The 118824-nt window shown below is 41.8% G+C and overlaps 5 protein-coding genes across 7 annotated transcripts; 2 read left to right on the top strand and 3 right to left on the bottom strand.

The window, feature by feature from the left end:
• Nucleotides 1–20806: 20806 nt before the first annotated feature.
• LOC128739446 (sesquipedalian-1) lies at nt 20807–23082 on the bottom strand. 2 transcript variants are annotated; one of them, XM_053835266.1, is made up of 4 exons: nt 22997–23082; nt 22621–22900; nt 22254–22559; nt 20807–21827 (listed from the first exon to the last, which is right to left on the bottom strand). In XM_053835266.1, exons 2-4 carry the CDS (start codon nt 22820–22822, stop codon nt 21460–21462), a joined length of 876 nt encoding a protein of 291 aa, XP_053691241.1. In that variant the 5' UTR covers nt 22823–22900; nt 22997–23082; the 3' UTR covers nt 20807–21459. The 2 variants fall into 2 exon arrangements, with proteins under 2 accessions (XP_053691241.1, XP_053691815.1); XM_053835840.1 differs by having other exon boundaries at nt 23040–23057.
• Nucleotides 23083–23287: 205 nt separating this feature from the next.
• LOC128741607 (uncharacterized) lies at nt 23288–26569 on the top strand. Of its 2 annotated transcripts, none has more exons than XM_053837560.1 (7): nt 23288–24118; nt 24180–24263; nt 24319–24663; nt 24727–25098; nt 25159–25512; nt 25578–26237; nt 26302–26569. In XM_053837560.1, the coding sequence occupies exons 1-7, from the start codon at nt 23451–23453 to the stop codon at nt 26552–26554; spliced, it is 2736 nt and encodes a 911-aa protein (XP_053693535.1). In that variant the 5' UTR covers nt 23288–23450; the 3' UTR covers nt 26555–26569. The 2 variants fall into 2 exon arrangements, with proteins under 2 accessions (XP_053693535.1, XP_053693526.1); XM_053837551.1 differs by having other exon boundaries at nt 24177–24263.
• Nucleotides 26570–28442: 1873 nt separating this feature from the next.
• On the bottom strand, nt 28443–34228 carry LOC128746327 (uncharacterized). The gene is made up of 4 exons (XM_053843379.1): nt 32966–34228; nt 32639–32726; nt 30315–32430; nt 28443–30165 (listed from the first exon to the last, which is right to left on the bottom strand). The coding sequence occupies exons 1-4, from the start codon at nt 34226–34228 to the stop codon at nt 28443–28445; spliced, it is 5190 nt and encodes a 1729-aa protein (XP_053699354.1).
• A 3507-nt stretch (nt 34229–37735) lies between these two features.
• On the bottom strand, nt 37736–40931 carry LOC128746326 (uncharacterized). Its single transcript, XM_053843378.1, has 7 exons — nt 40186–40931; nt 40039–40122; nt 39639–39983; nt 39212–39577; nt 38804–39154; nt 38059–38736; nt 37736–37988 (listed from the first exon to the last, which is right to left on the bottom strand). The coding sequence occupies exons 1-7, from the start codon at nt 40893–40895 to the stop codon at nt 37736–37738; spliced, it is 2787 nt and encodes a 928-aa protein (XP_053699353.1). The 5' UTR covers nt 40896–40931.
• Nucleotides 40932–47797: 6866 nt separating this feature from the next.
• On the top strand, nt 47798–115490 carry LOC128746280 (armadillo segment polarity protein). Its single transcript, XM_053843332.1, has 7 exons — nt 47798–47922; nt 49297–49348; nt 102889–104519; nt 111175–111378; nt 111569–111841; nt 112333–112426; nt 114052–115490. The coding sequence occupies exons 2-7, from the start codon at nt 49327–49329 to the stop codon at nt 114306–114308; spliced, it is 2481 nt and encodes an 826-aa protein (XP_053699307.1). The 5' UTR covers nt 47798–47922; nt 49297–49326; the 3' UTR covers nt 114309–115490.
• Nucleotides 115491–118824: the final 3334 nt, after the last annotated feature.

Raw genomic sequence — 118824 nt, 5'->3', positions numbered from 1 at the left:
AAAACTTTACCGGGCGCTTATCAGATACGTGAACTTTGAGAACGAAAAATTGAGAGTGTATTTAACCCCATCAAACTGGGCAGAATTATTGTAGTAGTTAGTATTTCAACTGTCATGTGTGTGACGATATTTTCCTTCGTAAACGAGACGTTACAGGACGATCAATTCTCATTGTCAAATCAATGCACTTCAATTATTTTACCTCTAATTGGTTGGGTTTACCTAAAATTTGCTTGAAACTGCTCAAAACCTCCTTAAAAGTACCACTGCCGATCATGCCACTTGTGTTACTGATAAGTTTAATCGATAAGTGTAGTATAGTACCATAAAAAGGCAACTCTCAAAGCATGGTTTATTAAGTGAACAGTGTAATATCATGTTTTTAAAGGTTCCGGGCAAAGCAACCTTCTACCTCACTGAGCACCTGCTCCTGGTTCTCACGCTTACGACGCCGATGAGTTCTTTTCTCTGCTACTCGTGGCTCTTTATATCGTTCCCTGTTTTGACGCGTGTAGCCGCAGTGAGCACGCGATTCCTAGCCACGTTTTTCTCATCTGTCACACTTTGGCACTCTTCATCAAACCAGCCATTTCTTGGTCGGCTCACTTTTCCAATGTTTGAGCGGAAAAACTCTTCCCTTCCGGCCTGTGCATTCGTATCCCCGATGATGATTTTGACGTCATGTTTTGGGCACTCTCCATATGTTTTATCAAGGGAATCATAAAACGATTCCTTTACATCATCGGGTTTGTTGTTCGTTAGAGCGTATGTGCTGATCAAGCTATAGTAGAAGAACTTACCCTTGATCCTCAACAGGCAGACACGTTCGCTCACTGGCTTCCATCGAATGACTTGTTTCTTCTGCTTGCCCAGTACCATAAACCCAACACTTGTCTCTGCTCTTTCGCCGCCACTGTAGCAGATATGGTACTTGACCGAGGCTTCAGCTGTTGGACCAGCTGGCCAGAATTCCCGTTCTCCTGAGCCTCGCTATCTTACTTCTTGGAAGGTTGCCACCTCAACGTTGACTTTTTGCAGCTCTCGAGCAAGTAGACCCACTCGTGCGGGTTCAGACGTTTGCTGTTTTCCTAATTTAATTTTTCTGGGTTGTTTGTGTGTTGTTCTGTAGGCCGCCTTACCAGGGCTGCCCTACCTAGCATCGCAGACGGGGCTGCCGTCTTAGGACACAGCATTTCGAAACTCAGCCGCTCCACTGGAGTACAGACGCTGTTCGGGCCGCTCCTCCTGGAGAACAATCGCACCGGTGGGCTAAGGCGCTCATGGCGGCGCCTACTCGCCTTCCAGAGGCCAGGGCCAGAGACTTGTAGAACCCACTGGGCGCGATCCCGCGATCAGTGCTTGGCACTAAACTGGCGAGTAGCGCAGGCATATGAACTTTGAGGCAGGCCTTGCACCCCATTTGAAGAACTCCTAGGTTCGGTTGATCTTACCAACACATCTGTAACTCACTTTGAGTTTTTTTAAAGATTTTTTTGTAATCAGTTTTTTTAAATTGACGTAGTAAATTGGGAAGAAATTTACACTGACCAAAATACCTGTCCTCTGTGATATCTTGTCTATCAGATTAGTTCTCAAATTCTCTAACCATATTATCTTTTCAATTTATGTTTATACAAATAATTTATTACATATTAATGGTACAAATAACGCAGCGCTAGAAGCTAGTACCTATTAAAAAAAAGTATACTCAATTGAAACACTGATCGGTTTTTTGATTTGTTCGTTTTGCAACTTACAGACTACCGTCTATCTAATTTTGGCACTCGCAATTGTATGCTTCATAAACCTAACGTAAAACGTATCATATTTCGTAAGCTTCTTGAGAAAGCACACGCTGAACCGTGTTTTTTTTTGAGGGGGGGGTTCTGAACTCACTCACTTAAAAGTGCGACTCTAGGGGTTTTCTTTTGCGGTGCCGTTTCGCTGCTGCTGGAACGGAAAATAGACGATGGAGAAAAAACAGTGCGACCACGTGTGGAGATGGGAGGATGGATGGAGAACTTGCTGTAGCACTACACAGTGGGGCGGGTTGATGTTCTAGCGTTTATTTTTGCTGTTGTTTTAGGTATTTGTGCGTTTAGCCGATTAACGATGTAGCGTTTTCTTGCGCTTTGGCGTGGTTAATAACATATACAAAAACATTCACAGCGGGGGGATGCATCGCGTTGAGAGTTTGAGAGCGAGAGAGAGAGGCAGCAGCGAGCGAGGATGATTTTTGATTCATTCGATTAAAGCTATCAACCAATCGACCAACAATGATAACGAGCACAACGACACGGATGTTTTAGTATGTTATGACAAATGAGGCTTCTCTCACATCTGTGCATGAGTGTAGATATGTTAAGCTGTCTGATGCTTAAATTACTCACCAAACGATCTACAACTAATTACAATCATTAAAAACTTTCCTTTTGTTGCTTATTTCCTGGATTTGCTGCTTCTATTGTTCAAAGTGAGATTATTTTATTATTTAAGATACGTTTATTGTTTCTAGATTGTTTAAATTCGCTTGTTATTATAACTATTTTAGTGTTAACTAAACATCAATCGAAACCAATGACCGGTAACGTGAAAGCATTATATGGCGACCGTGACAGCCTATGTTCCTGATAGGTAAACGTGAGTAACCGAAAAAAATTACCCGAACCGATCATGCCGTCTGCTCTACCGATAGAATTTTACCTCCAATACTCACGACGATACGCTACCTAAACGCGTAGCAAAAATAAAAGGCAGTCCAGAGTGAGAAAGAATCGCATTATTCATTCAGTTGGAAAAGCGAACGAATAGCTCAACGTTGTTTTTTAAACTTCTATTCTGATCGCGCCTTAAAACCATCATGGATACAACTCACCGGAAATCCACCATCAGCACCACTGCAGATGGGAAAGGCGCCCAAAATGTTGAAATCAACAACACCAACATCTCGCGACTTTCTGTGTCGGAGCATATTCAAGACGACATCGGCGAGGCCCGCTATTGGAAATTATCAACCAGAATTGGGAAGTTGGAGCATACGTTAAACAATTTGTGTGCATCATTTGAACGTTGCTTTGGCGAGTTAGGACGGACAATGGCAGCAGATCAAGCTGCGTTAAAAGCAGAAATATCAGAAATAAGACGCGAGATGGTTCTTGACAGAGGATCCATAGAGCGTCGGTTAGACAATCTGAGTGCATCATGTGGTAACTCTGATATCATGGTGCTACAGGACTACTATACTACTAAATACTAAATACTGAGCAAACTTGGCTTGAATGAGCACCAGGTAAGTAATCAGCAGGCTACAATCTACGATGTTTGCTAGGCTCGGGAATGGCATAATTCTAATGGTAATGGAATGAAATTTTACAACGATTGTACCGTTTTGTATGTCAACAATTGTTTGAAATAACGATTTTAACACGAAAGCTGCTCTCTAGTAAAAATATAATTTACAACAAATAAATTGGTTTAATCTGAAATTTAAATGTATTTTATTTAATTTTGTTTTAACACGTTGATAAAAAAAAATACTTGTCTCTCATTAAAGAGCAGGAAAATTAAATTCTAAAATTTAATCAAAAACTGCACTGTACCAGTGGACAGACTAACAAGCAATTCACTGATCCGATTCATTGACAAGGGCAAACAATGCACAACAATGTGATCCAGGGATCGGGCATCGAAACGTAAGGCATTATTTTCACCAAAGGTAGCCGACTTTTAAGATTTTAATATCATCGCCAAGAACTTTGCGACGGCGGAGACATTATTCGCCAGACTGTTAGCGGTGTCTGGGAGGATTTGGTTGAACTAAAGAGGAGACAAACGTGCGCATCCCTTGAAGGCAAGGAACTAGCAGTGGTAGATGAATTCGCAGCCGCCAATGGTGATATCCGTTCGTTGTACGATATTGCTTGTCGCCTTAGTGGTGGCCGGATGAATACAAAATGCCGCTAAAGGACAAATCCCGTCAGCTACTGACTGACCGTACAGAACAGCTTAAGCGATGGACTGAACATTTTGAACAACTCTTCCGAGTTTCAGATGTCAGAGACCAACAAAACCAGCAGCGTATGACACCTACTGTTCGCCGAATTAATCGCGTCAACTCAGAGGCGCCATCGCTGGATGAAACTGAAGCAGCCATCAAGAGCATGAAATCCAATAGAGCGCCAGGGATAGACTGTATTTCAGCGTTCAGCCGAGTTGCTCAAAGCTAACCCATCTTTGTCAGCTCAGATGATGCAGTGGAGATCTCTGACCGGTGGATATGGACACAAAAGTATTTGTCGAAGAATACGTAACTAAAGAGGGTTGGATGAATCTGTGCTGCCTTGGCCTTGAGTATGACGGAGTAACTGAGGAAAGCTTGAAGGACATGGATTGATATGGATTGGTAACCTCAACCTCAACAACAGCAGGATCATTGTTTTCCGGAACATCCGATGCCCAAGGGGACGAAGAGATATAGGCGTTGGTTTGTGTGGTTATTTTGGTACAGCCCGGCTTGTGATGACAGATTGGAGTGGAGCTAGGTATAAAATATCGATTTGTGTCTCTGTTGTCCAGTTAATGTGAAATATTAGGATCGAGGTTAGGATCATTGTTGTTCGGCGGGGGCTTGAGTTTGGATTTTTTTAAGTTGGGTATTTTTATCACTGCGACCATTTGTTTGATCTATTGTGATATATTCCCCGTTTTATTATAGCTATGTTGTCAAGATGACGCACCACTATCAGAAGTGATTGTCATTGTTTGACTAATAGCATTTGTCCAGTCCGGTGATGCACTTCGGATGAAGTGCATTACTGCACTGGGAGTTGTTCTCCAAATATCAGAGGGTTCTAACAGCCCTCTTTCGAAGAACCCTAATCTTATTAAGAATTGCCGGACATCGGCATAACAGGTGTTCCGAGTTTTCTTTTTCTATGCCACAGAAGCGACATATATCATCATGAAGTTTTCCCATTAGCTTCAGATGATAGCGGGTCGGACAATGTCCTGCTATATGACCAGTATAAATGCTATATAAATATAAATGCAGTAAAATTTCTTCTAAAGCTCCAGGATTTTGCGAGTCATTGAAACGTTTGGAGAGATAAAACCTTTCGACTGCCTAGCATTGAAAGTGTTATTCCAATTTGATTCCACTTTCGTACATTCCCATGCTTTTAGCTCCATTTTTAAAGCGGAAGCACCCAGGCAACCAATAAGCATTAAAATAAGCAGTAAATCAGCCGTTTATTAGCATCCCTGGCGTTTTATACTGCAGGTTGTTGTTTGTCAGCTTTTTGACTGCAAAACTGTTGTCAATTGGCGTTTACAATTGTATTTAAATTCTTCTTGTTGGTAACTAGCTGCAAATAAGCATTGCCAGCACTATAAGAGGGCTAGAAGTAAAGTAGCCGAATATTTTACCAAAATAGCATTTAAGTAGCATTTAAGGCAACTTAAATACTTATTGGCTTGATTTTAAATTGCATTGGAAGTGCTTATTGGTTACCTGGGCAGATAAGCCACAGAAGGGCTCAGGTCCTACAAATTGATGAGATGATCCGAGTCTTGCTAGCGCTTCAGCTCTTTCATTTCCATCGATTCCACAGTGACCTAGGGCCCAGTAAAAGTTGACTTGGTAACGACAAGACAATTTTTGGAGTGATTGAATACATTCCCAGACAAGTTGCTGGGCTGTCGGACATGATGCATATATCTGAATGTCTATAGTTCCTGCGCAAGCACACAGTCGTACATTCTAGAATTGTTTGTATTTCAGCTTGGAATACAGTTGGCCATCTACCCATAGAAATTGACATGTCTATTCCTGGGCCAGTTACTCCTGCTCCCACTTGATTGTCTATTTTTGAACCATCTGTATAGAAAACTGTCGAGTCTGGACGAATATCGGGACCACCATCTTCCCAGGAATCACGTCTATGCTCAAATACATTCGGTTGAAGTTGTATTTTGTTGTATTTTAGTTGTATGTTAATCTTCATTACTGGTTACAAGAGGATCAATACTAATAGTTTTTAGAATACTGAGATGACCTCTTAAGTCCCCTTCAAAAAGGTTCATTGATCTTTTGATCCTCAGAGCACTTTTTTCAGCTTCTAATTGTATAAACTGATGCAATGGAAGTGTATAGAGTAAAGCATCCAATGCCTTCGAAGGTGTACTTCTCATTGCACCTGTTATTGAGAGAGTGGCTAGCCTTTGAAGTTTTTCCAGCTTTGTTTGGGTAGTTTTCTCTTTCGTTTTTGGCCACCAGACCAACGAAGCATAGGTAATCCTGGGTCTGACAATGGCCGAATAGATCCAATGGATCTTCTTCGGTTTCAGTCCCCATTGCTTACCAAACGTTCTTTTACATGTCCATAGAGCATTTGTTGCTTTGTTTACTGTTTGCTCTAGATGTGTGTTCCAATTGAGTTTTCTGTCAAGAAATACTCCAACATATTTGACAGTGTCTGAAAGTTTTAAAAGGGTTCCTTTCAATCTGATGTTATTTAACCCTTTTGGAGCTCCAGAGCCGCATACCAAATTTGTTTTTAATTGGCAATATGCAAAATGTGTTCAGAACAGATTTCTTGACATTTTGATACTCATATCATAACATTCTGACCATGCATTCAAAAGTTATTATTTTGTCAAAAACAAAAATTCCGAAAAATTACGAAAATAATTAATGCGCGAATATTCCCTTTTTTACTTTTGAAGGAAAAGGACATCTAGAACAAAATGATTGACCTAAACAATTTTTCTATGAGTAAATCTCATGCATTATTTTAATTTTGTAATATATCTGAATTGAAAAAATATCTGGACAGAGTGTTAGACATGAAAAAAGAAGAGGAGAAATTGGACTTTTTCTTACCTGGCGCTCCTCCAGATAATTTTGCAGGAAAATCAGAACGTAAGGTTTTTTTGTGTGTACTTTCATGATAAAATAGTCATTAGCTTGATCGCATCGTTTTTACGGTTTTGTCCGTTAGAGGGTTAATGCAAATTTTTTCCTTCTAGTAAATGGTATGATAGTAGTTTTATTGGCATTTATGCTAAGGCACTGCCTATCACACCATGATGAAATCATATTTAAGCCATTTGCATTCGGTCAGCGCTAATAGAATCAAATTTTCCTCGAACAATTACTACTATATCATCTGCGAAGCCAATTATTTCAAAGCCTAGCGCCGTAAACTTTTGAAGAAGATCATCAACTAATCAAGACCACAATAGAGATGATATTACGCCTCCTTGTGGGCAACCTTTTACTGCTCTAATGCTTATAGATGAGCTTCCAAGGTTTGCTGATATCCCCCTATTTGATAACATTTCGCTAATCCAGTCGAAAATGGATATATCGAAACCACGTTTCGTCATAGCCGTAATCACTGAATTATGAGATGAATTATCAAATGCGCCTTCTATGTCAAGGAAGGCACCTAGTGAAATTTCTTTCGCTTCAAAAGACTTTTCTAGTTTTTTTACAACAGTTTGTACTGCTGTTATTGAAGATTTGCCTTCTTGATATGCGAATTGATATTCGCTCAAAGGATCTTTGGCTAAATATGATGACTTTATATGCTCATCAATTATTCTTTCCATTGTTTATAACACAACGGACGATAAGCTTATCGGCCTGAAGGATTTTGGTGAAGTCTTATCCTTCTTATTAGCCTTCGGAATGAACGTGACCCGTACTTGTCGCCATACTGCTGGTATATGACCTAGTATCAGGCTTGATTGAAAAAGGTTTGTTAGAATAGGTGTTAAAAACGCCTTGCCCTTCTGTAGTAGTCAGGAAAAATTCCATCCCTACCCGGTGATTTGAAGGGTTCAAAAGTGTCAATCGCCCATTCAACCTTGCTTCTTGTAAAATTTTTTTTGGCCAAAGTACAAGCATCATTCCTGTTTCTATCTAACCCAGTCATTTCACTCGCTATTTCGAGAATGTCTGTCCTGGTTTCAAGATTTACAGTTCTCAATGCCGGTGCACTTTGGTCTCCGCATGTATTAATGATTGAACAGGGAAAATGTGTTCTCATCATTAACTCTAATGTTTCCTTAGTTGAGTTAGTAAAAGAGCCATCCTCTTTTTTCAAAGTACCTAACCCATTAGAATGATCTTTAGCGAGGATTTTCTGCAATCTAGCAGTTGCTGGAGTATTTTCAATGTTTTCACATGTGTGCCTCCAGTGAATCCTCTTTGATCTTCGTATTTCCCTATTATAGGCAGTGAGAGTTTGTTTATACTCCTCCCACTGTTGTGTTCTTTTTGCCCGGTTAAATAATTTCCGAGTTTTCTTTCTAAATTTCTCCAAAGTTTTGTTCCACCAAGGTACATCTCTATTCGTAGAGCGTTCCTTTGCAGGACAGCTTTCGTGATAAGCTTGTTGGATCAGGTTTGAAAGTTGTTTTGAGTTGTCCTCAAGTTCTTTACATGTCCTTGAGCAGCCTTTCAAGTTCTTGACTCCAACCTTCAGTTTCAAATTATACTGATCCCAGTTTGTTTTCCTGGGATCTCTTATAATTTCCTTAAGTTGCTGATTAGCTTCGTAATCAAACATGATTTGCTTGTGATCGGACAAAGATTCTTCATCCGATACGTGCCAATTTTTTATTTTATCAGTCATCGTTGGGCTGCATAGTGTTAAGTCAAGTACTTCTTGCCTTATTGCGTTTACAAAAGTTGGCTCTTCCCCTTTATTGCATATATCTATATCATTTGATGATATATAGTCTAAAAGGAGTTCACCTCTGTTATTGGTATCTGTGCTGGCCCAAACAGTGTGATGGGCGTTTGCATCACATCCAATTACAAGTGCTTTGTTTTGTTTCTTGCAGTAAGAAACCAAATTTACCACTTCTGGTGGAGGTACTTCACCCAAATCTCCTGGAAAATATGCAGATGCTACGCAAATTTCAGTCGTGCCATGGGTCGTTGGAACCTCCATCATTATTGCTGTGAGATCTTTTGTAATCAATTCTGTAATTGGAAACTATTTATGTTTTCACTTACTAAAATGGCAGCTCTTGGCGTGAGCTCACCTTCGGCGTAAATCAATTTACACGACTTTGTAGGAATTCCTTGTATCCTACCTTTATAGGTCCAGGGCTCCTGGATCAGTGCTACATCCAGGTTGCTTTCTGTGAATCTACTACAAAGTACAGCAGTTGCTCCCTTTGCATGGTGAAGATTCACCTGGACAAATTTAACATTTTTTCTTTGTAATTTTATATGATTTGTGGTACGACCGGGCTGTTTTGGGTTTAGTCCTGCACCGTTGACACAACTGGGTCCTGGGATTTGACTGATTATATCAGCATCGCCAGTTTCCTCTTGGGTCTTATCGATGTCAGGGTCCCTCCTGAGTGCTGATCCCCCACTTGATTTGTTATTTATATTTATATTAAAAGTTTTATTAATTGTTTCGATCTCAATGGTCTTAATTTGCTGGGAGAAAGAATCAGCTGTCCGTTACCAGCTTAGAACAGAGGGAGCAAATTACTGCACGGGGTGCCCTGGTACCATGCAGGCTCCGTTCGACCTTGGGAGACTTAATTAGACCCCCCCAAGCATTCATCCTTAGGCACGGGTCGCGTTACACCGAGGATTGGGGTCCTCCTCCGCAATTTACTCAGAATGCAGCATGCTCCAATGTTGCTTGCTACATTGGGAGCAAACGTTTTTTTACAAGATTTGCCGCGGAAGAGACTCGGTGCAGATCTAGATGGATCCATCACGTGTTTGTCATGGAGCCATCCAGCGCTGCACACCAAAAGACAAATCTCAACACTCCTCCTTTATCCTGGCTTGTGACAGACAGTTTGGGTCCCGATCCAATTTCCCCATCACTTGTTCATTCTTTTTATGGAGTCACACGTGCTAGTTCATCAGCGTGGTCCCTCACTGGCGGAGTTCCATACTGTATACTTTATAGCTAAGTTCTTCGGGCTTTGAAACATATTCAGCACGTCCTTCGAATGAACAAAATTTTGCCGGGCGCTTATCAGATACGTGAACTTTGAGAACGAAAAGTTGAGAGTGTATTTAACCCCATCAAACTGAGCAGAATTATTGTAGTAGGTAGTATTTCAACTGTCATGTGTGTGACGATATTTTCCTTTCAAATTAACCTCTAATTGGTTGGGTTTACCTAAAATTTGCTTGAAACTGCTCAAAACCTCCTTAAAAGTACCACTGCCGATCATGCCACTTGTGTTACTGATAAGTTTAATCGATAAGTGTAGTATAGTACCATAAAAAGGCAACTCTCAAAGCATGGTTTATTCAGTGAACAGTGTAATATCAGGTTTTTAAAGGTTCCGGGCAAAGCAACCTTCTACCTCACTGAGCACCTGCTCCTCATGCTTACGACGCCGATGAGTTCTTTTCTCTGCTACTCGTAGCCCTTTATATCGTTCCCTGTTTTGACGCGTGTAGCCGCAGTAAGCATGCGATTCCTAGCCACGTTTTTCTCATCTGTCACACTTTGGCACTCTTCATCAAACCAGCCATTTCTTGATCGGCTCACTTTTCCAATGATTGGGCGGAAAAACTCTTCCCTTCCGACCTGTGCATTCGTATCCCCAATGATGATTTTGGCGTCATGTTTTGGGCACTCTTCATATGTTTGGGGCTGATGATTTGGGGCTAACCAGTCACTGGTTGAAAGCCCCATTAAAAAAAGTTAATAAATAAATAAAACGATTCCTTCACATCATCGGGTTTGTCGTTCGTTAGAGCGTATGTACTGATCAAGCTAGAGTAGAAGAACCCTTGATCCTCAACAGGCAGACACGGTCGCTCACCGGCCTGCCCAGTACCATAAACCCAACACTCTCTGCTCTTTCGCCGCCACTGTAGCAGATATGGTATTTGAACGAGTCTTCAGCTGTTGGACCAGCTGGCCGGAATTCCTGTTCTCCAGAGCCTCGCCAGATTACTTCTTGGAGGGTTGGCACCTCAACGTTGACTTTGTGCAGCTCTCGAGCAAGTAGACCAATTCGTGCAGATTCCAACAGGGTTCAGAGGAAACTTACACTAATCAAAATACCTGTCCTCTGTGATATCTTGTCTATCAGATTAGTTCTCAAATTCTCTAACCATATTATCTTTTCAATTTATGTTTATACAAATAATTTATTACATATTAATGGTACAAATAACGCAGCGCTAGAAGCTAGTACCTATTAAAAAAATGTATACTCAATTGAAACATTGATCGGTTTTTTGATTTGTTCGTTTTGCAACTTACAGACTACCGTCTATCTAATTTTGGCACTAGCAATTGTATGCTTCATAAACCTAACGTAAAACGTATCATATTTCGTAAGCTTCTAGAGAAAGCACACGCTGAACCGTGTTTTTTTTTTGAGGGGGGGTTCTGAACTCACTCACTTAAAAGTGCGACTCTAGGGGTTTTCTTTTGCGGTGCCGTTTCGCTGCTGCTGGAACGGAAAATAGACGATGGAGAAAAAACAGTGCGACCATGTGGAGATGGGAGGATGGATGGAGAACTTGCTGTAGCACTACACAGTGGCGCGGGCTGATGTTCTAGCGATTATTTTTGCTGCTGTATTAGGTATTTGTGCGTTTAGCCGATTAACGATGTAGCTTTTTCTTTCGCTTTGGCGTGGTTAATAACATATACAAAAACATTCACAGCGGGGGGATGCATCGCGTTGAGAGTTTGAGAGCGAGAGAGAGAGGCAGCAGCGAGCGAGGATGATTTTTGATTCATTCGATTAAAGCTATCAACCAATCGACCAACAATGATAACGAGCACAACGACACGGATGCTTTAGTATGTTATGACAAATGAGGCTTCTCTCACATCTGTGCATGAGTGTAGATATGTTAAGCTGTCTGATGCTTAAATTACTCACCAAACGATCTACAACTAATTACAATCATTAAAAACTTTCCTTTTGTTGCTTATTTCCTGGATATGCTGCTGCTATTGTTCAAAGTGAGATTATTTTATTATTTATGTTACGTTTATTGTTTCTAGATTGTTTAAATTCGCTTGTTATTATAACTATTTTAGTGTTAACTAAACATCAATCGAAACCAATGACCGGTAACGTGAAAGCATTATATGGCGACCGTGACAGCCTAAGTTCCTGATAGGTAAACGTGAGTAACCGAAAAAAATTACCCGAACCGATCATGCCGTCCGATAGAATTTTACCTCCAATACTCACGACGACACGCTACCTAAACGCGTAGCAAAAATAAAAGGCAGTCCAGAGTGAGAAAGAATCGCATTATTCATTCAGTTGGAAAAGCGAACGAATAGCTCAACGTTGTTTTTTAAACTTCTATTCTGATCGCGCCTTAAAACCATCATGGATACAACTCACCGGAAATCCACCATCAGCACCACTGCAGATGGGAAAGGCGCCCAAAATGTTGAAATCAAGAACACCAATATCTCGCGACTTTCTGTGTCGGAGCATATTCAAGACGACATCGGCGAGGCCCGCTATTGGAAATTATCAGCCAGAATTGGGAAGTTGGAGCATACGTTAAACAATTTGTGTGCATCATTTGAACGTTGCTTTGGCGAGTTAGGACGGACAATGGCAGCAGATCAAGCTGCGTTAAAAGCAGAAATATCAGAAATAAGACGCGAGATGGTTCTTGACAGAGGATCCATAGAGCGTCGGTTAGACAATCTGAGTGCATCATGTGGTAACTCTGATATCATGGTGCTACAGGACTACTATACTACTAAATACTAAATACTGAGCAAACTTGGCTTGAATGAGCACCAGGTAAGTAATCAGCAGGCTACAATCTACGATGTTTGCTAGGCTCGGGAATGGCATAATTCTAATGGTAATGGAATGAAATTTTACAACGATTGTACCGTTTTGTATGTCAACAATTGTTTGAAATAGCGATTTTAACACGAAAGAGAGCACTCTAGTAAAAATATAATTTACAACAAATAAATTGGTTTTATCTGAAATTTAAATGTATTTTATTTAATTTTGTTTTAACACGTTGATCAAAAAATACTTCTTGTCTCTCATTAAAGAGCAGGAAAATTAAATTCTAAAATTTAATCAAAAACTGCACTGTAGCAGTGGACAGACTAACAAGCAATTCACTGATCCGATTCATTGACTTCAAAGCAGCATGCGATACAGTCGAACGAGACCAGCTAGGGCAAACAATGCACAACAATGTGATCCGGGGATCGGTCATCGAAACGTAAGGCATTATTTTCACCAAAGGTAGCGGAGTCTGGGAGGATTTGGTTGAACTAAAGAGGAGACAAACGTGCGCATCCCTTGAAGGCAAGGAACTAGCAGTGGTAGATGAATTCACCGCCGCCAATGGTGATATCCGTTTGTTGTACGACTAAGGCTCGCCGCCTTAGTGGTGCCCGGATGAATACAAAATGCCGCTAAAGAACAGATCCCGTCAGCTACTGACTGACCGTAAAGAACAGCTTAAGCGATGGACTGAACATTTTGAACAACTCTTCCGAGTTTCAAATGTCAAAGACCAACGCGTATGACACCTACAGTTCGTCGAACTAATCGCGTCAACTCAGAGGCGCCATCGATGGATGAAATTGAAGCAGCCATCAAGAGCATGAAATCCAATAGAGCGCCAGGGATAGACTGCATTTCAGCCGAAATGGTCAATGCTGACAAATCTTTGTCAGTCCAGATGATGCATCGGCTTTTCAGCAATATATGGGAAACCCCAACTTTTCCGGAGGACTGGATCAGGGCATATTGGTCAAAGTCCCTGTGGTAGTTGAAACATGTTTCTCTTGTTGCTATGCAGCTAGAAACATTTTTTTTATTACTGCAACGATATGGTTTAAAGTGGGAATAAATTTATCGTTTTGCCTGACCCGATCGGAATTTCCCGTCGCTTAGGCCTCTCATTTAACGCTTTATTTTCCATTCCTGACCCGACAGAACCTTTATTTGTTTATTTGTATAAACATATCAACAGGCCTACTGGCCCTACTGACACACTTAAACTAAAATCTACGTGCTAGTGCCAGGAAACGAGTTTTCAGAATCTCGCGGCTGACGTTTAAGTCGAAGCTATGTATAAATCGATTGAAATGGCGTTGCAGACCGATGATTGTGCTAAATGTGCTATAGTTGGTTCGCCGATGCGGTACACGCAGAAAAGGGCCGTTGCGTAGAACACGACTTTGGGCGTATATGTTGAGGTTCGCGAGTAGACATGGACAATCCACGCTCGAGGTCAGCATGTCGGCGACAGCCATTGCTCTGATCACGTCGCGACGAGTGTTCAACGGGTCAAGATCGATGAGTCTGCAGCGTTGTTCATAGCAGGGCAGCTGAAAGGGGTCGTTCCAGGGCAATCTTCGAAGTGCAAAACGTGTGAATCGGCGCTGCACGGACTCGATTCGGTCAACTCCATTTTGGTAGTAAGGACTCCACACAGGAGCGCAGTACTCAAAGTTGGACCGGACAAGAGCACAGTAGAGAGCTTTGAGGCAGAAGATGTCGTTGAAGTTCTTGCCGATCCGCATGATAAATCCCAGATTCCTGCAGGCCTTATCGACAATATATGCGATGTGCTGTTTGAAGTCAAGCTTGGAGTCAAGGAGTATTCCCAAGTCCTTGACACAGTTTTCGCGGCGTAGGGGCACGTCTGATAGCAAGCAGTCGAAAACGAAAAGGTTCAATTTCCTTGCAAAAATCAGTAGCTGCTCTTGCAGGCGTCGGGCAGACTATCGACTTTAGCATACAGCTTCAGATCGTCGGCAAAAGAGAGTCGCGGGCATTTAAGCAGGAAGTTGACATCGTTGAAGTAGACGAGGAAAACCAAAGGTCCGAGATGGCTACCTTGGGGAATTCCAGAGTTGGCAGTGAAAGGTCTAGAGGTGAACCCGTCGATGCTAACTTCTAGGTGGCGATCGGAGAGGTTTCGTAGCAACGAGCCTCCGATTCCGAGTTTGTCCAGTTTGGCGATGGCGATTCGATGGTGCAATTTGTCGAAAGCAACGAAAAGGTCCGTGTAAATAACGTCCGTCTGCGACCGGTCGTCAAAACTTTTTATCACGTCGGACGTAAGAGTTAGAAGATTGGTTGTCGTGGACCGCTGGGGCATAAAGCCGTGTTGATCGTCTACGACATACTGCTTTTTTTTTTTTTTTTTTTAATTGGCCTAACGTCTTATGACAAGGCCTGCGCAGTATAATTTCTCCATCTGTTTCGGTCCATGGCAACTGATCTCCAGTTCCACGGGCACCCAGTGCTCGCCAGATCTCGCTCCACCTGGTCTTGCCACCTCGCTCGCTGTGCCCCTCTTCGTCTTGTTACTACCGGATTTGATGCGAAAACCATTTTTGCAGGATAGTTGTCCGGCATTCTAGCAACGTGTCCTGCCCAACGTATCCGTCCAGCTTTAACCACTTTCTGAATACTTGGTTCGCCGTAGAGACGCGCGAGCTCGTGGTTCATTCTTCGCCTCCATACACCGTTCTCTTGCACTCCGCCAAAGATGGTTCTTAGCACCCGCCGTTCGAAAACTCCGAGTGCTCGTAGGTCCTCTTCTAGCAATGTCCACGTTTCGTGCCCGTAGAGGACAACCGGTCTAATTAGCGTTTTGTACAGTGTGCACTTTGTACGGGGGCTCAGATTGTTCGACCGCAAGTGTTTGTGGAGTCCGTAGTAGGCCCGACTTCCGCTGATAATACGTCTTTTAATCTCACGGCTGGTATTGTTGTCCTCTGTTGCCAGCGAGCCAAGGTATACAAACTCGTTGACTACCTCGAACTCATCCCCGACGATTACCACGGTGCTGCCCAAGCGAGCCCTGTCGCGCTCGGTCCCGCCCGCCAGCATATACTTCGTTTTAGACGTATTTATCTGCAATCCAATCTTCTCTGCTTCGCGTTTCAGTCTGGTGTACTGATCTTCCACCGCCTCAAATGTTCTGCCGACAGCGTCCACGTCGTCAGCAAAGCAGATAAATTGACTGGATTTATTGAAAATCGTGCCCCGCATTTCGATCGCCGCTCGCCTTATAACACCTTCAAGCGCAATGTTGAATAGCAGGCAGGAAAGACCATCTCCTTGTCGAAGTCCCCTGCGAGATTCGAATGGGTCCGACAATCCACCCGAGATTCTCACACAGCACTGGATCCCATCCATCGTAGCCATGATAAGTCTAGTAAGCTTACCCGGAAAGCCGTTTTCGTCCAAAATTTTCCATAGCTCTTGTCGGTTTACGCTATCATATGCGGCTTTGAAATCGATGAACAGGTGGTGCGTGGGGACTCGGAATTCGCGGCACTTCTGGAGGATCTGCCGCAGGGTGAAGATTTGGTCTGTTGTAGACCGACCCTCCATGAAGCCGGCCTGGTAACTTCCCACAAATCTATTGGCTATTGGCGATAGTCGATGAAAGAGGACTTGGGACAGCACTTTGTAGGCGGCATTCAGGATAGTGATGGCTCGGTAGTTCTCACAATCCAGCTTATCACCTTTCTTGTAGATAGGGCAGATAACCCCGTCTTTCCACTCCTCCGGTAGTCGTTCCGTATCCCAAATCTTGACAATCAATTGATGCAGACAGCCGGCCAACTTGTCCGGGCCCATTTTAATAAGTTCCGCTCCAATGCCATCCTTTCCCGCTGCTTTGTTGTTCTTCAGCCGCTGGATGGCTTCTTTAACTTCCCTTATCGATGGGGGTGGCACATCTTCGTCGCTTGCTGCACCAATGTGGTCACTTCCTCCGCTATCATGGTCTTCCGCCTGCACGCCATTCAGGTGTTCATCGTAGTGCTGCTTCCACCTTTCGATCACCGCACGGTCATCAGTCAAGATACCTCCATCTTTATCTCTGCACATTTCGGCCCGCGGCACGAAGCCTTTGCGAGATCCGTTGAGTTTCTGATAGAACTTCCGTGTGTCGTGAAAGCGGTACAGCTGTTCGAGTTCTTCGCACTCCTTCTCCTCTTGGTGGCGCTTCTTTTCCTTGAAGAGTCGGGTTTGCTGCCTCCGCTTCTGTTTGTATCGCTCCACATTCTGACGGGTGGCTCTACGCAGCATTTGTACCCGCGCTGCGTTCTTCTCATCCAATATCTGCTGGCATTCCTCGTCAAACCATTCGTTACGTCGATTCGGTGCCATACGACATACTGCTTAAAGAATGCAAAAACAGTTTTGATATTGAGTTTAGTGCAGAGATGCCGCGATAGTTATTCACATTTCTCCTATTCCCCTTTTTATGAACAGGAAACATGTATGCCGATTTCCATATTGTTGGGAAGACACCTGTACTGATTGATAAACTGAACAGGTGGCAAGGCGTTGATACACTATTTCAGCAGAAGAGACGGAATACCATCCGGTCCAGAAGAACGAGAACCTTTTCAGTCTACGTTCGATGTTGCTCAGGTAGTTCCGGAAACAGGAGCGACTCAATCGTTTGTAACGCGTGTTGATCGACAAGTAGCGGTTACGGAGTGGCAACATTCGATATTTTGAAAATTTCTTGAGAGCGGTCTTTCTCTCGGATTTCAGACGTCGTAACATAGCGTTTACCCAGGGTATCTGCTTCAGAGCGGGCATGGTTCTTTTTGGGACATGTCGATCGATAGCGTAGTTCAGGATATTGGAGAATGTCATTGCGGTAGAATTAACATCATCCTTGTCCAAAACTGCATCCCAATTGATGCTAGTCAGGGTTCTTTGGATTTCCCTGAAGTCCGCACGGGTGAAATCATAGTAGACGATCGGTGTTGCACTAGTCGCGTCAAGACGTATTTGTTGACGGATAGTAACCAGCAAGGGTGGATTATGTGGAACGTCCTTAATAAGCGCGGACGGAGCCATCGCTATTTCGGGAGCCTGAACTTGCACACTTGCAAAGCATAAATCGAGAAAGCGACCGTTTTCGTTAGCAATGTTGTTGACTTGTTGCATGGTGGCAGTGCTGTAGCAGTCGAGTAACTCGTTAGTGAGTGGAAATAGAGACGACGAGCTAGAGTCAACGTACATGAAACCATTGCCTCGTACGCGCCACTTTAACCCAGGCAGGTTGAAATCGCTTATAATTATTATCTCGTCTACTGGAGACGCCATTGAAGCTATTGCAGTAACTGAATTCATATGAGCATTCAAGATAACGGGGTCGCGGGTGCGATCTGGAGGGAGATACAGTGCACACAAGAACAGCCTCCGGTCTGCAAGCTTTACCGTATCCAACACTTGCTCGACGGGTAGCCAATTGTCATTTTCGACGATAGACGCTTTGAACTGATGATGGACTGCTATCGAGACACCACCTCCTGTACTTTTGCGACTATTGTGTATGCTGCGGTCGCAGCGAAACACGTCATAATTAGGCCCAAATATCTGCCGAGAGCACGTACGATTGTCAAGCCAGGTTTCGGTCAATACGATTATCTCGTACGGACGGTCGGCGCAGGCGAGCAGATAGTCGACAGCACTCGTGTTCATGCCACCCACATTTTGGTAGTAGCAGTGAATATGTTGGACTTCTGAGCGGTTGTACGGTTCCTGGTTGCGAAGCGAAGGACTGGAAGCAGAGTACGGATCACCAGGTGGGGCGGGAATCAATAATTACGAACTTGCCTGGCAGGGGGTTTTGAACGCCCCGTCCGCTGCTCCCGCACACAGGACTGGGACGGCTGCTGGTCGCTGACTGGAATGACTCGACTGCGGCAGGGAGGTCGGGGGCGTCCATGGTACCAACAACATCAATGCATCCCGGCTTCCCGGTGTGAGTTGAATTGAGTGGTTGACTGAAACTGGCAGAAGCGTCGAGCCGGCAGAAATCAGTCGGTTGAACTTCGAGGATCGGTGAGCCGGTTGTTGAAGAACTGGAAACGTAAACTGCATCAGCAGAGAAATAGCGGTTCAGCGTGATATATTTGCCGAGGGCTCCCGCACCCATACACAGGACCGGAACGACTGATGTACGTTGGCGGGAATGTCTCGACTGCGGCGGGGAGGTTAGGGGCTTCCATGATGCTGCACTCGATGCATTCCGGTATCGCCTGAATTTCAGCAACTAGGCGTCTGAAGTGCCATCGGGGTCACGGACAGCACGAAGGTGTCGACAGCAGCGTTACCGGGTGGTCTAACGGCTGGAGTTGCAGGCGGAGCGGTAGCGATAGGGGGAAGCCATACGGCTGGATTCGAACGAGCGTCGTCGAATTCCCTAAAAGCAATTTCTTGTGGCCAACAGTCGGGGGTCAAGGCCGCAGTTTTGTATTGTAACCTTGTTCGTTGCTTAGGAAAATCTCTAGTTCGTAACGAAGTACTATTTCTTTTACCTGACCCGACTGGAATTTTTCCATCGCTTATCAGTACACCTTTCAGGGAACTCCCGTTCGTAACGAGGTATTTTTGTTATTGCCTGACCCGATCAAAATCGCTTAGGCATTTTCTACTCTTCACTCACCACCGAATCTTACATACGGGTTCTTCTCGTCGCCAAAGTTGAATAGACTTATTCTTATCAAAATTAGTCTTGTATTGAGAAACATGCAGGTCCAACTTAAAACTAAACGAAATCGTTACTGACAGAAGATTGATTCGTTTTCTACTACAGCATATACAAGGCCTACTAAAATCGATTCTTCAGCATTCACCACAGTCCCTACAAAAGGAGACCTAACTGAACGCGATAACTGGCGTGACATCACGTTGCTCTGTTTTACTCTCAAAGTAGGATAGTTCTCAGCCGGATCCAGGAGAAGATTGACGCTACTGTCCGGTGGCAGCAAGCAGGATTCCGATTCACAACGCTTCGCAATATATTGGAGCAGATCAACGAATTCCAGGACACCCTTCTGCTGGTGTTCGTTGACTTCTAAAAGGCGTTCGACCGTCTCAACCACGGAAACATCCGGGACGCAGTTAGGCGTTGAGGAGTTCCATATAAGCTGGTCCATCTCATCGAGGCTCAGTACGAGGCGTTCTCGTGCAAGGTTTTGCACGACGTCTTGTCCGACCCTATATGGATTACTGCTGGTGTGAGACAGTGTAGCATTTTATCACCGCTTCTGTTTCTCATCCATTTCGATGAGATATTAGTTGGAATAAATGACAGTAAACCAAATCGGGGATTACCTTGGAATCCTATAACGATGCAGCAGCTCAGCGGTTGGAAAACGTGTGAGGTTCTCTTCACTAACCGAATTTTATTTTCCTTCGATTGGCAACAATGTGAAATTAATAAGTACACTGTAATAATTTTTGCAAAAGAAATAAAAAGAGGGTTGTACAGCGGTCAGCTCTAGAATACTGTTAGCGTTTGGAATCTACAACTAACTACAACAATAGCGCTGGGAGAATTGAATCAGTTCAACGTAGAGTCCATTATATTCGCTTTGCGAAAGCTGTCATAGAAAAACCCGCGTTTCGTCTTCCCAGCTATGAAAGCCACTGTCAACTGATCGACCTAGAACCTCTCCGTGTTGGTAAAGCTTCCTCAAGATTGCATTCTGTTTATTGTAGATTGCATTCAGGATGGAATCTACGGCAATAGTGCCGTTTGAGCCAAAATATTCTGATTCCTGATTCCAGGATGGAATAGACCCAACAGATTAGCATAAATGTTCGACCACGAGCACTACAGAACAATGCAATGTTGCCATTGCCAACTCGTCGCAATATTTACAGCATGAACGACGCTATCGGCGGTCGGTGGTGAACAAATCAACTAGCCGCTTTATTCCGAGAAAAACCCTATCAAAGCGGGTTTCATTCCACATTCCATGACGCAAGTGGAACATGGGAAGCCAGCATAAAGCCGGCGTAGTCTAACTAAACTAAAAGACAGTCAACTAAAACAGTTTGTAACCAAACCGTACAAATATCATAACTGCTGCTCAATTAGAACGTTTCACAAAACAAACACCATCGAACCTCAAATAAGTCATCCGCAAGTCTTGAAAACGGTTGTAACGACAGAATAAAGCAAGCTTATCGAAGGCCTTTCTCTCTCCCTCTACTTCTGAATGATATGTTGCACTGCAAGATGGAAGTTATTTTCGTGCATTTGAGCATTATGATACGAATGAGCGAAATTGCATTGACATAGTCATGGTAGTTTTTTTGTGTCGAGATAATGTACAGTTTTATCACAAAACAGAACAAGCAAATTTGGCATTTGGATTCTACTTTCTACAGCGGCTGATTCCAAACCTTATACCTAATCTCCTAATCATTTGACTGATTAATATCTCCTACGTTAATAAATATAATACCTAATAAAAGTCATTAAATTCTTTGAACGATCAACTAAAACAATTGGCTTGCAGCGTATCAAGTTATTCAAACAAACTAGCAATTAACAGTTACTGTAGTACTACGAACGCTGCATTTCGCGGACCGTTCGGCGTTAGTTCTGCCCATTATTCCGAATCGGCGTGGTCACATGAATAAGATTGTACACAGATTCTAAACCATTCAGAACATAATCAGCGACGGTTCGCTCTTTTCCATTGCTATTTTCCGTTCGCGTAAATCTGCCTGAACGGGTGCGCCCAGTGTTGTGTGCATCCGCGCGAAGGTCAACTCGAGCGGCTCGCCGGCAATGGCCAGCAGATCAACGTTCAGTACGTTGTTGCTTGGTTTTGCTTCCGACCCCTGAGGGCTTGGTTCGGGCTGATGAACGGCTCCTCGGTCCGTGCTGGTCAGCTGCGGTTGAACCAACGCAGAAGAGGAAAACGAATTATTTTGCACCGGAGGTGCTGGCGCTCGTCTAATCACCTGGGGCGAGACGAGCGGGAATGCCGGAGCACCTGGTGCCACGTTACCTCTCGTCGAATCGGCCGCTAGAAATGAGGTGTTTGGATTGGATTGTCGATTTTAGGAAAGTGCGTCGTTTCTTGAAAGGTGGTCCGCATCTGTTTTAGCTGTCCACCCTTCTGCATCGACTGAACAAAAATGTTACGCCCTAAACTAACTGGGTCTAAAGTAATTTTCTGAGGCTAAAAACCAAAAATATCCTAACAATCTTATGTTTACCACCGCATCCGTTACACAAACACCCGCACATTACGCAAGAATCCCATACTCCGTATGAATAAAACAGTTTATATGAGTAATTTAGAAGCATGCGATCTTACATAGTCACTCTAGAAACTAAAACACAAGCGAAAAAGCGGAACCACTACCGTTTCAAAACAGGGCTAACTTCTGCAATATTTAGAGAGGTACTCTGCGATCAGACAGACAGACAGACAAAGAAGAAAACTCACCACTGTTGGAGGCATACTCGAGCGGGACCGCCGTGGATTTGTTGAAGGGATTTTGCCGCCTGGGTGGTGCCTTCGGCGCCGGGAGGGGCGTCGCCTCCGGTGTTTTCTCCTTGCAACCTTCGATTTCGTCCAGCTGGCGCTGCAGCTCGGCCACCATCAGCTTCATGTAGTCGTACCCGGCGCAGGTCAGTGCCTTCATCCATTGTTCCATATTCACCTGCGACTCGGTGCTCAGGTAGTACGTCCGGTTGTTCGGACCGTGAAAGATAACTTGAAAGCAGTACTGTTCGCCTTCTTCCGCCAGTTCTGAAATCGAACGGACATTTTAATGTGGTTCAAAGAAAGTCACAGATTTTGGGTGACTCACCTACGGTGCATCCCTCCAGGATAATCATCCCAAGGGGCTCCCGGTCGCCCTTCCGTTCGAAATAAAACAACAAATTGCCCTTCAGTACAAACCAGCGCCGCTGCCAGCTCTTGTTGATTTCGCCTCGCTTATTAAGCCAGCCCTCTAAATCCACCGGTGGTGAAGTGGCAAACAGGCACAGATTCTTTTCGTTGATCTTCATTGCTTACTCAGCTCAGCACTAGACTAGTTCAGAAGCTCCACCCAAGATTTTTTTGTTGTTTTTAGTGTTATTACCAGACTACAGGCGCAGACGGATAGATGAAATATGAAAACCGTGAAAACAAAATAATGCTGTTATTCAACAATATCGGCACATCTCAGTTCATTCAACTACTTTTTAATCAATCGTCATATTTTGTAATTTAAGTTTCGTCCACCTTGGCTTTGGTTTAAATTTTAGTCCTTAAATTTCACAATTTTTGGATAACCGATGCACACAACACAACTACACAAGAGCAAAACAGCTGCCGAGCGAGGCGAGCGTCCCGAGGACAGATTGGTTAGGGTACACCTGAAAAATGGAACAAATGCCATCAACGCCTGTCAACGCTGTCAAGTCAAGTGTCAACTCAAATAAAGAAGAAAAACAAGAAAATCGATTTGCTTCGGTGCTGGTCGTGCTGGTGGATAGCTGATGGATCGAAATCTCAAAAACAAATGAATTTTGCTGTGTAAATAAAATAAATATACGTTTCCCTTGTAATTTTAACAATTCAAACAACTCGTCGGGTTAGTTTTCGGTGGCGCAGGGATTCGACAATGCCATTACTTGATCCAGTTGAGCAACAATGTCGTTTGTAGCAAAAATCGCTAAAAATCAAAAACAGCAACAACCATGTCGTTTGTGTCTACACTACACCGTGGAGGATGTGGACAGTCCGGAACCGATGATAGATATTTTCGCCACGGACGATCCGATCGGAGGCACGCTAAACGATAAGATTCGCGATTGTCTGGGTATATTCATTGCTCCGTCCGACGACGACGACAGGACGGTGCGGTTCGTCTGTTCTAGCTGTGCGCGAACCGTGGAACTGATCGACGAATTCCGCATTCTTTGCCACCAGACGGCTGAGATGTACGACTCGATACGGATACGGTCTTCGAAAGCGAGCGAACAGCGGAAACAGTACTGCGCTGCGGTTAGCACGCTTCGTGCTTGTATCTGGGAAGTACAGTGTGCGGTCGATGAAGCTTTGTGCAAAACGAAATCTGAGGACAACAGCGTTGACCCCGGTGATGTTAAGCTTGAAAGCGATCTGGAAAGTCCGCCGCCCTCCATCAAGTCCGATACAGAAAGCAATTGTGAGCAGCCGGTGGAATTCAATGATCTGTCGGGCGCTGGCGCCGATCCGGGTATTGATTTTGTGGCGGTTAAAATTGAAGCACTGGATCCAGTAGAACTGGAAACTCCCACTATTGAGCCCATTGCAGCAACCGAAGAAAGCAGTGATTGGTAATTTCTGACTTAAAATTTTGCTGAATCCTAACTCTAAGCCACACCATTTCATTAGTAGTGAACGTTTGACCGGCACCTTGAAAATGGCCATTGTGAAGGAAGTAAAACAACGTCCGGAACTATGGGACATAACATTGGCTAGGTTCGCTTGAAGGTAATTACCAAAATTAAAAGTTAATTTTTACTTTCTTCTACAGCTCAGCTGAAACAATCAGCAAAATGTGGGCTGAGTTGGCACGTAAATATGGGCTGGAGGTTGGAACACTTCGGCGCCATTGGCGCCGTATTCGAGAGGGCTACCGGGACCTACAAAGGCGTGAGTCAATCGGAGATAATTTGTTCCTGGAAGACGCGACTACTGCGGAATTGTTTCAACTGTGTAAACACATGTTTGATAGTGCTTTGAAACAACCACTGCCAAGCGAGCAGCTTAAAATAGCAGAAAACGTTAATTCCGTTGCGTCAAATGAGAACCAGCAGAGGGTGGATTACCTGCGAGTTATGTACAAGCATCCAGTTATTTGGAACGTTAAGCATATCGAGTACGTGTGATCTTGTGCGTTACCTTTCCGGCAAGGACCTAAAATTCGATTCTTTATTCACAGCTATCCACGCCGAGACTCACGTGAGCATGCTTGGGATCAAATTAGCAAAGAATTGAACGTGCCTTGCGAGGATGCTAAACGCACTTGGAGAAATTTACGCGACATGTACAGGGTTCGTGCTAGGCGTTTGGCAAGAGGTAAACTGCCCAAGGATGAGTCCTTCGCAAATGGTCCGTTTTTCAAACTGCTAGACGAAATGGTGAAGTGTTATCCGGCTCGAGGTATTTCTAAAAATTCCACTGCCGTTGTCAGTTCTGATAAACAGGATGCTGCTTCTGGTGTTTCCTATAAAGTTTTTGAGAACGACAGAAAGTTGAAGTTTGCTCAGATCTGTTACGGTTATGAAATAGTGTGGAACAATCGGCATCCAGAGTATGCTTTTGTAAACTACTAATTCACAGTGGATAGTTAAAAATTACCTTTAACTTTCAGCTACAATATAAACGCGAAAAAAGACCCTGCCTGGGATGAAATTGCACAACAAATGGAGATAACCCGTGCCGAAGCGAGATATCAGTGGAGCCGGTTGCGGGGCGTCTATCGTGGTCGTCGTTTGCGCTTGCTGGATGGTTCGATTGCCCTCGACGATCCCATTTTAAATGATCCTCTTTACAAACTGTTGGAAGATATGTTAGGCGAGAATATGCAGATTGGTCAGAAAAGTGGAACCATTATGTCGGCTCAACAACATGCCCAACATGGACCGTTTGAAAGCATTGAACGTCAGATCGAACTGCTTGAAGAGATATCGCAGCGTGAGATCATTTGGAATGGAGACCACCCTGAGTAAGTATACGGCTATTAAGGAGAAGGTCTCCATCTTACGCTAGGTATTTGTTATCATATTGTAGTAATCGTAAAGTGGGAATGCGCACTGGCGCATGGAACGAAGTAGCAGCAAAGTTTGACGTAAATCCGTTGGTCGTGAAATCCGAATGGAAACGTCTTAAGGACGTCCACTCTTGCCGGGAAGATCAGACATCACCGCAGAATGCACATGATGCAAACGACCAACGATTGCTGGCACTCATAAAACGCTTAGTACCGGTATCGGAGACGGCACCAGTAAAACCACCAGAAAAGCCACTCATCGAAGGCAAACGGAGAAGGTCGAAACTGGTAACGGAACCGAAACGGAGATTTCGCGGCAAAAAGACTTACGACAGTGTAGGGTGTGTTAAGATGGATCGCAATGGAACGATGAGACATCACAAAATTTGCGAATTGTGCGGCAAACTGGTCGAGCGATCCCTGTTCGAGTATCACATGAATCAGCACAACGGCATTCGACCGTACGCGTGTTCCTTCGAAGGCTGCGATAAGCAGTACAGCAACAAGATCACCCGCGATCGGCATGAAGTGATGGTGCACGTTGAAGATGGCTTCAAGTTCGAGTGCGATCAGTGCGGGGCTAAGTTTAAACAGAGAGCCAGATTCGAATTTCACTACGCTATCAAACACAAAAGTGATGAAGTTCCGTGTGATATTTGTGGGAAAATATTGAAACATCGGTAGGAAGCAACAGCCAAGTGGGTTTGACTAACGCTTTTGATACTAAAATTTCCTATTTTGTAGGCACCTACTGCGGAAGCACAAAGAGTTACACACAAGTAGTTTTACGTGCAAAGTTTGCGGCAAGGTGTTGCAGAAGAAATGGTCCCTACACGTGCATATGCGGGTTCACACCCAGGAAAAACCGTTCCCATGCGAACTGTGCGAACTGCGCTTTATGCTTAAGGTGCAAATGAAAACACATTTGCTGAAGGTACATGGCGTTCTGCTCGAAGATATAGAGGCGGCTAAGGCCAACATCAAAAATGCGGTTTAATCGAAGAAAGTATTATAAGGAAAAAGTCTAGTATCTTTCAGTCTGTGATTTTACGACCGATTTGTGAAGAAACAATTTGCTACCAGGTACCAGGAAGTTATCACCAGAAACCCTTGTATTATAGTTTAGACTACAGGCTATGTGCCTTTCGCTCCGTACTTCGGTATTCTTGTAAAGACTCTATATAAGAGCCATGCTGCATAATTCGTCTTTCGAAACGGTACTTGGAGGAACATTCTGCTATGAAGAGGTGGTTGTGGTCGTAAACTAATATGGTTGAGAAGCCATGGACAATCAACCCTCGTCATCTGGATATCAGCTACAAGATTGCTCGGCACAGATTTCTCTTCATTGCTAGGATATCCAGCCCGATTAGCATCAGACGTGTTTCGTATCTTGGTAACTGGAGTGGGTTGTTCCATGGCAGGCGACGGAGGGCGAATCAAATGAATTTACATTGTATTTTCTCTAACCGATCAACGCCGTAGAGATAATAGCAATTGCAGACCGCAGAGCAATATTCCAGCATCCGGACAAGCGCGCAGTACAAATTCTTCGAGCTATGTATATCAGTGAGGCTCTAGACTGGATTATTTCAAGGATTGGGGAAGAGAAAAAGCTACCGGAGGAATGGATGGAAGGAGTGGTTTGTCCCATCTACAAAAAGGGTGATCGGTTAGACTGCTGCAACTATCGCGGTATTACGCTGGTAAACGCCGCCTACAAGGTACTCTCCCAGATCCTGTTACACCGGTTGTCACCGATAGCAAGGTTTCGTAGGGAATTATCAGGCGGGTTTCATGGGGGCTCGCGCAGCTACGGACCAAATTTTTACTATCTGACAGAGCTTGCAGGAATGTCGGGAGTACTACGTGCCCACGCATCACATCTTTATTGATTTCAAAGCAGCATACGAAACAGTTGATCGAGACAAGCTATGGCAGATAATGCACGAGCTCGGTTTTCTGGACAAACTGACGCGTCTAATCAGAGCTACATTGGATCGAGTGATGTGTTTCGTACGCATCTCTGTAACACTCTCGAGTCCCTTCGAGACGCGGCGAGGGTTGAGACAAGGTGACGGTTTATCCTGCATGCTGTTCAACATCGCTCTTGAGGGGGTGATCCGACGAGTGAGCATCGAAACGAGAGGCACGATTTTTACCAAGGGTAGCCAACTTCTAGGCTTTGCAAATGACTTCGATATTATAGCCAGAAACTTTGCGACGGCGGAGGCAATCTACCTGAAAGCGGAATCCAGGAGAATTGGGCTAAAAATAAATGCGTCGAAGACCAAATACGTGAAAGGAAGAGGCTCAAAGGAAACAAACGCGCGTCTCCCACGGACGGTAACCGTTGACGGCGACGAACTAGAAGTGGTAGAGGAGTTCTTGTATTTGGGATTGTTGAACCACCAAAATTGAAAGGCACCGCACTGGTTAATTGAACAGCTTTATTGTGTGTGAGACAGCTTCAAATCTATTTAATTAGACATATTTCAATTAACATTTAACATAATTAGCTATATTAATATATTAATTAAAATCAGTGGACCTTTTACACTTTTCCAATTTCGCGGTCAACAGTATAGGTTAAGTTCTTCTCCTACATAATTAAGTATAATTTAGTGTCTAGGTTCAATATTTATGTTTAAGTATCTAGTTTCATAAGTTTTAATAATTATTTACCGTAGTTAGCCGTACTATTTATAGTTTTAAGTTATATTGTAGCACGAAAAGTATTTAACTTTAACACTTTTAGTATAAGACGATTAAACCCGCATGTGCTTTCACCGATTTACATTTGTTCTTTGTTCATACTGACAGACCGTATCTAGCGTAGAGCCCCTAATGTGTAGACTGGATTCATGTCACTCGTTGCGTTACGGTTACAACCGTGTTGCCGGTTCACTCGATGTCCCTGTAGCAACATCCTCCCCCGGGTGTGGTCCTCGGGCTCCGATGACCTCACTGTTACCGTTAACATCGAGTACTGCGAGTTTAGATACCGGTCGATGAAAGACTCCTCCAGCGGTCTGGACTATAGCCTGTCGCACATGGCCATCCGACGCTTTTATCGCCTCGATCACCGTCCCTCGCATCCATCCATTTCGTTTACCTTCGTCCACTATCAATACCAGGTCTCCGTCTTTTAGTGGTCGAAACTCACCAAACCATTTAGATTGTTTTCGGATTACTGGGAGGAACTCCTTCAGCCAGCGTTGCCAGAACCGGTTGAGTTGGCGATGGATATGATGCCAAGATTCCAGAGATGCTGCTTGCTGAGGCTCAGTGTCCACGGTTGGTTGCTTGACTCCATTGGAGCTCCCCATCAAAAAATGGTTAGGAGTAAGTGATGCAGATTCCGCAGAATCAAGTGGTAGGTACGTAAGTGGTCTAGTATTTACAATGCCCTCTGCCTCTACGATCAAAGTTTGCAAATCCTCGTCATTGAGCTTTTCCTCGGCATATGCATCCCCAATCGCAGTCTTTACTGAGCGGACCAGCCGCTCCCAGGCACCGCCCATGTTTGGAGCACTAGGTGGAATGAAGGTCCACTTTGTATTAGCGTTAGTGAATGTTGCTGATATCCCCTCGTTGATCTGTTTCCGGAGCAGCCGTTCGGCCCCGTGGAAGTTTGTAGCATTGTCGCTGAAAAACTCTCTGGGAGCTCCACGACGGCAGACGAAACGCCGAATGCAGGAGATACACGACGATGTGGACAAGCTGTATGCGACTTCAAGGTGTACGGCGCGTACTGTTAGACAGGTGAATAGCGCTATCCACCTTTTTACGTTCGAGCGGCCCTGTTTAACTAGCAGCGGCCCGAAGTAGTCCACTCCGACGTAACTGAATGCACGATCATGTACAGCTAATCGTGCGAATGGCAACGGTGCCATCGGGGGAACTGTCGGAAGTGCTTTCCGAACTTTACAAAGTTGACAATTTCGTTCAACAGCTTTCACTACGGATCGAAGTCTTGGTACAACGAACAGTTGACGAATTTCGTTCACTACAGTTTCGAAGTTCGCATGACGATAAAGGCGATGATAACGCGCAGCAAGTAGCTCGGTATATCGATGCTTTCTGGGCAAGATGACTGGAAAACGGACGCTGTGGGGTAGATGTTTCGCTGCTGCAAGTCGACTATTCTGCCGCACCAATCCCTGTTCATCCATCATCGGCATCAGTTGATAAATGGTGCTTGTTCTCTCGACTGATTCCTGCTGGTCTTCCGGTAATGTTTTATTATTCCTTAGTGTCGCCACCTCATCCACGAAGGCTTCCATCTGTACTTGCATGAGGACCACGATGTCGGCGGCATACAGCTCTTGTTGTGTCAGTTGCCCAGAGCTTTTTTCTCCTTTCTTTCTCGTGTTAGAAATAAATCGCAGCACAAATGCCATACTACGTTGCAGCCTTTCCCATTTAGAGAACCGGTAGTAATCGATCACTGGAATCCAATTGGCATGGAAGAGAACTAACGGCCGGCCTTCTTCAACTGTGTCTACGACAATATCCGCAGGACTCGGCCACTCACGTTCCGGAAGACTCAAGAACTTTGGACCAACTTTGGGTTTAACTCCGATGGCACCCACCTCCATTCGTCGACTACCGTGTTTTCGAGGATTTCACCGACTCGGTTCGCCACGAACGGTCGATAGTTTCTCGGATCCGCACGAATCCACGAAAGCACAACCGAACTGTCTGTCCATATAACTCGCCTCCTGACGGTAATAGAGTGATTTGCTTGTACGAACTTCATCATTCGTACTCCCAGTACGCATCCTTGTAATTCCAACTTAGGAATGGTCATTGGCTTCAGCGGCGCCACCTTGGCCTTCGCGGCAATCAGCACACATTGGGGCGAGCTACTTTCGTCGATTGTTCGCAGGTACAGTGCACAGGAATAGGCAAGCAAGCTAGCATCTACGAAGACGCGGAGTTCAGTATCCTCATACGTACGCGTTGATGCTTCCGAGAAATAGCAGCGAGGAATACGGACATTTGCGATATATGATAGCATTTTGGTCCATCTTCTCCAATCTGCATACTGACTGTTGCTGACTTCTGCATTCCATTCGAGTCCAGCACGCCACAGGTCTTGTATTAAGATCTTCCCGTGAATTAGAAACGTTGCTAATAAGCCCAACGGGTCAAACAGGGTCATGACGCAGTGTAGCACTTGCCTCTTCGTTGGAACTTTGTCGTTTTCCAGGAGATAATGAACTTCATCGCTCATTCGAGTACTGAACGATAGTTCGTCCGTCAATGGATCCCATAACATCCCAACCACGCGCTCAGCATCATTGCTGGTTGTCGTTAAGCTTTTACTGACAGCAGCTTGTGTCTCACCAAGGTGCTGCAGTACGCTTTCACTATTTGAAATCCAGTTCCTCAATTGAAACCCACCGTTACGGAAAATCTGACGAACTTCTTCAGAAATACGACAAGCTTCTTCCTCCGACCCAAAGCTGTCTAGATAATCGTCTACATACGTACTCTGGAGTATACCATCTGCTGCTCTGGGAAACCGGTCGCTATGCTCTCGCGCATTCTGGTTCTTCACAAATTGAGCCGATGCTGGCGAACACGTTGACCCAAACGTAGCAACATCGACCAGGAAGATTTCCGGATCATGCACTGTATCCGTACGCCAAAGAATTCGCTGCGCATGCTTGTCGGTAGCACGCATACGTATCTGCAAAAACATTTCCTTCACATCGGAGCACACTGCGACCTTGAACTGCCGAAAGCGGAATAGCACTCCCAACAGCGGCACCAGCTGATCCGGCCCCTTCATTAACACACTGTTCAGCGAAACTCCACTCACCTTGGCTGCAGCATCCCAAACAATGCGTATTTTCCCTGGCTTCTTCGGATTAGTAACGACACCTATGGGGAGATACCAAATTCGTCGAGGATCAGCTTCCTTTAGTTCGTCGGTTGTAGCTTTATGGATATAAACCTTCTTCACGAAGTCTTGCATCTGTTGGAGAACGTTCGCTTTCAAACTCGGATCACGTAACATTTTTCTCTCCAGGCATTCCAGCCTGCGAAGCGCCATTGTATAGCTATCCGGCAACTCCACGTCGGGATCCTTCCATAACAAGCCGGTTTCAAATTTTTGACCGACACGAACCGTCGTCTGCGCCAACAAATCCAGTGCGCATTGCTCTTCCTTTGATCGCAGAGTGACATTCCCCGATCCTATTTCTTCGATTTCGTAAAACTGCTTGACAGCATCATGTAGTTCTTTATTTGTAGTACACTCGCAAATGTGGAAACTATGCTCATCGTTTACTCCGGGTTGTTGCTTTCCATACGCGCACCACCCGAGTCTTGTTTTCACTGCTATTGGTCCGTTTCCAGTACCTTCTCTCGACTTCAATGGAACGGCCAGATGTAAATTATCAAGTCCTATCAGCAACTTCGGCACGGCGTTTCGGTAGCTCTGTATCGGTAGCTGCTTCAAGTGGTCGAATTGCTTGGCAGCTTCCTCCATTTGGAAGCTCTGGCTGGGCAGGTTTAGATTCGACACGGTGCGAACGTTCGACATCTTAAACCGCTTCTGCGAACCCGCTCCACTGACAGTTAAGGAGACAATCTTCGACTTTTCCTCGATTCTCGACGTATTACCCGTCCACCGTAAACAAAGTGGCTGGGTGGCTCCATTGACTCCGAGTTGTTCTGCAATTCCGTTCTCTATCAGAGTCAGCGATGACCCTTCATCCAGGAAGGCATAGGTATTTACTTCACCAGTCTGCCCATGCAACGTAACGGGCACGATCCTAAACAGGACGCTCGATCCGATATACTGATGAGTGTGACTTTCTGCCTGTTGAGCTGGGGTAGCTGCTTCCACAGCTCGCCTCACTGAATGTAATAATGGATGATGGCGATACTGACAGCCATCAATGTTGCAACGGTTGTTGCTTCTACACGATCGCCTACCGTGACTGAAGAGACAGATCTGACATAGTGACAATGCTCGAACCTTCCGCCACCGGTCGTCAACATTTAAATCCTTGAATCCCGGACATTCTCGTAACCGATGACCTATCTTCCGGCAGAAAATAATTACTAAATGTTTTCAAGTCCGCTACGCCGAACTTTCGTTTATACCCGGCCCACATCAGCTTCTGATCGGCCGGCAACTTTTCGACGAGCTCCTGAAGAAGCATTGGATTCGAAAGGTGTGCATGTTCATTGGCTGCTTCAATATGGTTGCAAAGAGCTTGCACTGCCATACCATATTCTATTAATTGTTCCAGCCTTTCAGACTTCACAGCCGGAAGCTTGCGCACCTTTTCCAGCAACGCGTAATCAGCAGTTCCGGGCGCCCATACCGCATACGGAGTGCTTCAATTACTTGCGGTACCGCAGCAGGCAACACCAATCGGCTACGTACTGTTTCGAGTGCAGGTCCTTTGAGGCACCGTTGTAGCCGGAGCATGTTCTCCCCATTCGTGTACCCGCATGATGTCGTCGTATACTCGTAGTTCGAGATAAAAATAGGCCAGTCGGCAGGGTCACCTGAAAACTGGGGAAGGTCACATGCCAACGACTGACGTGCCGCGAGCTGCTGCGGGGACGGGCCGTTCTGGTCTGCATTCCATCGTCGTCGTTGCTGTGGCTGGTACCACTCTTCACACGGTGCAGACTGTACATTGGGATTTGCACAGCGTGCTGAAGGATCACGCTGCTGATCATAGTAGGTTGAGGGAATGCATTGCTGGCGATGAGTATCGAGAGGAATTTGCTCAAAATCGCGAGAGACGGACTGTTGTCTGATATTATGAATGGGAATCGTATCGTAGGATATCATAGAGGGCTTATGAGGGACATTACCACCGTACATTTTATTGGACAAACCACTTTCATGCACATTACTCTTACCTGCGCCACTAGTATCATTTGCATACCTTTTTTTGTATGCACCCAGATTTGAGTTCTGCTGGCTACCTGTACACTGAACATCATCAGGTGGGTTCGGAAGGGTGTACCGACGCTGAACCGCCAACGGACTGATACTCCAATCGGACTGGTCCCTTCCGCGCTCGCGCTGGTCTATGCACTGCTGCAACTGACGTGTTGGATATTCTATGCGTTGACTAGCAGAAACCGATTGCAACTGGCAGCTTTGAAGTTGCTTTCTCTGGTTGCGTACCGTTTCCACTGGATCGGCGTTATTTACTTCCGCGGGCTGAGCGGCTGCTGGCGGGCTCGAGGGACCACCCACCGCGCCGTCTTCTTGCTCCGGATTACCGTTAACCCAATCGGCTACTAGCCTTCCACTTTCACGGTTGCTTACTCGGCTCCTAGTCGAGTCCAACAACGCCAATTGCTCGTTCAGGAACTTAACTTGCAGCTCATGTTCCATCCGTTGTCGTTCGAGATCCTGGCGTTTTTTCAGTTGAGCGAGACTGCGCTGCATACTCGCATCAGAACTGCTCGAAGAACTGCATCTCGGTTCGGGTGGATTCTGCGGTGCTGTTTCCATACAGTTCGAGCACATCCACGCTCGGTCTCTGACGGAGTCAGACACATTAACGCACGAGAAGTGCCACCAAGAATTACACGCGTCGCACTGAACATAGTTGTTATCGGTATCCGGATTATTGCAGGCAGCGCAATTGTCCTGTTTATCCGAATTTCTGGCGGCGGTCGACATCTGCACGATGATTTATTTGAAGAAATGTTGAACCACCAAAATTTAAAGGCACCGCACTGGTTAATTGAACAGCTTTATTGTGTGTGAGACAGCTTCAAATCTATTTAATAAGACATATTTTAATTAACATTTAACATAATTAGCTATATTAATACGTACAAATCAGTGGACCTTTTACACTTTTCCAATTTCGCGGTCAACAGTATAGGTTAAGTTCTTCTCCTACATAATTAAGTATAATTTAGTGTCTTGGTTCAATATTTATGTTTAAGTATCTAGTTTCATAAGTTTTAATAATTATTTACCGTAGTTAGCCGTACTATTCATAGTTTTAAGTTATATTGTAGCACGAAAAGTATTTAACTTTAACAGGGATCGCTGGTGACCGCGGACAACAACACTAGTAAGGAGATCCAGCGGCGCATCCAAGCGGGAAATCGGGCCTACTTTTCCCTTCGTAAAACGCTACGACCAGGAAGCATACGCCGCCGCACGAAGCTAACAATGTACAAAACCCTTATTAGACCGGTAGTTATTTATGGACTTGAAAGCCGTGACGCTGCTCACCTTGCCGTGTTCGAGCGGAAAGTGCTGCGGACGAGATTTGGCGGAGCACAAACTGAAAGCGGAGAGTGGGGGAGGCGCATGAATCACGAGCTACAGGCACTGCTTGGGGAGACTCCCATCGTACATCTAGCGAAAGTTAACAGGCTACGGTGGGCCAGACACGTCGTAAGGATGCCGGACGACAGTGCGATAAAAATAGTCCTTCTCAATAACCCCACCGGCACCAGGAACAGGGGGGCACGATGGCTCGACCAGGTCGAAAGCGATTTGCGACTGCTGAGACGACTAAGATTTACGACGAGTGGCCCAAGACCGAGTTGAATGGAGACGAGTGCTTGAAACAGCACGAGCCATCCCGGCTCTATGCTGAAGAAGTAGAATATCAGTGAAGAATATCGCGATTCTCATAATTAGGCTAAAACTGCGGCATGTTTTAGCAACAATGATAGTTCATATGCTGCTTGTAGCGGGAGGTGAGCTGTGTGTCAAAGAGGACTCCCAAGTCCTTGATGCAGGAGTCTCTTTTAATCAGGTTGATCGCCGAGATGATAGCCAAAAGAGATTTGCCGTTTTTTTTCCTGGAGAACGACACAACTTAACGCTTACTAATGTTGAGAACCATTCTATTTTCGCTACACCATCTTGAAAAGCTCGGCAGTTACTGTTGCAGAAACACGGCATCTTCTACTATTTTGACTTCGAGGTAGATCTTAAGATCATCAGCACAGGAAAGCCTGAGTCCGCATTGCTAAAAGTTTACATCGTTGAAGTATAGCACGAAGATAAGCGGACCCAAATGACTGCCTTGTGAACTACCGGACTTAGCAATAATGAGACACAGTTATTGAAGAACAAAAACCACGTTATAAGAATATACGGTGGTGTTTATTTTTGTTCCGATAATTCCGGTAATTTGTCCTGGTCTGGTTCCTCTAGTTCCTGTCCGCCCACAGGTTATGGGCCCAGACTAGTCTAGGAAAGTGAAATTTCGCGTAAAAGTCACGGAACGGTTCGTTTTTTTCGGATTATTTGCATCGTAGTTCTTTGGTTCAACGGTTTCCTGCAAGTGGCGAAATGGCGGATCTACAGCGTTTTGCAATGCAGAAGTTAAATAACCACAACTATCAGTCGTGGAAATTTAAGATGGAGATGCTGCTGATTCGGGAAAAGATCTGGCACGTCATCTCGGATGAGGCACCGAATCCAGTGACAACTGCGTGGAATAAGGCGGATTTAAAAGCCCGTGCGACAATCGGGCTATGTATTGAGGATGATCAGACCAGCTTGGTGAGAAGCTGTGCATCAGCAAAGGCAGTCTGGGACAGTCTAAAGACATATCACGACAAAGGATCCGAAGTGTATCCGCTGAAAAAGTTGACGCGCCTGGAATTGAAGGAAGGTGACGATATGGAACAACACCTGCAAACTTTTTCCGATTTGCTGCAACGAATCGCGGATATTGGTGATGCTATCCCAGAAAAGCTACAAGTTGCCATGTTGCTTTGCTCTTTGCCGGAATCGTACGATTATTTAACAACGGCAGCGGTCGCGGGAAGAGTTAACACTGCAGCTGGTGAAATCGAAATTGTTGGCGGAATCGGAAAAGTGTAGGGAGCGCAGCGAAACGGCTGGTGCGAGTAGTGGACGAGCGCTATGAGTGGAACATCGTCGAAAGCGTGGAACTGGCGGTGGCAACAAATCAGCCAGTAGTGTTAGTAAGCAAAACACGGAAACGCGTACCTGTTTTCTGTGTAAGCAAGCCAGTCACCTAAAGAAAGATTGTCCACACCTCGCAGCTGATTTGGGAGCATGCGAAAATGCGAATACGAGGAACACGTGCTTGCAGGGACAGAGGTGCCATACTCCAGGAACACAGTGTTACTACAAAACGGTGATAAACAGAGATCATGCCATGCTATACTTGTGATGTGCAATCTGCTTACTGACCAAACGCCGGCAGCGGCCAAGAGAAAAAGGCACTTCCAGGGACTGCTCAGAGGCAGAGCACTTCCAGAGCCACACAGTAGGTTAACTATAGGCAATTAATGACTTGAAAAAGGGTCAGGCTGCTGGGAAGGACCGGTGAAGTGGTTGGATGGCCTCATTTACCCTAATTTCAAAAAAGGACGTCGACTCAAGTGTAAAAATTATCGAAATTACTCAATTCTGGCTATAAGATGCCCTTTGCAGATTCATCATCACTTTGTTAATTTCAAGGCGGGGTACGATTCAGTCAAACGAAATGAGCGTTTCGGCAGATAATGCTAAACAATGGTTTTCCTACGAAACTAGTCAAGCTAATTAGTATGACGCTCGAAGGGTCAACGTCATGCCTCAGAATAGCGGCTGAAACCTCAGTCGCTTTCGTGACGATGGATGGACTGAAGCAAGGGAATACACTCTCTCCCCTTCTATTGCACATTGGCTTGGAATTGGCAGCACGAACAGCAAATGTGGATGGGATCTGGACTATCATTACGAAATCTCGCATACGTCTTACTTTTGTGGATGACGTCGATATCGTCGTTATCAACCGTAACCGCAGTCTTCCAACCTCTATTAGTAAAGAATACCTTTACTAATGCGTGTCGGTAAGACCATTAGCGATTCCCGAAAGCAAACGCGTTTTACTATGTTTTACGAAAGCTTCAAGCTACAAATTTATTGATTTAATACATAGTTTGCACGGATTTTTTTGTTTACGTTCTAATTCGATATTTGTATAATTTATGTGTAGCCACAATTTTAATTAGAATAAATTTTAGTTGAGGTTTTACTTAGTAAAGTTATCGATCTAATTCTAATGAGTGGTTCATATACTGTTCATAAAATCTGTCCTTTTCACTGCATTGCTATTTGGTGCAATTTCTGATCCATCTGCTGGATTGCAAGGGTAGCCGTTTTTGTGACGATGACTTACGACGGTTGCACTTTCTTCGTTTAAACCGTGTTATTAAGGTTAGCTTTAACTGCCTCTATTTCTTCGAGCTGAACTCCGTGCACCTTCAGCAAATGTGATTTCATTTGCACCTTAAGCATAAAGCGCAGCTCGCACAGCTCGCATGGAAACGGTTTCTCCTGGGTGTGAACCCGCATATGCACATTAAGCGAGTATCTCTTCCGCAACACCTTGCCGCACACGTTGCATGGAAAATTACCAGTGTGCAGCTCTTTGTGCTGCCGCAGTAGGTGCCTGCAAAATAGGGAATTTTTAGTACCAAAGACAAAATAAACTCAATCAAGATTCCCCTTTCGATTCCTACCGGTGTTTAAATATTTTCCCGCAAATATTGCACGGCACTTCCTCACTTTTGTGTTTCTTTGCATAGTGAAGCTTAAATGGAGCTCTCTGTTTAAACTTTGCATCGCACTGATCGCACTCGAACTTGAAGCCACCCTCTCCGTGCGTCATCACCTCGTGCCGATCGCGGGTGATCTTGTTGCTGTACTGCTTGTCACAGCCCTCGAAGGAACACGCGTACGGCCGCAGGCCGTTGTGCTGATTCATGTGATATTCGAACATGGATCGCTCGACCAGCTTGCCGCACAATTCGCAGACTTTGTGATGCCTCACGATGCCATTACGATCCATCTTAACACACCCCACACTGTCGAAAGTCTTTTTGCCGCGATATCTTCTCTTTGGTTTAGTTACAACTCTCGACCTTTTGACCACTCGACAGCTTGAGCGCCGGACGTCGTCGCCAAGTCGCTTTTCTGGTTTTACCGGTGCTGTCTCCGATGCTGGTACCAATCTTTGAATTAGCTCCAGCAATCGTTGCTCATTTGCATCATTCGCATTCTGCAGTGAGGTCTGATCTTTGCGGCCAGAGTGGACGTCTCTAAGCCGTTTCCATTCGGATTTCACGATTAGTGGATTCACATCAAACTTTGCTGCTATTTCGTTCCAGGCAACAGTACGCGTTTCCACTTTAAGGTTGCTACAAAATAATAATTACAACCCAGCGCAAAGATGGAGACCTCTTCTTCAATAGCTGTCATACTTACTCGGGATGGTTTTCATTCCAAATGATCTCGCGCTGCGTAATCTCCTCAAGCAATTGAATCTGACGTTCAATTCTTTGAAACGGTCCTCTGGCATATTGTTGAGCCGACATAATGGTTGCACTTCTCTGGCCAAGTTGCATATTCTCGCCCAGCATATCTTCCAATAGTTTATAGAAAGGATCATTCAACTTTGGGTCATCGAGAGCAATCGAACCTTCCAGGAAGCCTAAACGACGACCTCGATAGATTGCCCGCAAGCGACTCCATTGGTATCGTACTTCGTCACGGGTTATCTCCATTTGTTGGGCTATTTCATCCCAGATAGGCTCCTTTTTCGCGTTTACATTGTAGCTGAAAGTTAAGAATAATTTTAATTATCTGTGAACCAGTCGTGTAGAAAAATCGTACTCCGGATGCCGATTGTTCCACAGTATTTCATAACCGTAACAGATCTGAGCAAACTTCAACCTTCTATCGTACTTAAACACTTTATAAGAAGCAACACTCTTTTTATTAGAGCTACTAGCAACGGCACTAGACTCTTTCGAACCGCTTCGAACCGGATAACACTTCATCATTTCGTCTAACAATTTCAAAAGGGGGTCGTAGGCAAGGGACTCACTCTTATACAGTTTACCTCTTGCCAAACGCCTAGCACGAAGCCGGTACATTTCCCGCGTATTTCTCCAACGACGTTTAGCATCCTCGCAAGACACATTCAATTCTTTGCCAATTTGTTCCCAACCTTCCTCTCGTGATCCTCGAAATGGATAGCTGTGAATAAACATTTCTTGTAGTTCCTTGCAGAACCGAGCACACATAAGCTCACACATACTCGATATGCTTTACGTTCCAAACCACCGGATGCCTGTAGATAACTCGCGCATAAGCCATCCTCTGTTGGTCCTCAGCTGACGCTTGGGCATCTGCATTTTCCTCTATTTTAAGCTGCTCGCCTGGCAATGGTTGTTTCGAAGCAGTATCAAACATCTGTTTGCACAGTAGAAACAACTCGGCGGTAGTGGCATCTTCAAGAAACAAACTATCCCCGAGCGACTCACGTCTTTGTAGTTCGCGATAGCCATCCCGAATACGGCGCCAATGGCGTCGAAATATTGCTACATCTAATCCAAATTTATGTGCCAATCTAGCCCACAGTTCGTTAACTGTTTCAACAGAGCTGTAACAGCCAGTAAACATTAAAGTTTCGATTTATAAATCACCTTCAATCGTACCTAGCAAATGTAATATCCCATAGCTCCGGATGCAGTTTCACTTCCTTCGCAATGGCCATCTTTAACGCTATCGTTAAACGTTCGCTGTAACCGCAAGCTTTTGTTTAGCGTTAAGAATAACTTTTAAAATTGTAAGTCAAATATTACCACTCATTACTTTCGGTAATAATTTCGTTTAGCTCGGCTGTTCCAATGGAATCAGATGCAGCAGAAGTTTCCAGCTCTTCCGGATCCGTTACTTCAACTTTGACGACTACAAAATCCGTCGACGGGGTACCACCACTCAACAGATCATTGATTTCCTCCACCTCCAACTGCTCAGTGGTTTCCGTATTTTCGCGCTCGATGGACGACGGACATGCCGAATCATTTTCAACTTTAACACTACTTGCGTCAACGGCGTTGTCCTCGGGTGTCGTTATGCGTAGCGCTTCATTGACCGCACATTGTACTTCCCGTATACAAGCACGAAGCGTGCCAACCGCAGCACAGTACGGTTTCCGTTTTCCGCTAACTTTCGATGATCGTATCCGTATCGAGTCGTATACCTCAGCCGTCTGGTGGCACAGAATGCGGAACTCATCGATCAGTTCCACAGTTTGCGCACAACTAGAACAGACGAACCGCACCGTCGTTCCGGAGCAATCGTCGGACGGAGCAATGAATATACCCAAGCAATCGCGAATCTTATCGATCAGTTTGGTGGAATTGTTCGGGGCAAAAATATCGACCATTGGTTCCGCATCCTCGACGTAGTGAAGACACAAGCGACATGGCCTTTGCTCTTGTTGTGGTTGGCGAATGGCAAGTTTTGCTCGAAGACGAGCCTTCATATCCGCCACCGCTACAAGTGACATTGTTGCGCGGCCTAAAACTAAGCCAGCTAATCCTTAAATTATTTACTGAAACCACAAGAGAAAATTTAATGCAAATTTGCTAATTCCGATCTTCTGACTGACGAAGAAAACGAAAATACACAAACAGAAACAATAACAAACAACTCGAAGTCTACACAGAAAACGGATGAAAATCAATCTAGGGTATTTTTCACTCACATCAGCAGTAAATTTTACTGGAAATTTTATTTTAAACTAGCTGACCCGACAAACTTCGTATTGCCACAAATTAACCTGTGTTGTACATAAAATCATGAATCTCGGATGATCTTTGTCACAATCTCGAGTTTTGCAAGTTTCTGAGGAGTTCAACCTTATATTATTCATTTTGGCAGTTATGTAACTATGAAAGCAGCCCAGGTAACCAATAAGCGTCACCAATGCTATTCAAATGCAAGCCAATAAGCATTTAAGTCGCCTTAAATGCTACTTAAATGCTATTTTGGCAAAATATACAGCTCACTCAAAATAAATTTCACGTCGAAATCATACACTGAGAAAACTTTTCGTATAGTTTCTATGTGTCCCACACATAGATTTTTGCAATGTGCCTAGTCAATGAACTTTATATGCAACACAGTTATAATTTATGGGTACGCGAAACTTTTGCACATTCTATTCATATGCGTATATTTTTTATGTGTATAATTGCACATACTATTCATATCATTCATATTAGTTATGTGCAGAATATTTTGAGTGTAGGAAAAGCAGCGGGGTGCTATCCTTATCTTAACGAACGGTGTTTGACAGTCGACTTAACGAAGGGCGCTATTTGCAAGAAATGCAGGAAATAGCGCCCGTCTGACAGGTAAATTTGCTGCCAACCTTGTCGAGATGTGCTGAGGATGTTGGCAACAAAAACATGGCACCAATCGCAAGCCCCTGAGGAAAAGTTATGTGAATATTTTCCATCCAGCTTTTCCTGTAATATTTAGGTGATTTTCAGGTAGTTCGCACGCATACTAATTAACTTGAACGTTAACTTGAAAATCAGATAGATGTTATTATTTTTTCCAATAACAATCAGCTGAAAGTCACGTAACTCCCTGTAGAGAAATTTACGTGATTTTTCACGTGGAAAGGACGTGTGGATTATTTTGAGTGCTACTTTACTGATAACCTTCTTATAGTGCTGACAATGCTAATTTACAGCTAATTACCGACACGAAGAATTTGAATACAATTTGGATGCCAATTTACAACGCCTATGCAGTCAAAAAGCTAATATACAGTTTTGGGCACAATTTCGCTAACTCGCTAAATCGCTTGTTAGCGGCGCTAAATTGTGGTTAGCGAGTTAGCGTTTTCGCTAAATTTGGAATACGTTAGCGAAACCGTTAGCTTCGCTAAAAATAAATTGCATTGGTCAGAAATACTGTCAAAAATCAACAAGTTTGTTTGCGGTTGAATCACCAAAATAATAGTATTACTGTCTGGTGAATGACAGAGGGAGTATCATGTATACCGAGAGGTCTACTCATCTTTTCTAGGCAAGTCGAATTCATACGAGTTCTAATTGAATCGAAATTTGATTTCCGGCAATAATAACATAAGAAACAGACACTGATATATGGAACTGAAACACGAATATTTCTGGATAATAGATACTAAATTTCTAAGATTCTTTCTTTAAGGACAAACAAATTATGGTTATAACCATTATAACGGTTATAACAAAAATAAACAGAATACAGACCGCGATTAAAAGAACTTCTTTGGGAAATGGCGTATGTAGTCAAACTAAAATCGTAACAAATTTTTAGTTACCCTTCGACGATTCGCTTTTTATTTTTAAAGCTTTTTCAAGGAAGATGAAAAGAACTAGAAACGGTTTCCTTAAATGCTACTTTTATTAAGCCTTCTATGTACAATAAATGCTTCGACGCCCTGTCGGTCGGCCTGACGGCAGTTAGCTGGAACCTTAGTCATGGTCGATAAAACATTGAAAATGTTCTATTGTTTGCAGCTGGAGGACACCGGAAGGGTTGACGGTATTCAGTACAATGATTAACCGGTACATCTCCTCCATTGATCTTTTGGCACATTGGGTCGAGGCCGGGGCGGCCAAAGAACAACGTCCTCCAGGCGGTAACTTCCAGCATGCACTTCATACTGCATATATCCCCGTTTACCATAAGCCCCGAAAGGAAGAACAGCAGCTTAAACATTCGCTTCTCGCTGATCGTCAGTTACAGAAGGACATGCTTTGAGAACTTTCTGTGGGAAATATATTTGACGCCATCGCTTACCTTCTTGGGAAGGCATAATATTTGAAGTTTTTGGAGCGTCTTAGTAGAATACGATACCTGAAATTCTACTATCTATATTTATTCGCGACAGATATGTATTTCGCCTACGGCTTGCAGGCTTCATCAGTGTCTGTTTTCGAACTAAATGCACTCAGTGCTTTGACAGTCATTGCCGTCTAACATCAAGTAGGTCTCGTTATCCTTCGCCGTAAAGATGTTTTTCACCAGCACCTTCAGCCGTCAACCAGCCTTAACTGATGCATTCACTTAAAAATGTCCATTTTGGCGAGGTACTTTTTCACTGATTAGTTCCAACCTCCCCAAGGCGCGGAAGCCTGAAGGCACCTTGCTCTTGGTGTCCCTTTTCAGCTTCTACTGCACCTAACCATTCTCTAGAAGGGAGAGAATGTTGTATGTGCCGGATCGGCTATATCCGGCGGACACGAAGTGCCTCACGATGTCCAACTTCTTCACTCCGGGCTGCATCTGGCAATACGAACAAAGCATCGAATGTAGTTGCTTGTCTGTTTTCGTCGCAACTGCTAAAAATCAATTGATAATACTGTCAAATTATTTATGTACAGAATCAATTCCAATTGGCGGTACATAGGTGGGTTCATCACCAGTTGGCTGGGTAATCGCATGAAAAATTACTAAAATCAGTTCATTTTTTATGCATATATATTATGTCCAAAAATTATGAATTGTCGACAGTTATTTGCGCTATATATAGTAGGGGATTGTCCCCTGTTGTGAAACGGCCCCGGTTGTGAAACACCCATCGTTTTTGACGTGTTTATTAAACTAGCACTACCAAATTACTACCAACGGCTCGTCTCATTGTACTCTACCTTTTCAGCACACAACAATCAAAATACAGCTTTTAGAACGTTTTGTAGCAAATGCGTTCGAAAAACCTGCCGAAAAAGTTTTTTGGAATATTTTGGGATTGATTTTTTTGTCTATCAAATAAAATAGAAAAAGGCAGTAAAATGCATATAACCTTAGTTTTGGACCTCTATTTCATTACACAGACAAATTTTAAGTGAAATAACTTACTCAAAAAATTTTACATAAGTTTTTACAAACTCGTCGTTCGCCCCGGTTGTGAAACAATGAAGTTCTCCGGTTATGAAAAATTCAGGAAAACGATTATTCAATACTTTAATGATCACAAACATTTCCTACATACTTTTCAGGCACATGAGAGTCAAATCCGCATATTTGAAATCTCGAACTTCCTGTTTTTACATACATTGATTATAATTTAGATTTAGATGATTAAATTAAGAAGCTGATAAATTAAGTTGCATTTAAGGTGTTTTCCGTTAATAAATTAATGTAATATTTTATTTTCATTTCATATTTCTTTATTTTCTTCTTTATTTTTATTTTCTTTTATGGATTTTTCGAAGTGTTTCACAACCGGGGACACTTTGTTTTTGGTCAAAAAATTCTATGTCTCCTAATTTCGCTATAACTTTTTTGTTTCAAGCAAAAAATATATACTGTCTTTAGCAAAAACATACGTAAGTCTTCAATCTTTCAAATGCTTTAAATAGATATGAAATTAAATAATCCGTTCAAAAGCTATGACCAAACAACAAAACCTGTTTCATAACCGGGGACATTCCCCTATACTCAAAACAAATTTGTGTAATTCAAATTTAGCGATTGGCGATTAGCGAAATTTTCGCTAATCTGAGTTTATCGATTAGCGTTTAGCGATTAGCGAGCTAACTTTTTCGGTTAGCGAATTAGCGGTTAGCGACGCTAAATTTTCGGTTGGCGGTGCCCACCACTGCTAATATACAACAACGTGCAGCATAAAATGCCAGATATGCTGATTTGCTGCTTATGTTAATGCTTATTAGTTACCAGGAATGGGTAGTTAATATACAAATTTGCAATTTTTCCTCACAGTAAAGTAGAAAACAACTCCCCTGTCCCCGCATTCATAGCCAGAAAGCGGATAGTAATATTCGCCATGATTGTACAACATTTCGCCGAATATTATTTTGTGAAAAACCTTAAGTGGAATGTACCATTTCACGGAAAACTTTTTCGTGGAAAGTACCATTTCGCGATCCTCTCCTTACCCGCTGTCGCTCGTTCCAGGAAACCCAAGTAGACCAAGGAAAACAAATAAACCTAGACAGTAGTGATTTCTGCGAGGAGTTGCCTCCCCCCAGTGGGTGGCGCTTACGACGACGGGTAGCCGGCAACACTCGCGGCCGTCTCGTCCTGAATGATCTAGTGTTACTATAAATAGTTTTTGTGGTCTTGTTATTGTTTAATGTTTTATGGAAGTCTCGAATTTCTCGAGTTCGATTAGTTTTTGAGTTTCGCAAAAATTTCTGTTTTATTTGTATGCGAGTCCATATCCCCCTACCACAGGGGTGAGAGGTCCCTAACTATCATAAAATAAATTCAAGACTCCAAAATCTCCCACATGCCAAATTTTGTTCCATTTGCTTGATTAGTTCTCGAGTTATGAGGAAATTTGTATTTCATTTGTATGGGAGCCCCCCTCTTAGTGAGGGGAGGGGTCTCTAACCATCATTAAAACCTTTCTTGGCCCCAAAAGCTCTACATGCAAATTTTCACGCTGATTGGTTCAGTAGTTTTCGATTCTATAAGGAACATCTCGACAGACAGACACAAAGAAATCCATTTTTATATATAAGAGGATAAAATTTCAGGTGAAAACAAACGCATCTTGTGAGTAAACCGACAATAGACCAAATCAAGGTGACGTCATCTGGCAGATACTGGCGCCCTTGTTTAAAAATAGACCGCAGAGTCAAAAAAAGTTGAAGCTGTTTAAATGGCAAGTTTGTTGTTTAAACCGAGTTTAAACAGCATTAGGACTAAATTTTAAAGCCATTATGCCTGTAAAATGCTAAAAAACATGCTACATTCGCTATAAACGGAAAGGAAAGTTTTCCAAAATGTAAACAAGGGCGCCAGTATCTGCCAATTGACGGTATGATGATTTGGTCTATACCGTGGACCCCGAAGTATATGAAACTGAAAATACGAAAAAAACAGAAAAAAATGAGAGAAAAATAGGAAAAACCGAAGTAAGAAAAAGAAAAGTAAGAACAAAATTAAATTATTCCAATTTTAAGTCAAAGTTTAAATCAAATTTTAGGTCCAACTTACAGTTTATTTGAAACCATGTTTTGAGCCCAAATTAGTTCAAATTAGAGTTTAATTTAATGCCTTATATGAAGTCCGATTTCAAGTTCAATTTCTTCTGTACATTCCAGTTTAATTCCAAGCGAACTAGGTTCCAAGCCTATAATTTGTGATAAGTTGTTTTGGAACTTTTGTGTAATAAGTAAAAATAAATTCGCCTTTCAGGCCTAGATTCAGGGCCAAAACATTTTTCTGAAAATTCGGGTGTCCCACCTTCTGTTTATGGCTGGACACGCTAGCGCTGGTACAGTCAACTTTCGTTCGTTGGGCTATCTTTAAGTGGGCTACGTTTTAATCGGGCTCCCGTTAATTGGGCTATAGCCCATCTAAAACGAAGTCAAACGTCATTTCTGACAGCGTATTTTTTCTTCTGAGGGGCTCTTGAATATAGTTCATTCAAGCGTGGAAAATATTTTATATAGAAAATATTAAAATTAATTAAATGGAATACAATTGCATCACATCGTTTTCCGATCAATTATGAACTTGACCCTCCCATTTCTAGAATCACATTGAATCATTTATGTGCATTGTCTGCATACATAAATGATGTCATGTTGAGAATGACATTTGAACCATTTTTAATTTGCACGTCGTGTAAACCAACGGGGTTCAAATTAAAAAGTGTTCAGATTAAAAACGGTCAAACGAACGGGGGTCCACGGTATCCCTCGGTTTTGACGTCTCAGCCCAATTAACGAAAGTCTTTCACTAAATGAGCTATAAGAGCTTAGTGCAATTAGCGAATGTTGACTGTACTCAAAAGTCGTATCTGCGTGTACCTATCACCCTGTCTTTTCAAAATTACTTTACTTTTACGGGCCGCCAATTATTAGTGGGTGCTCTGTCGAGCTTTCCATGAGCAGAAATGGCACTCGCTTTTTTGATATTTTCTGCAGGTGGAATTAATTATTATTTAGCATTTCGTACCGGTCAAAATCGGCCGCCATTCACGCACGCTCAGTCGTCGTCGTCGTCATCGTCACCAGCAGCATAGAGCCGGGGTGTCTCGTGCTGTTTCAAGCAGTCGTCTGTCGGCTGAGCTACAACGGTGCAAAACGTAATCACTTTTCGTTACATGCTCATTTCTCGTACTTCTTAAGTGCAGTCTTGCTCTTAACAGCGGCAACAAAAAGTTCCGTTTTGCAATCGATTTTACCCACTGTGCAGCGTACGGATAAAAAAACCTTATAAATGTATAGTTTTGAAAAGTTTTCTCACTTTGCAGGGTTTCCGCGGATAGTCACCTCAACCCTGTCAAATCTGTCAAATTCACTGGCCGATACTTTTGAGCCAGTATGTGTGTGTTACGTGTGTTTACATTTCATTCATGGCGAGCATTGCGTATGGTTATGTGCAATCCATGTTACAAGCAGAAGCAGAGCGAAGAGAAAAATTTCTGGTGAAACATTATTAACATTCGCTGCGGTTGCCTCTGCTGCCTGCCGAACTTTGAAGTTGAAGTTTTCGAAAAAGGAGTTTCGTGGGTGAAAAGTGCTTCTGAAGTGATTAAATTTACGGTAACTTGGTAGACGGTGAGTTTCACAGTGCAAGTGATCTGAAATTTAGCCGTAAAAGAGGTTTTTCGAGCTGAAAATTGTATTACAAATTCTTGCTACAGCAGCGGGTGTGGTGACGGCAACGAATCAAAGAGTCCCAGTTTTTTTTTGCTGTAGTTTATGGATATGCGCGGGTGAGCGGAACTGCAGCGGGGGCTGCTCATTCAAGTGCAGTGTGTATAGTAAACAAAAATCAAAATGGCTGCTGATGGGACGGAATTCGATGGAAATTCTAAGTAAAAGTTTTCTCGAAATTGTCCACGTACATGATGGGAAAGATAAGTAGGGTTATTCGAGTAACACTTGCTTGGTAAACTGTACGGTATTAGGGTTTTGTCCGTTCATAAAAAACATGCAATGACTAAGATGAATGATGCGAATACCAGGAAGCTGTTAGGAACCTGCACGTAAATTTGTATGAATCAACATTCGGCCAACAAGAAAGAGTTGACTGCAGACTGAGCTATGTTATTGATTGTTGACCGCATAGATAATGTGAACCGCAAGTTGTACGGCTTTCGTAGAAAAATAAACGAAAGCTGATCAAATTTGTATTTTATTTTAAAAAAATCATGTTTTAAAAAAAATTTTATTAACATGAAAATCATTATGCACCAAACCAGCATCAGTAGCACATAGCAGAAGAAAAGATAATCACACACACTGAGCAAATGCACCCCAGAAGAAAGGCCGCAAAGGAAAAAGAATGCCAGAAGCAGCTACGAACTAGAATACTTAAGCTGCTTTACACATGCTAACTAGGTATAGGTATAGCTACAACTTCATATCGTTGTCGTTTAATTTATTTCTGCTGTATGAAGATTGCACTCTTTGCCTTTGCCACCATACCTCTAGACTAGAGTGTACCGCTATGGAATCTAGTCTTCGTCTCAGGTTTTATGCTTTATCTTCTGTTTGTTAGTATGACCGTGACAAACGGAAACGACTACATTCTACGCCCGTCAATGTGTGCATTCGGCAGGTACAAAATGCTGATCAGGATGCAGCGAAAAAAGAAAAACTTGAGGTGTTTTCTATGTTCGCTATGAAAATCTGATAAAATTGGAAAAAAATTAAAATTGCAAAAAAGTGGAAAGTTTGATCCCTTTTAAATTTTTACGTGATTCTTTAGGGTAAAGTTTCTGCTGTTTGCGTCAAACAAAAATGCATTTTATTGATTATTATTCGTACGGTGTTGCTGGTATTTTCTTGTTGCTTTTTGACTCTTGTTGTAATAGTCGAAAGGATGCATACTTTTCAGCTCAAAAACCTCGTTATGTGCTGGAACACTGTCTTGTAAAGCCAGACTAAACAACTGATATAAGTCGTTTTTATTTTAATTTTCTTCAGGAGTGGATTATTTCGCCCGCGGATGCCAAAATGAGCTATCAAAATCGAACAAGTAAGTGATATTTAATTTAGACTTTAAAAAATTTAAAGTTACCCTGCAATGGTTGCGATTGCTGTGCGAGATTCTTAATAGTATACCTCCGGTAATTGGGTATTTTAATTTTCCCAAAAAATATGACTTTTGACGTAGGACTACGTCTTTCAGGAAGGTAGCTGGTATAAGGTGTCATTCCAAAAAATCTCTCAAAAAGTGGTCAGCTTTTGAACGCTAAAAGCTTAGTGGTTTCCCGAACGATTTTCAATATGCTTACACCAATTGATTACAAAATCTTCTAAGAATTGGCCCAAATGAAGAAAAATTTTGGATTCTTGATGTTGAACTATTGAAAATAATGAACGTATGTTTTACCAGAATTCTCGCTTCGTGATTGGTTGGAAGACTCTTTACGATGATCTAAACCTATACTAATTTGATATCTGTGAAACCTAGACCATTTTGATGTCCTTGCTTGTGAAGTACGCCAGAAATAGTGAAAATGCCCCCTCGTGCCAACCGATTTCTTACGAACGCGATTAAACTTAGTCCAATTTGATGTCTGTATCAGGGGAGTGTGCAGAAAAAATGACACAAGTTCGTTGTCCCAATAGATCGCAAATTCTTTGCTGCGAGACGATTAAACCTAGGCGAATTTGATATCTGAATAACTCTGAAATAACCGTGTAAAATCTCTGTACAATAAAGATAAACGATGCCCATGCCCTTATCAAATCCAAGAATTAACAAAGAAAACGAATAACGCAGAAAACATGGCCTGGAGCTCCACCGCCGTGTTGGAAGGGATCTCTTCATTTATTCCCTTTTCATTCATCATGGCCTTTGTTAGCCGTAATGGCAAAATGCATTATCCGGCCAAAACAGCACGGAACAATCTTGTTGCTTCAGGGAGAGACAGCAGACATATTTTCAAACACATAAATTTCCCGGTTGACGGTGCTATCTGTGACCTGTGATGTCGCTTCTTCAGCTGCAGATACATAGTCTGGCAAACTAGATATTTCTTAACAAACTTCGGCGATTTCATATGCTTGAAAATGTCAGTCACTTTTCCTTCTTTCCTTGAAATATACCTTGACGAAGGTTTCGTCGTTCATCACCACACAATCGTGTACAGCTTCCGGGATCGTGTTTTGTTTGCCTTCAATTGTTTATCGTCGCAATTTGGACTCACTACCTTTTTTTAAGTCAGCAGTCCGGCTCGATGCATGGTTGCTACATTCCGGACGAAGAGGTTGGGCTAGAAAGTACTGGCCACATCTTTTGTGGTCGCTGCGGTTGCGAGCTTTTGATAATCTCCCCCTATCCAGGTAATTAATAAACGTTCTCCGAACACCTAATACTGTGGATTTTACCATTTTTTAAAATCTTTCCATTGAGAACCCTACTCTCCAGGGAACGAAGAACCACGCAAATGATAAGAAACCTGCGAACGAGGCGAGAACACGGGATTTCCTTTTTTTTCGGGTTATCCAACTGATCACTAAGTAGCGTATGAAACTCTATCCCGGGCCCTTTTGTGCTGTCATCATCAGAGTATCAGGGAGATCTCGTACGCTAGTTCTACCTGACGAGACAAATAATGTCGTCCACTAAAACACAGATAGAGCCCCAAGTATAGTATGGGAATATGCCCGTTGTCTTCGACAGTTAGCTGAAATGAACCAATTTAATTTGTACTGGGTTTTTAATTGAAGGATACTGGGTTTAAGATGCTACTTCTGTGGATAGGTGTTAGATCATAGCAATCTAGGCTAGCAAACAAGTAACAGTTATTCATTCTTGGTTTGTCAGTTAATAGGAATAGACGTAAATACATTAGACGTTATAGTTTGAACAGTCTTTCATTCAATCAAAACATAACAAATTGGCGACGAGGATAAAGCCTGCAAAATTCCGGAAGAATGGCTGAAATTAAAGAAGCGATCCTGCGAATAACGGTGTTACTGCAAAAATTGGCGGAGCCAGCTCCGGCACGAATTAATACCGAACAAGTTCTCGAAAATCTCGCAAGCAACATTACCGAATTTTCGTTCGATCCGGACAACGGAATCACTTTTGACCGGTGGTACAATCGTTACAAAGACCTTTTCGAACATGGTGCTGAGAAATTGGACGAGCCAGCAAAGGTACGACTCCTGTTACGAAAATTGGACATGCCTTCGCACACCCGGTACATCAATTTCATCCTTCCGGAAGAGCCAGAGAAAATTTTCGGCACCCAGTCAACCGTGTTCAACAAACGATACCAGTGTTTACAACTATTGAAGTCCGAGGCAGAGGACATCATCAGCTACGGAGGGCAGACGAATTGCGTCTGTGAAGCTTTCGAATTTGAAAAACTTACAATAGACCAATTCAAATGTCTGATTTTCGTTTGTGGTCTCAAAGCGCCACGCTATGCAGACATACGCGTTAGACTACTTTCCCGCATTAAAACCGAGACAGCTGAAGCACCAGTAAAACTTGAAAATCTTATCGAGGAGTATCAACGACTGGTCAATCTCTAAGCGGACACCACATTAATCGAGCAACCATCAAGCCCGAAGCAAACGGTGTACACAGTTCGTGATAAAAATACTTCGAAGAATTACCCCAGGTAACCAATAAGCATTAATATTAGCAGTAAATCAATCGTTTATTAGCATCCCTGGCGTTTTATACTGCAGGTTGCTGCAGGTTTATCAGCCTTTTGACTGCATAACTGTTGTAAATTGGCATCCACAATTCTATTTAAATTCTTCTTGTCGGTAACTAGCTGCAAATAAGCATTGTCAGCACTATAAGAGGGCTAGCAATAAAGTAGCCGTATATTTTGCCAAAATAGCATTTAAGTAGCTTTAAAGGCAACTTAAATGCTTATTGGCTTGCATTTAAATTGCATTGGAAATGCTTATTGGTTACCTGGGTGTAGTTGCGAGTTTCAGTGCGAAATCCAGATCAACGGTAAAAGCTATCAATGAAGATGTTTCGTCACAACGACTCCAAACCTCAACCTTCTGGGCATTGATTGGATAGAAATGTTTGGACTATGGTCAGTTCCCATCGACTCCATCTGTACAATCCAATCAAGTACAAGTGAAAAGCGATCAACACATTCTTGAATTCCGAGCGAAGCATGCAGACGTTTTCAAAGACTCACTTGGACGCAAGAAAATGACGATAAGGCTTGTTTTAAAATCAAATGCCAAACCGATTTTCTGTCCAAAACGACCTCTTCCTTTCAATACGATATCATTGGTTGATGCCGAGCTTACGCGACTGCAATCGCTGGACATCATTGAACCAGTCGACTTCTCCGAGTGGACCGCTCCTATCGTGGCAGTGCGCAAAGCTAATGGAAAAATTCGCATCTGCGCGGACTATTCAACTGGGCTCAACGAAGCACTGGGAGCTAATGATCATCCGCTTCCCACTCCAGAGGAAATTTTCGCCCAACTTAATGGCAGCACCGTTTTCAGTATCACCGATCTCTTAGACTCAGACTCATATCTACAACTTGAAGTTGATGAAGAATCAAAAAAGCTTCTCACCTTCAATACGCATCGTGGTTTGTTCCTATCTAGGCGCCATCAACTTTTACGGAAGATTCGTACGTAACTTACATGAACTGCGTCATCCGATGGACCAATTATTGAAGAAAGAAACAAAGTGGCGGTGGGCTCCTGAGTGCCAGAAAGCTTTTGATCAATTCAAGGAAACGCTTCAATCAAAGTTACTACTAACGCACTACGACCCTGAAGTTACCCATTGTTGTGGCTGCAGATGCATCAAACACCGGAATTGGAGCAGTCATCTTTCACCAGTTTCCCGATGGTAAAATGAAAGCTGTGCAACATGCTTCAAGAACGCTTGCACCGGCAGAACGTAACTATGGACAACCTGAAAAGGAGGTACTTGCTTTGGTTTATGAAGTAACAAAGTTCCATATATATTTGCTTGGACGTCACTTCACATTGCTGACTGATCACAAGCCGTTACTGTCCATTTTTGGTTCCAAAAAGGGCATTCCACTACACACTGCAAACAGGTTGCAACGCTGGGCACTCACAATGCTGAACTACGACTTTGAAATCCACCATGTTTCAACGAACGAGTTCGGTTGTGCAGACCTGCTATCCAGATTGATTGATCGAACTAAACAACCAGAGGAAGAATATGTGATTGCGGCTCTTACCCTAGAAGAGGATCTCTCAAGCATTCTAGCTGATACAGCAGAAAAAGTTCCTGTCACTTTCGCAGCACTCCGGAAGGCTACATCAACAAATGCTGTACTACAAACCGTTGCTAAACACATCCGCGCCGGTAGGCCTACATGCTCCAAAAGTCTTTCAGTTGAAGTTCAACCTTACTACAACAGACGTGAAGCACTTAATTTGATCGACGGTTGTGTAATGTTCCATGACAGAGTGGTAGTTCCAGAAAAGTTTCGACGGCAAATTCTACGACAATTTCATCGAGGTCATCCCGGAATGATACGAATGAAAGCAATTGCACGCAGTTTTGTCTACTGGCCTGTAAATGATGGCGATAATGAGAAATTCATTAAACGCTGCACTCCTTGTTGCATCGAAGGCAAAGCACCTACGAAAGCGACTCTAGAATCATGGCCTACACCAAGTCAACCATGGTCCAGAATCCACATCGATTACGCTGGTCCTGTAGATGGTATTTATTTTTTAATTATTGTCGACCCGTTTAGCAAATGGCCCGAGGTATACACAACGCGATCAAGCTTTCGCTACATTTGGAATTCCTGAGGTGGTCGTTTCAGACAATGGTACACAATTTTCTGGGTACGAGTTTCAACAGTTTTGCATACGCCTGGATATCCAACACATTCGCACCGCACCTTATCACCCACAATCAAATGGTTTGGCAGAACGATTTGTGGACACCCTGAAACGCAGCCTTCGGAAAATTCGTTCGGAGGAAAAATCCGTGGAACTGGCATTGCAAACCTTTCTGCAAGTATATCGCACAACACCTACCCAAGATGAGAAATCTCCGGCGGAGATTATGGGCCCTATTCTGTAACTCACGTCGAGCAACTCGCCTCGACTCATTCACTGTCGAGTGTCGAGTGCAAGAAGAACGCAGCATAGCGGTTCATTGCACGACCAAAACAAAGCTAACTCTGGCGTTTCTTGCTAACCTTTTAGTCACTAGCTTTTTAGTGGTGGACTCAGTCGAGTTACTCGACAAAACCGGGTCGCGTGTGACTTACATAATACCAAAAGTCGATTAGTCGAGCAAAGTGACACTCGACGTGACTTACAGAATAGGGCCCTATGTTCGGCAGAAAAATACGAACCATTGCATCGTCACTTCAGCCCAGTGAACAGCCAGTTTCAGCCTGCAATCAAAAGGCGGAAAAGCAAAATGAATCCTTCATCAGAAAGCACCGAAGCAGTTTGTCGTAGGTTCAAAGGTCGAACTAATTGCTGGCAGTGGGAAGCAGCTAAAGTGATTGAAAGAATTGGCAAGGTAAACTATAACGTTCTTCTCGAAGATTCTTGTCGATTAATTCCCTCACATGCGAACCAATTGAAGATCCGTCTTCCAGTTAAAGCTAGTCATCCTACGGACTCGACACCGCTATCGATAATTTTTGATAACTTCGGCCTATCGGATCGTTTAAAACCAAATGCTACGTTGAACGCGAATGATCCAGATCCAGTTCAAGTGGAACCAGTTTTGGAATCGGAACCAGATGAGACGGAAAACCCTTTCGATGCTGAGCTGGACGAGTTATTAGGGAACACCGAAGCTTAAGATACTATTGCTGTTAGGAATCAATCACTAGCTCAGGAAAATTCCGATGCAATGTCTCAAGCTTCTGAACGTGAACGACGATTTATCCAGTTATCTGCCCGGTTTAAATCCTACTGGATGATTTAAAGAGGGGAGATGTTAGATCATAGCAATCTAGGCTAGCAAACAAGTAACAGTTGTTCATTCTTGGTTTGTCAGTTAATAGGAATAGACGTAAATACATTAGACGTTATAGTTTGAACAGTCTTTCATTCAATTAAGACACAACAATAGGGCACTGATCTTTTCAAAGCATGTTTTGGATAGAAAATTATCGAATAATCGTATAGGATAACGGATCTTTTTCACGTAATCTATACCTATAAAGAAGGATTTCTGTCTGTCTGTCTGTCTGTCTGTCCGTATGTTCCTTATAGAATCGAAAACTACTGAACCAATCGGCATGAAAATATGCATGTAGAGGTTTTTTGGGGCCAGAAAAGGTTTTAGTGATGGTTAGAAACCCCTCCCCCCACTAAGAGGGGGGGCTCCCATACAAATGAAACTCAAATTTCTGCATAACTCGACAACTAATCAAGCAAATAGAACAAAATTTGGCATGTGGGTGTTTTCGGTGACAAGAATTTATTCTATGGTAAATTGAGACCCCTCCCCTCTTTATAAGGGGAATTATAACTCTCCTCTTTCAAAGGGGGGGTTCCATACAAATTTCCTTATAACTCGAGAACTAATCAAGCAAATGGAACCAAATTTAGCATGTGGAGGTTTTCGAGGGCAAGAATATTTTCTATAGTAAATTAGGACCCCTCCCCACTTTAAGAGGGGGGGCTCCGGTACCAAAGAAACACAATTTTCCTCATAACTCGAGAAGTAATTAAGCAAATGGAACCAAATTTGGCATGTGGGTGTTTTTGGAGACAAAAATGTTTTCTATGATGAATTGGGACCCCTCCCCGTTTTAGGAGGGGGGATCCTATAAACATGAAATACAAATTTTCTCATAACTGAAGAACTAATCAAGCAAATGGATCAAAATTTGGCATGTGAAAGTTTTCGAGGACAAGAATATTTTCTATGGTAAATAAGGACCCCTCCCCACTTTAAGAGGGGGGGCTCCTATACAAACGAAATACAAATTTCCTCATAACTCGAGAACTAATCAAGCAAATGGAACCAAATTTGGCACGTGGGTGTTTTTGGAGACAAAATTTTTTTCTATGATGAATTGGGACCCCTACCCACTTTAGGAGGGGGGCTCCTACAAATGAAAAACAAATTTCCTCATAATTCGAGAACTAATCAATCAAATGGAACCAAATTTGGCATGTGAGAGTTTTAGATGGCAGAAATTTTTTCTATGGTGAATTACGACCCCTTCCCCTTTTTAAGAGGGGAGCTCCCATACAAATGAAATTCAAATTTCCTTATAACTTGAGAACTAATCAAGCAAATGGAACCAAATTTGGCATGTGGGAGATTTTGGAGTCTTGAATTTATTTTACGATAGTTAGAGACCTCTCACCCCTGTGGTAGGGGGATATGGACTCTCATACAAATAAAACAGAAATTTTTGCGAAACTCAAAAACTAATCGAACACGAGAAATTCGAGACTCTTCCATAAAACATTAGTCAATACAAGACCACAAAAACTATCTATAGTAACACTAGATCATTCAGGACGAAACGGTCGCGAGTGTTGCCGGTGACCCGCCGTCGGAAGCGCCGCCCACTGGGGGGCTTGCAAAACTCGAGATGGTGACAAAGATCATCCGAGATTCATGATTTATGTACAACACAGGTTAATTTGTGGCAATACGAAGTTTGTCGGCTAGTTAATTTATATATCACAAAAATTCCGGTCGACAAGGTTAACAACTCCAAAGTTCGGAATTCCACTTTTAGGAGAATTTTAAATTATATAAAAAAGACGGGTTGTGTGTTCCAGTCTGGGCCCACCCGTGAAATTTAAAATGGATTTCAAATCAAAGCTAAAAGTGAATTTTTGATTAGATATTGGATTAGAATTTGAACTCGGACTTGATGTTTTGTTTAAAATTGAATTAAAATTAAACTAAAAATTGGACTTCAAGCTGGATCTGAATTGCAAGTTGCAATTGGACTTTGGGTCGAACATAAATTGTAATTAAATTATACTAGATGTTGCGTTCAAATTGGGCTGAAAATCGGACTTGAAAGCAAGCTTGAAATCAGAATTGAATTTGACTTGAACTTGGGCTGGACATCGGTTATAAAATTGGACTTGAAAATAGACTTTAAATCGGAGCTGAAATTAAAGTTGTTTCTCGACGGTCTTTCGTTCTCTTTTCACCAATCGACCGGGAGTGTAGTCTGGTTTTTGAGACAAAATATGAGTAGCGGTAAATTTGCATGACAGAAAAAGATACAAGCGTTGAAAAAATTCAGTTTTCGACATACTTCCGGACAACCTGCAATCTTCTCGGTATCCCCTGGCTACTGTGCTTTTTGTAATATTTTAGAAAAACTGGGGAAAAATCCCCGCGAATGCAACTGGTTTCATCTAAAAATGTCTTATTCTGACAAGTTATGGCCGTTTGAATTTTGTCAAAATTTTGTCTGTCCCCTGTATTTGAAAATCATTGGCTTCACAAACTTCATTGAAAACGCGGGAGCACATGGCCCAAGGTTCGTTGTACCCGTAGTTTGTGCGATGGAAGGGCTGCCACAGTAGGATACGATTTCGGAGCTGCCTTTGTGGAACATGGATGTCTACCTAGCTTAAGAGGGAGCTGCTATCGACAGCTTCGCTCAGTAATTCGCAGACCAAAAGCCTTTACAGTAATTTTCTTCTGGCAGCTAACGAATGCAGATCTATAAGCTTGCTACAATCCTTGTAGGCTGGTTGATTTGCTTCATCGTTCCAGGGCAGAAAACAAAGAACATATCTCAAAAAGTTCTTTTCAATGTCCTCTATCCTGTTGATATACGTAGATGGCTAAAGGATATGACGCAACATTTTGTGACATTCCCTTGCATACCATTTAGAGTACACCATCCTGAAAGAGAATCAATATCACTTTGGAGAATGCACACATCTCCATCCACATCAGCTTAGATGAGGCTTTGCGCTAATCGGATCGTAGCACTAGCTCCACAAAACCGCAATTGTCCTGAACTCGAACAGCTGAAAGTCAAGTTTGAAAAACGGAATGTAGTACCTAGGTTTTACTTTTTTGATACAGACAAAAGCAAAGCATTCGGTGAAAATTATATTAACTGATTGAGGACCGGTTATATTGGGTGTATCGCTCCGACCGCACTGTTCAAAGAATGACCACCAATGACGTTCATTGTCATCTGCTTATCTGTTTTTACAATCCCCCCTTTATCCTACATGGAACAAAAAGCACAGATTGACGTGATCTGTACTGATCTGAAAGCAGTTCATTCGATCGTATTGACCATAAAATACCGCCGCAGAAAACTTCGCGATTCGGCACATCTCGGAATTTCACGAAATGACTCAGTTCCTATTTGTGCGGCAGAGTTCTACGTGTGCAGTTCGACTCTTATTTCTCTTCCCAGTTTACCAACTGCTCGGCTGTTTCTCAAGGCACCAATATGGAACCTCCTGTTTGTGTTGTTTTTCAACGACATTGCATTGCTGCTTGGAGTTGGATCCATCCTTTCGTATGATCTGAAATTATATTCGATGATTCGTTCAATAAATGACTGTGTCCGGCTGCATACGGAAAATTTAAAACGATCCTATCGCCGCGGATCCGATGTTCAGAAAAAATGTTTTGAACTACTATATACTGAGCTAAATTAGGGCGCTAAATGCGATTGCCTCGGAGCTACGGTTGAAGTTGGTAGCATGGTTAGAATCATCTTATCTACGCAATCGAAAAATTGCTGAAAAGTTAGATGCGTCCTAATCTGCTTGGTTCAGGAACAATTTTAGGGTCCCTCAAGGCATTATACTGGGAGCCTTACTATTTTCGTTATTCATGAAGGATGCCACCAAACTACCACCTGGAACACATTTATTGTATTGCAGCTGGCAATTAATGAACTGCTTTCAGCTACCATTTTGCAAAAAATACAGCCTTTGGTGCACGGCTATTAGATTAATGGATCACATCTGCAACGAAGTGAAGTTGTCATTAAACTGAGTATAATGCTGGATGTTTCGCTGACGTTTAGACGGCATTATTCAGTTATTGTTCATGAAATTCATCTTTATTCCCTACTGGTACGTTCCATTTTGGAGACAGCCTGCGCTGTTTATGGTCCGTTCTATTTTTTTTCCTTCCTTAGGCAAACTGCCCAGAGCCCATCTTCACATACGATTCGTCGTCCCCAAGCAAATATTCCTGATAGTTTGTCAGAAGCTTGAAAAACTTCCAAGCGCGACTTTTCGCCGCTATTTTCTGCTTCAGCGCTTGGCTTGGTTGTTTGCTGACATAAAATCAACGATAACGTTCGCGCAGATCAATTCTCCAGACTCCGGTACTTTTTTTTGAATTTGTATTTTATGGCAATGTTGTCATGTAAAGAAGTAGCAGTAAATCGACTTAGTGCACATAGACCCAGCGAAAACTGTTCCGCATTGGCTTCCCGCTATTGCTCGTCGAGCGACTATAGGTTTCCCTGACGTTTCGCACAGCATACGGGTTAGCGGATTCTACGCAATCAAATTAGAAACTTTCCAAATTCCTTCTGGTGTACCGCAAGGCAGTGTACTTGGTCCTCCGATCTTCAAAGGGTTCGTATCTGTTACATATCTTCTTTCGAAGCATTATCCTTTGCTGAACTACCATGAAACGCCCAAAATAATCTTCCTTCTCAAAGATCTAGTAAATTCAAATCCATTCGCATTTGTACTATTACTTGAGTGAGCTCTGCTGGCTTTTGGAAAAATAATTTTATGTCTCCTTACTTTCTCTTATTATCAGCCAGAAGACTGATCTAATGAAATGTTTCGAATTCAGTTTTTTAACCTTCTTTGCCAAGCCATTGTCATTGCTATACACCCTTACTGCCTTTTGATTACCTCATTATTAACGAAATTGTCCTGTACTTAAGTGGACACTCTCCAATATCCGACTGTAAATTTGTTGAAAGAAAAAAGTGTTGATTAAGGTCCAAAAATACCTCACTTCTCAGCCAAAATATTAAACACTCATAAGCCCACCAGCCACCCAAGGAAGCTGCACAATTTGATTATTTCCATTTTCTTCCACCAACCAACCCCCTGTGCAAAACCATCGTCACACCGCCCGTCATGGCACCCGTGCTGTGTTGTGTGCATGTGTGCGAGGGTTTTCGAACGGCTAGCTGCCGCGCGCCGGTTGGGGAAAATTTCCCAGCATCCATTCATCCATCCATCCATCCATCGAGGCTTGAAAAGCGCATCATCCCGGCCGGGCTACGCCCAAGCTTGATCGATCGGAAGGGTGGAGCCTATAGTACACCCCCGCGTCAGGTCAGAAAGCAAAGTTCCGTTCGTTCCGTTATCCCACCATCACTGGCACTGCTTGCTGGAGGAGGTGGAAAATGGCGTATTCTGGCGCGTGCTCAGTTGCGACCGTCAGCCTCGGGCCGTGATTCAGTCCATCAAGAGGACTTGTGCCGTTCTTCACAAGGACCACTATTATTTCGTTTGCTGTTGCAGGATCTCCTGGTCTGGGCTCCGTCCGTGTATCCGTGTGTCCGGGCGCGTAGTGAGAGTGCCATTCAAGCGTTGCAAAGGATATAGGACCTTTTTTCCTGCCGGTGTAATTTGGTGCAGGGAAAAATCTGCCCAGGAAGTGCACTTAGGTGGTGAAAAAAAGAGCAACATTATTGTTAGCCGGTTGGTGGTGCGATTCTGGTGACGACTTACTGCAGGTCGCCCATTGGGCGCTGTAAAAACGCAAGAAGAAGGATATCGTGTCTTGGTTGTTCGGGGGGACAAAAAAATTTTTTTTCTCCCGCTCTCACATATTTTTTTCCACTTTCGGATTCATAAACGCTCGCGCGAAAGTCAACACGCGCGCGTTGGTGTGTGAACAAGTGTCCAATACCGGCCCTCGTTCGAAGCGCGGTGTGTCGTCGCTGAATCTGTGAATAAGAAACCCGCCGTTCCTGTTGTTGCTGGTGCTTGCAGCCGCAAAACGTACGCCGGAGAAGGAAGGTATGCTGCTGCACCGTGATCCGTAGGCTTATCCGAGGATTTGAGCGCGGAAAAGTTTCCTTTAGTGTGCCTGCCTACCGTACGGTCCTCTCATTCCCTATTTCCCATCTGCCACCGCCGCCGTCGTCGTGCCGGAGGAAAGATATGTGAACTGTAACGGTGGGTAACTGAAGGAGATTATCGGAAGCTGTTGATACCGTGTAATCCGGGCAGAGCTAGAAAATCCGAAGCGAAGGTTGAGGTATTTCTTTGTTGACAGCTCTTCCGACAGTGGTGGAAACTCTTTTTTTTATCCTTTCTCCTGTGCTCCCGATAAAACTTGTAAATGAAAAGAACCATTTTATTTAATGTAATTTATAATATTTAGCGTAAGTCTATGCTTCTTATTTCGTTGAATGCTACAATTTAAACTTCCTTAATTATCATTTATTTGAATTTCTCTTGGGCAAATACTGTATCGAGGAAAAGGTTTTTCCTATGCTAATAAACAAAATATGCATACGTAATATACCTTAGTTAATTGGTGGTCCAAGGCTGTGAGATAAAAGTATGAAACAATAGAGGCCTCTAAAAAAAGTTGATTTCGAATTCCGCTGCTTCGGATTACAAGAACAATCACAGAAGAATCTAGTTTTCAACCCTTCAATGTTTCAGTTTCGCCAAAAAATCGAAAAAGATTTAACTAAAAAGTTTAGTTGTTGCTGCCTCTCGCAGTTCAAAAATTGAGCCAAACCAAAATAAATTACGGAAAAAATTAGTTTTTCATGTCAAAAAGTTTTTTTTGACGAATAAGTTCGAGCATTTTGCTCTTTTTTTATTGGTCTTTAATTTTAATTACAATTTTTGCTACTCACAGTTTAAACAAAATTTAAAGATAAACACATTTTCAAGATGTTTTCTTACACAAATAATCGTTTCGTTTTTTTTTTATTTATTTTGTTTATTTAGGCGGCTCGTTATCAAATTGAGATTTTTTGTTGCTAAAATTAGTTAAATTCTTTTTTTATTACTTCATATTCGTTTTTGCTAAGAATAAGTTAAAAACACTTGGAACAGAAAAACCGAAAATGGTTTAGATTTGATTTAAAAGATCTTTTGTAAGAAAAGGATCGGAATAAGGCTTAAAATTGCAATTGCAATCGAAAAAAGAAGTCTCGACAATAGAAAATGCGAATCAGTAGAACACAAAAGCATTATAAACAGTTTCATAGACAATTCAACAAATGTGTCAAAACTGAGCCAAAAACTGAGTTTTGGTTGAAATTCGGCTTTAATTCAACTTTATTTACTCACAGTTCATTGAATTTGATGAACCCTGGCATCGGAAAGCAAAGAGAAAAAATAAATTTACATTTTTGCGAATAATTTCTGAACCCTAAAAACAAATATGTGGTCGAAAATAAATGAGATAAGACGGCCGCCTATGATTTTTTTTATTTATCTCATCTTTTGCGTTGACAGCTTGTTCACTACCCATTCGAATTGCAAATTTAGCTCGTGTTTGCTCACTATTTTGTTTAGTTTTTGGTCAGGTTTAATATTTTTGATAGAGGAAGAAGATGAACTTTGAAAATTAGGGTAGATAGATGCTCCAGTAATGGAGGGATTATGTCGGGGGATAGTGTGTAAAGACAATTTGAACGCTCAATTTATCAGTCTCCAATTGAACTACATGATAATATGGTGCACTATAATATTGGCTTTAAATACATACCAAAATTATACCATTCTGCTGGCATATCTAAAATATTACTTTCCTGACATTAGTATGTGCTCCTAAAGTAGAGGAACATTACCCTCTAATAGTGGAAAATTTGCCTATAATAGTGGAATGTGGTTTATCGCCTTAGTACCGCTTGCAGTGAGCATGGCAGCAGGTGGATAACAACGTAGGCTTGTTAAAATGCTATGGATTGTTACGAATTTCTTAAGCAATTGCACTTTCTTGGTCTGCTGAAAAGGAATATGTCATTTTTGCATCAAAATCTTGAATTTTAACCTATATCTTAGATAAAACTGTTAACAAATATATATTTAACAATAGAGAACTGAAATTATAATATGGTTTTTGAAGTTCCTGGAAAAACTTCTTTTTTAAGACGCCGATTATGCAATTTTTCATCAAAAAAATAAGAAGTGCAAAAAATAAGGACTGCAAGAAGAGCAGACCGTTTGTAATCACATATAGGTACTATGCCGATTAATATGGCGATCCAGTCTTCAATCGTTGGTACAAACTGCTGCCTATTTAACGAACCAAACTCATTATTTGATTTTAAAAGCGCTTACAAAGGAGATCGTTTTTGGATTATTTTATATGGTAATAAAGTTGACAGAAACTACCCAAACAAAGCTGGAAAAACTTCAAAAGCTAGCCACTCTCTCAATAACAGGTGCAATGAGAAGTACACCTTCGAAGGCATTGGATGCTTTACTCTATATACTTCCATTGCATCAGTTTATACAATTAGAAGCTGAAAAAAGTGCTCTGAGGATCAAAAGATCAAAGAACCTTTTTGAAGGGGACTTAACAGGTCATCTCAGTATTCTAAAAACTATTAGTATAAATCCTCTTGTAACCAGTAATGAAGATTGGATGGAGAAAAAATACAACTTCAACCGAATATTTCGTGTATTTGAGCCTAGACGTGATTCCTGGGAAGATGGTGGTCCCGATATTCGTCCAGGCTCGACAGTTTTCTATACAGATGGTTCAAAAATGGACAATCAAGTGGGAGCAGGAGTCACTGGCCCAGGAATAGACATGTCAATTTCTATGGGCAGATGGCCAACTGTAGTCCAAGCTGAAATACAAGCAATTCTAGAATGTACGACTGTGTGCTTGCGCAGGAACTATAAACATTCAAATATATGCATCATGTCCGACAGCCAAGCAGCTCTAAACGCTCTAAAGTCGGCGACATGCACATCAAAACTTGTCTGGGAATGTATTCAATCACTCTAAAAATTGTCTCGTCGTAACCAAGTCAACTTGTACTGGGTCTCAGGTCACTGTGGAATTGATGGAAATGAGAGAGCTGATGCACTAGCAAGACTCGGATCATCTCATCAATTTGTAGGACCTGAGCCCTTCTGTTGCTTATCTGCTTCTGCTTTAAAAATGGAGCTAAAAGCATGGGAATGTACGAAAGTGGAATCAAATTGGAATAACACTTTCAATGCTAGGCAGTCGAAAGGTTTCATCTCTCCAAACGTTTCAATTACTCGCAAAATACTGGAGCTTTCGAAGAAAGATCTAAGCATTTATACTGGTCTTATAACAGGACATTGTCCGAGCCGCTATCATCTGAAGCTAATGGGAAAACTTCATGATGATATATGTCGCTTCTGCGGCATAGAAAAAGAAGACTCGGAACACCTGTTATGCCGATGTCCGGCAATTCTCAATAAAAGATTAAGGTTCTTCGAAAGAGGGCTGTTAGAACCCTCTGATATTTGGAGAACAACTCCCAGCGCAGTAGTGCACTTCATCCGAAGTGCATCACCGGGCTGGACAAATGCTATTAGTCAAACAATGACAATCACTTCTGCTAGTGGTGCGTCATCTTGACAACATAGCTATAATAAAACGGGGAATATATCACAATAGATCAAACAAATGGTCGAAGTGATAAAAATACCCAACACGGAAAAAAAAATTATATGGTAAACATGGCAATCATTTGCGCACATTTTCATTGCTTGAGAAAAGAATGGTGTAAAACAACTGGCTTCACAGGCCTGGGAAGCAATTTGTGCACTTCTCTATAGTAATTTTTTGGTTTTGAATCGATTGATACAAATTAAAACCTTGAAAGTTTGGTGAGATAACCGAGCGCACAAAATGTAACCACTATTCGACACATGTTCTGTTTTTGTATCTACCATAATATATTGAACAAATATTGGGTGAAACTTTTATTTCGAATTGGAAACGCTAGCACAGACTGCAAGTCGGAGGCAAAATGCGAATAATACGTGACTAGTAGAATTAAAAGAAGTTTTATCTTTCTGGATTTAAAGATTCTAGTAAGACGCTCGACAAAGAAACAATACAATATAAGGACGTAGCCTTACTTGGAGCGACCGCACGGCATCCTACAACATTCTTTTAAAAGAGGAAGATGTAGTAAAAAATTAAAATATGTGACCTTTGCATTGAAGGTTACTCGGTGTTAGCTCACAATACCGTTGGTTTGATCGCTATGAGCTTGTTGATTAAATTTATCAGCATCTGTTATATAAACTTAAGTCGCTTCAATGTTTAAAACTCGAAAAATAGCACTTTAAAGGGAAAAATATAAACGAAATAAGGCGTATGTTTCAAAACAATTTTTAACGCTAATAAATTTTTGACTAACACATCTGAAAGGAAGAAGGAATTTCATTTTTCTTAGAATTCGGTAGACGCGATTTTTGAAAATATGGGTCGAAGGGTCTTTGGCGTTTTCTGTTTTCAGAAAATCATATTTTAAAAAACATGAGACAAACATGCAGATTTCGAAGGTTTTCGAAACATGTTTTTTAATTTAATTCGCAAATTTACCTACTTAATAAAATAGTGTTATCAGCGAAGATTCACTGATTACGGGTATGCTAGGTTGAGTACACAATTATCATTTTGCCGTAGGACTACTTGTTCTCAAAAACAAAGAATGATATAAATGTTTGTAAGGAATAAAACAACAGTAAATTGCATTTGTTACTGGTACATTATTTGTCCCCTGCGGTAAAGTAGGGTGGCATTCCAAAAATTCGAGCGTCCCGATAAAAGGTTAGGTTTACTTAGCATTTACAATATTTTTGCACCAACTGATCGAGAGATCTTCTACGCATCGACTCCAACAGACAAAGTTATTAGTTTTTAAGTGCGCGCTATTTGTGAGATTTCCAAATGTCTCATTTTCGTGATTTTCAGTACATTTGGTTAAAAAACAATATTTTACTAGCACAGACATCGGTTTGATCTTTGATCATCGTCATTGCAGCTGCGGAAAATTGGGTTGAAATCTTCTTTGGAGGCCTATTCTTCTCGATATCACCCCAAGGGCAGATGGCAACTGTACATGGTCTGACTATTTTTGTACCTTAATAATTGCAGCTTAGGACAATACATGTTCGGATGAAACAGAAAAACATTGGATAATTGGAAAGCAGTTTGCTTTTTCGTTCATTGACAGTACAGATTACAGACAAACGAGCTCTTAAATCATAAATTGAATAGGTTATGAATAATGACTGTGGCAAATATGTAAAACTAGCTGATTACCCGATCTCACTCGGGGACCCTTTGTCACTCAATCACTTGTACATCTGTTTTTGTAACGAAAACTCTCAATGCAAGAAACGAAACTTTTTTTTTTCATTTGAATATGTCTACTCCCTTTGTCAGTTCCTCTCACGTTGTCCCTCAACCACTTGTAAATCTGTCTTCTTCTCGATAATGTCTATAAATCGACTCAAAGCCTTTTTTACGTTTTCAAACCTCCCACTTTTTTATGACTACCCTATTCCCCCTTTCAGCAATAAAACAACTTGTTCAACTGCTATCGTTCCAAATGCAAGAAAAACGCACCCCTTCACTCATTTCAACCTTTCTCTCCCCTTGTACCGGCTCCCTCTTTTGTCATGTGTTTGAAAACGACGTTTGATGAAAAACAGTCCAGAAGTTCCGGTGCTATGGCGGAACATACATTCAAACTAACGTTCCTCGTCCCCCTGCATTGAGTTCCTTCCCAGTCAGTTCCCCCTTCTGAACAAACAAAACAAACGTTTATTTACCATATATTCCTCCTCGGTACAACCCCACTCTTTTCTCAAAGTCAGTTGCACAACTGCAATCGGTTTAAATGCAAGAGAAACGCAATCCCTTTTACTTATTTAATTTTAAAACTACCCGCCTTGTTGGGGATTCCCCCTTTTGCCAACTTCCCAGTGCTGAGTCAAGGAACATTTGTGCCAAGTTTGATGAAGAATTGTCCAGGCATTTCGGAGTTATGGCCTCCCCCCTTTTATGAACACCGCCCTCCCCCTCTCTTGTTATGACTCCCTCTCCTCTTTTGTCAACCCCTTGAGTTCTGATTCCCTTATGCCAAGGAACATGTGTGCCAAGTTTGATGAAGAACCGGCCAGACATTTCGGAATTGTGGCATTGTGGGTGTTTTCTGTAACAGGTACCGGTTTTCTTTATGTTCTACTCGCTATTAAGTGTGAACGAAATGCCTATTAATATTTTCTACGTGTTTGTGTGTATTGAGTTAACCTGAGTTGAGTTGAGCGAGCTATTTTAGATTTTTTAAGCACAAATTTGATGTTTCTAATTCCCTATGGATTTGTTTTGGATTCTCTCTCTCTCTCTCTCTCTCTCTCTCTCTCTCTCTCTCTCTCTCTCTCTCTCTCTCTCTCTCTCTCTCTCAAACACACACACACACACACAAATGTTTGAACTTTAGGGCTTCGTTGAAACCTGTTTTGATCTTTCTGCGACTTTTTGAACCTTGAACATTTTCAGATACTCTAAATGTCAGAACTACTATCGAACTTCGTTCAGACTTGCTTTTGATCTGTCAGTTTTTTGCAACGTTAATAGATATTTTTCGTTTGGTATGTTCGAATTTCGGCTGGGAGGTGCTGCTATAGAGTCAGTAGCATCGTTGCACTAGCCCCGTAAATGTCCTGTACTCTAATAGCCGGCTGCGAAATCTGTCGATAAAGAAGGGTCAACTTCTCAACAGAACGTTTATACCCATGGCTTTGCTTTTTCGTTTAATTTTTATCGGATATTTTCGAAAGTCAGCGTTCATGGTTTTTGTTTTCTTTTTTGCAATTTTTAGATTTTATTGCACATTTTCGCTGCCCATTTTCAGCTTGTTTTAGAAATCTCAGACTTTCAAAACAAAAGCACAAAGCCAACAAAACAAACACAAAGCCCAAAAAAATCTAAAAAAATTTGCAAAGATTCAAATAAAATTTTAATCAAATTTGAAAACTGTCATAAAATATTTAGAATAATTTGTTTATTTTTTTATAATGCAACACTAGTTCTAGCTAATCTATTTTTAAATATATAAGTCGGTTCGCCACTTATATTTGAAGAGATTTTCAACAGTATTTCTCAGTTCTCCCGCAAAACGGTGCTGGATCAAAATAACCGAAGTTTTCCGGTGAAACTGGTTTTTATAAGCATCGAGGATGGTCTCAGGTCATACGTTGTGATGCACGAAAGTTCATCATAGACAGCAGTTTCGGGGAGTCTATTTCACCGTTGAGCACTTTCGCCACAAGTAAAGTCTGCTGTAGTTTGCGGCGTCGTTCCGAGGGGATCTAATACAATTAAACGGCAGCGATCCGGGTTAACGGGAAGATTGGCGGAATCTCGTCAAGGTAAATCCCTCAAATCTAAACGAATGAATCTTCTCTGCACACAGTCACACAAGTATCAATCGGGCTGATGCCATGATGATGAGTTGCAAACCACACATACATTTTCCAGTATAGGACGTACAAGAGGGCAATACAAGGCTTTCAGGCAATGAGAATCCTTTAAGTCCCGTCCTATTCTAGCGATGAACTCTAGTTGTCTCCTAGCTTTAGACACGATCGCCGTGCGGTGCCTGTCGATCGACAACTTTCTACTCGACTCGAACTACTCTACTCGAAGAGAATCGGCGTTTGAGTTCGGTGAAAAGGAATTACTTCACATTTAGCAGTGCTCAAGCAATCAGTTTACACTGCGTCGTAAATTTATCTAATAAAAGCTGCAGACGATAATAATCCTCTAAGCTACGAATCGTCAAGTAGATTTTGAAGTCATCGGCGTAACCAAGTCGACATCCATTGTTTGTGGCATGGGCTGTATCATTGAAAGATATTATAAAAAGAAGTGGGCCAAGATTACTACCCTGCGGTACACCCGATTCGTTTATGAATGCAGATGGTAAATCCGATCCAAGCTGGACTTGTAAAACTCTGTCACACAGAAATGATTTCAGCCTAGTGACAAACCGCTGTCAGGCTCCCAAGCGTCAGATTTTGGTTAGCAGTGTATGGTGATCAATTCGGTCGAATGCTGCTTTCAAATCTGTATATATTACGTCAACTTGTGCTTTACGTTCGGCTTCCAAAATACAGTTAGACACGAAACCATACAGTTTGTAGTCACGGAACGACCCGGTACAAATCTATGCTGATCGGAAGCTATGTAGTTCTTTTCTTAGTGGTACTCTTAATAACGGTGCTAACAACTATCTCAAATTATTTGGATGCAGCTGACAAATTAGTTATGCCACGGTAGTTCTTTACATTCCGACGGTCAGCACTCTTTGAAGATCGGGAACATGTATGAATATTTCCAGATATTTCGGAATTCGAAATCTATGTTCGAGTACAAACATTTCAATGTTTTCGCAACAGTAGTAATCATTTGTGCACCATTTTTGCAATTTATCTTGGACTTTTTTAAGTTTTCTTGGATTATTCTGGTCATGTTAAAACTATTTTCAAACTTCTTTTGTTTTTTTTTTATTTTTCAACTTATGTAGACTTTTTGAGTTTTTGGATATTTTTGATGGATGTATTTTACTACTCGTAAACTAAATTAACTAAATCTAGTTCCTACGTTTTTTTTATTTTTCTTGGGATAGTGCATTCTAGCACTATTAAAGTACAAAAATCGCTAATAAAAAACAGCAACAACAATAACAATTACAAAAAATGATGCACAATGAGTGAGAGAATAACAAGTCTACGTTTAGATATCAACCTTTGTTAATTTTTTGTAGAATTTTGTTAGTTGGTGTTAGTAATCAGATGTCAGAACATAAAAAGGTCGCAAAAGCTACGTAATGTGAACCAAAAATATCGAAAAATAGTTTCTAAATATGTCTAAAATAAATTTAAAAAGATTATAAAATTTATTGGACATATTTTGGATGATTTTGCACTTGTTATAGAATTCTTTATTGAGTCCAGAGAGAAAGTTTAAACAAATGGCAACACTGATTGCACCATTTCCGACGACTTATCTCGCAGCAAAAAAAAAGCATCGCTACCAAACTTCTTGCGTGTCACCGTATGTAGTTAGATGCATGTACGTACATGCGGGTATGCCCATTCCCACAGGCGACGAACAGCGGTACCGCTGCTGCAGTTACGGAAAAGGATGAGGTAAAGGATTTTTTTCGCTTCTGCACCGCTGGTGCTACTCCTACATTGCTACCGGTCTCTCCGGCAAGTGCCACAGACCAGGCAGGCTGTCGTTGATTCCTGCATACTTTTCCTAGCACACAAAAGTTGTTCCTCGGTGGTTGGGGGTGGAACCCTACCATAGCCGTCGTCACGTCGTTATTACAGCGAAGCGACAGAAAGAGACGGATAGCCGAAGGAGTACGGTCCATAACCAACGGCGAGGCCACCCAACCATCCATCCAACCAGCCAGCCAGTCAGCTATCCCGGGCACCGTACGCGCGTCGTATAAATTAAATCAGCGCTGGGGAGGAATTGTTTATTGAACTTTTATCGCTCGATAAGCGCAGGACCCGTGTCATATTTCGGTGCCGAAAGAAAAAAAAATCGCAGTTCGAACCATCGGAGACGCAAAACTTTCGAAGCGCGAGTTTAAGAAAACTTCCCGGAATCGCCGTCGTTTCGTGGAAAATCAGATAAACTTTGCAAGCCATACGTTTCAAAGTAAACAAGCAATAAGTCGTTCAGTAAGTGTTAATCAAGTGCCGGGCGAAACAGCGAAAATCCGCTGCCCTGCCCAGGTGGCCTGAGGGGCCAGCGGGCGTGTGGCGTGTGTTGTTAGACAATTCGACAAATTTGTCAATGCGCGAGGAGCATTTGCATTGGATGTGGTTTAGCAGGAATAAGTTTCGCCAAACCATCGCCGCCGTCTGACGATTATTCACCGAAGCGCCGCTAGGATTTTGGGTCATGAACAGACGACCGGAAACGAAATGGAGTTTTTACAGTATCTAGGCGAAAGTAAGATAGTTTTGTTCTTCGCTTTTCCGCGTGCGATACAGTACGTCGAGTGCCAGTTCGGGGGTTTACTTGCTGTTGTAGTTGATTGGGCTGATATTCACTTACAGACGGATAAATTTCAAGGAGCAAAAAAGAAACTAAATAGATAATTTTATTGTTCCTTTGAATGGTTTTTGTTTATGGTGGAATGTAGTGGATGAATATTTATATTTTTGAAGCAAAATTGAGGTGAGATAAAAGTCGGAAGAAGGAAGTGGCGAGGAAACAATTACGTAAAAAGTTGTGTAATTTATTCCACAAGAAAATAAGAAAGAATGAGTGACTTTTTTATTGTCTGTAAAACAATGTAAAATCGACTGCCTCTAGTGTAATTGAAAACAATCATGGAATGATTGTCTGATCGAAGGTAAAAGTAAAACAACATGCCTAATAAAGTGTCTTGCGTTTGTGGGCGAATTTAATGATTTCAAATAGGATGCTAGGAATGTGGTTTTTATCGTAAGGTTGTTACAATGAAAAAAGCAATAAATAAATGCAGCGTAACAACAGAAATAGAGAGAAGTAAAATTATCCCATTCAAGTTTGATAGAAAATCATTCACGTGGAACTAACATTTCTCCAGCGACATAAAAATTACCGGTTTTCGACATGCCTTAACAAAATAAGCCAATATTGCTAGCAAAACACTTTTTCTTTCTTCCATAATTTGTGAAATAATATCAGCTGTTCTTGTAAGGATTTTCCGCGAAATTGCAAAAAACGTGCCGTCCTTAAAGGGATAGGAAAAATTCAATTTAAAGATTGGAGGTTCTGCAAATAACAGCTCAATTATACAATTTTTACAAACTAAATACCTATGATAGCGTCTCCGCCTCAAAATGCGTGTTTCAAAATTGAATAATGCTCAGTATTACTCAAAATAATTCGAAACCCCGGCCAATATTTTAATTATCTAGCAACACGTATCATAGCTTGCCAGATGTTCCAGCGTGACGAGGGCTTTAAAATTAAGCTATCAATTTGGACCGCTGGACTTTTGGCATTACTTAAATTGTATGGCCTAGTCAGTGCGTTGGCAATCCTGCACCAAACATACGAGCTCCGAACTACGTCTCTGTAAAAGTTTGTATATTCCGTTTTGATCGTTTTTATCGCACTTTTCGTGACCAATACTAATGTAATCCTTAGCAGTAAATCCTCTCACGCCGAGGACTGTCTGTCTGTCTCGCTTAAGAGTTGACGCGATAAGCACTCTTTCCATACTTAATTCTTTCTAAGGGAACTACCGTGGAAACACCAGTCGCCGCGAACTTAGTACGTTGGCTGGTACATAAATGCATGTATAAAAATATTTCTTTTACATATTATTATGTAATATAAATTTTTGGTCAGTGTTTTTATTACGCTTTCAGGCAAAAATATTAAAAACGTCGTTTTGTTGCCACCAGCAGATAACGACTTGGAGCTATGGGAGCGCCAAATTTTATCCCTTTTCTATTGCCGCGCATCAATGGTCCAATTGCCGCGCACTTTCGATACGCGTTTATTTCAATAAACATTTTTATTATATTCAGCTGCTAATATGTTATTCAGCTATATTCAGCTGCTAATATAATTTGTAGTGTCATAAGCATGTTTTTTCAATAGTTTCTTTTCTCGTAAATGCAAAAAAAATTGATGCTTTTCAAACGGAAAATTGTTTTATTGCAAGAAAGTTTGTTGTTACATTAGATGCATAGCTTCTTTGTCGATTTTTTTGTTAATCTTATCCAAGCTTTTCAAATATTTAGCAATGATAATTTGAATATATTCTGTTTGAGAAAGAACCAAGTCAGCTTGAATTTGGAGAAATTTTACAAAAGATATGGGCAACATTCGCCGCATTAGTGCCTATGCTATTTACGAATGTTTGCATTTGATTATCTCTATTAAAAAATTTGCCTCGTGAAATAATTGTTATTGCTGTTTTGAATTTTGAGTAAACACTAATGTTCTGCATCTTATTTAGGAAAGCAAATAAATTTTAATCATTCCAAATATTGGAGTTCTATATTGACCCATTATGTCCTAGCGTATGATATAACCTGCGATATTTTGGCCTTGGCCATTCCAAATGACGATTTTGAGTTTCCCGACACATTCGAGCCATAAGGGTTATACAAATTTGAAAAAAAGTTTATGTCCTGGTCTCAAAATAATAACATTAAACCTTCAATAACCAAACAAAAGAGAAGAAAGGGACGATTCAAATATGACGTCCACCAAATTTCTGCTTTTTTAGAACCCCCCTCCCCCTCCCCCTTTGGACGACACACCTAAAATAGAAATAAAATAGCTTAATCTTTTGAGAAGTAGTGTAAGATTAAAAAATCATAGAAAATAACAATCGCGTATTTTCTCGAAAAAAAGAAATTTAAATTTTCCTGATTTTTCCGGATAAACTGATTTTAAAGTTATCTTTTTAACGAAATTATAAAAAGATTCCGCGTTTTGCTAACTTTCTCCATCCAGAGAGTAGACTTTTACTGATTTTTTTACAGATTTTTTTTATCGAATTGCTGTATGTAATTTTATTGGTAAAAAATATTCAAGCCTTTCAAACTTCAAAATTTTTTGACCCAAGCACATAAAGTAAGCATCCTGGTAGAAATGAAGCAGTTTGATAATAGTGGAGTGCCACAGGATCACCTTAGAGAGCCACAAACGTATAACTTGACCTTCATTTGAATTTTGTTTTGAACCTCCGTCTCACTCGGTTAGTTACCTTGCTTTTTTAATAATCGAAATCCGTGTCACTTACTAGTTCAAAACTCGGTAACCACGACATAGTATCGTAATCTAACCATAGTGTGAAAATGACAGTTTAGGTCCCTGCTACTTTATTACTTGGAACACTTATGCTGTGCTATCGACGTGTTTTAAGAAAACAAATCTCTGAAGCTAATCACGTTTCTTGGTTAACCTTTTAGTCATGAATATCAGGCCTCTCCTTTGTATATTAAGGATGCATACCGTTTCGAAAATTTCAAGTTTCGAACAGTTCAGTGACATCCTGCATGCTGCATGCATCCAATGAATGGTAAAAACTGTAGCGTTGAGTTTTACGTCCCCTACCTCCAAAATTAGGGTAGTTACTTGGACATTACGGAGTAAAACGACCAATTTTGAGCCCCGAAAACCCGAAAAATTGTGTTTCTATTTTTATCTTATCTAGTACCTTTGAGGGAAAAAAATAATCCCACTGCAATTCAAAAATCGGAATCTCCGCCAAAAGCGGTACCAAATTTCACTAATATATTGTTTAATTGATTGTTGCCTCCATCTAATTAGCATAAGCATAAGCATAGGAATTGATTGTTGCCTCCATCTAATTCTTTTAAAAAAAGGTAAATTAAATTGGAATCGAAAGTCTGATTGCAAGCACCCCAATTTTCGACGTCGGGAACTTAAAGATTAGGCACAATAGTTGCCTGTGACCTGCAGCAGAATCAGAAAGCTTAGTTGGTGAAAGAAAGTTGATCGAGACTAACGAGATAACTATAACTTTGTACATATTGGATAATTTAGAGATGTAAACTCATTGAACTGTGAAAAAATCCGCTTGTCACTAAAAATGCAACAGACTAATATGAAACTTTATTTTTTTGCCCCTTCACATTTCAAAGCGGAAAATTTTCAAAGCGGGGGGGGGGTGACTTTTTTTCAAATTTGTATAAGCCTAATTTAATCCTAATTTAATGAATAACACAGTTTCACTTCATTTGGTCCAAATTTTGGTATACCCGGGTCATAATGGGTTGAAAAGTCGTTACTTGCAATTGAATACATAATATAAAAAATATAGCATAACAACTTGTATATACATCCAAATGCAAAACAATCTTTCCCTTGAGAACAACTGTCGTTCAATAGAACATTAGAACGTTCTCTATAACGTTTTTCTAGTTCTCTAAGTAGATGCCATCCTTCAAAGACCCATGCGCGGCGATAGGATAAGGTGACATTTTAGTTGCACCACTCCATGCGAAGTAATGTTTGATTTACTTCCCATTTCAGTTTTTGTGGAATATTTTTGCTACGTGTCCCAAGAAACTCTTAAGTTCAAGAATGCACTTCCCTAGTTTGTTAGCTAACAAATCTGCAATGACGGCGTCTTGCAGTATCGCCCGTTCGAATTAATTTTTTCTTTGCTTCTTTGCGAGCATCGCATGGTTGTCTATTTTGCTTTAATATACATCGAGAAAGCGTAACAACTGCATTATATGCATAAAATTGTATGTTTTTATCTTAATCTTATGCAATCATTGAAAATGTCGCCGGGTGCGCGGCCATTGGAACTGCGCGGCGACTGCCCAGCACCAACTCGTATATCAATGTACGAAAACTATCGTAAATATCTCCTAACAAACTCGAAATCGTAACTAAAGCTGGATAAAGTGGGATCAAGTTGATTTTCTGTCGTATATAATGATAATGACTGACATACATACGATTTTCAGCACAAAATCGTAGAGCAGTACGGAGCGACTCGCGCTTAATCGGATATTATCGTATATAAATACTTATATAGTCGTAATCACGTATATCGCCTGCAAAATAGTACGGATATGCCAATTTTGCGCATGAAATACGATTTATTTAGCATGTATATCTGTACGTAATGCTGATTTTTACCTTTTTATACATATGAAAATGCTATTTTCTACAAATTTTACAGTGTTTTAATTCATTTTTCAAGTATTGCAGAAGGTGGAGAAATCTCGAACCATCCTAAAATTTTGACTACACATTAGTTTTCGCTATTACCGGCCTTAGGAGGATATCTTCGAATTATAATCGGGTAATTACTTATTGAGTGTCATGTTGTATGACTGTTCAGCATAATTTGCTTTCGTGCCTCGCTCGTTGCAACTTTCTCAGCGAGCGCTTTGGAATCTCAATCTTATGAACCAATTTGGGACCACCATGAGTTCAGTTTTTTTAATTATGTTTCATGATGGAAGGACCCCAAAAAGTATCTCCCAAATTTTAATGTTTGTCTAAACGCAGCTTTTGCGCGTTATTTTAAAGTAACACTCAACTTTTGCTGTCGGCAACCTGATTTCTCGTGGTTGTGTATATTGATACTTCTGGGTTCCGAGAATTCATCGGTCTCTAGTAGCAGCAAGTGTCGGACTAACATTCCTCTCCGTCCCAAATCGACCAGCATTGAACGTTACCGGCTTTGTTATTGATCATCAAAAGGATTGGACCACCGAAAAGGGCACAATGAGAATGATTTGCTTCTCCCAGTTATTATTTTGGTGGTTTCGACGTAAGACCACGGCTTCTGTGGCAAGGTTTGGGATACGGTCTCATTCCGAAAAATTAAAAATGCACGCGTCACGAAAATATTTAAATTTATTAACTTTCTTCATCTGACCTTATGTCTAAGTGAAGGTTTGAACGGGAAAAGCCGGTTTGAATTGAGATTAATAATCGGTACAAAAACCCATTATCTTTTCACGATTAATTAATTTAACATTAACATTTAACTTATTACATAGAAATATAAACCAAATACAGGAAACATTAAATTCGTATCACATTAAACTAGTCTTAATCCTATTTTTAAAAGCATTCGTCGAAATCGTAAAATCAAATTGGTCATACACGTCATTAAAAACACTACACATCGTCCGTATTGCGTACGATGATAAGTAGGCCGAAGAAATTCTCTGGATCTGAGCGGACGAGGCATAATGTTAAGGTTAATGCAGGACAATGTAGTTCAGGAGCATCGATTTCGCTCTTTAGGAGTTGAGCAACGAAGACAGCACTTGATACAAATCTCCTGTTACTCAGCGTTTCGATATTAAGAAGCTTGCATCTGTCCTCATATGGTGGGAGATTCCTGGGGTCCGACCATGGAAGATGTCTCAGCGCGTATCTGACGAATCTACGTTGTACAGCCTCGATTCTGACCGACCAAATATATGTAAACGGACACCACACCACAGAAGCCATGTCAAGACTCGATCGCACCAACAAATAGTATAAAGCTCGCAAGCAATGTAGATCACGGAAATCGTCGGCTATGCGCATTATGAAGCCTAAATTGCGATTCGCTTTGGAAATGATGTTGAAGTAGTGGCCAAAAAAGGTCATTCTAGAGTCCAGTTCAACCCCTAAATCTTTAACAACACAGACACGTTCAAGGCGGGACCCTTGGATCTCGTAAGCGTACACGATTGGGGTCTTGCTTCGACTAAAGGTGATGACTGTGCATTTTGACACACTGACGGTAAGATTATTCAGATGACACCACTCTGTAAACAGATTATTATAATCTTGCAGTTGTTTGCAGTCTTCAGCAGATCGCACAGTAAGGAACATTTTTAAATCATCTGCATACAACAGCTTGCAGCCAGGAAGTATCGCAAAGCAAACATCGTTAAATAATATAAGGAATAGTAACGGTCCCAAGTTACTTCCCTGTGGAACTCCTGATCGATTACAAAAACTGTACGATTCAGTAGTGCCTAACTTTACTGAGAGTTGTCGATTTGTTAAGTAAATCTTAAGCCAGCGGACAAAGCCATCAGAAGCTCCTAGATAATTCAGTTTTCGAAATATTCGAAATATGAAAGCTAATTATGGCTCTGCCAATTATGAATGGATATTCATGGTGTAGATACCGATTGACTCATAATAGATGTAATGTGATTTCTGTTATAACTTTCTTTTCCAATTACTAATTAGTGAACATTAACGAAAAGTTTCAAGATCAAATATCTCCATACACTTTCTTCGTGATCGCCTTGCTTCACAGGCAGGAACTACAGTTAAAAACACACACTTTTAGAAAAAACGTGACAAAACCCCGTTGTCCCAACAAGTCGAAGATTTTTTAAGATGTTCAGACTTATACTATTTGGATACCTGTGCTTGGGAAGCACGCCACAAAAAGTGATAAAGTCCTCTCATTTTTACAATTTTTCTTAAGACCGCTTTATACCTAGATTAATTTGATTTCTGTGTTAGAGAAGTGCGCCAGAAAAAGTGATAAATCTCCTCATCCCAACGATATTTCTTAGGAGTTAGGACCGTGATAACCCTATTCCAATTTGATGTGCTGAAAGTGAACAGTTATAAAAAAGTAAGCGGTCAACCTTGTCTTTCGCCTGATTGTATCCATCTTATATGACAGAGGGGTTGACGTTTAATTTGTTGCTTTACAATTAGTTGCATGCAATTGTTTACATACTTGCGATTGTATTGCTGTCAAGTGTGAAATAACTGAGTGAGAAAAGTGTCAAAAAGTGCAGAGGACGTTAGCTAATTGATGATATGTTAACTGTCATAATGTTAACTCGTTGTTCGTATGTTAGTTGAAAGGCAATTATATTTGAAATCAACCTGTCACAATAGATGGTGCTAAATATCAAATATTTGCAAAGAAATTGACGAATGTGAGTCTGTGGAATTCGATAATCCAGATTATTTATTTATTTTTTCCATTCAACCATAAGTTGTGTGTCTGCATTCTTAGCCCTAGCTTCATCTTTTCTTGTGCAATCAAGTACAATGCTATGCTGTGTTAGAAAATAGTAAATTTACGCTTGTTTCAAAAGCGTCTCCATCACACAAAAGACTTTGAAGCTCAGCTAAATATTGAGTCAAAATTTAGCAATCATTGTTACCATTAATTTCCGACGCCGGCCAGTTATAAAATTAACACTAGCGTTACGTTGAATTTTTCCCAAGCGTCGTCAAAATCTTACGACATTTCCGCTCGTAAATTAAACCAGGAACAAGTGGAAAAGAAAATCGCTTTCTTTCTCCAACCCACCCACAAAAAAACTCTCCTCCCTCTTTCTTTGGCAGCCAGGCGCTGCTTTCAGTTGTGGCGCCGTCGGAAATCGTTGCCCTTAACACTACTGTTGTCTACGGTACTCAAAAGGAACCGCCGACGTCAAAACAAAGGCTAACGAAATTTGCCCTGTTATCACAAGGACACGTTTCACCTTCAGTCGTATACCCCCACCCATAGGAAGACACGGCTCCGCTGGCTGCTGCTGCTGCTGCTGCTCATTTCACCTTCCGTAATGTCCGGAGAATGGTCTCCAATAGCAACTGAATTCTACGTCGGACATATTGTAATGAAATGAAAATTCAACCACCCCCTGTCCTCTCCGTCGTGTCATCCTCTTCGCAAACGCAGCTCTTCTACCAGTTGATGCTGGAAACTGTAAAATTGCAAAACATGGCCCTTATGAAAAGTTGAAAACGCTGAAGCGAACGTTCCCCACCCAGGCAGGCGCTACGAACGAGCGATGTCCCCGGAAAGGCTGCTAACCAGGGACGCGACGGGAACGGGGGGTTCGTTGCGCACCAGGGACTGTGGAGTGGAAAAAGATCAAAGGAAAACAGACGCGCAGTCGAGTCGAGAACACCATCAACTGGCTGAAAATTGCGCCGGGAGAATGGGCTTTTTGCCTGGGAGGCTGCTTTCGATTATGGTGGATGTTAGCGGGAAAATGCGAAGGATCTGGAAACTTGCCCACGCACACGTACGGGCACACGGACACGAACACTAGCACACCGCGATGGGGACGATCGATAATGGGCGAATATTGAGCTAACGAGCGACCTCCGGGCCAGTCCAGTGCCAGTGCTTGGAATGGTACCAATTTTAAATGACTACACAATTTAAATCAGTTTTGATGTAGGGCTAATAAATCGCATGGAAAACCATTCTCAATCTCGTTGACGAATAGTGCAGGCCACTTTGCAAGCTGTGGATATGCGGTTTGGTATAGGCAACAATCGGGATTAAACCGTGGCTTCGCTGCGTGGTGTCTACTTTTGATGTTTTACGGCCATCACACGTACGCAGTAGATCATATTTTGCAAACGGGTGATAACGTAAATCGATGGAATCTTTGTAGTTCAAGTAGTTTTAAAGGGAGTCTGATAAACACGCAGAGGTTTTCAGAAATTTATCAAACGATCATTGGAGAATTTCTTTGATTCTTTTTAAATTAGGCATTCGCTCACTCCTACATCAAAAAGCTCACACAGAGAGCCCCCCTGTTAATGAACACATTCAATTTAAAAAAGTAGGGAAACCTAAGTGCGAGTCATCGTAGACATTGTATTGATTTAAATTCCAAATTGTTCCTTTTTCGAATCGTGCACAACAGTCACGGGCCGTGTGTCATGTTATTCGCATAAATCTGCGCTCGAGCGGAGCGCAAGAACTGATATGGTTTGGTCTCGTGATTTCCTAAACGGAACCGAACCGAAAATAGAGATTAAAAGTTTTCTTATTTTGTTTTGTCTTGTACGCGTAAGATTTGCAATATTGGTCGTAGGAGAACACCATGCGATTTAATGGATTAAAATTTGCATAAAATCTTTGCACTACGGTGCTTGGTTCCTGAGATACGAATTCTGAATTTTAATCTATGTTCCGGAAAAGAGAATTGTTAGGCCATACCTCAGGAACAACAACAAATACAACAGAAGGCTGTGAATTGACACAAAACAAAATATTTTGAATTTTTTCCCTGAGCTAGAATATAGTTTTTCGACTTTGCTTTGGAGTGCCTTCGTCAAGGCAATTGTATCGTCGCCAATCAGTTAGTTAGAATTTCATTCTGCGTAACTTGCATTAGCACGCCACTTATTGTTTTATTCCCCGTTTCCACTAACAATTCCCTGGTCTTTAGTAGCAACAAGTATTGGACTTACATTCCTTCCCATCTCACCAGAACCAGCATTCGGACCTTTTATGCTAGATATGAAAATTAACGATTCATTGTGACTTCCTTGAGGAACATCAAACAGAATCGATTGTTTTCGACTGGGCTACAAATTTACACGATTTCTTAATCCATATTTTCAACAAAAAAGGACTTGAATAAAACTTTACTCAAATTAAAGTTTACTAAAATGACAAAATTCTATATGGCTTTCCATGGACGAAGTAAGTGCAAATTTTACACGAAGACTTCAACTCACCAACATTTAAAGGCAAAGTAAGCCTTATTGTGCGTGTTTTAAAATAACCTCGTACTTTACTATCCGGGGGAGAGACAGAGAGAGAGCCCTTCAGCAAACGAAGGGTGAAAGATCAAAGAACAGCAGAATGCGTATTGTTTGTTAAGTCGGTCGCAGAGAAGAAATCAACTTAGCACAATCCCCACTGCCAAGAGGCTTCTTTTACAACACACTTGTTTCCCATTCATTGATTTTCCGAATATATGTACATTTACTTGCTCCGGTTTCAGTGGAACTGAAACAAGGGTGTTCGTTATCAGATCGGCTTACTCTGCATGTAATACTGCACAATGCAAGGGTTACCATGTAAATGCAAGTCGCTTTCAAGTGTCTGTAAAGGTGTCGAATTGCTTCATTTCGAGCTCGTTTGTAGTACAGTGGAAATTCACATTCCGGAAAAAACAGTGCTACTCGCGTTTTTTTTTGTTTCCTCCAGGGAAATCTACTTTGACGCCACTGCTATCCGGTTTTGCTTACTAAACGAAGAATCTATTAAGTAGTTTAGTTTAAATTATAATATTCTAGTTCTAGTTATTCTTCAACGAACACTCTAACCTCGAATGAAGTAAAACAATTGTCTAACTAAACGGGATCGACCTTACCTATTAGCATTCTTGACCGCAGAATCATTTATTCATGGGATTTGTTGCATTTCACGCAAACGTAACTCGGTCGTAATATTGCGAGTTTTTTTACACCTACCGTTCCCGCCTCACCCTACTAGAAGGCAGGAGGGAGTCCGGCCAAGGGTTGTAATGGAGAAAGATTCCGAATTAATTTCACTCCCACTTGAATGCACGCGAGAGCGTTCATTGTTCAGCGGAGACGTTCTGATTCCTACCTACCCTCGAGTCGGGTCGAAAACAGCCAACAACCCTTCTTTCGCCGAACGGTCGGCTGGTCGGTCGGTCGGTCGGTCGAGGTGCATCCCTCTCAATTGAAAAAGCATTCGTCGCTGCCTGCCTGCCAGTCAGCAGGGTCTATAATTACACACGCTGTTTTCGCTTTGATGTCCTTGTCTTCAACCTTCGGGTACGGTACTGATGGGAAAGCTGGCCGACTGTATTGCTTTCATAATGAATGAATGAATGAATGAATGCGAAATGTTGAAGCTTGTTGTAAGGTTTGCAGCACCGCGTTACGGGTTGGCTCCTGGTTTGGTCGGTCACGATACGCACCAGTTGTAGAATAGCTGCGGGGGTGTTGCGACAGGGGATTTCAACAAAACAGGTTGCCGCTTTGGTTCCGCGTGTTTCGGATCTGCTATCTATTGGTAACATATCCGCAAAACACAAATCTCTTAAGACTAATTAGTTTGTTATTGAATAAAGTATTGTTAAGATCAGAAAAATATTAGCAATCGTCAAATATCCCAGTAATTCTAACTCCCTCAAAGACAATTTTTGGACCAAATTCACACAAAAATATCATTCGAAAAGCTACTGACGTGACCCAATATGACATGGAGTTGTTTTAATTTGATTGGTTCTAACTTATCGCACTAAGTGCCTCGCGGCGTTCAAATATTACAAAAACAAGGAGCATGGGACAAGCATGAGTTGAAGTGCAGCCACCAGTAGGCAAAGGATCACAATTTTCACTGTGCAACTCTACAGACATCAATTGACACGTTTGAGCCAAGCATATAAGCAAAATCACCCGTTATTTGAGAATCGACTTGGTTAGGAAATTCTAAAATGAGAAATTGTATCTCATCCGCCATATTCACCAGACATTCCTTCGCTTAATTTCCGCTTGTTCCGGTCCTTTGGGTATGCCTTTCCGGGACTACGCTTCGAATGAAATATTCAGAAAAATTAATAAATTTTCAGCAGTCTTCGTAGTTATGCGGCATATGCGCATTAAGTTTTATCGTGTATATTAATTTGATAGGTAGATAAAATCAATGCGCCTTCGAAATTTGGCAATTTTCGAAAACCGATTGTTTTAACAAAATGAATATATTTAATTAGTCAAACTCAATTTCTAGCAAAATCATTGTAGTTGCTTCCTGTGACATGAAAACTGATTGATAATAACTTCATTTCTGAAACACAATGAATTAATGAATTTTTGTTTGCGAGCTAAAAAATTTTAGAATATGGCAATATGATCTCGCATATTGCAATATCACCAATCACATTAAAGCATGCTTTTGCTTCCCAGGCCCAGAACGACAATCTTGTACATCATCGGGATTATGTTTACTACGATTCTAGTTGACATCCTGAAAGTAAACAGTTGTAAAAAACTTCAAGGTATACAGCCCTAAGGGTTGTACGAAAGGGTGACGTAGGACTGTTTCAGATCATTAGATCAAAGACTAATGTAAACTGCATTTCTGGCATATGTATGTTTATAAGAATCTGTGAGTGCCACTGTTTAAGTGAATGTTTAAAAGAGAAGAGCGAAATATTCAGATTCAATTCTTCATTTAATGCAATGGTGGCTTTGAAAATACGTGGACGGGCGTTCATAAGTAGAACGCCTGCAACCTTTGAAACATAGAAATTTCTTTTAAAAATCACTTGTGTTCGCCATAAAGGTTGAAATGGAGATAAAGGTACCACACGGGTGAGGGGTCTCAAACCATCATAAAATAAATTCAATAAATAAAATAAATTAAAAATCACTTGTGTTCGCCATAAAGGTTGAAATGGAGATAAAGGTACCACACGGGTGAGGGGTCTCAAACCATCATAAAATAAATTCAACATAAATCCTTCCCTCCAAAAACCCCCGCATGCCAAATTTGGTGCCATTTTCTTGATTATTCCTCGAGTTATGAAGAAATTTGAATTTAATTTGTATGGGATCTCCCCTTCTTAAAGAAAGCAAATGTTCTAATCCACCATAGAAAAACTCCCCCCCCCCTCCTGTTAAAGTACGGAGGGGTCTCATTATATCATAGAAAAACTCCTGCCTTATAAAACCCCCACATGCCAAATATGGTTCCATTTGCTTGATTAGTTCTAGAGTTATGAGGAAATTTGCATATTATTTGTATGGAAGCCCCCCCTCTTAGAAGAAGATGGGGTCTCAGTACACCATAGAAAAACATCTTACCTCCAAAAACCTCCACATGCCAATTTTGGTTCCTTTTGCTTGATTAGTTCTCGATTTATGAGGAAATTGGTATACTATTTGTATGCCCCCCTCCTCCTAAAGAGGGGAGGGGTCTCAATTTACCATAGAAAAAATTCTTGCCTTGTAAAACCTCTACATTCCAAATTTGGTTCCATTTGCTTGATTAGTTCTAGAATTTTGAGGAAATTTGTATTTCATTTGTACAGGAGCCCCCCCGCCCCCTCTTAGAAAGAAAAGAGGCCTCAGTACACCGTAGAAAAAAAATCCTGCCTTCTGAAACCCCACATGCCAAATTTGGTTCCGTTTGCTTGATTAGATCTCGAGTTTTGAGGAAATTTGTGTTTCATTTATGTAGAAGCCCCCCCTCTTACGCTCCCCTTAAAATTGCTCTCTCACCCCCTATAAAATTGCTGGTCATTTTATCTAACCAACGACATATAAATTGTTCAGTTTCGTTCAGTAGTTTAGTAGTTATTAGCATTTGAAATCTTTCATTCAAACGTTACACTTCTATTTTCGTTTTCACAAAGTGCTACCCACCCAGTATAGTAAACAAAGACGTAGTCCCACGTCAAAAGTGTAAAATTATCTTTTCCGCTCAATCGATAATATCATTTAAAACCTGGACGAACGGTTTCCGCATCGACTCCAATGAAGAAAACTATTGATTTTGAGTGGCGCGCTATTGAAAAATTGCAAATAATAATGCGTTGTCTAACTATCCGTCGATTCATGTTGGGTTGGAAAAGTCTTGCTAAATACGTTGTATTTAGGAGTATCGAAATGGTAACATTTTACATGCTCATAACTCAGTAAATCCTCAATAGATTTATGAGATATTTGTATCAGTCATTTGGAAATTTCTATTGCATCCTTTATTGCAAAACACGGTTGCATTAAAAAATCGTTTATCTGTGTGGCGAAAAATAAGTGTACGGAGTGTTAAGACTTTTACTACCAAATAAAAGTGAAAGTTTGAAGAATACGATGGTTGACAAGTGGTAAAAAATATCTTTCGATTTTGTCTCTCTAGTAAACCATAGCCTCTACGGTATGGCAAGGAATGCAACAACGTTTATATTTGAAGCAACAATAGATTTGGTATCAGTGTTCGAAAGAATTGACTGCCCTGAATGAAGGCGAATATAAAACATATTCAGCGCATATAGTTTTACCCCCCCTTACCCCATCCTTTTATCTGTCAGCCCATAGACATGACTATTGAACTGCTGACAGTGTTTATCTTTGTCACTTTTCTACCCTTTAATGCAATTCATTCATGAAATGCAGTGCTGAATGATGCTCGTCTAACCTGTCAGTCAAGTTTCTAGTTCTTGATCTATATTTTAGGTCTCAAAGTTTAGTTGACAGAAATTAATTAAAACTTTGGAGCAATGTTTACAATGTTCTAATATATTTTCTAATAAAAGCAGTTAAGCGGAATACTGTTATAACGCTATGAAAATGAGCCAAAAATTTGCTTTGGGTCAAATGACCCCTTCACGGTATGTTTAGTGTTAAAAAATTCTCATTGTTTTTTCGTCCCCCTCCAGAGCAGAATCGGATCTATCGGAAACACAAAAGCCTTATAAAATATTTATAATGACCTAATTCATAATTATATTACATCATTACATGCAAGTCATGATGAAGTCTGCAAGTCTTAGGCGAAATGCGTATTTGTCGTGAAAAAAATTATGGGTGGAATAGAACACCGCCTCTAGTTTCTGATAATAAATAACAGAAGTAGGCGCTAGTGTTTCATCATCCGTCATGCGTGAGAGTATGCTTGAAGCTATCAATGTTTCCCTGTTGAATACAACAGATGTCGTTACTTTGTAACACATATTGTACATTTCGGAAACAGCCCAACTTTGCGCGACAATAAATTTACTCAAAGCAGCTACATTATTCTCTCATGCATCTCAGTTTCTTTTGTGTTTACCGCTAATCGCAGTAGAATGTTTGACACCTGAACCAATAAATAGTTAGTAAATATTGTTTCTATTTATTGCGTTCATGTTGCGAAATCTAATTTTTTCGAATTGAAATGTCGCAAACATGTTCAGGTCCTGGCTGTCGTACGGTATCAAATTACTTTTCCGGGCTCCCGGATAAATGGTAGTAAGATGCTATGGAGAGGTATAGGAAAAGTTTGTTTTTTATCAAAATTAGGCAAAAGTCAAGAAAATTAAGTATAACGGAGTAACTGTACCACAAATAAAATGTGATTAGTGATTGTTTTTTTTTCAGGTAGGTAAACATAGATAAGTGAGAAATTTTGATTTTACAACCACTAGAAAAGCGTCATTTCTTGAAAAGTAACGGTTCGTATGGTGTCCTATTAAAAAGCAAGAAAATTTTCTTTCATTTAATTTTTCGTGTTCCACTAAGACGCTCATAAAAAACTTTAGTTAACCGGTTTTAGTTATTTTGCCAGGAAATTAAAGGCACTTTCATGAACTTTTGAAAAATATGAAACGAAGCTCAGTGTTGAAACCAATGTCGCGAAGCCCACACTCGTGTGGAGTGTTTTTGGCTAACAGCTACAGTCGTCGCTTTCGTTCTTCGTTGCAGCCCGAACTACTGATACCGACTACTCGCGATGGCTCACACTCCCGCCCGTGTGTAAAATCGATGGCGAAGATGAAGAAAAAAAGAAAAAGTAATGCAAATTTGGTTTCCCAGTCCCAGTGCGCCACCAGCATCACGGGATGCTAATTCCTCACGAGTTTTTTGACTCGCGAATAAGCTATGCTGGAAGAGGATGTGAGAATGTGCGTGCACGAGTGTGTGGGTAGCAGAATGTCTGCACACAGCAACGGGGGCTGTTTTTTTACGCCTGTGTGTGCGGTGTATGCGTTGAATGCTATGTTTGTCATACTTTTTCGCCTGTGCAAACCTCGTTCGCTCCTTTCCTCAAGGTGTGTCCGATCCACTTCCACCTACGTTCACGAATTTCTATGGCTATCGGCCGTTGATGACACCGACGATGGAGTTCCTCGTTGGTTATCCAATTATCAGGCCACCAGGCACGAATAATGTATCGCAGGCACCGGTTAATGAATACCTGCAGTTTTTGCGTTGTCTCCGCTGAGACGCAACACGTTTCGCAGGCATACAGCAGTACGGATTTAACGTTTGAATTAAAGATTCGGGTTTTCGTACGTAGAGTGATCTGGTTTGAGGGCCAAATGTTTCGCAGACCTGCAAAGGCACCCCTGGCCTTCCTGATCCGTGTGGCTATATCAGTCTTGGTACCATCATCGGGCGTTGTTTGGCTACCAAGATATTGAAAGGCGGCTACCTGCTCAACTTGTTGTCCCGCTACTGTGAAGTTGGTGGCATTGTCAGTGTTCACTACCATAGACTTAGTTTTCGCTACATTGACTGTGAGACCTGCTGCTTGGGAGCTCTCGGAGAGGTCATCTAATGTAGATTTTTCTACTTAACTTAAACGCATCATTTGACAACTTTGAAGTTTTTCAGTGATAGCTGGAACAGCTCACAGTAGATTACGCCATACCGATTTTGTTTAAAAGATGATGTCGCAGCATGACCGAATAAACTCGATAATCTTTAATAATGTATACATCGTATGGTTTCGTCGGTTGGACTGTCCCATATTCTTTGGTTTTGACTTATGTAAGGCACCTACGTTACTTACTTCTGTATCATTTCAATGAACTTGGAACGTTTTCAACCGTCAATAAGTTATCTTCTAATGACGGTAGTTCAAGAGCTATAAACTTTTAAAATAAGCGATGTACGAGAAAATTGGAAAAACTCAGTTGGAGTTCTCTGGACAAACTCGATTTTTTTAAATATCGATATCAGTAAGTACATACGCGAACGCGAATTTTCATGAAATTCTGAGACCGAAGCGTGGTATCCTATGACGTGATTTGATTCTATGTGATCCGATATATAAATGGTCTTAAACTGCTGCCTTGTGGTACCACATTATCTACCAGAATAACAAATAAATAGCCGTATTTCCTCAACATCGCCAGAGACCAGGGTCACGGCAACGACCTTGATGAACGTGTGGTATACCATAATATTGTCTTGATAGCACAACCAGCTTCAACGATCGATCACTGGGGGTACTCAAGCCGTGCTTTTGAAGTCCTAGTTAGCACATGCTACAATATTGATGCATGATATTCAATTAGGCACTTGTTTGCTTCCTAATATATGCACATATGTTCGCTACACTGTGTACGATGATGTAACACAGCAGCATCCCAGCGACCTAGATGCTATGAATACAGATCGGCGAGATGCGACTGTACTACGCTACCGGCAGCAAGGCATTCCACTCTCAGTCAAAACAATTCACATCGCTCGGAAAAAGTACCAAACACAGTGCTACAAAATACAACACGCGTGAATACATTACTACATGTAGAAGAACGGCTTTTTTGATGAAGGAAGCTGTGCCACCCACACCATTCATGGCTATGTAATTTTCATTATGAGTACCTCGCCTATACTCTGATGTCGTTCGAATAGCGCGCAAAGTGCTGCTGCTGCTGCAGCAAAGACGGAAGAGATGCATGAGGCAACAGAGAAAGATCAAAGGGAATCCTAATCACGTTGATGACGACGATGCCGACAACACCCTCCAGCCAGCAGCATCCCGATGATGTTGGCGGGTTTGCTGCCTCTCCTGCCCCTTCGGATGGCTGTGTATGTGTGATTTGTGTTCCACAGGCTGTCGACAGGCTGTGACTGGTGTATGGTAGCGAACCTTAAAACTGATGAATGCTATTAGGGATAAAGAGATTTTCATAAGTAGAATACGCTGGGCCCGGCCAGGACGGGGGCGACCCGAAACCACTATGATGAATGGGGAAGTCCTTTTTATGTTGCGACAAACGGCGTCGGCGGCGGCAGTCCGACCGTCCGGGTATGCGCTTGATCTTTTTGGCGTTTTTTAATGTCTCCGGACATGGTTTTTGCAGTGAAAATCGAAAAAAAAGCAACAGAGACTCATTACAATATGGCTTCCGGCTTTGCGTTTTTCTTCGGATTTTCTGCTGATAATTAAGAATCGTCTCGTTTGATTGAAAAATAATTTTGCTTTGCTGCAAAAGAATAATCTACGGATTTCATGCCGAGAACTTTCGGATTATGAATCCGCTTTTTCTTGCCGACTATCATGTTTGAAAGAATTACCTAATATCAAACGAAGCTCTTTTCGAAGCCTTTTGGTCGAAGTCTGGTTTTTCCTTGATCTATTTTAACTGCAAGTTCCTCTTCTGTTCCAGCTTGTTTGATGTTTCACTTTGTGTCATTACTGGACGTAATGTCTAAGCAAACAGTCTACTACCGCTGCTGGACCTTTATTCTTACTTTTTCTCGTTCTGTTACTGCTTCTTGAAAAGTAAACATAAGAGGATGGACCTTCGTCCTTCGGAACGGTGTAGCAGCAGTGTCAGTACCGCAGCGGAAGATGACCATCTCCGAGCGTAACCACTTCCGCCGGACCTCAAGTGGTTGCTTCGTTTCGCTTGATTAGAGTCAATTTGAGGTCATCCCCCCAGCTATAGGCACCATGCACTTTCTCCACGCTAACAGTGAACTGTACCGTGCGCTGTGTGTCTGTGAGGGGGTATTTGTAAAAGCTCTCAACACTTTAACTCCGATTATCCGGGAGGAGTTTTCTTTATCTGTTCATGTTTTCGGAACATTTCCCGCAAGGAAATATACGATGATCTTTTTCTAAGCATAAGCAGTCTTTGCCTGTGCTAGGGCAGCCCAGTATTTTTCGGGGTTTGCTAGCTTATTCCATAATACCCGAAATCGCTTTGCAGGCGGCGAAGCTGTGCACACTTTTCACTTTGAAGTTATGCTCCGGAGGAGCGGAAGCCCAAAGGTAAATATTTACAAGTTCCCCTTCAATTTTCACATGCACTTTCACAAAGCGACTGACTTGCTGGCCTTTGTTGTTGGTTTCGATGCTCACTGATTGTTTCCGAAAAAAAAACTGGCGATAAGGCGAAATCGGAAAAATATGATTATTCATAGCGATTAGATGTCTTTTTGGTGGTTTTTTTTGTTGATTTCGAATTTTAAAGTCTGACTCGACTGTTTTTGAAAATATGGCATTTTATTATAGAGGGTTTGCTTCTGAAATGGAGTCCCAAAATGATGAAAAATATAACTTTTGTTACTTTTTTCCATGGATTTGTATGATGTTTTCTCATATTATTTCCAATTTATGCAGGAAAAACTTTCAATGGTAACGATTAAAAGTTATTGGAATGGTGTCCAACAAAAACAGATTATATTCCTAAAAAAAGGGAATGTAGCACTTGAGGATTTATTTGTTTATTTTGATGTGTGGTGAATATAGCGGGCAAGGCAGAAATTCTTATTCCCAGCATTTCCAAATAAGTTTTCACCTTCACCAACATTGGTTTTGCATTGTCGCGTTGGACGCTTTTCCTACTACTAATACTATTAGTACTAGCGTTACCCTGGACAGTTTCTTGTCGATATTTTTTGTCGAATTGACTTATGCTTCAAAGGTGCATAAAAATTAGGTATGTGATATAATCGAAAATGGAGAAAAAAAGATGTCATGAATCTTAATTGCGAGAGAGTGGGTTGCTTGAACTAGTACATATGCTTGAGGATCATTTGAAGTAATACAGTAATGTTCCGATTTTGTCAGCCCCATATTGAATTTTGAGCTGACAAAATGGGGAAACTGACAAAATCGGGAAAAAAAAACTTTTTTCAAAATTCCAGACTTAAGACCTTGCAATATCGACTTCTACTAAAAATTAAATTTTAACCCTCAATTGGTCAACCGAAAGCTCAATGAACCGGGCACAGCACACTGGTTCAGAAACTTCTTTGGTGGGCATTAGCTTTGGGCGGGAAAACTTGGTTCTAGGTTTATCGAACCTTTGGAAGAGTTTCTTAAAATTAAAAGTTCTATCGTCCAGCGGAATTCAAATTTTGATTAATCCCCCTAAAAGTGCAATAAACAATTTATTTTTCTTCAGTTTCAAAATAACACATAGATGTGTTCTGCAAAGTTTTACAGCATATTATTACAAGAAATCTCATAATCTCATCTCATAAATGAAAAATTGTTAAAATCAGTTTTTCTATTTTAGCTATTTTTGTAGTTGTTATAAGACTTTTTCATGTTTTACAAAGTTGTACAAATAGTAAAAATACACAACATTGGTGAATCTAGTATACCTGTATCTTTGCTTGTTGAGAAAATATAGAACTTTTACTATAAAAATACCCTTATTTTGACCCCGAATTACTCGCAAGAAGGCATCATTTTATTCAAAAACTCTCCTCAGAGAATCAGAATACTTTCAAGCAAGCTGAAAAGTATTATAAATCATGTTTAAAAGCACAAAAGCTAAACAAAATTTATAGGCTGACAAAATCGGGATAAAAAGCAGACAAAATCGGGGGTAGACAAAATCGGGGGTAGACAAAATCGGGAGCTGACAAAATCGGAACATTACTGAATACAGTTATTCTTTGAAATAATCTAAGCCTTCGTCGAATTGAATCTGGGCTCATGTCAGGTGATTACTATTTCCTTAAGTACATTGATATTGAAGGTATTCATAAAGTGGGAAGTTAGTTCGTTCTATGAGTAGTTTTGGTCCGCAACAGCGACTCGAAGGTTCTCCTTCATTGAAGCGAGACTGGCCTATCGTACGTTCAGTACTAATCGGCTGGCAGGAGGTTGGCTGATAGTTCGTCCTGCAAGAACATTCGTGAAGAACACCATATTGTCTAACTAGACCCAGTCAAGGTCCTTGAGACCTGAGAGCAAATCTAACAAATCTCTTCTGTATTTCTGTTACTCGCTGAATGTTAGTTACAGGCGCCATATTACGTTAGCAAAGTCCAGTTTGCTTCTAATAAGACGTTTATAGAATGCCAATATCACATTAGGATCATTGAGGTTATATCGGCTAACGTGTGAGAGAAGTTTCAAGCTTTGTTTGATCACATTCTTAATGTGTCTATTAAAGGAGAGTAAGCGATCGAATGTTGCACCCAGGTCAAGAGCATATTCTGCACGCGGCAATGTCATTACTGAGCACCTGTATTTACTTTTAATCTACAGTTTTCGCAGTATCTTCCAACATGTCTGAGAGGTCGAGCTATAATTTCAGGCAATCATCTATGGACTTGATAGGGAAAAAGATTTTTACATCGGCTGTGCAAATAAGAAAACCTACGTGGGAGATATCTTTAGGCCATTTGTTCCTTAATGGTCCTAAGTGACTACCTTGCGGTACTCCAGAAGGTACAGTAAAGGGCCAATACTTGTTTTCACGATTTTTAAAAATATTGTACTTTATGCTTCAGATTTTTTCGGACATCGCTTATTTCAAAAGTTCATAACCCTTAAAGCAAGCGCCGTAGAATACCATTTTTTTAGAAAATGCTGGAAGTTTTTCTCACTAATCTAGGATTAATATCAGTTGGAAAAAGTTTTTCACAAAATGTCCACGAAAGTAACGGCGGAAACCCCATGTTCCAATCCTAAAAAAATTTTTTTTTCATTTTTTTTCCTTAAAAAATTATTTTTTCATTTGCCAATTCGTTATCAGTTTCGCAATAGAGTTTTATGTTCAAGAGTTATGGCCGGAAAACTCGATTTTCCTAAACATTTATTTGTTTCAAATATTTAAATCTATGGAACCAACCATCGTAGGGTAAATATTCTTTACGGAAACTGTAAGTAAATTTTCTTAGCTATCCGAAAAACTAACTGTCCAGTTAGAGCTAAATAATCGGATTGCAACGATGCATGCATATACCCGTATTTGTTTGTACTTGTCTCTGACTGTACGTAGTCAAATGTCTCAAATTCAAATTCTTTCTTGGGACGTGAAGAGGTGTCTGCTGACAGGAATGATAAATTGGATGAACTGGAAATTTTCGATATATAGACCAAGGTGTCTACTATCTGGAAAATCGGGAATCCTCAGGGATTTTAATTTACTTTGCTAAAACCTGGAGTTCTCAGGAAATTTCATCCAACCTCAGGAAATTCTTAAAATCTATCGCAATGTTTTCCTCGCAGCACTGTATCCAGGCTTGCATAACGAACATGCCCCCTATATAACCCAATATAAAGATCTAGCCTGAATCCAGAGGGTTAAATTTCGGTCAATCCATGCAAAGTAAACCCAACCACGCGGGTTAGAAAGTAGAACCACCTACGTTGGTATAAAAATATAAAACATTTTCGAAATGCGCGGACCGGTTTCTCCAGGGGTGCGCGCAACAAAGCTGAAGTTAAACAAAAGCTTAAACTGTTTCGCAAACGAAAATTAAACATATAAACATTTCCGCGAAGTTTGCAAAAAAAGGTTAGCTGTAACGGGCTCTAGAGTTAGCCGTAATGGGCGCTAAAGAGTTCGGTGCTACGAGAACACAGGGAGTGGCAGCGCAACGAAATTTGGCTTTACATGTCAAAAGCCTCGCAGAAAAGGCCCCAAAGCCTCGTCAAGGACGTTTCTGGGAAACAACGTTTTATAGAATAAGTGGCAATCAAACTCAAGATTTATTCGCAATGGTCCAAATATTTTAATGACTGTCATATAGTAAATTTTAAAATCTCTTATATTGAAAGCAAAAAAACGCACATTTAATGGTCATTGAAGACACTGAAACCGGTCTAGATAAACCCGGAAAAATAAGGGAAGCGGTGATGGGCATCGCAGGGTTAAAAGAGCTAATGCTACAAAATTTATTGAAAAACAATTTGCACCATTTCAACCTAGGTATTCCGATGATCCTTTCCACCGGTCACCTGTTTCCCACTATTTACCACCAGTTAACCGTACCAAATTGATTGTACGCATCGCGGCAATTATGAACTTTATGACAAATATTTGTCATGTTCCGGTTAGTGGTTCACCCCTCACTATGTGAGAATAAAAATAAACCAGATGAAAACATCTTCATAATTTACGCCAACACGTGAGCGGCTCGGCACGCAAGAACGGGCTTCATCATTATGGAACACCCTCCGTCGTCGTCGTCGTCGTCGTGCTGCTGCAAGTTTCCATCCCTACTCTTTTCAGGGATTTTCCGGGATCGCAAATAAACACTTTCACCCCGAACTGTGTCGTCACCGTCGTCTGTCTATCCATCCACTTCTCCGACTAAATTGCGTTAATCTCGAAAAATACACGAACTCCTTCAGTCGTCTGGTCTGGTCTGGTCTGGTCTAGCTTATGTAGTTGTACCGAAAACGTGATCCCGGAAGGGTGCTGCTGCAGCCATGATATACATAGTTCTTTTTATTATCTGCACAATATTTACTTTTATCTTTTTCCGAAGCCTACGGGCGGATGAATGTCACGAATGAAGGAGATCCCTCCGTTCGAGAGGGGCATATTTGTCATCGGCATCATCACCATCATACACACGAACCGAGCGATCCGATGATATGCCTGTAAACAACTGATTTCATTGACAAGATTTTAAATCTATAGTTCGGTTCCCACTAGGATGGAAAAGCCTACGTCACCATAGAGTTAATCTGAACCTTCTTATGAAAATGTCATTTTAAATGGCCAACCTTAGCAAGCGTGTTTCTCTGCAGCAACCTATGTAACCCCAGCTTACGGTATCTTTAAGCTGAAAGGGGGTAAAAGAAAGAAGTGGTTGGTTCGGTTGTTGTGCAGCACTATCATAAAGGTGGTTCTGTCGGTCGGTTTTGCCCGGAGCGGAGCCGTAATTGTCCTAGGGTTACGAGAACAGCAGGGCCCCTTTTTACTCGAATTTGTCCCTCCGCGGTGAAACGCTTTGCCATTGTCGTAATTACACAGTAATTGATATTTCTAATGCCGTGTACTCCTTTTATAAACCGTTTTAGCGTACAAATTGATCAATTGCGCTTTACCAGTAGTAGCGTAAAGGCGAGGAGGGGTAAGGATATTAGGTATTTTCCTTGCTGAATTTTGCAAAAAGGAAACATGGTGACAAAATGAAAAAGATGTTTATTATAGATGGTGCTAATAGGCTCAGTTCTCGACTTTTTTCTGTGATTTTTAAATATTTATACATCGAGAAAGTGCCATTGACAAAACAATCACGCAAAAAATCCCATTGGATCAAACAGAAAAAACACCAAAACCAAAATAGCAATAAAAACTTGCAAAGATTTTCAATATGGTAATAATTTTAACAATGGCGATCATGTTTGTCTCTCGAAAATACAAATAGCGAAAACTTAAAATCCGTTCTTGTTCAAATAATTTTCCCTCAAACTGCATATAAATACACAGACAAAAGCTTACCGGGACGTAACTTTCCGTTCATTGGAAACTTGTGTGAGGTCATAAAAGACTAAATTATTTAAAAGAATTTTAAAATTGTCCGACCACGGGAAGAAACGACCATACACCAACATATTTCATCGATATCAGTGGTACAGATATTTTCAGTCGATATATTGAGTATCAGGCATCGATATCGGTCAATCGATACTTTGTGATTCGATATTCTAGGGACATACGTGCACGAAAGAAAATGATTTTTTTTTTGTAAAATTAATTTATATTATTGTATCAATACTTTTGGTGCGTTACATTATTCAGAGCATATCCTTTCATAGACGTTTCAGTTCGGTGATTTTCCTCTTTGCTGACGACGTTCCGTTGGCACCGTCATTGATTATTGCAATATGCTCGATCACGATTATTTTACTGTTAATTTTTGGAGTGAGAAGAGCCCGTATTTTGCGAAGTAAGGAGCGCCCGGAATCGGTTACTTTGGGGGGCGTCAAATCAGCGGGGGTGGCGACGATCCTGGTTGTTCGCTCCATCGAAGCATCATAACACGCTGAACACAGCCCATCCCTGGCTGGATTACCAGGAAATCCACAGAACAGTTTACACATCGGCCGCATAGCTTACGATCTATCTCAGTTGCAGCGAAGAACTTCTGCTCAAAATGTCTCTTAACACAAGTGACAGAAACTTTAACTGACTGATGTATGACTGATGATGTATTGCCTTTAAGTACCGCCATAGGTATGTTTTAAATTCTAGGTATTTAAAAACTGCCTCAAAAGTTATTCAGGTAATGCGCACACTTGGAAGTTTACCTAACTTATATGCACATACCGTCAGCCGGGGTGAGATAATTGGGCCAAAAAAGCATATGTTTTTGTTCTTTAGCTTGTTATACACACAATTTAGCGATTACGTTGATTCAAAGTCTGTCAATATATACTTCAATGTTTAGTTTTTTTCTTCAATCTAGTTTTATGTTTAGTTAACAACTACTAGAAAGATGGTTTAGTTACAATGAACATTAATAAGATTATAATTGCATGAACCATAAAGTTAAGCTAAATACCTAATAAATAAACAGTAGCGTATCTATGAACAATACACATGTAGAACAATATAAACTAGTCCGTATGGGACCAACCATGAACCACGTGGGCTATTAAAAGTTGGGGGACGACCAAAAACAACGCACCTTACAAATTATAATAAAACGTATGGACGAAAACTACTCGGGGCGTCTATAACAACCAATAATAAGTACGTAGTTTACAGACACAGTCTCCAGGCTTTAGAAAAGGGAAATGGAAGGGGCGTATAATCTCAGAAGACTTATCTATTTGTTCACTCAACAAATTTAATTATTTAGTTCGATCGAGATACTGCAACCAGAGGACACGCAATCAGCCACACCTTTAAAACCGAAAGTATATATAAAGTAAAGCATATTTGTCCCATATTAAAATGGTTTTCAAAGGATCTGAAGTTTCTAGAGAAAAAGTAAAAATACATTTTAATTATTTAGCAGACTTACGATACTGTTTGCTCTTTAAAAGATAATGCAATCTAAATTGTCATAATATTGTGTTCCCTAGTAAAATTATTAAACTGATCGATTTTTACAGGTTGTCTATCAGAATTCTAAATCTGATAAATTTCCCGTTAAAGCAGGTGTGCCTCAAGGCTCGATCTTGGGCCCAATCCTGTATAACATATACACATATGATCTTCCTGAATTACCGGCTGGCTGCACTAAGTCGTTATTCTGCGACGATACAAGCATTTCCGTAAAAGCAAAAAGTCTTCGTGTCATATGTAGTCGACTGCAGAAAAGCTTGGACATTTTCTCCAAATACTTGCAAAAGTGGAAAATTTCTCCCAATGCTTCTAAAACTCAATTAGTTGTTTTGCCTCATAAGCCAAGAGCTTCTTCCTTCAAACCAAATAGCAATAATATTATCAAGATAAAATGAGTTGCTTTGAGTTGGTCCGAACAAGTTAAATATTTGGGATTATTTTATGATGAAAAACTTAATTTTAAAGACCACATTGAAAGTATACAAGCAAAATGTAATAAATATATGAGATGTTTGTATCCTCTCATTAACAGAAATTCTAGACTTTGCCTGAAATATAAACTGTTGGTTTACAAACAAATTTTTAGACCGGCAATGTTATATGCGGTTCCGATTTGGTCAAGTTTTTGTATTACAAGGAAGAAGAGTCTTCAGAGGATTCAAAATAAAATTTTGAAAATGATTTTGAAGCACCCTCCTTGGTTTAGTACATTAGAATTACATAGACTTACTGGTGTTGAAACCCTAGAAGCTATGTCAAACAAAATTATTTCAAGTTTCCGACAAGAATCGTTGCAATCCTCTATTGCGATGATTAGGTCTCTTTATAGATCGTAAGTTAGCTAGGTTAGATATTAGATTAAGATTTTTTTTCCTTACATGTAGGTTTTAATCCCTACTGTTAAATAATCTTAATTGTCGTAACAAATCATAATAATAGTATATAATGCAATTCTAATAGTGTTGAAAAGTATTTTATGTAATCAAATATTTACCCCAATAAAAAAATAGTTCGAAAACAGAGACTGATGAAGCCTGCATGATTTCTGACTAATGCTTTCCCACAGCAATGAATTAACCATTCCCTCAAAGGCTAAATTGATAAAAAAAAGTATAAAACTAAGCCTATACTTTGAGTACATCCGAGATTTACAATTTACGTCATTGGTTCAATTGGTAGCAGTACGAAGTTTTCCGGATCAGCTTGTCATTTATAAACGAGTTTTCCAACTTCCACAAAAATGTGGAAATAATTTGAATCACGACTTACTTACTTACTTAATTGGCCTAACGTCTAACGACAAGGCCTGCGCAGTATAATTTCTCCATCTATTTCGGTCCATGGCAACTGATTTCCAGTTCCGCGGGCACCTTGTGCTCGCCAGATCTCGCTCCACCTGGTCTTGCCACATCGCTCGCTGTGCTCCTCTTCGTCTTGTTCCTACCGGATTTGATGGGAAAACCATTTTTGCAGGATAGTTGTCCGGCATTCTAGCAACATGTCCTGCCCAACGTATCCGCCCAGCTTTAACCACTTTCTGAATACTTGGTTCGCCGTAGAGACGCGCGAGCTCGTGGTTCATTCTTCGCCTCCATACACCGTTCTCTTGCACTCCGCCAAAGATGGTTCTTAGCACCCGCCGTTCGAAAACTCCGAGTGCTCATAGGTCCTCTTCTAGCAGTGTCCACGTTTCGTGCCCGTAGAGGACAACCGGTCTAATTAGCGTTTTGTACAGTGTGCACTTTGTACGGGGGCTCAAATTGTTCGACCGCAAGTGTTTGTGGAGTCCGTAGTAGGCCCGACTTCCGCTGATAATACGCCTTTTAATCTCACGGCTGGTATTTTTGTCCTCTGTTGCCAGTGAGCCAAGGTATACGAACTCGTCGACTACCTCGAACTCATCCCCGTCGATTATCACGGTACTGCCCAAGCGGGCCCTGTCGCACTCGGTCCCGCCCACCAGCATATACTTCGTTTTAGACGTATTTCTCTTCAATCCAATCTTCTCTGCTTCGCGTTTTAGTCTGGTGTACTGATCTTCCAACGCCTCAAATGTTCTGCCGACAGCTTCCACGTCGTCAGCGAAGCAAATAAATTGACTTGATTGATTGAAAATTGGGCGCCACATTTCGATCGCCGCTCGTCTTATAACACCTTCAAGCGCAATGTTGAATAGCAGGCAGGAAAGACCATCTCCTTGTCGAAGTCCCCTGCGAGATTCGAATGGGTCCGACAATCCACCCGAGATTCCATCGTAGCCATGATAGGTATAGTAAGCTTACCCGGAAAGCCGTTTTCGTCCAAAATTTTCCATAGCTCTTGTCGGTTTACGCTATCATATGCGGCTTTGAAATCGATGAACAGGTGGTGCGTGGGGACTCGGAATTCGCGGCACTTCTGGAGGATCTGCCGCAAGGTAAAGATTTGGTCCGTTGTAGACCGACCCTCCATGAAGCCAGCCAAGTTACCAGGCCAACTTCCCACAAATCTATTGGCTATTGGCGATAGTCGATGAAAGCTGACTTGGGACAACACTTTGTAGGCGGCATTCAGGATAATGATGGCTTATCACCTTTTTTGTAGATAGGACAGATAACCCCGTCTTTCCACTCCTCTGGTAGTCGTTCCGTATCCCAAATCTTGACAATCAGTTGATGCAGACAGCCGGCCAACTTGTCCGGGCCGGGTTTGCTGCCTCCGCTTCTGTTTGTATCGCTCCACATTCTGACGGGTGGCTCTACGCAGCATTTCTACCCGCGCTGCATTCTTCTCAGCCAATATCTGCTGGCATTCCTCGAATCACGACTCAAAATATCAAATATTAACTCCGAACAATCAGCAGATTCTCTTCGTCATATTCAAAATAGCTAGGAAAATCAAGGGGACTTTTATTTTGTGAAAAATAGTGGTTTACTTCATGCTTCAGTGATCCTCTTCCGCAACCTGTTGGATCCTATCAACTCTTTGTTTCATTACTTTCTTTTACTATTCCCCCCGTTAACACTGTTAACAGTTTATACTGGGCGGTGCACCAAGAGCGCTTTCTGCGCACCACCCAGTGTGAAGTGAGAGTGCGCCGTAAATACTAAGATAAAGCAATACTTATTTCAGCAGTCTTATGCCCCATACATAACATTTACGAATTTTGTTTGGCTGAGGTGTTACAGCTAAAAAAGCAAAATAGGTGCACTGAGTGTAGGACAGCCCTGTGTGAGACTGTCGAATATAGAGTGTTGTTTGGTGTGATAGTTCAATTGTCAAAACACTCGGGCGCCAACCGGGACAGTGTGGGTTAGAGTCCCATTTACAAATTGAACTACGCAGTATGTTTTTGGCCTCATTTCGATGTTTCGCAGTTTCATCCAGTCTACCATTCTTCTCACCAAACGCTCCTCCACTTTAATAAAAATAAAGTTAAAACTGAATTTAAACTTGGAATTGTCCTTAAATTAGGCTTGAAACTCAACTCGAAATTTAATTTGTAACTGAATTAGAAATTTGACTTGAAACCGAAGCTATTTTTACGCAAATACCTAATTTACTTATCGCAAAGAGAAGGTGGAGCACGTGCGCCAGCGTATGCACGCCGGTGTAGTTTTTCATTCATTTCCCGTGATTGGATCAGTACAAGATTAGTGTCAAAAAAATCGAAAAAGTCTGTAAAACCGAGATCTGATATGAAAAAACAATGATTTTCTCAAAATAGGATAGTTCTTCATGAACCTGTAAGCTTGTGAAAGCAATATATAAAATATTTCAAGGCTACTATTTTTCTAGAAACCTCCAAACGGGAATGTTTCGATTTTATGAACATTTTCGACCTTCTTGGCAATAATATCGACTGCCCCGACTTGCTGAGCCGTGTTCCAATCAACGTGCCTCCAAGGCCTACTCGCCAGCCTCATTTCCTTCGGCTTCCTGTGTATCGTACTCAATATGCCCAAAATAATCCGTTTAATGTTTGCTGTAGAGAGTTTGACAATATCTCAGAGTGCTATGATTTTAACATTAGTAAAATAACCTTTAAACATAGAATAAGTAATATGTAGGGACAGTCTGTACGAATTAGTCGAAGACTAGTCTCGCAAGTCCGCAAGTCTCGTAGAACTTTTTTTTAAATGAAAGTGCGTTCAATGTCTTTGATTTCCCTTCAATCCATTACGAAGGACTATTACTAATCCACAAACAGGAATATAAATAATTTATTTCATCACCATTATGCCTTAACCACCGGAAAAATCATACCAATTCAAATTGTATCCTATATAATTATAGTATCGTGATTTCGGCCGGAGGTCGGCCTGATGCCCATTTCCTTGCTCCCTAGCAGATACAATCGTTCACCCAAAAGAAACCGAACGTCTCGAACGGTGGCACTTCAGCAGGCACATCATCGAGCAGGAGAGTGCCGTCAAGAGACGCGAAAAGCCAAACATTATAACGAGAATTAGCTCACCCTCTTCCGGGCGCCAAGAAGCTGGCTATCGCCGTCTGTTCCGGTAAAATCAAGTCACAGTCACAGTTGTCTAAGGACATTGTCAAGAGCTGTGGCTGTTATTATTTATTTGTCAATGATTAAACGCTCGGAAAAGCAAACATCCTCAACTCTTAAGACGTTCGGCCCTTCATCATCTTTGTTCGAGCACTGGTTTCAAAAGAATAGGAAATAATTTAATAACAAAGAGATTATCCATTGGGAGGCGATCTCCCAAGGGGGCTTCCCACGATTGGGGTTGGTCAATCTGAAACACCAAAACGCACATTGACAAACGAGCGAAAATTCTACCTTACCTTAACGTCGGATTCAATCCGAAAAGAGGGCCTCTTTCCGCACTGATGTTACCGGCTGGCGCGGCGGTATCCTTGAGAGAATTATCTTCTTATCCTACTTAGCTTGTTTGTGTCGCTTTTTACATTTCCGTTTGAAGAAGCGTACAAACAGATATATGTATGTTGGCCTGGCTCAACCTGTCCGCTCCGTTTGCGACAATGGAAAACCGAACCGATAAGAAGCGTTTTGTGGATCCTTTGTGCCTCCGTCGTTGTCGTTGTCGTCATCGCTGTCGTCGTAAAGAACCAATGGATATTGATGCGTTCGAAAAGGGGGAAGATTGCTTTCTCATTTTTCGCCTCATGAAATTCAAAGGATATATTGAAATGAGGACCTGTTATTCATGCCAAGCACTTAATGTCATTGCAAATGTCGCTTCATTCAGGCGTATCAGGTTGTCTTTTTTCCAAGAAACAAGATACGCGGTGGTTGCAATAGTTGAATATTTATGACAAACGAACACACTTTAATTTGCAGCCTGTCAGTTGCTGCAAATTTCATGCTGAAAAGAAAATTATGACATCAAAGTTTCTATATAATTTGCGAAACATAATCATAGACTTATCGAACATATCGGTAAACATCTAACACTAATTGCTCTAGAAATCCAGTCCTCAAGCCGTCCATCACCCACCCATCCAGGTATGAATGAATGCAGAATTTCGCACGCGGTGACAATCCCGAACATAGAGACATTATCGCCAGACTGCCTATTTTCGAATAAATTATTAATCGCTGCTTTCCGTGCTTTCTTTTTCGTTCTCTTTGTCTTTCAGTGTCACACAACCCCTACAACACATCGGACATGCCGATGCCCTCGGCAAAGGAGCAAACACTGATGTGGCAGCAGAACTCCTACATGGGTGATTCCGGCATCCAATCGGGTGTGGTCACGCAGGTGCCCTCGCTCAGCGGCAAGGACGACGATATGGAAGACGACCCGCTGATGTTCGACATGGATCAAGGTTTTTCGCAGAACTTCACCCAGGACCAGGTGGACGATATGAACCAACAGCTGAGCACGACCCGCTCGCAGCGTGTCCGTGCGGCCATGTTTCCCGAAACACTCGAGGAGGGTATTGAGTTTCCTTCCACTCAGTTCGATCCGCAGCAGCCGACGGCTGTTCAGCGCCTATCCGAACCATCGCAAATGCTGAAGCACGCTGTGGTCAATCTAATTAACTATCAGGACGATGCCGATCTGGCCACTCGGGCAATTCCCGAGTTGATTAAGCTGTTGAACGACGAAGATCAGGTCGTAGTATCCAGAACCGCGATGATGGTCCACCAGTTGTCCAAGAAGGAAGCATCACGTCACGCCATTATGAACAGCCCACAAATGGTCGCCGCTTTGGTGCGTGCTCTGTCGCAAAGCAACGATCTGGAAACGACCAAGGGAGCCGTGGGAACGTTGCACAATTTATCACATCACCGTCAAGGTTTGCTGGCAATTTTCAAATCCGGAGGGATACCCGCTCTGGTGAAGCTCCTATCCTCACCGGTCGAATCCGTACTGTTCTACGCCATCACAACACTTCATAATCTGCTGCTGCATCAGGATGGTAGCAAAATGGCAGTTCGTCTAGCCGGTGGTCTGCAAAAAATGGTCGCTCTATTGCAGCGCAACAATGTCAAATTTTTGGCCATTGTAACTGATTGCCTACAAATTCTTGCCTACGGTAACCAGGAAAGTAAACTGATTATTCTTGCTTCCACCGGACCGAACGAACTGGTCCGCATCATGCGCTCGTATGACTATGAGAAGCTTCTCTGGACAACTTCTCGTGTTCTGAAAGTATTGTCCGTATGCTCTAGCAACAAGCCAGCTATTGTCGAAGCTGGAGGCATGCAAGCCCTAGCCATGCATTTGGGCAATCCATCACAGCGACTCGTTCAAAACTGTTTGTGGACATTGCGTAATCTATCGGATGCCGCCACTAAAGTTGACGGATTGGAAACCCTGCTCTCCGGTTTGGTCACGGTACTCGGTTCATCCGACGTCAACGTTGTCACGTGTGCCGCCGGTATCCTCTCCAATTTGACTTGTAACAACCAGCGCAACAAGGTCACCGTATGCCAGGTGGGCGGCGTGGAAGCCCTGGTCGGTACCATCATCAACGCTGGTGATCGTGAGGAGATCACCGAACCAGCCGTCTGCGCTCTGCGTCATCTAACATCACGCCACCCGGAGTCGGAATCCGCTCAGAACATCGTACGCAATGGGTACGGCTTGCCGGTGATTGTGAAGCTACTTAATCCACCGTCACGCTGGCCGCTGATCAAGGCTGTCATCGGGCTGATTCGAAACCTGGCACTGTGCCCGCTGAATGCCGCTCCGCTGCGCGAGAATGGCGCCATTCATCTGCTGGTGCGGTTGCTGTTCAAGGCCTTCCAGGATACGCAGCGGGTGAGTAGCTCATGATGAATTTCTTTTTTTTTATTTAGGTATAAGTGCTTTCTTGGTCCGTTTAAATTGTCTTTGTGGATAAAACTTTCAATTATTCGAGATGAATGTATGGATTGACGACGTGTCCTATATAGTTACTATATATATAGTTCGGCGGATAGAAAATCGGGAGCCAAATAAACGTCAAAAGCGGAGCCAAAAGCTTTTCAAAATCCAAAATGCAGGAGTAATGTTAAAAAAACACACTTTATTTTCATAGAACTAGTCATTTGCAACACCCGCCAGTGATTATTTTTCGTAAAAACCTGCACATTTCACCATAATTTCAAATTTAATTTCATAAATCAGGGATGCCAATTCACCTGGTTTTCTATCCGCCGAACTATATATATAGTAACTATAGTGTCCTAGCGTCATGTGGCATAGTCAATAAGAGCTCTCATTTATAAACCAAATCTCTGAAAATGAAAGATTACGACTATGTAAAAATTCTTTTTACGACAAAGATGGATTCTCCCTACCTCTCCAACATTTTTTTTCGAATCCTCACAAACTGAAGTAAGAAAATTACCACGTGATTCCATTTTATTTAGATTCGATGGAGACGCTTGGTGTTTAGTGTACAACTGCTATCTGTTGCGACCGTTAAACTAGCAGCACGGCAACGCCAAGCTATCCGCTTTGTTGCTTTGTTCTTGCATTCTAACTGTAACCTAAAAGTAATAAACACGTTTTCCATTTGAGTTGAAAACGCTGTCTTTCTAGAGTTCTATCCCTTCTATGGCCCTTTTATAACTCTGTTACTTTGTTCATTAGTAATCAGCGATGTCATAATGACCCGGTGTCCCGGAAGGTGTCCCGCATTGATTAATTTTTGATAGTTGATTGTTGAAACGTTCTGAGGAATTCTTCCCTTGAGAAGAATTTCTCTAAAAATTGTTTGCAAAGAAGAACTCTACTAACAAAGAATTGTTAAATCGAGTACATACATTCAGTTTAAAAATACATATGTAGTCAATTGCCTCTAAATAACTTAGACATGCACTATGGACCCAATTTTATTTTCTATTGCCATCACATATGTACATTGTGCATTCTTCTAGAAATAATCTTGTCACTTTAGTTTAGCTCCAGGAATCGGAACAAGACTAAGGGAATAATCAGAATCATTTGTTTCTTTGTCAGAAATGTCCGCTGTTTTGCAATTGCCAGCATGCGCCTTCATTGCATTATTATGTTACATTTATTTCTTTAAATAATTGTAGATAAAATCACATTTCGCTCTCCAATGCTAAATAGAGGTAGGCAATATCTTTTGCAGGTATTTAAAATGACGTATATACTCTATATACTACCACATTATTGAAAGTTCAGGCAACACTGTACTGAACGGCGGTTGTTTTTGTGTCTGATTTCTCGCAAAGTTTTTGCTATTTTATACATGTTTATTGTTAGTTTTATTGTTCATAAAGTCGTGCTGAGTGTAAATAAACGCCTTATTCGCCGTTTCATTATCGAAACAGCGCTACTGGAATTTAACCGAAGTGATTTTTTGTGATTTGCTGCTATGTATTTTGCTGGATTTGTTTGTTTACATTGTGCACAGCAGCCGATAAATTGGGCGATATCGTATCGTTACCCACAATATCGATACTCGCGCACGCAACTAAGAGCATACCTACTGGTACACACCTAACGCGATTTTCGTTTTTTTTTGTTGTCAAAATGGCTGATTGTACCGCTTGCGATCGATGTGCGAAAACGATAAAGAAGGAGGAAGTCCTTTTAAGATGCATGGGTTTTTGCGACCAAGTCTGTCACACTCGGTACGCTGGCTTCAACGCTCCTTTGATTAAATTCGTCCGGTCAAACAACAATTTGTTTTGGATGTGTGATGAATGCGTTAGGCTTATGAAATTCGCACGTTTTAAAAGCACCGTTTCGTCTCTGGGAAACGTGATATCGTCCGTCGTAGCAAAGCAAATGAGCGGAATCTCGGAGCTAAAAGACGAAATCGTGCGGAACAATAACGAGGTAGCCAAACTCGCCGATAAGGTCAATGCGGTAAACCCGATGCGAATACCAGCTCGCGATCGTCCTGCTAAACGTCGTCGCGGTGACTCGGAAACCCCGAATAAACCGACTACTGGCACTAGACTCGTTGAGAACCCCAAAAACCTTGTGGTCAGCACCCCGCCCAAGCTATTCTGGGTGTACCTTCTGCGTTTCAACCCTACCGTGACCTCTGAGGTTGTCGAGCGGCTTGTTCGAGATGGTTTACAAAACCAGGAGCCCGTTCGTGTAATTTCACTGGTGAAAAAGGGGGTCGACCTTCAATCGCTCAACTTCATTTCCTTCAAAGTTGGTATTCCCCTGGCGTACAAAAATGCGGCCTTGAACTCAGATACTTGGCCACAGGGAATAGTATTTAGGGAATTCGACGATGCGCGAACGAATTCAGCGGTATGGCAAAAGCCCTCCCATTGCTCCCGATCCTCCCGCTACTCCTTTAGTTGGACACAATGATAACTCCGGTGCTGGCTCATCATCTGTAACTCCAATGGTGTTAACTCCAGTCCCTTTAGAACTCCCTTCGACTGCAGCTCTATCGCTGACTTCTGCAGTAGAGGGACCATAGTTCCCGTAACACCGACGATACTTGACTGCACCGAGTTTCCACTGGCCGACTTCTGTCAGCCCAACGCTACTGCCATCTCCAAACCACTGTTGTTAGTATTATGGATGCCCCCGACCCCCCACCGTAGTCGCGCTATTGCCGCCAGCGTTCATCAGTCGTTCCGTTCCCAGTCCTACGCGTGAGTGTGGGGAAAGGGGCTTCCCAAATTCTCTTCACGGCAAGTACACGTTTGTTAATATACATCCGGCGACTGATTCGTACCGTGTTTCCAGTACTACGCATTTGCATGATCCGACATCGGTCTTTACTGAACGACACGTTGATGACGACACTCCTACTGCTGAACTGACATTCCACCAGAACGACCGTGACCTCAGACATCCGTATGTCTCCTCGCCCAACGTGATACTGGGACGCACTGCAGATGGAATTATGGACGCCCCCGACCCCCCCGCCGCAGTCGAGCCTTTCCAGCCAGCCGGGCTGACGGGTGCAGGGAACGGGGCTTCCAAAATCGCCTTCCAGGCAAGTTTGAAATCGCTGATCCCAGACCCACTGTTGATCCGTTCTTCGCTTCTAGTTCATCGCCATCGGGCCTCTCAAAACTCCATCCCGTTCACGACTATTACCAGAACGTTGGTGGTATGAACACGAGTGTTCCTGACTACCTGCTAGCATGCGCCGACAGTCCGTACGAGATAATTGTGCTGACCGAAACCGTACGTGCTCTCGGTAGATATTTGGGCCGAACTACGAAGTCTTTCGCTGTGATCGAAGTGTGCTCAACAGTCGCAAAGCTACGGAAGGCGGAGTCTTGACTGCCTTCGTCATCGAAAACGTCGAGTGGTTGCCGGTCGAGCAAGTATGGGAAATATCAAACTTTCAGACCGTAGGAAATAGGAAAAAACGTAGATAACTATCGGGGAATCTCTGCTCTAATCTCAATTTCGAAACTGTTTGAGCTCGTCCTGTTTGAACCAGTATTTGCATTTTTTAAACTGTACATCTCTGATAACCAACATGGATTTATGCCCAAGCGCTCCACGACTACCAATCTCTTGACTCTTACATCCTACGTGATAAATAGTTTCGATGCTCGGTCGCAAACAGATGTCATTAACACTGATCTTTCCGTAGCTTTCGACAAATTGAACCACCAAATCGCTATTGCTAAACTGGATAAGCTTGGCGCAGCTCCGTTGCTGCGTTGGTTCCGTTCATACTTATCCGATCGCCACTTACAGGTGAACATTGAGGGCAGTCTCTCTCGATCGTACACTGCTCATTCTGGCATACCACAAGGCAGCCATCTTGGTCCTTTAATATTCCTTATCTACTTCAATGACGTCAACTACCTGCTTGAAGGTCCGTGACTCTTGTTTGCTGACGACCTGCTGAAAGTCGAAAATCTATCCGACGCCGCTGTCCTTCAGGAGGAACTATCGACTTTTGCCTAGGTGTGTCGACAACCACATGCTTCTTAACCCCAACAAGTTTGAAGTCATCACATTTTCCAGAAAACTGAGCCCGTCCGCTTTTGACTACAAGCTGTCAAATAAGCCATTACACCCATTCTACACGTGCCGAATCGACGGATTAACTTCAGCCGATATCATCACTCGCGGACAGCAACCCGAAGATTTGGTAACCAACACTCTATGGTGGCGTGGTTCGATTTACCTTCAGTTGGTGCGCTACGAAGTTGCTATTCCGGAAAAGATACCAGAGGAGGCGCTACCGGAACTGAAAGCTGCCGCCGCCATCTCCGATGTAATTATGCCTCAATTTGTTAGCTGACAATTGCCGCAAACAGAATCCGACCAACCGAGGACTGAGACTGAAATATAATTGTCCATGAGCTTCACCATGCAAACAGAAAACATCACCCACGTCGTACAGCACACACACTTTCCTGACGAAATCAAACAATCTACACCAACGGTTTGTTCCGTGTTGGTTGGTGGCCGACTTGGCCGCTCGCTATTACCTCTTAAAAGTCGCCATCAAGTTATCTTACCCGATAAGGATCCGGTAATTCATCGATTCATCCAGCAGATGCACGTCGAGCTTCTTCACCTCGGAAAAACAGGTCTGCTGAATGCTCTGCGTCAAAGATTTTGACTCCCAAAAGGGTGATTCATCAGTTCATCACACGTCGATGTGTTAAATGCGTCCGAGCTAACCCAAAGACAGTCAATCACCCAATGAGAAACCTATTACCTAGCACCTACCAGTATCTAGAGTGACGTCGTCCGATGCTGATCAAGGCGTACGTAGCCGTCTTCGTTTGCAGGGCAACTAAGACTGTGCACCTGGAAGTTGTCTCCGATTTGAGCATCGATGCTTTCCTTTTCCTGACATCTCTACGAAGATTAATCGCTGGCCGTGGAATGTTTATGAATTATGAATGATTGCACTCGGACAACGCCACCAACTCCCGAGGTGCGAATCATGAATTGAACAGTCTATACCCAGCTGTTAACGCCATTGAATTCTTTGGTCGTAGCCGTGAAACTGGGTGGTACTTAATCCCACCAGACGCACCGGAGTTCGGCGGCCTCTGTGACCCATAGTGATGTTTCCTTATGTTAGTCACTGTCGAGTGTCGAGTGCCGAGACAACGGGAAAAACCCAAAATAAAAAAAAATCACTCGTCACTTGTTGACAAAATCGTATCGCATGATTTACATAATACCAAAAGCAGACCAGTCGAGCAAAGCGACACTCGACATGACTTACAGAATAGAGTCCATATTTATTTTGTTGATTTGTTGATATATTTTTCACATTAATCGATCATATTTTGTACAGATTGATAAATTGCCGAAATATGAATAAACTGAGAGTATGTACATTCAAAACCGATCTTTAAATTACTAAAACATTTGTCTCTTTTAGTACCTTTAGCAACGATTAATTTAAATTTCAAAATTGAGCCATAAATATTAAATTTTTGTGCTCGATTGGTTGAAAGTGGTTAAAAAATAATAATTACATTATCAAGATCCCGAAACTTCATCTCTTGTTCGTCAATGGGTTAGACAGGTTTTTTAGCATACCTTTACAACTTAATATTAATCAAATTAGGTGTGCATTATTTCATATGACCAAAATTATTAGAAAAAACCACGTGCCATAAACAAGCATCACGCTATTGGAAGCCATATAATAATATCGTTTTTTATCTTCAAATATCAAATCTACAATCTATGGTGAAATAAAGGTCTTTTTTTCGAAAAGTTTTCCATAGACCATTGTACAACGACTCTTTTCACAACAGCACGATGCCGAATAAAGAGTATAATTTTCACGACATCTAATCGTAGTTACCCACCTGCATTATTTTTTTATCGAAACATTGGTCATAAAATTGATGTAAATGTAAATTTAAATCAAATTGATCTCCATCTAATAGTAAAACTAAACAAATTGTGGGATCGGTGGGTAAATCTAATTACAATAAAATAGGGCATTATTCCAAAATAGAAAAAAATGCTTATCGCTGTAAAAACACATTTTTGTACGGAAAATACGGAAAGACGAAACAACAATACAGGCATTTACAGTCTCTTGACTAGGGAATCAAAAATCACTAGCGCACAACAGCCAAAGATATTGTCCCTACTTCAAAATATTGCGACAATATATGATGAAAGTTTGTCATTATTGCATGAAAGTTAGGAAAACAACAAGATACCGTAGCTGTTTATCGCTGTTCATCGTAGTTGTTAATATATTCTCACCGAAAGTTATCTTTCTCACTGGCGTGAAGGGACATTCATTTGTCCTACTATTTTGTTATCATAATACATTCTGGCTGCTACATAACTTTGTTTTATAGGCAGAGAATAACTGGTTTATCGCTCTTCGTTTTTGTCGGTTATTTCTGCGTATGTACAATGATATTTTGATTCCCTGCTCTCAACAATTCCACGAGAAAATAATTAAATTCGACTATAATCGACACTATCTAAGTCTGACAAATGATACGATTTTAATCATAAATTTTCTTTCTAGCAACGGTCATCGGTTGCCACCAACGGTTCCCAGCCACCGGGAGCATACGCTGACGGTGTCCGCATGGAGGAAATAGTCGAAGGCACTGTCGGTGCCTTGCACATCCTCTCGAAGGAGGATCTCAATCGGCAGCTCATTCGCCAGCAGAACGTGATTCCGATTTTCGTGCAACTACTATTCTACAACGACATCGAAAATATTCAGGTATGTTTTGCGTTTTTTTTTTTGTTGACCAAAGAGTTTCCCGTCAATGCTACTGTTAAAATTCCCGGGTGCCGCACATGCGCTTCGCTCGCATGGGCGGTCTCGAGTGTTGCTTTCCCTTATTCGACTGTGTGAGTGACGACTAACGTTTTCTCCTCTCGAACTCGAAACCGAAAATCGTCCTTTCCAGCGCGTGGCGGCCGGCGTTCTGTGCGAACTGGCCATCGACAAGGAAGTAGCCGAGATGATCGAAGCCGAGGGGGCTACCGCACCGCTAACCGAACTGCTCAACTCGGCTAACGAAGGCGTTGCCACCTACGCCGCCGCGGTCCTGTTCAAGATGAGCGAGGACAAATCGATGGACTACAAGAAACGGTTCTCCAGCGAACTGACCACGCTGCCGGTGTTCCGCGACGACAGCATGTGGAACAACGGGGAGCTGGGGATGGGACCGGACCTGCAGGTAAGAAATTTTCCTCTGAAAAGAAGGACACGTTTGTAAATATCGTCTGCGATGGGTAGCTAGCGTCGATATAATTTCCAATCGCTTTGCGTTCTGATGACGGTGTTGTCATGTCATGTTCTTTCCGAAGTCCCTTCTGTCGATATGTGTCCTACTCTCGCATTGACCGCACCTGTTGACGATTTTCAACTTTCGATTAATCAGGCCAGTGATTGATTTTAGTTAGTTGTAAAAAACGATTGGAAATTTGCTTTTAGACTATATCCTTCAACTGCAGAACGGCAGTCAAGGTATCTACACGTTATCTAAATTTTCCTCACAACTTAGTTCAGTTTGTACAAATTATTTATTCCTATTTTTCGTTTCTTTTTCTTTTATTTTCTATTTATTTTTTTTTCTAATATCACCTTCACCACCCAAAAATCGTCAACCTGAACCAAAAATCACTATCGCAATCGGCACCAAACGCACATGCAATATGGTTTAAATAGGACATCCTTTCGCCTGATCAGGCGTACGAGGGTCTCTACGGACAAGGGCCTCCCAGTGTGCACAGCTCGCACGGCGGTCGTGCATTCCAGCAAGGTATGTAACCTGCCACATCTCTTACGCTGGTTTTGGTAGTCGTGTTTTGACATCGTAATTTAAGAATTCCACCGGCGCCGCTTTGGACGACGTACTAACAAACGTGCTTACTGTACAATGAACCTCGCTCAATTGAATCCAGATTGAATCCCACTGACCCAAATAACATTCCCAAATCTATCTACAGTCCGACTAACTCTTTCATCGTCTATTCCCATTTGCTCTTTTGTGTACTTTCAGCTAAACCAGCCTAACATATATCATCACTAAAGAAGCAAAAATTTCTTAACAAATAATTACTAATAAAATACAGTCAAGTTATTCACACTCAATAGTTGCAGACCCTATAGGAGCTACTGTACTTAGTTGTCTGATGTTAAACTCCTGATCCTTGAAAAAAAAAGTCCCAAGTTTTGATAGAGTCTAGAGAACCTCCAACCTTTACAGTTTGACTAAAATGTTAAAACCGATCTTTTTCCTATTTTCATTCGTTGCCCCCTTTTACATATACGTTTAGCCGTACATGCAAACAAGTGGTAGGAAATAAAATAATTAATAATGAATGAAATAATGGTGTAATTCATAAAAAAACGAAACGGAAAAGTTGTTTGTTGAAGTAAAAGGCTATAAGTAAAACAAAGAAAAAAAAACATTTTTAATAAGCAGCATAAAAAGACTTAAACGTATTCAATTTATAAGTAATGGACGGGAAAAAAGCAAGCAAGCATGCAAAACAAACAAAGAAACCAAACAAATCAAACCAAAAATGAATGAAGGACGTCATAACAAAAAGCGTTTCAATCAACCACGGAGAGCAGAGCACACACAGCCTACTAGTAGTAGTAGTAGTAGTAGCAGTAGTAAACATCGCATACACTGTCACGACGTTTCCCATCCATCCGTGAGCGGGGAACGATAAGTAATCTTCCGACTAGGTGACTATTGAACTAATGAATATTGGTTTTGCGTTACCGTTGCATTTTTGTTTTCTTTGGCATTTGATTTCTTGCACCGTTTTATCGTTTGCCACTTTCGTTTGCTCGGTTTTTCATCAATTTTCATCGGATTCTTCCACACTCAGCCCCACCCACACGGAGAAACTGGTTGGCACTTGCACCAGCACCACCGACCGACCTGTTGGGTTGGGCACCCACCTAAGCCATTTAACCATTTTGTCAGAAACGTGACTGTCTTCAACGCTGCGCGGGTTATGTTGAACACACTAGTTGTATCGAGCACATTTTTTTGTAATTCCACCACAAAATTGAAGATAAATCATTCGGATTTAATTTCTATAATCTAGAAATTTCACCCTCATTTAAGCATTTCGTTCATAGTTTGTGCTGATAAAACATTTTCATTCCTAATTAAATAATGCCAAACAAGTGGGACCTGTTTTTGAACAGGAATTGTTTGATCAGTAGTAGGCGTGTTTTTTTGGAATAGTTTGAAAAAACCTTTGACGTTTGAACGTTTTTGTTATGATTGATCCTGTAAGTTTAAATTATGTTTATTTTTTTTAAATAATTCTCACCTTAGCTTTGTGTGACTTTTTTTCTTATTCTGCTAAAAATTCTCATCCACAATAATAACGTTTTTGTTTTTCGCTCCCTACCACTCGACAGGATACGACACACTGCCGATAGATTCCATGCAGGGACTGGAAATAGGCGGCGGCAACGGCGGAGGCGGCCAGCCGGGTAACGCCGCCGCCAACGTTCCCGGGGGGCCTCCGTCCAATCAGCCGACGTCGCCGTACGCGATGGACATGGACGTCGGCGAAATGGACGCCGGAGAGCTCACTTTCGAGCATCTGAACGTGATGCCATCGCCACCGCAGGACAACAACCAGGTGGCCGCCTGGTACGATACCGATTTGTAGAAGATCAATCGGCTGCGCGGCAAGCCGGAACGGACCGATTTCGGTAGTTTTACATTTGCTTTTAGTGATATCACAAAAACATATATATTTTTAACCCCACACTTTGTGCTTCCGAACAATATTCACGAGAAAGATTCACGCTGAAAACGGCAGCTTTTTTACTATAAATGTTTTGTTCTCTTAAGAATCTTTTTTAAGCAAAAAAAAAGCATCAAAATAAGGCCTTATTGGCAAAGATAGCCAACTAAATTGGCAATTTTAGTTTTAAATATTTACTATTATCTATCTCTGTTACTGAAGATAAATGAAATACGAATTTTAATCATTTTGTCAATCAAAAACAAATATTTTAAACATAAAATACAACCTACCATTATCGGCACACGGTACCCGGTACGGTGACGCATGTTTGCTACTGCATTATGCTATGATCCGCTCAAAAACAACAACAAAAATAGAGCTCATTTGAATGGGACGAATTATAAACGACAAAAACGCACGACGACGAGGACGATGCATGCGATGCGGGCAGTTTCCTCAAACTCAAACGGAAAGCTCCATCAAAAAACAAAAAATCTTAAGGCAACTTACTAAATATTTAACGATCACACACATTAGTATAAATGTTATGCTACTTCAGTGAAACAGAAGCAAGAAGAAAACAAAATCGAAACTCACTCTTAGTAGACAAATCGGGCGCGCGCAGCGCAGCACGGCTAAGTGGTGCGGTGTCTTACTTATAAATGGCAGCAACCCCCATTAAATCGCGCGAATCACAACGCAACACATTAGTAGAAAGCAGCAAGTCAGCAATTCCATAACAAGAAGAAGTAAAAAAAAAAGAATCCTGAAGACGTCCTGTGCTTAGTTCAATTTACACAATCCATACTAGTGCGATCAGTGGCTAACTTTCCCAGCTCGGTTTGTTTTAAACACACGTGGTAGTTTTTCTCTCTCTCTGATGAACATTCAGTTTCAGTTTTTTTTAATTCAGTAACCGAACGGATTGAAGCATTTGATCCCTTCTTTTTGATAAGATAATTTACATATGTATTTGAGAAGCGAAGCAGCAAATATGAAGTATAATTGATTATTAAAATTATATATTATATATTACACGATGCAACAGAACCTTCCTCTCAGTATATAAGAAAATGCAAGGAGAAAAATATATTAAAAACTATACGAAGCACGAGTGTCGGCTGAATTTGGCACCGCGATGACGTCCGGTGGGACTGTCTAACAACAGTGAACAAACCGTTGATTAAGAAAGACATCAACACAACAAAGCAAAGCCTAGGTGCTACATTCCGTTATTGAAACTTGACCTTCTGTTTTTATACGACAGACTTCGCAGCCAGCTGTTAGAGTGCAGGACAATTGCAGGGCCAGTTACTACGATCCTATTGACAATAACAGCCTCTCCCAGTCGGGATTCAAACATACGACGGCTGGCTTATTAGGCCAGCATCATACCCCGAGGCTTCAACACAACATGAGTGCGATCGTTGCTTAACGTGACGGACGGTAAAAGCGTGCTCGTATTAAAAGCAGCAAACCGTGTGTATTCGGCGAGGCATCCTTAGGACATTCCAAGAACAGATAAACCTTCTATTGAACGATATCAACGAACGTTTCAAGCCTCGAGAGCGATGACTTCAGGAGCTGTAACGCAAAAAGGTAAGCTTCCTCTTCTTTTCATTCAGCCGAACGTAAAAATCAGCCCCAACGAACTACTACGTTGAATCAGTTTCGACGAAACGTGGTTTCACAGCAAAATCAAAGCTGAAAAGCTTGGTTGCCAATTTGTTGTACGGCTAGTCTTTGTGATTACATGTGGGTTTTGTTTTTGAAGCCAACTTAGGAGATAAACCGAACATAGACTCCTTATTTAACTTTAGTGGCGACGGCCTATTATCGATCCTACGCTCAACGAATTATGGCCCTCCAATACTGTCGATGCTGGGCTGCCGTGCTCCGATCCCCTCGAACTCCAATCGAAAGTGCATCGTCTCCGACAGCGCCTATCCATGGGGTGTGTTAATCTGCCTCGGAGTCTGGCGAGGTGCCCAACTTACTTGATACATCCCGTTTTCCATTTTACCACCAAGCATCGCAGAATTTTACGCTCAAAACCCCAAACTGTCGTTGATCAGCTTCCTTCAGCGTCCATAATTCATGCCCATAAAGAACCACCGGAATATTTAGTGTTCTGTAGAGTTCCAGTTTTGTAAGAATATACAAACGACGGAACTTCAAGTGGCTACGGGATTCGTCACTTTATTTCGCGGCTGACGTCGTTGTCACAAACATCCCAAGGTATATGAATTTCTCCACTACTTCATAGGCAAAAACACCATTTGGACTCCCACGTTCCCTCCCAGCCAACAACCATGTAATGGTAAGTTCCAACCTTGCTGCTTCTCTTTTAGAGGTATAAGAGCCTCTTTCACTGCTCAACACTTTGTGATGATAGTCCCGTTTCTTTCCACGTTTGTTGTTCGTATTGTAGCTTCAATGGCAATGTAGGCCAGCAGATTAGAGAGCACACCCACTTATTTTAGTCCATCCACCGTCACGAAAGCGGCTGAGATCTACTATTCTAAGGCACAATTTTGATCAATCCATCGTCGCAAGAATCAGTTAGTTTCATCGGAAAACCATGTTCTAGCTTTATCTGTCAAAGCTCATTTCGTTTGACTGAACCGTACGCCGTCTTAAAGTCCACGAAGAGATGATGAGTCTGCAACTTGTACTCGCGGAACTTGTCTAGTAACTGACGCAGGGTAAACCTGTGATCCGTTATGGAGCGACCCTCATGAAAACCAGCTTGGTACTCGCCGACGAAAGACTTTGCTCATTTGATCTCAGTCTAAAAACAGGATGCGTGAGAGCACCAGAATTGAGCTAGTCGAGTCGATATCCTTTTTTCTCAAAAAAGGGCAAATGAGGCCATCCAACCACTCCTCTGGCATTTGTTCTTCCTCCCAGATACTGAAAATTATTCGGCGAATTGCTTCGTACAGCCACTCGCTTCCTGCTTGTAGAAGTTCGGTCGGGATACCTCCTTCGTTCTTAGTAGCCTTACTGTTTTCCAGCTCACTCAATTGCCTTCTTTACCTCCTCCTGTGTTGGTGGCTCCACAGTTTGTCCATCGCTCACCATTCTTATTCTGTTCCTGCTGATCTCCGTGTTTACCTCTCCATTCAACAGCATCTGGAAGTACTCCTTCCAGCTAGTTGCTACCGCCATTTTGTCGGTAGGCAGGTTGCCTGTACTGATTCCTGCTCCTAACTATTTCGTAGAAACTCCGTAGTCATTGCTGGCAAATCGCTCCTCTCCGCCGACGAGCACGTGCTCTTCGTACTTGCATTTTTTAGACTATGAGTTCTTTTTTCCGCAGCTCTAATCTCTCTGTGTCTTTCTCTGTTCTGACGTGTAGCCGCGGTGAACATGACACTCCTGGATTCTTCTATTCTGTCACTCTTTGGATTTCGGCATCATACCAGCCAGCTGTTACACTATCTTTCACACGTCGTGCCTACCATCTCTCTCGCAGTTGCTTCAATGACTCGATGGATACCCTCTTTCTTTTCTTCCTGCTGTTCTGCAATTCGTTGATCGGGCTTTCTGGCGTACTTGGTGGTGGAACGGCGCAGCGTCCTCTCAGAGCCGCGTTAGGTAACCCTGTGCAATTATTTCACATGACGAGATACTGGTCAGAGTCAATAATTGATTCCCGAAAAGACCGTACGTCGATGACATTCGAAAAGTTTCGACCGTCAATCAAGACATAATCGATCTGCGAGCTAGAGTCTCCATTTAGATATCTTCAGGTGTGTTTCGGAATATTCAGACGTGGAAAGTGGGTGCCACTGATGACCGTTTCGCTGGCCGCGGCGAAATTTAATAGCCTGAAATCGTTGTCATTAGTCGACAGATCATGACTACGTCTTCCAATAGCAAGACGCAAGAATTCCTCCTTTCTGATCCGCGCATTTGCATCTCCGATGATAAACCGTGTACCCTCCTAAGCTTTCTAGCAAGCTTCGGGTCAAAAGGAACTCAAGGGTTCTAGGGTAGAAGCCTAGTTTGTGCTCTGCAGGTCTGCAAATTAAGCAAGGTTGTTTTTTTTTACAATTTCAACATCCGGTACTCTTGCGCCATCCACTAGAAAGTGGATGCACCGAAAGCGTTTTAAAGCCCGGACTCGCTTCTCAGGGGAGGTTCACCTTAGACCTACAGAGTATGACATCTCTTTAACTCATTGGATTGTCTAAAGAAAAATAGAGGTATTTCGCAGATTTCCCAACACCGAATCCAGTATGCACAGCTCAGGGATAGTTCCACCAAATATGGCAATAACAGAGAGAAACTTACCAAATGAATCATCCTCCGGCTGGCATCCACCTCGATTCCCAAGCCTCCGCGGTTTGGTAAAATGGCTGGTTCGCTCATTGTTCCGCACACTTTTTGCGTAATCGCAAAAAGAGAAGCCTACTTGGCTTACCGACGA

The sequence above is a fragment of the Sabethes cyaneus genome, chromosome 1 (assembly GCF_943734655.1).
Source record: "Sabethes cyaneus chromosome 1, idSabCyanKW18_F2, whole genome shotgun sequence".
Classification (NCBI taxonomy): domain Eukaryota; kingdom Metazoa; phylum Arthropoda; class Insecta; order Diptera; family Culicidae; genus Sabethes; species Sabethes cyaneus.
Note: the sequence above shows the minus strand (reverse complement) of the source record. Positions and strands in the feature narration are given on the sequence as shown.

What these genes read in the sequence shown, in the direction of transcription:
- LOC128746326 (XM_053843378.1), bottom strand. Translation starts at nt 40,895, where the DNA reads ATGTCACTTGTAGCGGTGGCGGATATGAAGGCTCGTCTTCGAGCAAAA. An exon ending in TGGGATATTACATTTGCTAG is followed by an intron (nt 39,984 to 40,038) that starts GTACGATTGAAG and finishes TGGCTGTTACAG; the next exon opens with CTCTGTTGAAACAGTTAACG. An exon ending in TGGAATGAAAACCATCCCGA is followed by an intron (nt 38,737 to 38,803) that starts GTAAGTATGACA and finishes ATTATTTTGTAG; the next exon opens with CAACCTTAAAGTGGAAACGC.
- LOC128739446 (XM_053835266.1), bottom strand. Translation starts at nt 22,822, where the DNA reads ATGAAGATCAACGAAAAGAATCTGTGCCTGTTTGCCACTTCACCACCG. An exon ending in CCTGGAGGGATGCACCGTAG is followed by an intron (nt 22,560 to 22,620) that starts GTGAGTCACCCA and finishes GTTCGATTTCAG; the next exon opens with AACTGGCGGAAGAAGGCGAA. An exon ending in CGAGTATGCCTCCAACAGTG is followed by an intron (nt 21,828 to 22,253) that starts GTGAGTTTTCTT and finishes CCTCATTTCTAG; the next exon opens with CGGCCGATTCGACGAGAGGT.
- LOC128746280 (XM_053843332.1), top strand. Translation starts at nt 49,327, where the DNA reads ATGAGCTATCAAAATCGAACAA. An exon ending in GAGCTATCAAAATCGAACAA is followed by an intron (nt 49,349 to 102,888) that starts GTAAGTGATATT and finishes TTTGTCTTTCAG; the next exon opens with TGTCACACAACCCCTACAAC. An exon ending in GGATGGGACCGGACCTGCAG is followed by an intron (nt 111,842 to 112,332) that starts GTAAGAAATTTT and finishes TGGTTTAAATAG; the next exon opens with GACATCCTTTCGCCTGATCA.
- LOC128746327 (XM_053843379.1), bottom strand. Translation starts at nt 34,228, where the DNA reads ATGTCGACCGCCGCCAGAAATTCGGATAAACAGGACAATTGCGCTGCC. An exon ending in AAGGACCTGCACTCGAAACA is followed by an intron (nt 32,727 to 32,965) that starts GTACGTAGCCGA and finishes ATGCTTCTTCAG; the next exon opens with GAGCTCGTCGAAAAGTTGCC. An exon ending in CTGGGAGTACGAATGATGAA is followed by an intron (nt 30,166 to 30,314) that starts GTTCGTACAAGC and finishes AAAACACGGTAG; the next exon opens with TCGACGAATGGAGGTGGGTG.
- LOC128741607 (XM_053837551.1), top strand. Translation starts at nt 23,451, where the DNA reads ATGTCGTTTGTAGCAAAAATCGCTAAAAATCAAAAACAGCAACAACCA. An exon ending in TGGAATGGAGACCACCCTGA is followed by an intron (nt 25,513 to 25,577) that starts GTAAGTATACGG and finishes ATCATATTGTAG; the next exon opens with TAATCGTAAAGTGGGAATGC. An exon ending in GGGAAAATATTGAAACATCG is followed by an intron (nt 26,238 to 26,301) that starts GTAGGAAGCAAC and finishes CCTATTTTGTAG; the next exon opens with GCACCTACTGCGGAAGCACA.